General features: G+C 41.1%; 7 protein-coding genes across 8 annotated transcripts; 1 reads left to right on the forward strand and 6 right to left on the reverse strand.

Moving 5' to 3' along the window:
* The first annotated feature begins 11355 nt into the window (after positions 1-11355).
* On the forward strand, positions 11356-12166 carry LOC128745456 (probable maleylacetoacetate isomerase 2). The gene is made up of 3 exons (XM_053842531.1): positions 11356-11557; positions 11620-11738; positions 11795-12166. The coding sequence occupies exons 1-3, from the start codon at positions 11356-11358 to the stop codon at positions 12164-12166; spliced, it is 693 nt and encodes a 230-aa protein (XP_053698506.1).
* A 3422-nt stretch (positions 12167-15588) lies between these two features.
* LOC128733033 (probable maleylacetoacetate isomerase 2) lies at positions 15589-16658 on the reverse strand. The gene is made up of 3 exons (XM_053826581.1): positions 16448-16658; positions 16265-16383; positions 15589-16206 (listed from the first exon to the last, which is right to left on the reverse strand). Exons 1-3 carry the CDS (start codon positions 16647-16649, stop codon positions 15832-15834), a joined length of 696 nt encoding a protein of 231 aa, XP_053682556.1. The 5' UTR covers positions 16650-16658; the 3' UTR covers positions 15589-15831.
* Positions 16659-19459: 2801 nt separating this feature from the next.
* LOC128732766 (probable maleylacetoacetate isomerase 2) lies at positions 19460-68827 on the reverse strand. Of its 2 annotated transcripts, XM_053826132.1 has the most exons (4): positions 68581-68827; positions 67994-68171; positions 21989-22107; positions 19460-21926 (listed from the first exon to the last, which is right to left on the reverse strand). In XM_053826132.1, the coding sequence occupies exons 1-4, from the start codon at positions 68602-68604 to the stop codon at positions 21588-21590; spliced, it is 660 nt and encodes a 219-aa protein (XP_053682107.1). In that variant the 5' UTR covers positions 68605-68827; the 3' UTR covers positions 19460-21587. The 2 variants fall into 2 exon arrangements, with proteins under 2 accessions (XP_053682107.1, XP_053682106.1); XM_053826131.1 differs by lacking the exon at positions 68581-68827 and having other exon boundaries at positions 67994-68207.
* A 3115-nt stretch (positions 68828-71942) lies between these two features.
* LOC128745457 (uncharacterized protein K02A2.6-like) lies at positions 71943-73793 on the reverse strand. Its single transcript, XM_053842532.1, has one exon. The coding sequence runs from the start codon at positions 73791-73793 to the stop codon at positions 71943-71945; it is 1851 nt and encodes a 616-aa protein (XP_053698507.1).
* A 10953-nt stretch (positions 73794-84746) lies between these two features.
* On the reverse strand, positions 84747-86958 carry LOC128745847 (uncharacterized). Its single transcript, XM_053842919.1, has 5 exons — positions 86932-86958; positions 86346-86867; positions 86274-86298; positions 85166-85245; positions 84747-84950 (listed from the first exon to the last, which is right to left on the reverse strand). Exons 2-5 carry the CDS (start codon positions 86790-86792, stop codon positions 84891-84893), a joined length of 612 nt encoding a protein of 203 aa, XP_053698894.1. The 5' UTR covers positions 86793-86867; positions 86932-86958; the 3' UTR covers positions 84747-84890.
* Positions 86959-113623: 26665 nt separating this feature from the next.
* On the reverse strand, positions 113624-113920 carry LOC128745458 (60S ribosomal protein L6-like). Its single transcript, XM_053842533.1, has one exon. It carries the CDS (start codon positions 113918-113920, stop codon positions 113624-113626), a length of 297 nt encoding a protein of 98 aa, XP_053698508.1.
* An 11213-nt stretch (positions 113921-125133) lies between these two features.
* LOC128745459 (uncharacterized protein K02A2.6-like) lies at positions 125134-129310 on the reverse strand. Its single transcript, XM_053842534.1, has 3 exons — positions 129023-129310; positions 126672-127008; positions 125134-126593 (listed from the first exon to the last, which is right to left on the reverse strand). The coding sequence occupies exons 1-3, from the start codon at positions 129308-129310 to the stop codon at positions 125134-125136; spliced, it is 2085 nt and encodes a 694-aa protein (XP_053698509.1).
* Positions 129311-144179: the final 14869 nt, after the last annotated feature.

The following is a 144179-nucleotide window of genomic DNA, read 5'->3' on the forward strand; positions in this document are numbered from 1 at the left end:
ATTTATTAAATAATTCATTACGGATGTGATTATTCGTGACTTTTTTCCATCCATTTGAGAAGCGTTGATGTCAGACTAATTAGTCTGAAAGCTTTTGGCATGGTTTTATTTTTTACCTGTCTTAGGTATGAACAACACCCTGACTTTACACCAGTTTGTCGGGATACATCCTAACGTAAAGCTGACATAAAAGAGGTTGAGCTCGGACATTATAACCCCGTCCGGCTTTTGTAAGAAGTTTAATAGTATTTTGGCCGGACCTGGAGACTTCAGCCCTTGACTTGACAAGTCTTGCGGGTGCGTCCTTGGAAGATTTCGTAACGGGCATCGAACAAACTTATGCTACACTGTTTCGATTCGAATTCACACGATTCGGGAAATTCACACTTCTTCATAGGGTGACCACACAACTGGCGTGAATTCGAGAATAGATCTTACCAATGAGTAGTACAATGCGCGAAGACACAGTGGATCGGCGAAGTCAGCAGCAACTTTCGATATACGAAACCTAGTTGGCGGATGGCCTTCGCTACAATAGATTAGTAGTGCATTTTAAAAGTCAGTTGGTAATTTAACAGAATGCCTAGAATCAATAGATCATTCAATAGCAGAATCAATCAATAGCATTCTATATATATATATATATATATATATATATATATATATATATATATATATATATATATATATATATATATATATATATATATATATATATATATATATATATATATATATATATATATATATATATATATATATATATAAGATAAATCTTCAAATCATCCGCGTAGCACAGCACACTTCCGTTTGGTAGGATCAGGGAGACATCCATTGAAGTAGAGAGCGAAAAGAAGGGATCCTAAATTAGTTCCTGGAGAAACGCTGCACTGCAGAGTGAATAGGCCGTATGAACAAAACAGTAGACTGTGTCGAAAGCAGCTTTGAAGTCTGTATATACCGCATCGATTTGCATACCACTGTCCATGTTGCTTATAAATATAGAAGGAAGTAAACTCACAGAGGTTCGACTCTACGGAACGCTTGTGGAAGAACCCATGTAGTAACAGTGAGACTACCATCCTCTTTTTTCAATTGCCCTAGGTCAGCGGTTCCCAACCTTTTTTCGGTTCGCGTACCCCCTGACGGATTTCCCTATACTATTCTGGAGCGAACTAAAGTTTTGGCGTACCCCTGGGGGTTCGCGAACCCCCATTTGGGAACCGCTGCCCTAGGTCATTAATAAGGTCCTAAGCTAACGTTTTTTAGAGTCGCGCCGGCGCCGCAGCCAGACTTTGGATGCTCTTTTGCAAAACTTGACTCTAGTCTTCCTTTTGGCCTTGCGAAGCTCTGCGTTGTACTTGGTGAGAGATGCCCTGTAGGGTCCCAAGTAACAATGTAAGTTTTATTGTACTCTTATGGCGGTCTTCATGACTAATATTGGTTTCAAATGCCATCATAAGAGTGTAATAAAACCCAAAATGTTACTTGGGGTGTGCGTATATTGATGACAGAAGTTCCGAGAATATTGTTCTCTCCTGAGAGAGTTTACAGTACAGTAGATTAACTTACCGTAATTGCCAAGGACGTGAATTTTTGTGCCACGAACCCACGGTCCTTGAATGAAGGCAACTGCTGCTGGTTTACGACCCTCCAATCAAAAGACACTGGAAGCGCCCTTAGTATGATGGCGGTCCGCTTGCACGCTGCGAAGACTACGAGTCGTTAGACTCGGAGACTGACGGACGGCGGCCAGTGCAGTGGCGTGAACGCCTTATTGATTAGCCTGCTTGCCCACATCAGCGGATTTTGTGTGGCTGGAGTCGACTGGAGGCCGAATCACGACGCAGATCCTCCTTGCAGGAAACCGTGCGAACCTTCGCAACCGTCGCCAACGTGCTAGGTTGCCCCACACTTACCTTTGCTGCTTGAAGAATTAATTGGTAGTTGGCTGCTCCTTGGCCAACCTGTCGCAAGCGAGCCTTGCCGAACGTATAGTTCAGCATGAGGCCCTGCATGACAGTTAGTTTAACAGACAAAGGGTCTTCCACCAACGCCAGCATGGACGGTGTTCCCTGTTACGCTGCAACGAAGTATTCGCCACACTTGTATAAATAACCCGTCGTTCTGATTTTGGAGCAGACAGGGGATCCGCTCTTCCGAAATATCCACAGTACTCGGAAAATTTATTTATTTATTATTTTTTCCAATAGGACTTTCAACCAGTGGTTTATTTTTTCGACCTTTTGCTCGCTTGGTGGTTGGACCTTTTGCGCTAGTGTTCGGCACCACAATTTCCTTCGGCCGTTACCGCTTGCTCTGTAAGAGAGGTTGCGGTTGATAGTTGACAGAACGAAGGGCCATATCCTGGCCTCTTCCTGTGTGTATCTGTCACTGAGATAGATCCCAAGCAACAATGTGAGTTTTATTGCACTCTTATGGTGGTCTTCAAGACCAATTTTGGTCTTAAATACCATCATAAGAGTAGAATAAAACCCAAATTGTTACTTGGGATCTTGAGCTGACTCGTGAGAGTAACACGAGACGACGTTAGTACCCTTTGGTCCTCTGGTCGCGTCACCGGATCCGGTAGATTGTCCGTACGACTCTTAACTTTTCCGTTTGGCAAATTTAGGATCCGTAGAATCGTGCGCAATGGAGTTCACAGACTCCTTGGGATCCGGCATTGTGGAGCGGACGGTACCTGAAGATTAATTAGTATTGAAATCCATAATAAGTCCCACGAGTTGAGGAGAAAGAAAAATCGACTGCAGCAGAGCCCTTCATGATGCGGTAAGGGTAGACTATTGTGGAGGGCACCCTGGTACTCCACAGGCTCCGTTTGCAAAGGTGGATTTATAGAACCTCCTTCCCTGTCATTCATCCCTCTGTACGGGTCGCATGACACCTTGGATTAGAGGTTTAGTCATTTCGGTCTTTACATAATAGCTATAAAAACCATCCTCCTTTCAGGGGTTTTGGACCCACTGCTCTAGTTCTCTGTTCATTCGAACATGTCTCTACAGAGATCCGTCAGTCGCAAGCGGAGAGTTTACACTCAGTTTTCCCCATTGTGACTTCTTCGTTGTCTGGCCTGGATTGTACCACGAGAAGGTAGCGATAGGAGTTGCTGGATAAGAGGCTAAGGACCTCCGTGGGATCTTTTTCATAGCTGTACATATAAAGTAGACTGCAAGGTTCTTCGAGGTTTGAAGCCCCTAACTTCCCGGAACAAGACAGTACCTCATGTAGTGTTCCCACGTAGTTCTAGTATTCGCGTTATAATTAAAGAAAAAAGAGAGAAATCCGAATTAATTACAAACTCTGATTGAAGAAATTGGAAGAAGATTCGAACTGATGTGCCTGATTCGAACTGATAGGTATTTTTAAATATTAAGAATTGAGGCATTGAAGCTATTTATCACCTATCAAAACCTTCAACTAGGCATCCGTAAATGAATAATTTTGCTAGTTTTACACGAATTTTTAAAAGAACTGAATAGCAATTACGTTTTCAGCCTTCGGAAAGCATGGAACACAAAAACAAGTTGTCACTTTGCGGCAAAAGCCTCCTAAATAAATCAGTTCGACCTTCGCCTAATTAGAACGATTGTTCGGTTCCATCAGCTGCGTCCCCTTATGCCATGACAAGTGGCATAATTCGTACCGAACCACTCACCGGTAATTGCAATCGATTCGATTTGCTTGTGCGCCCCTCCCAACCCAACATTGTTGTTGGGTTAGTGGTCCAATAATAAACCACCGAAATCCATCACACAAGAGCAGAAATAGTCTGAAACAGGAAGAAAGCAACATAGGTAAGGTAGCAGATAGGGTATCCTCTACGGGGGGGCCAGGTCGTCCGCTCTTGTTGAGCACGCGATTTCGGGAAGGAAAATACCCATACGGGATCGGCCTAGAAAATATTAATAAAAACGTGGCAGCTTTCCAAAAATGAAACCAAAAAAGAAGCCCATATTTCCGGTCCGGAGCGGGAACGCACGCGGGCACGGCGGGGATATTTGGCAAACCTGAAACGAGCCCAAATAGATAGGTCTATCAACGAATCGGAGTTTCCCGAACCTGCACGCTTCCTCTTTCCATCAGCGATTTTGTTGTACGTCACGGAATCGGAAGCCGTGCAGGCTCGATGATTATTGCACACGGTGGAAAATGTTTTTGTGTTTGTTTTCTCACCTAACCAGGTGGCTTAAACTAAGGTTTTATTTTAGTGCAAAATATCACAGTCGAAATAAAACGGGTATAAGTTATTCATATGGGGGCGAGTTGACCTTCAGCGAAGTGAGCTTTTTTTTCACCACCTGACCGTCAGCAGCAGTCGTTGTTTATCGCGTTGCTATGCTGGAGGTCGGACGCGATGTTTTCGAACTGAATGCTTGATCTGATGTCATCCATGTGAAAGCATGTCAAAATTTTCGTTCCGGATTTCAGCTTGTGTGAAAAGCAAAGCATAGCTTGCTACATGATTCGCGTGACCGTCGGCGATAAACTGATTTCGGGTCGGTTGACACCTGTATTTGCCCGGGTAGGTACAAGCGGAGGGGTGCGCCCAGCGAATTGAAATAGGTAGAATAGCTACGAACGCTGGTACGGTTTGCCGGTGGGACGCAGTCCCACGCACGGAAATTCGACTGCGGGTTGAGCCTGTTGGGAATCAGGTGTTGGGTAAACTCAATGGGAACACAAGGCATATCGATTTGAATTGTTGTTGCCAATTAACAAAATACATTCTGTAATAGACAATGGTTATTACGTGCTTCATTGATTAGAAGACAGTTCCTTGATGTACTTAGAAACTATGCGAAAATAAGCTCGAAAATATGATTTAATTTCAAATAATCACTACTGCATTCATTGATGAACGCCAAGCCAAGGTATACAGCTAAAACAGCTGCTCTACCGGTTACAAAAAACTTTCATGTATTTAATCGTTCAGCAAATACCCGGTTCTAGTCTTTTGCACGCAACAACCTTGACATTGGATCATCGTCAGCAGTGGCAGCGGCAGCGGTAGTTAAATTGCTACATGTTGGAAAGAGAGGGCTGCGCACCCTCAGCGCATGAGGCCAATACGAGAGCCATACCGCTAGTATGAAGTTCGTTTTGTCGTGCTGCTGATAGAAGCAAAAGCAAGGCTTCCATCCAACGACTATCAGATAGATTGCCGGCCCGGGTTCCAGCTTTGTCGGAATCGATCGAAAAACTTTATATTGTTATGTTAATCGGCTAGTGCGACCTTGCCGGCGGCGGCGGCTAGCCACCGTCATTCTGTTCGATTAATAGAATGTAAATATTCCGTCCGAGCACTTGGAACGAAAACGAACACAATTGTTGCCTATGTACTACTGCCTCAAACGATCATTTGCATTTCAGTTTGCATGTGAAGAAAACACTGCCCAGTTCATGAGGCTTGGCACGACATTCGTTGCCGGCACGTGCTTGAACTGCTGTTTGTTGATGGAGAGTATGCAACGTAATGCTGTAGAGCAGTTATAAAACTAGCCACTGGGAGACATCTGGTGGCAGGGAGAGCCATCCAGTGTTGTATACAAGCTTGTACGGAACAAGCGATTTGCACGCTAACCTCCTAAATAGAAGAGTAGAAAAAAACCTTTACCTCAATACTTTAGAACGCCGCTGGGTCAGATTCGACATTTTGATGTTAAAAGAAATATTTTTTTATAATGAATCTGATGGTGTGGTACATGTCTATGGCAAGCGTTTGAAAACGTGTTTTTTGCCAGTCCTAATGTAATCCCGTAAATGGTACTTCAAAAATCTACTGGAGCTTTACGTAAACCGTTGCAAAAGATTTCTAAAAAAAGTTTTGGAGGGTGGTTTAAACGTGTCATAACCTGGCTTCATTTTCGGTTTTTTGCTCAGTAGATGCTCATTTGACTACGGCGCCGCAGCGAAACAGAGTTTGGAAAAGTACTGTAAAGGGCAATTGTAGAGTTGATCATTACCTACAATATTGAAGTAGAAAATACCGTTTTATCGTTTGTATTTACGGCGCAACGGGGCTGCTACCCCGTTGGTAGCCAAATAAGCGCTCTTTTTGCTACAAACGGTGTAGCACCCTTATAGCGCCTTAAATACAAAAGATAAAACTACTTTCTACTTCAATATTGTAGGTAATAAATAAAATAAACTCTACAATTGCCCTTCACACTACTTTTTCAAATTCTGTTTCTTTGAGGCGCTGTTGTCAACTTACTTACTTACTTAATCAGCTCCAGGCCGTGGTTTCCTCTGCTGTACGAAGAAATCGTCTCCGTTCCACTCGGTCCGTGGCCGCAATTCGCTAGCCACGTAGTCTGCGTACGGTCCGCAAGTGGCCTTCCACTTGTTCGATCCATCTTGCTCGCTGCGTGCCCCGCCGTCTCGTTCCAGTTGGATCATTATTGAGAACTTTTTTAACCGGGCTGTCGTCCGACATCCTCACGACGTGCCCAGCCCATCGCAGGCGACTGATTTTCGCGGTGTGAGCGATGGATGGTTCCCTAAACAGCTGATGCAATTCAATCAATTCGTGGTTCGTTCGCCTCCTCCACGTTCCGTCTTCCAAGTGCACTCCGCCGTAGATGGTGCGCAACACCTTCCGTTCGAAAACACTAAGGGCGCGCTGGCCCTCCACGAGCATTTTTTTTCAGCCTAATCAGCGTCTTGTAGATTGTTAACTTCGTGCGGTGGCGAATTTTGTTCGATCGCAGCGTCCTACGGAGTCCAAAGTAGGCACAATTTCCTGCCATAATGCGTCATTGTATCGTGCGTCATGCGTCCACTCCTCTGGTAGTAGCTCTTCCTCCCAAATTTTGACACTGACCCAGTGCAGCACTCTAGCCAGTCGTAACCACCGTATTTCAGTAGCTCGCCAGGTAGCTGATCAGCCCCAGCCGCTTTATTTATCTTCAGCCGACCCATCTCTTCTGCTACCTCCTGGAAGTCGGGGGCTGGTATTCTGTCGTCTTCTGCACGTGCTCCAATATCTATTGCCATATCGTCACCTTCATGTTCAGCTAGATCGCTGTTAAGGTGCTCGTCATAATACTGCTTCCACCTCTCGATCACCTCAAGTTCGTTCGTGAGAAGATTACCGTCTGAGTCCCGACACATATCGGCCTGCGGCACATAGCCTTTGCGCGAACGGTTTAACTTCTCGTAGAACCTCCGTTTATCGTTAGCACGGTACAGTTCTTCCATCGCCTCGCGATCTCGTTCTTCCTGTTGGCGCTTTTTCCTCCGGAAGACCGAGTTTTGCCTGTTCCGTGCTTGTTTATATCGCTCCACATTCGCCCTCGTACGGTGTTGCAGCATTCTCGCACGTGCTGCATTCTTCTCCTGCACTAATTGCTCGCATTTGCCATCGAACAAATCGTTTTTTCGGTTCGGATTCATTGTACCTAGTACCACTAGAGCAGTACTACCGATGGCGGTCTTAATGCCTTTCCAACCATCTTTAAGAGTTGCTGCGCCAAGTTCCGTTGGTAGCGCTGCTTCCAGCTGCCGCGTGTATTCCTGGGCAACTCCGGTGTCACGTACACCAGACTAAAGCGCGAAGCAGAAAAGATTTGGATAAAGGTAAATACGTCTAAAACAAAGTACATGCTGGCCAGCGGAACCGAGGCCGAACGACACCGCTTGGGCAGTAGTATATTGATCGACGGCGATGAGTTTGAGGTAGTCGATGAATTTGTCTACCTTGGCTCACTGGTAACGGCGGACAATGATACCAGCCGTGAGATTCGGAGGCGTATTATCAGCGGAAGTCGTGCTTACTATGGGCTCCACAAGCAATTGTGGTCGAGCAGACTAAGTCCCCGTACAAAGTGCACCCTGTACAAGACGCTTATTAGACCGGTTGTTCTCTACGGGCATGAAACATGGACAATGCTCGAGGAGGACCTGTGAGTGCTCGGAGTCTTCGAACGACGAGTGCCAAGAACGATCTTCGGTGGCGTGCAGGAGAACGAAGTATGGAGGCGGAGGATGAACCATAAACTCGCACAGCTCTATGGCGAACCCAGTATCCAGAAGGTAGCTAAAGCTGGACGGATGCGATGGGCAGGGCATGTTGCAAGAATGCCGGACAACTACCCTGCAAAGATGGTGTTCGCCTCAAATCCGGTAGGAAGAAGACGACCAGGAGCGCAGCGAGCAAGATGGTTAGACCAGGTGGAGCGAGATCTGGCGGAGAGTACTCGGTGTCCGAGGAATTGGAGAGCGGTAGCCCTCAACCGAGTTACATGGAGAAATTTTGTCCAACAGGCTTTGTCTTAGGCCGGCAAGTAGTACTGATTTGGTACAGCTGACTTAACTTTGAACATAGGTGGTAGACGCTGCATAAATTGAAGTAAAGGCCTCTGTATTCTATAAGTGATTAAGCAGCCTACGAATGCGCTGTAAATCAGCTGCTTCACATAATAGTGCCACAAGCATATTAGGCGCATCTTCAACCTCTCCACAACCCGTCAATATTCTCAATAATTGTGCTATACTAGCTGAATAAATGATTGGTAATCTTAATAAAAAGCCCTTTAACGCCTACTGCATATCAACCTTATCCCAAGTAACAACGTTAGTTGAATTGCAAGAGCAATTGCTGTGTACGAGTTGGTTTAAGGCGATCAAAGCTGCATAAAGTAAGCACTTAAATAGTGTTTGAACAATCGATGTTTAAGCTACTTTAAGTTTTTCCACTTCTAAACAGCCATAAACATCAAACCGTTTTTCGGCTGCTTAAAGGTGTTAACCCTTTATAAGGCAGTGGCAACTATATTACCACCAACAAACAATATTAGTTTTGCTATGCGTGAAGTATGGGCCCTATTCTGTAAGTCACGTCGAGTGTCACTTTGCTCGACTAGTCGATTTTTGGTATTATGTAAGTCACAGGCGACCCGATTTTGTCGAGTAACTCGACTGAGTCCACCGCCAAAAAGCTAGTAAGTGACTAAACGGTTAGCAAGTGACGCCTGAGCTAGCTTTGTTTTGGTCGTGCATTGAGCCGCTATGCTGCCCGTTCTTCTTGCACTCGACACTCGACAGTGACTGAGTCGAGCCGAGTTGCTCGACGTGACTTACAGAATAGAGCCCTATGAATTCTTGCAGTCTTTAGATTAGGGCCCGACAACGTCAACTTCAATTGCATACCGTCACTCAACAATGAAGCAGTGAAGGTTCGGTTTCAACAGAAGCAGCACCGCTTCAGCTTCAAACTGGCTTCAGTCAGCGTCAGCGAAACGGGTTTCACTTCATCATGACTATCGGTTTCAACTTTTCATTTGTACTTTTATATCAAACATTTAGAAGAAGGCCAGCAACTTTGAATGCAAATAAATTGAATTTAAATAACATTAAGTACAATGCAACGCAAATTAAAGATAACCTAGCCAATGTCGACAAATCGTGCCTGACTTTCTGCCGTCGTCAATTAAAACAGCCACCAACTTCAACTGAAGCTTACTTGAAACGTTCTGTTCAACAAATGAAGCATGTCACTTCTTGTATGAAGTGAAGGTAAGAGAAAGTCAGTTTCATTTATTTGTTTCGACGATGCCGGGCCCTGCTTCAGATACTACACCACGCACGCAACACCATACGTTTAAAATGAAATTGCATAGAAATTAAAAGAGATAGACGTTTTACGTCAAAGAACGAATTGTAGAACGGTACTAGAGCTTTAAATTGGTGAATAACAGCAATCAGTTTTATCACACGTTTTTAGGAGAAATTCGATAAAAATGCCTTGAGATACACTTATTTCAAAGCGTTTTGCTTCTAAAAAGTTGCTAACTCTAATGAAGTAGGAGGTTTAAGAGCAATTTTCAAAACAAAATTTTCTCAGCTTTCGAATGAAAGTAACAGAATTGATCGAGCTAGCTAGCATACCAGAGTTTAGTACCAGAGCTAATTTAAGGTAGACAGAACCGAAAACTGAAAATGTTGGATAACTCTGTAACGATCGAGATTTGGCCATGCGCGTAGAAGGAGTTTTTTGTTTCTTGGGAGGACTTTTTCATTAAGAGGACCAATCGTTTATTCAGCTGTTATAGCATAATTATTCCGAATATTGACGGGCGGGTTGTGGAGAGGTTGAAGATGCGCCCAATCTGCTTGTGACACTATTATATGAATTCGTTGGCTGCTTAAACACTTATAGAATACAGAGGCATTTGCTCAAATTTATTCAACGTTTGCCACATGTATTCAGTGTTAAATCAGCTGTAACCAAATCAGTAGCATTTTAATTCAGCTTCGATGCTTCGGACATGAACCAAACTAAGCAGAGCAAAACAGTTTCTTATGCAAATGTTAGTAAATTTTCTTAGCATATTCACAGATGGATTACCGATGGATCTGGAGGTAGTTCGTCTCCTGCTGCGGCAATCCGTGACAAAAAAAAAGACAAAAAGGCGACCGGAAAAAAACTGACCTGGAAAACTGGTAAGAAATTTGAAAAGACTCAGGAAATGGGCGAAAAACGGGACAGAAGAAAGACTTTATTCATTATTCGTCACAAAAGCTCCACAGAAAGGTTCAGTGAATACGTTCCCGACCAACATTTTTGTTGTATAACAGTTTAGTAAGCGCCAGTTACCCGGTAATTTGTAATACAAGGGTTGAATAATGCTACTAATCAACAAAAATGTTCTGTTATTATTTAAATATCAAGGGTTTAAAAGCATTACCAATACATCAACCAAAGCATCATTACCAGTAACAGCAATAAACTTATCAAGAAGAGGAATTATGTTTCCAGATTACAGGTGATTTATTCCAAATAATTTCAATCATGTGTACCGCCTTATAATTTACAGTCATTAGTTTTATATAAGGAAATGCACGACTGTAAAAACCATTCATGTTTCATTTCACTTTGGTATACTCAAATTATTACATAATGCGAAGTAACGTTACCGTGTGAACAAGTAAATTTGAACTTTCTATTACTATATGAGGTTATCTGGGATTTAAACAGACAGATGAAAATGTCTTCCATGAAAAGATCTTTAAGTCTGGAAATTAGCGATTGGTTCTCAATAGGCAACCCGAAACATAAACGGCCACCCCTTGGTCCTAGCTCTTCCACTGCAGCACTAGCAAGTGTTAGTGATAATATAAATGGCAGGTTCTCGGTGGAATCAGTGCTCACGTTAACGAAATACAAGGAGTTCCCCGTATGCGAGTACTAACACCTGAGCGACGTAAGTACCGACTTATTTCGGTACACAAAAACGACGCAGTTATCACTTCTTCAAACAACAATCTGCTTTTTAGTCGACCGGCGCAATTTTTAAAAATCAGTTTGAAGCGGCTCTTTGCTACGCTAGGATGTCCAACGGTACCGAACTGCCAATATTGTACTCATTCTGGCGTAGTTCCTGCACCTGGCGTGTGCGGAACGCGCTGAACCTAAAAGGAATTTCCTACGATCTCAAGACGGTAGATTTATACAAATCCGGTGGCGGTGAACAGCACAACGATGAGTATCGCCAGCTAAACCCCATGCAGCAGGTTCCGGCCCTGCAAATCGGTACGCATTTTGTTAGTTTTTCCAATTCTGTTTCTAATTAATTTTACATGTATTTTTTACAGACGGTAACATACTAATCGAATCAATGGCGATTCTCCACTATCTGGAGGAAACACGTCCTGAGAACCCACTGCTACCGCAAGATAAGCTGCAGCGAGCGAAGGTTCGGGAAATTTGCGAGGTACACTATTCATTTGCTGTTATATATTCATTCTATTTACAGTTATCTCATTTTAGGTTATCACATCCGGTATTCAACCATTCCAGAACTCAAGCACCTTTGACTACATCGGCAGAGAAAAGGCACTAGAATGGGCCCAGTACTGGATTGCGCGAGGCTTTCGTGCCGTCGAAAAACTACTCGCAGCCTCTGCCGGCAAATACTGTGTCGGAGATCAAATCACGCTGGCCGACTGCTGCCTAGTGCCACAGGTGTTCAATGCTCGTCTCTACAAGGTGGACCTTACCCCGTACGTTACAATTACTCGCATCGGCCGGGAACTGGCAGAGCATCCTGCTTTCAAGGCCGCACATCCTTACAATCAGGTTGACTGTCCGCCGGATGTTGCTAATGAAAAGGAAGTTGTTTTTTCATTGGAACACGCCTGAAACCGCACCGCGCCTGTTGGTGACAAATATGGTTGGTTACTGCAATTTATTTTCAACAAAATTGTTAATTTAACTCTGGACCAAATTACCAGCATTAAAAACCAATAAAATGCATTTGCATGCATACTAGTTTACGAATCCTTTGAATCCATTGTGGAAAGAAGGCATTTCACACAGTAACTGAATACAGCAATGATTCACTAATTGAGGGTTCGATAATCGGGCGATTCGTTAGTTGGGTGTTCACATGTTGGGCCATGCCCCAACCGAAAAACACTAGAATGTTAAAATTTTATCGTATTTGCAAGTTTCGAAACTTCTATTAACTGCCTCGGTCCAACTAGTGAATCGCGATGCGATAGTTGGATTGTAGTCGTGACTCAATCAGTAAAGTAAATGGTCACTAAAATAAGACGCTTGCATTAGTTTAAGTCAATCCTTTGGTGTTCCCTAGTTTGCCTAGCATGTAATCCCATGCATAGAAGTCGAGAAGATTGCGTAGAAACAGGACACCCTTTCGAAGAAATAAAATCCGGAAAGGTTTAATGAACAGCATGAAACCTTCAAATTTTTGGAAAAACATCGCCATACCATGACACAGGAAACATTCTGGAACCTTTGCACAGACCTTTTGTCCCGAGGAATATCAGAAAGATGTGCTGCATATATTCGGGCATTTTGTTGATTGTGGTGACTCTGTAGCAGGAACATATTTTGACAACAGAATTTCACATCATCGGTGCCGCTTGAGCAGCTGCCGATATCTTTCGACTCTTGCAACCTAAAAATGCATAGAAATCGACTACACTTATACACTTTTAAGAATAACTTTGACTGGTAATTGCACAATGAACTAAATGATAAATCTTTTCTTGGCAGGATTTTGATGAAAAATAACTAACAAATAAGTTAAAAGAAAAAACAAAACATTACATTACCACATGGTAACCACGGCAACCGGGTTAAGAAAAGAGCAGTTTTCGTGACACTTTTACAATAAATTTATATTTCTAACTTGTTTCAATAACAATTTATTGACGATTCGCTATGTGCGCGAAGCGGTGCTGCCACCTTCCCAAGTTTGTTCTATTTGTGAAGTCTGTGCACAGGTTTGTTAAAGAGTGAAGAGGATAAACAGAACTTTGCACCAGATCTTCACAAACTTTCCATATGGCAGTTCCACGAGAGTACAAGAGATCGATTTGTGCTTACATAGCGAATACCTTTATTTTGTGTTGTACAACGTATTGCAATCTAAACTGGTAGCACTGTTGTACCCTTTTCCATTCCTTTTATTATACCTTTGCGAATACATGTTGTCACAAATAAATCTTAAAGTTCGTGTATCTTTCGTCGGTTTTATTTAGTTCCTGCGGCAAATCACACTGTTATTCCGCCTATACAATTATCATACAACGATCACTGTTTTTTGGATCGTCAACTATCGGCGGGGTATGAGTTTAACGGTCATTAATATAATTTTGATGTATGAAAAATATATTTGCTTACAACGCAAAAATAAAAGAAATGATGAAAGAAACTCGAAGAACTCGAACAGCTGTACCGCTTTCACGACACACGGAAGTTCTATCAGAAACTCAACGGATCTCGCAAAGGCTTCGTGCCGCGGGCCGAAATGTGCAGAGATAAAGATGGAGGTATCTTGACTGATGACCGTGCGGTGATCGAAAGGTGGAAGCAGCACTACGATGAACACCTGAATGGCGTGCAGGCGGAAGACCATGATAGCGGAGGAAGTGACCACATTGGTGCAGCAAGCGACGAAGATGTGCCACCCCCATCGATAAGGGAAGTTAAAGAAGCCATCCAGCGGCTGAAGAACAACAAAGCAGCGGGAAAGGATGGCATTGGAGCGGAACTTATTAAAATGGGCCCGGACAAGTTGGCCGGCTGTCTGCATCAAATGATTGTCAAGATTTGGGATACGGAACGACTACCGGAGGAGTGGAAAGACGGGGTTATCTGCCCTATCTACAAGAAAGGTGATAAGCTGGATTGTGAGAACTACCGAGCCATCACTATCCTGAATGCCGCCTACAAAGTGCTGTCCCAAGTCCTCTTTCATCGACTATCGCCAATAGCCAATAGATTTGTGGGAAGTTACCAGGCCGGCTTCATGGAGGGTCGGTCTAGAACAGACCAAATCTTCACCCTGCGGCAGATCCTCCAGAAGTGCCGCGAATTCCGAGCCCCCACGCACCACCTGTTCATCGATTTCAAAGCCGCATATGACAGCGTAAACCGACAAGAGCTATGGAAAATTTTGGACGAAAACGGCTTTCCGGGTAAGCTTACTAGACTTATCATGGCTACGATGGATGGGATCCAGTGCTGTGTGAGAATCTCGGGTGGATTGTCGGACCCATTCGAATCTCGCAGGGGACTTCGACAAGGAGATGGTCTTTCCTGCCTGCTATTCAACATTGCGCTTGAAGGTGTTATAAGGCGAGCGGCGATTGAAATGCGGGGCACGATTTTCAATAAATCCAGTCAATTTATCTGCTTTGCTGACGACGTGGATGCTGTCGGCAGAACATTTGAGGCGGTGGAAGATCAGTACACCAGACTGAAACGCGAAGCAGAGAAGATTGGATTGCAGATAAATACGTCTAAAACGAAGTATATGCTGGCGGGCGGGACCGAGCGCGACAGGGCTCGCTTGGGCAGCACCGTGGTAATCGACGGGGATGAGTTCGAGGTAGTCGACGAGTTCGTATACCTTGGCTCGCTGGCAACAGAGGACAACAATACCAGCCGTGAGATTAAAAGACGTATTATCAGCGGAAGTCGGGCCTACTACGGACTCCACAAATACTTGCGGTCGAACAATCTGAGCCCCCGTACAAAGTGCACATTGTACAAAACGCTAATTAGACCGGTTGTCCTCTACGGGCACGAAACGTGGACATTGCTAGAAGAGGACCTACGAGCACTCGGAGTTTTCGAACGGCGGGTGCTAAGAACCATCTTTGGCGGAGTGCAAGAGAACGGTGTATGGAGGCGAAGAATGAACCACGAGCTCGCGCGTCTCTACGGCGAACCAAGTATTCAGAAAGTGGTTAAAGCTGGACGGATACGTTGGGCAGGACATGTTGCTAGAATGCCGGACAACTATCCTGCAAAAATGGTTTTCGCATCAAATCCGGTAGGAACAAGACGAAGAGGGGCACAGCGAGCGAGGTGGCAAGACCAGGTGGAGCGAGATCTGGCGAGCACTGGGTGCCCGCGGAACTGGAGATCAGTTGCCATGGACCGAAACAGATGGAGAAATTATACTGCGCAGGCCTTGTCATAAGACGTTAGGCCAATTAAGTAAGTAAGTAAGATGAAAGAAACCTTTAGCTGATTATTCTACATAATAAACAATACAAGTTTTAAATTTTATTTCATAAAACCGCCAAAATATGAAGTTTGTTTGAGTTGAACGTTTGATCAATTTCACCCTGGTTGTGATCAATTTGCCCCCGGACTACGGTACAATGCATTTTCAAAGGTGTTGATGGTATCGTGGCTAGCGACGATGGGTCATCCTATTTGTTTAATTATTTAGTTTTGTATAATACGACTGTCAAGTAAATAAAACTGCTTTGCAGCATATTCGCCGATATTTGTCAACAACGGTTTATTTTCACGACGCGGCAGTTTCAGGCTTCTGTAAATGAAGAAACACATTCCCTTCTAGCGGCAATATCCGGCGGACAATCAACCTGATTGAAAGGATGTGCAGCCTTGAAGGCAGGATGCTCTGCCAGTGCCCGGTCGATGCGGGTAAGCGTGACGTATGGAGTAAGGTCTACCTTGTAGAGCCGAGCATTGAATACCTGTGGCACTAGACAGCAATCGGCCAGCGTGATTTGATCTCCAACACAGTATTTGCCGGCCGAAGCTGCGAGTAGTTTTTCGACGGCGCAAAAGCCTCGCGCAATCCAGTACTGGGCCCATTCTAGTGCTTTATTTTTTTTGCCGATATAGTCTAAGGTGCCGACATTCTGGAATGGTTGAATACCCGATGTGATTACCTAAAATGGAAGACCAAGTTGAGATAACTTTAAACATAACTGCAGATCAACTGTGTACCTCGCAAATTTCCCGAACCTTCGCTCGCTGCAGATTATCTTGCGGTAGCAGTGGATTCTCTACGCGTGTTTCCTCCAGATAGTGGAGAATCGCCATCGATTCGATTAATATATTACCGTCTGTTAAAGTATACATGTGATATTAATTAGAAACAGGAACTTAGAAAACTAACAAAGTGCATACCGATTTGCAGGGCCGGAACCTGCTGCCTGGGGTTTAGCTGGCGATACTCATCGTTGAGCTGTTCTCCGCCATCGGATTTGAACAAATCTACCGTCTTGAGATCGTAGGAAATTCCTTTTAGGTTCAGCGCGTTCCGCACACGCCAGGAGCAGGAACTACGCCAGAACGAGTACAATAATGGTTTTGCCGGGCCGGTGGACATCTTAGCGTAGCAAAGAGCCGCTTGAAACTGATTTGAAAATATCATCCCGGTCGTTTAGAAAGCGACCGGTTAGTAGATTGTTGTTTGAACAGTGATAACTGCGTCGTTATTTTTATTTTTTATTTATTGCAGCGTCTTGGCATGTCGAAATAAGTAGGTACTTGCGACGCACAGGTGTTAGTATTCGCATACGGGGAGCTCATTGTATTTTGTTTACGTGAGCACTAATTTAACGGAAAACGTGCGATTCACATTATCACCAACACTTACTAGTACTGCAGTGGGAGAGCTAGGACCAAGGGGTGACCGTTTATATATTGATCTAACAATTGATTTAAATTGTCTTAAAGCTCTATTCTTGGAAGTTAAAGTCATTTTCATCTGTCTGCATAAATCCCAGATAATCCCATATAGTAATAGAAAGTTCAGAATAAGTTGTTCACACATTAATGGTAATTCGAATTATGTAATAACTAGAGTATGAAAAAGCGAAATCTTTACCTATAAAAATGAATTTCTGTCTGTCTATCTGTCGGTATGTTCCTTATAGAGTCGAAAACTTAAACCGATCAGCGTGAAAAATTGCATGTAGGGGTTTTTGGGGCCGAGGAAGGTTCTTATGATGGTTAGAGACCCCTCCCCCCTGTGGTAGGGGAATAGGGACTCTCATACAAACGAAACAGAAATTTTTGCGTAACTCAAAAACTAATCGAACTCGAGAAATTTTAGACTCTTCCATAAAACATAACAGGCAATAACAAAACCACCAAAAATTATCCGCAGTCCCCCGCAGAAATCACCTCTGTCTAGGTTTATTCCTAGGTCTACTTTCCTACTTTCTTCAGTTGGATCCGAACGAGCGACAACGAGTAAGGAGAGGATAACCTCGAGGATCGAAATACTTTCCACGAAAAGGTTTTCCGTGAAATGGTACATTCCGCGTAAGGTTTTTCGCGAAATGGTATTTGGCGAAATGTTATACAATCACGGCTAAATATTCGCCGCTATCCGCTTTATTTTATCTGGCTAAGTAACTGGGGGGTTGTTTTCTACTTTACTGTGAGGAAAAATTGAAAATCTGTACATTAAACTACCCATGGTTTCATAGTGACGTAACTGCCAAAATGAATTATCTAAGATTGAGCTCATCAGAAACTTGCTAAACTCGAGATTGTGACAGATTCACGATTTATGTACAACACATTTTAATTTGTGGCAATACGAAGTTTGTCGGGTCAGCTAGTAACCTATAAAAGTTAACTACGGCGACACTAACCAGAATAATGGTGCGGAATTACATAAGAAGATCCAATCGAAAACAGTGGCCACAGGGCAGTTTGAGTGCGGCCATCGAAGCTGTGCGGGGTGGCGTTTCGAAACGGCGTGTGACTTCAATCTATGGTTTTCTTAGAGAAACGTTGAATCGTTATTTACATTGTACGCATCCCGCAGAAGAAGCGCAGTTCGGGTCGTTTTCCAACGTGTTTTCGGAGACGCAGGAGAAAGAGTTGGTGAGTTACATCCTATCTATGGAAGAAAGGTTCTATGGTATAACTACCAGGGAAATCCGGAAGCTAGCGTTCGACCTAGTGGAAAGTAATGGTATCGCTCACCCGATAGATCTAAGCAACTTGCCGCCATAGATTGGTTGGCTGGGTTCCGCAAGCGTCACCCACAACTTTCTTTTCGGGCACCCGAAGCAACCTCAGCTGCAAGAGCACAAGGTTTCATCGCGTTGCTATTGACAAATTTTATGATGACCTCCTCGAAGGAATGTTATAAAAACCAACATTCCGTCAGACATATTATATAACGTTCATGAGACATCGGTCATCCCGGTAACTATATTCTCTAGCTACGTTTAGGAAGGTGAACAATATGTCTGCTACAGGACATTTCATCCCACCTTTGATCATTTTTCCAAAGGTCAGACTGCCTGAAAAATTAAAAGTTGACGCTTCTTCAGCTTCTCCTAGCGGCTGGATGACAACCAAGGAGTTTGGCAGATAGTTTGAGCATTTCATTGAACACGTGAAACCAGCAGCAAATAATCCGGTTTACACCCAATATTTCATACATTATAAATTTTCAAAAACATGTTATGCTAACAGTCTATGGCAGTTATTTTTTTTATTAACCCTCCACTGACCCCACACCAAAGAGCTCAGAAAGAGCCCCCTGGTAGTGGACACTTACAAAACAAAATATTAAAAGAAAAAACGCGGAGATTTAATTAACAACAATTAACAACGAAGTGAGAACCCAGTGGAACTTAATTCCTTTGAAGGGTTTCACGTACAAAACGGAAAAATAATTTACAAAACATGAAATTAATTTAAACATTGATAACGTGAATTACAATTAAGAATGCAGGAAAAAACCAGCAGGAGCCAGAAAAACCTACATTTGCAAAATGGTCAGCAGATCTATATAATACAATATAGTTATTGCAATTTAGATACGTTGTGCATGTTTTATAACGAATTTTGTAGAACCACCACAGGCCTTACCGCAGGTTACAGACAATTGATTTTAGTTCAAAAGTAGTTTTACTCGTGTCCAACCTTCAACCAAAGTAAGTAACAAAACTTTTGAAATAATTCGCAATGGCCTTGTTTAATAATGTTAATTTTTACTATTTCGCTATAAAGTTTAATAAGGTTGGTGATGAGGTGTAATTTAGTTCATTTAATATTACAAACTGGTTTACTAGTGAGTTTGAATGGCATTTCGAAGCAATAAGTGGTGAGAATACGTTTCATAATTGCGCAGTATAAGTCATTCCAGTTTCTTGTTTTAAATCAGTACACCGAGTTAGAAGCAACACTAAAATAGAAAATGCAATCCAAAACTTTAATCGATAGAATGCGAACACGAAGTTTGATTTTAAGAAATTATTCTGAGACAAACATACGCTAGATCCAGGGTTGCAAGCACTGTGATAGTGGGGATTTTATTTATTTTTATTTTGCAAAAAGTGGCTTATTCCAATGCCTTCAAATGCCGCCATCAATGGTGTCAAAAATAAAGATTTTTTCATTATGATTTTGAAAATATGGTGTAAGAGTCAATAGGAGGGTAGTATTAAATAGTACCCCGCATTGCTCTGTACTCTGATGATAACTGGCTGCCAAGTTTGTGCGAAGGAATGCAGCATCTAGTAGGTTTTGCTTTGGTATTTGTTTATGGCACACATCTGCTTCTAGCGGTTGGTGTTAAACAAAGTCCTATTTATCTTACTTTTCTCGGTGAATAAAATAATTATTCCGAATTCTCGAAGTGCATTAATAACGTATGATTTTCTGCTCTCTACGGTAGATTCTCGCAAATTAGGCGCCAACATACAGAGGCGCAGTAGAGCAAATGAAAGAAATTAGAATCCCGGAATTCATCAGCAACTTTAAGGTGAAGGTCGTCAGTGTCCAGTTGCATTTTTTAGTGATTTCAGTACTTTCACGACGAGAACAAAGTTGCTAGTAGTAGGAAATAATCTGTTATGTACAATTATGAAACGTAGAATCGCGTATCTATTTTTGCTGTTGAACGAGATCCGACAGTAATTCTATCACATCAAATACTGTTTACGATGAATTTTATTATCAGTGAATATTGAATCAGTAAATATTATATTTTCGACACTCTACGACCGTTAATTTAATAGCGAAAATTATTGGTCTTTTTCATGCTCAACGTAAATATGGCATCACTCCACATATACACCCGTTTCCTTGGTAACGTAAAACAACGACGGTCGCGGATTCGGAATTGCAATCGAAACGAAGTTAAGTTTTTCATACCAATTCAAGTGAACAGATTGGACAAAATCATTATTATACTCTGCTAAATAACTGTTCGGGTGGTAAATTAAAGTTTTCTGTGTCTCAAGTCAAGTTTCGCGATTGACGTGACGACTGGAACGGCCGATAAAAATTAATGAAAAATCGACGGCGAAAAAGTGAAAATATAGTGATGAATATTAATTGAGCACTAATCTCAGTATTTAGTGTCATTAATAACCGAAAAAGTAATAGAGCTTATAGAATGCAATATCTAGTGCTTCGAGTTGCAAGATCTTATTACGGCTAGCAGCTTAGTTGAACTAATTTTATATTTTTGTAATGGTTTCCCGAGTCTATGGGAGCATGTTAGGTTGGTACACTGAAGAAGGGAAGGGTGATATTTGGTGCCATACTGACTGCCATGAATGGACTGTGACGACCTTGTCGTTAAAGTAACTATAAATTTTAGTAGTCTATTGGCCCTCGAAAAAGTCTCGTTAAGGTGTAACCGAAAGTTGAGTGTACGGTCAAGATTCATTCCACGAACGTTATCAATGCGTTGTTTTGTACGACCTAAAATAAAGTATTTGAAGGTTCTATTTGCGGTGTGGACCAGCTGTAGCTTAGATGCACAAGTATTAGTTTTAGCTTTGTGAAGGCATTTAGGAAGTGTAAGGGGCCTGGCTTTGGTTACAGATGAAATAAGGCGCCTATAATATTAGATTTTTTAACCGAATCAAACGTTAACCCAGATTTCACAGTTATTTTTTTGCAATATCTCCAAATCTAGCTGATGTTTGTCTTCTTTTCAAACGAATATTTTAAGCATATCGCATAGTTAGACATAGAATGTTCCGTTTCAACGGTATTGTAATAGAATATAATAAATGGAATAAAATCGTACTTTTTTTATAGATGATTCACACGATTAGTCATCTGTGATGGTCAATTCAATGTAGGACGCATTACTTTTCACAAAAGTCCTGCAACTGTTTTTTTCTCTGTTAAAATTTGTAGCCTATTTCGGAGGAATTGAGTAATCACCACAAGCAAGCCGGTGGTTATCTGTGTCCTTAGTTTGTGCCTTGTAAATATCCACTGTAATCTGAGTCGTTTGAATGTTTTGAACTTTGTGAACGTGAAAAAAAAAACGCTTCGTTTACTTGGCCGCCTCCGGCGGACAGTCCGGCTGGTTCGAGGGATGCGCAGCCCGGAAGGCCGGATGCCCTTCCAGCTCGCGGTCGATGCGCAGAATGATCGGATAGGGGCGCAGGTCGACGTGAAAGCGCCGTGCATTGAACACCTGCGGTACCAGGCAGCAGTCGGCCAGCGTGATTTCGTCGCCGACGCAGAACTTACCGGCCGACGTGGACAGCAGCTTCTCGATGGCTCGGAACCCACGGGTGATCCAGTGCTGGGCCCATTCTTTCTTCTTCTCTTCACCGACGTGAATTAGAACGATTAGGTTCTGCAGCGGTTGGACGCCTGATGCAATTACCTAAAAAGGTAAAGATTGAAACAGTTATAGAGTGAGATTTTGTGGGCTGTGGGATGTGATACCTCGCAAATTTCGCGAACCTTTGCACGCTTCAGGACGTCTTGTGGCAGTAGAGGTCGTTGTGGACGCGTCTCTTCCAGATAGTGTAGAATTGCTATCGATTCCACTAGTGTGTGACCGTCTGTTGATAAAAAGAAACATGACAAAATAAGATTATGGCTTGGCGCCGATAAGTGGATTACGTGCTATAAGTTGCCTATCAGGTAATTCGGAAGATTGGGTTTATCGCGAGCTGTGATCAATAATAATCGTAAAGGTATGGAATTAGAATGCTGAAACGTAGCGGAAATTCGATTGTTTTATAACGATAATAGTGATGGTTCGGCGGTTAAGTTCAATTAGTCAGTTCGGATGTAAATAGCTGTCATGCGTGCGGGAAGTTAACTTAGGTAAAAACAACCATCCGCAGTGGACATTAGTAGTCCGGAACTAGAAACGAGAAGACACGGTTGAGCGTTAGAGAAATATGAATCAATTGGTCGTTCTTTTGTTGCTGGCCTGCTGGCAGGTGTGTACGACGTCGAGTTCCTTTTTGTTAGTTAACGACATACGCGTTGAGTTCGTTACAGATTGCCGCAGCCACGGAGGAGGATTCTAAATTAAACGTCGAAGACGACGTAGCCGTCGTTACGGAGTTCGATCGGCTGTTCAACCAGTTGCACTACGACATCGACTACAAACTGCGAGTCTATCGGATGCAGCACTCGCTACGGTTGAAGAATTTGAACGCACAGTTCATTTCGCGGTACGCATTCACCGTAACCGATATCCAGCACATGAAGCAGCACGCCAAGGACGAGATCCTGGATCACGCGCTGGATATCGGAGATACGCAAAATCCGTGTATTGTAGCGGCGAACGACGAAGCGATCCGGCGGGCTACCCAAGCCGCCAGGGATCTGAGTATTGCTGCGGAGAAAGCCTATGGCGAGCTGGCGACATTGTCGCGAACTCTGTTCTACCCGGTCGTTTACAACTTTCAGGTTACTTCCAGTGCGTTCCAGTGGACGGTTCTGGATCATCTGACGCGTGGTAACCCGGTGCTACATTTGCAAGAAACGTTGAACGATTTGGCGTACTTTTACATGCAGAACTCCGATTTCGTCCAGAAGGTAACCGATATCCTGGATCACGAGATCGAGACTTTCCAGGGGCTGATGAACGTGCTTCGTCAAAATATTTGGCAAGAAATCGATGAAATTGGCCGCAGCTATCTGTTCAACATGGAACAACTGATCGAAGAGGCCCTACAATGTGCGTAGAAACTTTATCAGTTGTAATCTTGTAAGCAATTAATCAATAAACAAGCGCTTTTGTTTGGCCCCGAACTTGGAACGAACTTTGACTACTTTTATAAACTTAATCTAATCACCTGTCGTTGAGTAATTCAACAAAATAGGTTTTCCAGAGAGGTACTGTTTATAAACATGGTTTGCATATTTAAAGTAAACTGAACGCACCGGAAAGATTCAGTTGGCGAACTTTGTGCGAACGGGAACAAACATGAAGTGGTTTATTTTGGTCGTCCTCTGTGGGTTAGCTGCGGTAAGTACTACACTGGTGACTTCAATTGGTGCAAAAAGGTCCTGAGTTCACGGTGTTGTTGGGTTTTCCGGCAGGCTAATCCGACACCGCGCATGTCCATGACGGAGTTGAGCGAACGCAGTGAAGAGTTCCGGGTGCTGTTTGATGAACTTCACCTGGAGAAAGATGATTTCGTTAATGTAACGCGAATTTTGACCCGCTACGAACTTCGACTGCTGAACAGTGCTTCCCAGAGGTTCATTGCCGGCTCGTGGAGTACAATTGTGCACCATTTCGACGATACACGGGCAGCTATTGAGGAGATGCTACAGGCAGGAACCGGTAATGCGAACTGTTTGGAAGGATTGCTGGAGGAAATCCTTGCCGAGCAGGTACGTGCGGCCGATGAGATGCGAGCTTGCGCTGCCTTCAAGATCGACATCAAGGAAGGGTTGGCCGACGAACTCCGCAATCTGGGTAATACGCTGCAGCGGATTTCGACGGCAGCTGCCGAGTACACGCTGTTCACATATGCGGGCCACAATTCGTTCATCAACCCTGCCGCACACATCACGTGGCTGGAGGAGAATTACGAACGACAACGCGTGTTCTGGGACACTACGGCCCTGGTAGAAGCGCAAGCCGATCTGGACGAAATCGAACGAAACCGTCCGGCGCTGATGGAGGAATTTGAACTTTGTTTGAGTCACATCCCGGAGGAATTGGATGACGCAGATCAGGATATTAATCAGCGGTTATCTAGCTGTTAGAGTTCAGTTTATCTGAATAAACTTTGTATTACGCCAAAAGTGCGGGTAGTGAATTTATTTCTAATCACAATTGCAAACACAAGTTTGAAAGCTGATCGAAACGATTCGCTGCAGTTGTATTGCATGTTATCGGAGAGAAATTCTCTCATCTAATCTAATCCCCATATCAGGTGGTAAATTTCCCCCCAGTCGGGAGACGGGTCCTAATTATTTAAGAGTGTGTTTATCGAAAAGAGAACTTCAGTCGAGGCCAATCTACCCGAGTTTGGAATCATGAATACGTTGCTACTGGTGGCTTTCTGTGCGATTTCGTTGGTAAGTGACGTTCCCAACTTTTGAGACAAGATTTTTCCACTAACTGTTTCACCGTTATTCCGCAGGTCGGCGCCGTTCCGATGACGGAACTGGCCCAGAGAAGCGAAGAGTTTCGCATCCTGTTCGACGATTTGCACATAGAAAAGGATGAGTTCGTTGATTTGACGCGAATTCTAGCGCAATACGAACTGCGGCTGCTCAATCAAGCTTCCCAACAGTTGATTGCCGAATCGTGGAGCCTCATCGAGCATAGATTCGATGACACTCGGACGGCCATTGCTAATGCGACCACGGAACCGGGTGCCAACGAAAATTGTCTGCTGGGTCTGGTGGAGGAAATCGTTGCCGAGCGGATACGCGCTGCCAACGAGATGAGCATTTGCGCGGCCTTCAAGATCAACATCAAGGAAGGATTGGCTGACGATTTCCGCAATCTAGGAAACACCCTGCAACGGATTTCGACGGCCGCTGCCGAATATACGCTGTTCACTTTTGCTGGCCACAATTCGTTCATCAACTCGGCCGGACATCTGCAGTGGTTGGAGGAGAATTACGAGCGGCAACGTGTGTACTGGGACACTACGGCCCTGGTGAATGCTCAGGAAGAATTGGACACGATTGAGATCAATCGCCCCGCTCTGATTGCCGAGTTTCGCGAATGTTTGAGTCACATCCCGGAGGAGTTGGATGAGTTCGATCAGGATATTCTAAGCCGTATGCCAGCATGTATGAACTAAATGAATAAAACTTTTAAAAATGTAATTGAATCCGACAATATATTTGATTTGGTAAACTGTACGTCTAAGCTTGATTACGCCATACCGGCTACTAATTCGGGACAATCTGATCTGAGCCACAGAGTGTGAGATTGGTGCAAGATTACAGGTTAAGCAGTGCTAAATTCAGCTAATCTAAACGTTAGGTTATTACGTGGGTCTCGAGACAGGCGCCATACTGTTTGCCTAATCTAATCTTCCCAATCGTGGTTCCGCCGAGTACGGGTTTCGATTGTGTAACATCTCGACAGCGGGGGTCCTTTGCTTTTGGAGGGTGAGATTATTTAAAAGTCAGTACGTAAACTTTGCAGCTTCATTTGAACAGTAAATTCGGACGAGATTGGGTTTCGACCATGAAATTAGCACTTTTTGTCATCCTGTGTGGATTCGGTGCGGTGAGTAAACGTAATCTCTTAGATAACTCTGTCAAGTTTGGGATTGACCTTTGTGCACTCTCATAGGTACTTGCCGTTCCGATGACCGAGCTAGCGGAGAGAACCGAAGAGTTTCGCATCCTTTTCGATGACCTCCACGAGGAAAAGGATGAGTTTGTGCAGTTGGTTCGTGTGCTCACGAGGGCGGAGCTGAAGCTGCTGAACGAAGCTTCCCAAAGCTTAATTGCAGAATCGTGGAGCACCATTGAACACTTCTTCGATGATACGCGAGCTTTGATTGCGGAGTTTATTTTGTACCCGAATGCTAACGAAGAATGCCTGCTGGGTCTGACGGCAGAAATCGTAGCGGAACGTATTCGGGCCGCCGGCGAGCTGAGCACTTGCGCGGCCTTCAAGATCAACATCAAGGAGGGATTGGCCGATGATTTCCGCAATCTGGGCAACACTTTGCAGCGCATTTCGACCGCAGCTGCCGAATATACGCTATTCACGTATGCAAGCCACAATTCGTTCATCAATTCGGCCGGACATCTGACGTGGCTGGAGGAAAATTACGAGAGACAACGCGTTTTCTGGGACACTACGGCGAGGACGGAGGCCCAGGACGACCTGGACGAACTCGAGGTTAACCGACCGGCGCTGATTGCTGAATTCGCAGAATGCCTTACTGGCATCCCGGTGCAGATGGCCGAGGTGGATCGTAACATTAATGCTCGTATGTTCCAGTGTTTGGGTGATTAAAAAATGAGAAATAAAATTGATGATTTTTCGGTACAATTGACCACTGAATCATTGAGAGAGATGATTTTCAATTTATTCCACACGTGACGTCAATGTATTATAGACTTATCGATGGATTCGGTTCACAATTGCCTGGCTGTAAAGTTATCTCTTATCGCGGTTGATGTTTTGCTCTAATGAAACCATTTATTTTGGTAGATTGTAGATTTCATGAGGTAATCAAACGTTTAATAAGGACACTCGATTGTTCGCGAGCTTGAAGCAGCTGAGCTAATCGGAAGGTCGAACGTATTTGGCTTTGTTGCGTAACTTGCGGATAAGGGAATATCGTTTCAGATGCTCGTTAGCGGCGTGGTAAAAATAGTAGCTTCACACGGTGCTTAAGGGTTCGCCTGAATAATTGAACGTATAAAAATATACTTTGAACAGTAGTAAAATAATGCGTTGTGCCGCTATTGTATGATTTCGTTGTTGCCAAGCACAAGTAATACTCTCTGGTAGCATAAAGGTTCTTACTTTAGCTTTCATTCAATCTTAGTATGTAAAAACTTTGTACTTTCAATTTAATTCTTATCGTAAGCAATTGAACTATACTCAGCAGGTGAAATTATTATGCAACATGCTTATGAAAGGCTATTATTTATGAAGCTGTAGAAAAGCTTCAACGAATTTTTAAAAGCGAAATAGACTGCCTCCTTTTGGAAATGAGATTACCATCCGTTTCATGCTTATTGTACTTTCTAACCCTCACATCTAGAAGGTAAAATTGCTTTTGAAACAGCACTACAATCTTGAAAATTTGAATCATTTTAACAACAAATGCTGTAATGTTATAGGTTTTCAACATACTTTCTAAACAAAGGAACCTATGCCCAAAATTAGAAAAAAACAAAAAATCGTGGAAACCTGTTGTACAAAACAAATCATGAAACCCATAACGAATAGTTCCAATTTAAACTTAAGGAGAAATTAGTCGTCATCGAATCTGAAAATTTCAAAAGTTTTTTTGTTTGAAACAAAAATTTTCTTCATGAAAATATATTCGCTATGTTCAGATTGGCAAGAACAATGCAGTGAATAGATTTCTATAGACAGAAGCCCGCCTTTGGGCCCAAGAGCTGCTTCCGAAATTGGGCTCTCCGACAAAAAGGGAGCAGAAGTTGGCGTCAATCGTACACCTAACCTAAAATATTTCATTCATTCATTCGTTTTCGGTTTTCGCACGACAGACAAAACGAACATTTTGTTTTTGTATTTTGTATTTTTGGTTGATTCATCCAACAACTTTGACATTATCGACATGAATTTGAAACTTAAATCTAGGATAAAATCTAGAAATCCTAGACCTTGTTAGGCTTCTACTAAAGACGCGTGAAGAAACGTGTCCAAAGTCAAATAATTCTTGGACTAGCGTGAAAGCGCGGATGTATGACGTCAGTGGTTCATAAAAACCGCACATAATCCGATGGAAGCTAGTTGTCAGTCTGTAATGTCTCCAAATCCAAAAGCTGGGGTATCGGTCTACGTAGCGGGGAAGATTGTTAGGTAGACGTGGAACACGTACTATTCTGGCTTTCCAACACAGAATATGAGGATTCCAGATGATACAGGAATTTTCAAGTATTGGGCGTACCAGTGAGCAATACAATGCCTTCAAACAATGGGGATGTGTGAAGTCTCGGGAAGTAATTGCGAAGCTCTAGAGATGACAGCGTTAGATTGTTGGTTGAACGTTGAACGTGAGCTTGTTATCCAACAGAACTCCAAGATCGCTGATCTGATCGACACATTACATCGTGAAATTATTATTATAGAGTTTTGGCACTTGTCAGCAAAAATGCTGGAAACTTTCACCTACCCTCGGGCTTCTTTATGCCAAGAGGGGTTAGGTTCTGTGGTTCTCATTCACTTTTTTTCGTCTGCTCTAGTTGTGTTTGATTGTGGTGATTCAGGAACCTCCTCGTTATGTTACAGGTTCCAAGAACCGCCGCTTTTTGGATTTTGTCCAAATTTCTTTGCAGCTCCAGCTCTTCCAGGGGACGTTGTAGACTACAGGGCTCTACTCCGGTGGTTGAGATAACCACCGGAACGATACGTACGCCCTCAAGGTGCCACATCTGCTTTAGCTCCTCGGCTAAGTCGTGGTATTTCGTTATTTTGGCCGAGAATGTTGACTGGACATTGCGATCCAGTGGTACAGCGATGTCTATGAGGGTAATGTGCTTCCTCCTTTTGTCGTAGATCACAACGTCAGGACGATTGGCACGTATAAGGACGTCCGTAATAATCTCACGATCCCAGTACAACTTTATGCAGCTCTTTTCCAGAATCGGGGTAGGCAGGTACTTATATTAGGGTACGTAACAGTTTACCAAATTGTGCTTCAAGGCGAGTTGCTGGTGCACAATCTTGGCAACTGTATTGTGGCGTCCTAGGTAAGACAGCCTAGGTAAGGACAGCCTGCAATCACATGCTCGATCGTTTCCCCTACTGAATTGCACTTTCGACAACGGTCTTCTATATCTTCGTGCAATATGTACCTGCGGTAGTTCTTCGTCATAATAACCCGATCCTGAATGGCTACCATGAAGCCTTCCGTCTCCGAAAAGAGATCACCTCGCATCAACCACGCATTCGATGCCACTTTGTCTATATGCGCTTGCTCTAATTGATGAGGGTGCATCCCATGTAGTTCCTTTGCTTTCCACGTTTCGACCTTTTCTGGTACGGTTTTTAGGTCGCAGTTCAGCTGGTAATGCTCCTGCGTCAGATGCAGGGCGCTGAACCCGTGGTCTGCTTCACAGACAGTGCGGTAGACAACATCTGACTATCTATGAAATATCTCCGCTAGCGCTTGGATGTCAGTGACACCTCTTCCTCCTTCCATGCGTGGTAAGGTGATTCTTTCGACTGCCGATCTTGGGTGGTGCGAACGGTGCTTGGTTAGCGATACTCGCAAGGTACTTTCACTCGCTTCCAAATCCGTTTTGGTCCATTTAACCACCCCGAAGCTGTATGTCAACAAAGGCACGGCAAACGTGTTTATCGCCTTTACTTTGTTGCCGGCAGAGAGGAGTGATTTCGGTTACACGAGTGAATACGGTTGACACGACACAGGAACCGTTCCTGCAGTTCTTTCCTGATAGTCGTGTGGTGAATACCTTTCAGATGCAGGAATCCCAGGTATTTGTACGACTCACCTTCAATCATACTTCGAATTTCCTACCTTTCGTTGATGCGGAAACTTTCAGCGTCCATTACTTTACCCCGATGGATATTTACGAGACGACATTTGTCGACGCCAAGCTCCATCCGAATATCGTTGCTGAACGTTGTCACCAGCTGCAACAAATGACGCAGCTTCTCCGCAGTTTCCGCAACCAGCTTCAAATCGTCCATATAGAAGGTGTGGGTAATTTTTGTACTCGTTGTCCCACTTTTCAATTGGCAGCCATAGCTGCTTCGGTTGAGTGCTTTGCTGAGGGGGTTCATCGCAAGGCAAAACCATAGCGAACTGAATGTATTGCCTTGGAAAATCTCCCTTTTTATGCTGAGAGTTCTGGATCGTAACACCTCTATCCCGTCGGCAGTGTGGAGTGAAGTGTTCCACATTCTCATTGCGTGCTTCATTAGCCTGATGATGCCATCGTCTATTTTATACAATTCTAGTATCTTAATTAGGTACGAGTGGGGTACTGAATCGTATGCCTTCTTGTAGTCGATGTACGCAATACTGAGGTTTCGCCTATTTCGGCTTGGCTGTCCCACAATGACTGCATCGATGATGACTTGGTCTTTACAGCCTTGTTTGTTTTTACGGCATCCTTTTTGTTCTTCAGTCATCACTCCATTTGCATCGCAATGGTACTGCACCTTTTCGGTGATTACCGTCGAGAGCACCTTGTACAAGCTTGAAAGACATGTTATTGGCCTGTATTTGGCGGGATTAGTCGTGTTCCGATCTTTGGGTAGAAGATAGGTTACCCCTTTAGTGATGAATTCTGGCAGCTCCTGGGGGTTTCTTAGTACCATGTTGAAGCATTCCGCCATCCGCCAATGGATTGCAGAGAACTTTTTATACCATAAATTGTGCACGAAATCCGGTCCTGGTGCGGCCCAATTCCTGGTGTACCGTGTAGCCTCATGGATATCCTCGGCGGTCACTGCTACAGAGGCCATGCGTTCAATTTCACCACTGCCTTCTTCCTCTTCTACCAACCACATCGCATTATTGTTGTGTTGAGTGGGATTCTCCTATATATTGGCCCAAAACTGTGTAATTTCGCCAAGCTCTGGGAGTCCCTCGCTGTAATCGGTTTTGTGATTGCTGATGTGGTCATAGAACTCCTTTTCGTTAGTGTTAAACATCCGGTTTTGTTGTTTCCGCTTTGAACATTCAACATAACGTCGCATCCGTTTAGCAAGAGCACTTAACCTTTGTACATGGGTGTCGAGGATCTCAGTGATGTTGAGTTCACTGAGATCTAGGAGCTCTGCGGGCTTGACGATTTCTTTCACCTGACGAACCAGCTTTCCTGATCGGTTTCCCCTCTTGTATTGTGTTAACCGACCTATCTTTACCCTGAACGATGCTATCCTAGATTCTAGTTGTAGCATCCATGCGGGTTTTCGTGTTTGGGGGCGTACATGGACCTCACCATTACCTGGGGGGAAGGTCCGTAATCCCATAGTTCTCACAACGGCTACAGCTGCGGAATACACTATACACTGCAGTTCCGCAAGGTTCTCGGCGGTTTCAGTATACAGTGGCAAAATATCCTCGTTAAGGATTCTTACTGCATTAGCCGGAAGGCATTTTGCAGCTTTGGTATCCGGTGTCGGGATAAGGGGTCTGTTCCCCGAAATTGTGTAACCGCTGCGTAACCGCTTATTATTATTATGATTGTTTATTGATCCATCGGACAGTTTTTGTCTACATGAATAAAAATTAAAACTAGACCTATTACTATTTACATCACACGGTCAATTTTAAATTCTTGAAGGTTTTTTAAAACTTAATGCACATTGTGAAAAATCAAACAAGTGGTACACATTAACAAATTCACAAAAATAGCATAAACAAAATCATTTCTACCGTAGTCCACCCGTCTGAAATTCAGTACTGCTACACTATTGCACGTAAATATTGAATGATAATGTTGTACTTATCGCAGGTGATTATCGGAAACATGGATATTTGGGATTTCTCAAACAAACGGATATTTGCAACCCCAATTAAAATGGGTTCGTGGAACTAACTTTGTCTGAAATTTTGAGGGAAGGTGTAGATATCCTCAAAAATTCGAAAACTGTTAAAAAGTCAATGTTCGTAAAAATGGCGTTTGTGGGGTTTCTCAAACAAACGATGCATGTAGTTTTTGGTGCTGTTCAGATTTATACCGATGATTCTAAAGAGCTTTGATCCAGCAGAAAGACTGGTAATAATGCCTCTGTAGCGAGATGTAAGTCTCGCTTTTCTTCTCTTTTAAATTACAGGAAACATCTACACTCTTAAATGATTCTACCTGTAAATAGGTCTGATTTGGTTAAAGCTAGGTTGAAACTACTCAAAATGCCCTTAAAGTGTACAAACTCAAAGTTTGGGTAAAAATTTCAACCAATTTTGGCTACTTGCTACCGATAATTGAATTATTCTCTATGCCAAATAACGCACTTTTGAGTTCCTACTACCAATTTTTTGGTTGAAAAATTACTCAAAATCTGAGGTTGTACACTTTAAGGGCATTTTGAGTAGTTTCAACCTAGCTTTAACTAAATCTAACTTATTTACAGGTAGAATCATTTAAGAGTGTAGGATTGTTTCCACAGCGTTAGAAACTTCCGTAGCTCAAACGATTTGGTAAAAATCCAATTGAGAAGCACGGCAAGAGCCTTAGCCGCAGCGTAACGGGGTTAATTTTTAATTTGAAAACTAGCAACCCTGAATATGCTGAAACTTGTATGTATGTACTTGTATGTACACCCTGCTCTTTGTTATTGGTTTGGTGGTTTGATTCAGTTGGTAGTAGCAAGCAGCAAATATTTCATTTTCCGATCGCATTTCTATCAAACAAAAACGGAAAACGGAATTAGAAACAGATTAAACACGCTAGATCAGTACAAACGAGTCTTGTTTATGTGCATTCCCAAGTAACAATTTGGGTTTTATTACACTCTTATGATTGCATTTAAGACCAAAATAGGTCATGAAGACCGCCATAAGAGTACAATAAAACTCCCGTCATGTTGAGAATGCCATTTGCCATTCCATTTTTTAATAGGCACGTCATGCAAACCAGCGTGGTTCAAATTGAAAAGAAAATGATCCCAAATGAAACAGAATTGCTCTAAACCCCTTAGAAAGGTCGGAAAAGGCCAAAGAAGAAAATGATTCCAAATCAACCTCAGAATCGCTCAAAGCCTCCTAGAAAGGCCGAAAAGGCCAAAAAAGAAAATAATCCCAAATTAAGCTCAGAATCGATAAAAAATGATCTCAAATTAAGCACAGAATCGCTCTAAATTCCTTAGAAAGGCTGGAAAATGCCAAAAAAATATCCCAAATTACGCTCAGAATGGCTCGAAACCCCAGAACCTTATGGCATTATTCCGCGGTGATGTTTCGACTGATTGCCAAGCAGTATAGTCAATTTTAAGCTTTGGTTTCTTGAGACATTTTAGGAACAGCGGGCATTTTGTACTCCAGAATGCATGATTTATATCTATCGGCTCAGCTAGACTAAGATGCCACTAAAGAACAGAGCTGGTCAGACTTTACTGACCGACCGTACAGAACACCTTTAGCGATGGACTTAGTATTTTGAACAACTTTTTCGAGTTTCAAATGCAAAAGTATCAACACAAACACCGTTGGTAAACTATATAGACCAAATCAATGTGACGTCACGAATCCGATTTGACAGATACTGGCACCCTTGATTACATAACAGACCTATTTTTTGCGAGAGGTTAGATTTGTTTCCTACACAGGTTCAATTGTTAATACGATACGATACGTTAATACGTTCAATTCAGGTCAATACGACCTAATTCTAAGAGCCATAGATCATTTTGTGATGACGTCATTATACCGTCAAATGACACAACTGGGTGGTTTGTTTACATGTCCACCGATTTCGATTTAAAATTTCGTGAAGGATTACTGATCAATCAAGGCAGTTTCTCTTAAATAAAAACTAAACCTTTTTGTTATTATCTGCCGGGCCAAGATAGAAAACTCAATTAATACTTTAACACCATGTAACAAACCACCAGGTGCTGTCAAAAAAGTGTGGTTAGCAGCTCCCGTGTAATGATCTATTATGCATGTAAAGTTATGAACGCACACACACTTACTACGACGTCAGAATCTGTCATTTGACGGTGTAATAAATTGGTCTATTGACTGTGTTCAGAGCAATTCACTATGTGCACAAAAAACGATCTCATCTATAGACCAAATCATCATACCGTCAATTGACAGATACTGGCGTCCTTTTGTACATTTTGGACTATTTTCTTTTTCGTTTATATCGAATGTAGCGTGTGTGTTCGTTTTACAGGCATATTGGCTTTCGTAATTTAGTCATATTGCTGTTTAAACAACAAATTTGCCGTTTCAACAACTGATTTTTTGTTGGATTCTGTCGTCTGTTATGTAAACAAGGGCGCCACTATTTGCCAAATCGGGTTCGTGACGTTACCTTGATTTGGTCTATACTTGTACACTTATATAACTACCTACACGAAGAGTTTGTGAAAGGCAAAGTATAGATTATTTCATGATGATGTGACGTCGTTGCCGGCAAATGACACCACCGGGTGGTTTGTTTACATAAATTTTGTCAATTCCAGCAGTTTCGATTTGAGTTTTCATGAAAGATGACAGTATCGAATCTTTTATAATGAATGTAAAGCACCTTCAATAAAAAGTAAATAATTTGATCATTATTTTCCGGGCGAAAATAGAAATTTCAATTCAAACTGTAACACCATATAAACAATACGCCAGATGTTGTCAAAAGAGTGAGGTTAGGAACTCCCGTGCAATGGTCTATTTCTTGACTCTTGTATTCTGACAAATTCCGGTTCTGCTTCACAGATGGAATAATCTTTTGAAGCTTTCAGCACCGTTTCATGCACATAACCGATCGGCTAGAAGCACGGTATTTCAGAATGAGATAGCATGATGTCGCCCCTCTGAATTGCACGTGGGTGAGATGTTAACCTTCTAACGGATAAGGCCGTCTGCAGACGGCCTTTATTTTTGGGTCTTTAGAGCTACATACGATTTTTTTTGTTTGATTATAGTCAATTTGACAGCTTAGGTCATTCGTGACTTCTGCGGGGTTGGGATTTGAATCTGGGTCCACGGCGTGAGAGGCGTGAATGCTAACCTCTACGCTGGGATTGACCCCACATACGAAATTTGTTTTGAATTGACAATATGAAGAATGTGGACCTAAATAAAAATAGAGTTAGAGGGTTGAACTTGGCTGTAAGTGTGCGGCAGTTTCTGCCGGCGAATAACCGATTACGACCTTGTCGTCCGCAATTTATCGCTGTTAAAATCGCAACGTTGGAATCGCTGACGTGTACAACCGTGTCATACGGCATAGAGCATGCTTTAAAAATCCAAAAACACTTTAATAGTAGCAGCAAAGAGATTCTCTTGTGCACAACATTTTTTCTTACTTTTAACTTTATTAAATTTTATTTGCATCTGTACTTTACCTTGCCTACATCACAACAATTGACCTGAGTAGGCCCATGAAGAAACACATATAAGTTTGAAGGTTGTTTAATGCGCAATTAAAATATGAAAAAAAATGTAATGTAATAAAAAAATGTGGCCTCAAACTACTAATACTTCAGCTTTCACTGCTATATGTATACGTATAGGTATAGGCAAAAAAAGTGCATTAAAATGGCAACACTTCAGGTACCATAACCTTCAAATTTATATGAAAAAGGTCAGAAATGCATGTCTAACGGATTTGTACTTCACAATATGTCATCCGAACAATTAAAACACACTCTTCAGTCAATCTCTCCTTCCACAACTCAGGAAAATCAAATTAGATTCAACATTCAAACTAAGAACTAATGCTTAAGCGGAGCAGCGCACGTGCTGATACGACTGCGAATGTCCTGGTCGAACGTCTGTAGTCGTTCCACCAGCTGGTTTAAGCATTCCAGATTTTCCGCCACCAGAATCGGACGGTTATATTCCATGGCATCGATCTCGAACTGTATCACCGCTTGCACTTGAGTGTCCCACAATTCTACCGATTCAATGAAACTACGCTGAATGAAGTCGGCATGCTCGGCCGGAGACACGAACGAGTTGTAATTGCCGAAGGTCCACAGAATGTGCTCCGTAAGTGAGGTAGACATGCGCTGCAGTAGCTCGAGCACTTCGTAGAACGAGTACGCTAGATCGTCCTTATCTTGGTTACTGGTGTTGGCGCACTGACCGATGGCGGCGCCCAGCTCTCGTTGTTCATCCACAATCAGAGATACCAGGTTCAGCAGACAGTCCTCATCTCCGCCCAACAGCATCTTTTCAGCAATTTCCGTTCGTGTCTCGTCGAATCCGAACTCGATCGCGTTCCGTGTGTTGCCCAAATTGACCAGCATGTCCTCGTTCATGTGACGGAAGGTTGCGAAAAGAGCAGTTCGTGCAAAAGCCAGAAGCTGATCTTTTTCTTTGCTGAGTTCTTCGAATTGAGGTAGGTATTCGTCGATAACAGCAATCAGATCAGTGACCGACCTGGCGCTGCTGGACACCGGAGATTTCTCGGCCGGGGCTGCATGGGTAACCTAAGACGTTAGAAAGAATATGAGATCAACAATCAACACAACCATCTACCGGATGCGTATCCTACCGCAAGAACGGCTGCGACGAGTAGAACCAATCGGGTAGCAACTGCCATCTTGCACTTTAACTAGTCCGGTAGTAAATAGCGAAGCGTTAAGTACATCGCGCCGTACTTATATACATTTATCGGCAATTAATGGCGCCACACACGATTAGATTATAGTCACCATCTGGTTTTTTGTGAGTAACGCTGATAGGTACAGGCGGTAGAGAAACTTTTTGCTCGGCCAGGTGTTCAATCCGGGCAGCGGAACTTGATAACCGAAACGCGGATTGCATTTTTATCACGAGGCGTTGGTGTAGATGATAGACTGATTGGAATGCTATTTCGGAGAGATGTGGCAAAAGCTTTTCGAGCTGCTAGTTACCAACAGGTGGCTGTACTCGATTGCAGAACTTCCGTTGTATAATACGGTATCTAATCTCTGTCGTGCTTATGAAAAAGCTCAGATAAGTGGACCTTTAATTTGTCCAAAATGGCAGATAAGAGTGCAATGCAGACGGTTTACAGATTACAGTAGTTAGAGGAGTTCCACCAATAACGGTAGCTTGAAGAAAATGAACCTGGCCGTTGGCATTGTTACTTTTGTGGTATTAGTGGCTGTCGATGCAGTTCCGGAATTCGTTCAGTATCAGCAGCGGTTCGGAAACTACAGTGCAATTGGTGAACGTGAAATGCAGAGAAAACGGGAGTTCAACTCGGACCAAACAAAGAACTTCAACAAACTGCTATTGCCGATCCTGTCTAATGGTACTCTCGAGTTGCGTCGTGTAAATGCCGCCGCTTGGCAGGAGATCGAAAATGCCGATACTGAGGACGAAGCCTGCCTGGAGCTGGTGCACGATCTTTTCCACGTCTACACGCTGTTTGCCGTGTACGACATGCAGGATTGTGCTCGTCAAGCTACGGTACAGTTGGAACCATTAACGCAGGATGATTTCTTTCGCTACGCGAACTTCGTCAGCCGGGAATTGGATCGCATCACGCATCACGTAATGGATGCTCTGGCGACGTACAACAAGATCCTCGAAATGGACAATGTGAATAATCTACTTGAGAAATATTATAGCGATTTCAACTGGATGGTCGATACGTACCAGCGCGTGCTCGATGAAGAGTTGGCTAGATTCGTGGAGGATCATCCGATTGTTCAGAAGCTGGAGGAGTGCGCACACGAAACTGTCTACTGGCACGAGAGCGATATGTTCTACGTTGTAAGCTATTTGGAGTGGTACTGTGATTCAAAGAAGGTTCATACCAAATAAGAACACGAGCGAGTAGAAATTATGATAATAAAAAGCAAAACTTTGACGATGAATCAGTTTTGGAAGGTTTTCTGTCCTATCAATTTGCATAGCTATTAATTAAGGCAGAAGGATTTCTATTCCAAGAATTACCTCGGTAGGGGCTAAGTTTTAAACAAATTTAACAATTCGAGTTAGATTTTAAGTCTAGTTTAAAGTTCAATTCCAAATACAATTTCAACTGGAATTTGAATTCAATTTATGTCCGATTTCAATTCCGGCTTTAGGTTCAATTTCAAGTCTAATTTTATATCCATTGCCAACTGTAATTTCAACTTGAATTTAAGTTCATACTAATTTATGAGCATTTTAAATTTCCACGTTTAATTAAAGTAGGTTTCTAAGTTTTAAGTTTAACAAACCAATCGTCGTATGTTCAAATCTCGGCTAGGCGGTGTTGCTAGATAGAGTCAGTATAATTGTCACGCTAGCCCCGTAACTGTCCTGTACTCTAACAACCGGCTGCGATGTCTGTCGATAAAGAAGGGTTAAATCTTAGAAAGGTGTTTAAGCCCAAAGCTTTGCTTTTAGGTTTATAAGTTAAGTAGAGGTCGCAGGGGAGAATGTACCGTGAATTATGATTTTCTCGCTATTCTAGACTTGTATTAACAACGTTGATAGCAGCAACATATAGTTCTGCGATCTATAATAGCTGGTAAAAAATATGGACATTAAGAGTCGTCCAACAATTGAGAATATTTTTCGTTTTGTAAACTTATCCACGGTGCCTAATTCTACGCACTTTCTTGGCCATGTTCCTAATTCTGCGCAAGTTTGTTCATAATTCTGCGCACCTAAAAAGTGACAATAATTGTTTATGCCATATTTATGCCTTTAAACGCTGAAAGCACACAAAAAATCCGGCATTAGCCATTACCACAATCAAATCCATGATCCGATTAACTCATTTTAAATATTTTCTTCTCGATAACGTTAAAGGCGAATTGATTCGGGGTTTCTGCAGATCAGCATGCATATTAGTCACACTTCAGGCTAGCATTAAAAATTGAGGCTTCATTTAGAATCTATTTCCCCACTCCCTGAAAGTTCCATGAAGTTTGTCATTCAAAAAAAAATCAGAAGACAAGGTTTCATGAATTGGCGCTTGTAGGTTTCGACTCCGAGATGCTTCATAGGATTCCAATCAATGCAAGTTAAAGGTTCTACTTGAATTCCCATGCCTATATGTCTCAGCCATTTGGGTGAGGCCGCGTATTCTTTCGCGTTTTCTCCCCAGGACATTACAGCGCATAATTCGAAATATGGATAAGAAATCAGTGCCCAAATCTGCGCAATACTGCATTGCATTTTTCTAAAGAAAGCAATGCATGCAATCATTCTTTTTTTTTGTAAAACATGACTAAAACTAGATATTCTTTTTAATTGTACTGGGTAACTAATCTCATGTTTTTAGTCTTGACCTTGAGATGCGGTCATACGTATAAATTAATATTTTTTTGAAACGATGGGCATGGTGTTCGCTGGTACTTGTACCTTGTACTTGAACCATAGAGGCGCTGGACAAAAGGAGACTGCAAAACCCACTTATCAAGGTAGCGACGTGTCTGGTTGGGTTATAGACACACATTGTGCCTCTTCCTACATCTATTGTAGATTACCACCGAGCGAGAAGTTTAAATCTAACTGGTTTTTACTGGCAGGACGACGACACTCTTCCCCCTCCTTCACCAAAAAATTTTCAATTCTTTCCCCTGCTGTCCCTGGGGTACCCTGTAGAACCATCGTTTCAAAAAAATATCAATTTATACTGGGTAATTTAATCATTGCAGTCAGTGAATTTCAATCATAAATTTGTGAAGTTTCTAGAAGAACAGTGCAATCGACGATATTTTCTGGCTGTAGAATATCGACAATGTCTTGCTTGAGTTATTTTCATTTATGAATGACGGAAATTAAAACGATTAGTCGACATTTTCTTCTTCGTCGCACGAAAAAACGTTAGAAATTTGGTTGGTAGGACTTCTTTAATGATAAAAAGCATTTAAATAGATCTCAGCTCACTTTGATTGATCGCGTGTGATAGACAACAAACTAAAATATTAGGGAATAACTAGTTTTGCATTGGGTGTCATTAAAATGCCGATATTTTTAATAATTTGTGTTGGGTAGGACGGGAATAGGCAATTACGACGAAGCAGCAACATACCCTATAACGAAAAACGCACAGAATTAGAACTGGTCACGGCACAAGGAAAAAAATAAGCAGAGGTAGTCTGTCGACAAAAAACCGGAAGCACGAACGATCACGGGGAAAAAAGTGATAAAAATTGGAAATCCGGGCTGGAAAAAGACAAAAAAAGTCGGAGAAAAATAAGAAAAACTGTTATGAAAAAAAGAAAAATCGTGATACAATGGGAGGAAAATCGGGACATAAAAAAATAAATAAGTAGAAAAGGAAAAAGTTATAGACAAAGGGAAAACGACGCAAAACAGGGGGAGATTGGACAGAAAAAGAGGGAGAATGGAAGCAAAAAGAAGAAAAATGAGAGAAGGAAAAACGAGAAAGAAAATGTGAACAATCTGAATACAGAAGGATAAAAACGAGACGAGGAAAGGTAGAAAAGAAAAGGAAAAAATGGGAACATGAAAATTGAAAGAAAACAATGAAAACAGAAAACAAGTGGGATAAAACGAGAAACAAAACGTGTATAAAAAACAGGACATAATAAGACGAAAGACAGAACAGCAAAGCAAAGCCACATGTTCTTTTTTTGACTTTCTAAAGTGCACCCCAATATAGAAATCAAAAGCGTAGTCCTACGTCAAAAACCGGAGAAAAACAAGAAAACTGGTATGAAAACGTAAAAAGATAAATAAGTAGAAAAGGACAAAATGAGAGATAAAGGAAAAACGAGGCAAAACTAGGGAAGATTGGACACAAAAAGGAGGAGAATGGAAGCGAAAAGAAGGAAAATGGGAGAAAAGACAGAAAAACGACAAAGAAAATGAGAACAATCTGGATATAAAAGGATAAAAACGAGATAGAAAAGGTGGAAAAGAGGGGGCATGAAAATTGAGAGATAACAAACTGGATAAAATGAGAAACAGAACGTGAATGAAAATAATAATAATGACATAATAAGAGGTAAGATAACCGTCTTTAAAGACATTACCCTTCTTTATCGATAGACTTTGCAGCGTGTTTTTACACTGAAGGACTAAATAATTTGCACGCTGACAACAGCTTGCCTCTAGCGCTGGTATATATGGACCAGTACTCACAACTTGACAGGGCGCATGCATTGAGTTTGCACAATAAAATTAAATGCGCATATGCTACACAACCATGGACACAGCTGAAAATGTATTATATATTCATTCGGATTTTTTATTATGATCGCTGTAAATCGAATCGATCTGGAACATCTGACAGTAAAACTTTATCTTTTCTGCTCACTGCTAAAGGCTATAGTTTCAAATTATTCAAGCTGTCTGGGTAATTCAGATTTTTACGTAGCGAGCTTTTTGCCTTATAGCTATGTCGAAAGAAGCGAAAAGCTTTACTAGATTATGGCGGATACCGCCAAGCAGCAAAAAGCAAAATCGGTTTTATTGCTGCTTTCAGTAGAGCGTAATGAACCTACTTGAGCTTATGGCATGACTTTTCAAAGGTTATAAAAACCAAATGAAGTGTTAAATACAGTCAGTACACAATCACGGGTCACACACAATACAACGAGCCATCTAGCAAGTTGGGCCCCTCTATTTCTGGTGCTGGTGGGGTTCTTGAAGAGAACGGGGTGCACAGTCATACGGCATCCTTGCGACGTAGACGGCCATCAACCGTAGTCTCCCAGCTCTCGCCAGGTGTACGATGGGAATCTCTCCAAGCAGTGCATGTAGATCGTGATTCATACGCCTCCGTCACTCTCCGCTTTCCGCTTGTACTCCGCCAAAAATAGTCGTTCAAATACGGCTAGTGCACGTATCCCTTCCGTAAGCAAAGTTACTGTCTCAAGTCCGTAGAGGGCTACCGATCTGATTAGCGTTTTGTACATCGTCAGCTTTGTACGGCGGCGTATGCTCCTAGACCGAAGCGTCTTGCGGAGAGAAATGTAGGTTCGATTTCCAGCTTGAATGCGTCGTTGGATCACCTTACACGTATTATTGTCGGCGGTTATCAGATATACGAACTCATCAACCACTTCCAGTTCATTGCCGTCAATAGTCACTGTCCGTAGGAGGCAAACGCTGTCCCTACACATGTCAGATTTAGGTGTGTAGCCCTTACTCATAAGTAGCACTAATAATTTGATCAAATATTAGGTGATATTTAAACGGAAATTAGCAGCTAATTCTAAAATGACCCACAATTGTGTGTGCCCCATGATTGTGTACTGACTGTACGTAGGGTCGTGCTTATAGATAGCTTTTGGTAGTTATTGGTAATTATTGGTAATCGATTAGATTACGGTTATTCGTGACTTAGCCGGGACTTGATAACAAGAATTACCCTATTTCAGCGATACGAATGGTTTCAATTGTATAGATTGATTGAATTTTCGAATTTGGAAAAAGCTTTCCGTGGCTGGGCATGAGAAGTACCTACCAGGCAACAGATGGCTTCAATTAATTCGAAAACTTTCGTCGAACCGCTGATATAAACAGTTCGGTAATCTTTTTCTGAGCTTTAGATAAGACTATAATGCTAAATTGCGCAACTTCATGCTGGATCGTCCGATTTTTCAGAAGCTGAAAATAATAATAAACAACACTCCAACTGGCATGCAGGGGATCTGTTTTATGTTTTCAGTTATCTGAAATAAAACTATTAATTTCCGTTGTAATTGAGATGTACTTTATTACGAGTTTTTTAAGGAATCATATCTGCAAACTGCAGCTATTTAATTTTTTGGCACTACAAGAATTTTACACTTTCTGCCGGTACATGTACCTACACCCATCTTGGCAGATGAAATAATTCAGAACTTACAAACATAAATGTAAATTTTCTTAGTGAAACGATGTTGGGAGTTCATCATACGAAAATTTCACTTATGCAAGTCATATGCAAGATTTTTTCATCTATCATAGATAGACTTTTATTTTCAGTGTATAATATTAACGCGAAATCAAAGGTTTGTTGTTGCGAAGTAATTATTTTGCTTAATATATCAAATTTCATAACACTTAAGGCTTAATTTATGTAATTTATGTTTGTTTTATTATTCAGACATCTCAGTCAGACGAACAGAAAACGACAGACGTTCAGTGTATTAGTTCAATGATTTATACTATTTTAAATGGTTATTCCAGTGCTACTGCTCTTAAAAATCAATTTTCATATCGACATTAGCTCATCATGATAACGACTCTAACTGGCCTCGTAAACCTCGTAAACGTAGCTGTTTGTGAAAACCCACTCACGAATTGTTGTTAATCATAATCAGACATCTACCCAGATTGTCGGCAAGAGATTTACCGATTGTACAGCTGGACCAAAATTTACGTAAAATATTTCCACCATGATAACAACCATGCAGCGACTTCTTCAGGGTTTAGCAAATTTTCAGTTGTTAGTTCGCGTTCGTGAAAGCACTACGAAGCACCTCACGGTCCCAAAGATGTTGCGCTACTTGTTACCGCTGGCACTGGTACTCGGCAGCACGCTAGCCGTGCCCCCACCATTTATGGATTTTCAGGAGCGCTTTGCCGAGCACAGCCAAGCCGTGGAACCGCAACTACAGGAACTACGAGCGGAAAATACACAACTTCGTGGTGACGTGCTGCAGGTCATTCTGGAGGAAATCGGCAACCTCACCGTGGAGATGCGACGAATTACCAATGAGACTTGGGACATCATTGAAAACCATGAGATTACGGATGACGTATGTTTGGTAGTAATGAGAGAATTGTTCGATTATTACGTTCTCATCGGTGAGTGGGATATTATGTACTGCGCGGAGGATATGATCTACTTTATGGACAGGGATTGGAATCAGCGATTCAATCCTCGAATGAAATTCATGCAGAGTGAGAACACCAGGGCCACCTTCCAGACGATCCAAACGCTGGGACGAAATCGGTTTTTGGCCGAAGTCGAAGACACACTTTTCGAGCTGCAAGATGAGCTGGATTACTACCACAATCTTTGGGAAGGCTATCAGGTGGTGCTGCGCGAAGAGCTGGAGGCGATTGAACCGTTCGAGGAGATGATACGCTTGGAAATGCAGGCCTGGCAGACGTATGCCATCAACTGGCACAAACTTTTTATGGAGTGGGCCATCGAGGATATGTATTACTATTGTGGGGATGAATTAGAGGGGAAAAGCGCTGGAGAAAAAATAGTACAATAAAAGTTTGAATATTTGGAAGTGTGTTTCTTGTTAGTGTTTGAACTCGATCTATTAGAGACACGGTCCATCTGGACTAATCGTCTTGCACACGCTGTGATCCTGGTCTGCTTGTATCTACCGGATTTGGAACAAACACCAGCTTTACAGGTTGCAACGTGCCCTGTGTGTCCAACGTGTCCAGCTTTAGCCAGCTTTTGAATGCTGAATTCACTGGAGTTCATGTTCCATCCTCCGCCTACATATTCCGCTCTCTTGAACGTCATCAAAGATCGTTCTTAGCATTCGGTTCTCGAAAACTCCAAGCATTCGCAAGGTCTCCTCGAACAATATCCACATGTCGTGCCCGTAGCAAAAAACTGGTCAAACGAGCGTCTTGTACAGAGTACAATTTTTTGCAAGTCGATAATTTTTTTACATGGTTTTATTCATTTTCATGATTGTAAGTTAAAGTTGTTTGCAAAATGTTTTGTACCTGACTGCCTTATACTGAGTTGACGGTCAAATAAACATTTACATCACTACGGATCCCTCCTGCCATGTCTTGTCCATCATTTTCGAAAGAAATTAATCTAAATGTAATGCTTGACTATTAAAACTATGTCATGAATTTTAAGCAAATAACTCATTAACTGACGCAAAGCAGCAAATGAAACGTGCGAAACTATTCTCGGATGAAAGAGTCGCTGATTTTTCTCGCTTTGAGAATTGCTGCGTTACGTCACATGCACAAATATTCCTTCAGCCCAGTTTCCGTGTAACACAACAGTTCCGAACAGATTCTTGCAGTGCCTATATGGATACAACCTGGCAAAAGGAACAGATTACCGCTCAGTTTTCCATGTCGTTTCACTTTTAGGACATCAATTTGGACTAGATTCAATGTTTGAAGATAAGCTCGGTTGGAAGATAGGGGTGGTTTTATACTTTAACAAAATTGTTTTCTTTCAGGGCATCAAAAATAGACTAGGTTCAATGTTCAAACGATAACATTGGTTGAAGAAGAGGTGTGGTTTTGCACTCTGGCGTACCTCCCAAGCACAGATATCAAATTGGACTAGGTTTAATCGCGTTCGTAAGGAATTTTGTTGCTACGAGGAGACTGTCACTCTTTCTGGCGTACTTGGTACTTCCCAAGCACAGATATCAAATTGATCTGATCGTCGCAGAGAAACTTTGACATGTTGGACGGGGAGATTTTGTCACTTTTTTTTCTAAAAATGCGTTAAAACTATGATGGCGTCTTTTGCAATCAATCACGAAACGAGGATTTCCAGTTGGACAATACATCATTATTTCCAATTTTCCAGTAGTGCGTACTTTGAAAACAATAGGTTTTTTATTGGGGTTGATGCGTAGAAGATTTTCCGACAATTAACACAAACATATTTAAAATCGATCTAGAAACCGCTAATCTATAAGCGTTCAAAATCTTTCATTTTTCGTGACTCTCATTTTTTGCTTTTTTTGGAATGACCCCTTATACCCGCTACTTCCTGAAAGACGTAGTCCTACGTCAAAAAATGAAGAACGAAATAGAAAAAAAAGAAAAATGAGAGAAAAGAAGAGAAAAAACAAAAAAGGCGAAAACAAGAAAGCAAATTAGGATAAAATGAACAGAAAAGAAAAAAAAACGGGACATAAAAGGGAAAAAATGAATAGAAAAGAAGAAAGAAAAAAGGAAAGAAAATACAATAAATGGAGACAAAAATGAAAACAGAAGACAAAAGGGGTAAAACGGAAAAGAAAACAGAACCTGTCACATTCTGAAAGGTGTAAAAGCAGGACGTGATAAAAGAAAGAGCAAGGGTATGACGGGAGATAAATGAAAAACGAGAAAGAAAAGAACTTAATAAGCTATAAAAGACGAAACCCGGGACCGACACAGTCGAAAAAGCCTTAAAACGAGGAACTGTAAAAAGACGAAAAACAGAACAAAGGAACAGAGGGTAGAAGGGTAGAGGGAAAACGAATAGATAGCGGGGATGCGGAACAGACAACAAGAGAAACGAAGACTAACAAGAAAGAAAAAAAGACAACCGATACAGGAAACGAGGAAAATGAGAAAAACAGGTTAAATGGGAAATAAAAGAAGAAAGATGGGATAAAAAACGGGAAAATGAGACAGAAAAAAAAAGAAAAGAAAAAGAGGAATAACGAAAGAGAAAAACGTAAAACGAAAAACAAAAGTCGAAAACGGGTGATAAAAAAAGAAAACAGGACAGAAAAAGGAAAGAAGAAGCCAAAAACAGAATAAACATGACAGAAAAGACGTGAGAAAATAAAACCCCTGCCATAGCGTTGCCAGGTTTTGCTGAGGAAAAATCCGTTGTTTCATTGGTGAAAGGGTTACACCTTCGTATCAAAATCAATAAAGAAGCAACATTTAATCAAATTTAGAAACAAATTTTAGTTTAAATTAAAATTGAATCGTCATTTGTGCTTCATTTGCAGGTTTGCCAGTATTGTTTGTTTGTCTATCTGAAAAGTGCAAACTAATTTGTAGTTTGTTTTGGCATTTCTTGTCGCGGTTTTGCTGATGTTCAATCGTTTCGTCATTTTATTATCTTTCTTGACATATTTTTTGCCTCTTAAGCGTTTATACCGTGTCTTTTCATCGAATTTTTATCGTCTTTCATCTCTTATTTTCATCTGCTTTGTCCATACTTGTCATCACCTTTTCAACATTTTTTCACCGCGTTTTCGTCGTCTATTTGCTGTCGTTTCATCGTTCTTAAGTCGATGAAAAGACACGTTTTCGCCGTCATTTTGTCATCTCTCAGTCGTATTTTTGTTTTTTTTTCATTTTCAACGTATTTTTATCGTCTGTCGTCTCTTATTTCCATCAGCTTGTCATCATTTTTTCGTCATCTTTTTGATGTCTTTTCGTCGTTCTTACATCGTTTTATTTTGTTTTTTTTTCGACCCGCTTTCGCAGTCTTATTGTCATCTCTCTGTAGCATTTTGTCATCTTTTCATGGCCTTTTTGCCATCTTTAAATAACATTTTTGTCGTCTGTTCGTCATTTTTTCACCTCCGTTTTTTTGTGTGCCAGAGGGGCCTTGGGGTAAAAGGCCACTGCGACAGTCTTAGTCGTCGTCTGTACCTCCGTTTCCGCATTTTTGACGTTTTTTACCGTTTTTGTCGTCTTTTTACCTTTGTTATACTATAACAAAGGTTTAAAAATTGGTCGAAAAACACGAAATTGATCCGAGGCCCGGAGGGCCAAGTCACATATACCAATCGATAGGGTTCGACGATTTGAGCAATGTCTGTGTGTGTGTGTGTGTATGTATGTAATGATTTTTTCTATCGCCTGTTTCTCAGAGATGGCTGAACCGAATCGTTTGCTATTACTTTTGTTTGAAAGGTATTATTGTCTAGTAGATCACTATTGAGTTGCTTCGTGACACGACGTTTCGTTTAAAAGTTATAAACAAAAATGTGAAAAATACGTGACACGGGTTTCTCTAGAACTACATGACCGATTTCAACGATCTTAGTATCAAATGAAAGCCCTTATTAAAGCTAAATTATTCAGAAATTTTTAATTGAAAACAAACAAGTAGTTTAAAAGTTATGCTTAAAAAACCTGTTTTGACAAGGTAATAATTATCGCCTGTTTCTTAGAGATGGCCAAACCGATTTATGCGCTATTAGTCTCATTTGAAAGATAATATATGCTAATAGATCACTATTGAATGGTTTTTTGATTGGACGTTTAATTTGAAAGTTATGAACAACCGTATACACCACACCAAAATTAACAATAATTTATAATGATTTTAACCAAGATAATTTACCTAATTTCAATTATTTTAATATCAAACGAGAGGTTTTGACACTACGAATATATATGCAAAATTTCATAAGAATTGGTTGTACCGGTCAAAAGATATTAACCCTCGAACACTCGCGCCAACTTTTGCAACACAGTTACTCGCGCGCACTATAACCCCAAACCAAAGAAAACGTGCGCACTAGAGGTTTGACTGGGAAAACTTGGTTTTAGGTTTATCGAACCTTTAGAATAGTTTCTTGAAATTAAAAGCTCTATCGTCTGGTGGAATCTAAATTTTGACTAATCCCCCTAAAAGTGAAATAAAAAAAAAATATTTTTCTTCAGTGTCAATATAACACATTGATGTGCTCTGCAAAGTTATAGAGCATATTATTACAAGAAATTTTGCTAGAGACAGTAACCTTCCATCTCTACAGCTATGATAGAAAAATCTTATTTATTGTATATGAATTTGTAAACTCAGTTTTTATATTTTTACTCTTTTTGTAATTGTTGTATGACTTTTTCATCTATTACAAAATTGTACAAATGATAAAAATACACAACTTTGCTGAATATAGTATACCTCTATGTTTGCTTGTTTAGGAACTGTAGAACTTTGATTATAAAAAAATACCTTAATTTTGACTACGAATTACTCGACTACCAGCAGACGGATTCATTTTAAACATTTTACATTGGCTAGTTTTGCTGCATACAGACACCATTTTTCCATATGAAGAAACGAGAGAAAATTCCAGTTGGGGTCAATTGCGGTACACCTCGCATGCTGATTGTTTCGTTTCTGTGATGGCGATTTTCTGTGATTTATGCTGATCTATTTTTCAAACAATTTAAATTATTAATGCATTGAATAATTATGACATTTTGCTCAGAATAAGTTTATTGAAGAATATTCGTTAGTTAAACAACGATTTGTAACTTTATAACAATATGGCGTTGAAAAACCTACACATGTTGTACAAAATACAACAGCGTGAGTAACCGAAGGTTAATAAAAATTGATTAAAATTATTCAAGAAAACTCTATTGATGTGAATCAAATAGAATGGCATTACTGGAAATTATGCATAGTTCAAAAACCTATAAACTAGACCTTTACTAGGCACTGTATATGTTACAGAATAAGATTTCCTCTTACAACTTACTTTTATTTGCACTTACTCAAATTAATAACAACTTACTTATCCTTACTCAGCAATTACATGAAAAAAGGATCTATCAAAATTTAAAAGTGTTCCTATTTTGTTCAAAATTTGTAAACTTATTCAATTTTCAAAAATTTTATGTAAACCAACGCATTACGCAACGTTAACCAATAGATGAATTATGTTCCGAAAACGTGTCGATTTCTATCTCAAATACCAAGTAAGACCGTATAACAAAGGTTCCTTTCACCACTAGGTGGATTAAATCGGGTTTTTTATTATTGTTTTGCCCCTTTCATTTTGACTTCGCCGTTTTGTAATTTTTTTTTGCTTTTTTTATCATCTTAATCATCGTTTTTTGTTTTTTTATCATCTTAATCATCGTTTTTTGTTGTCGCTTTCCCATTTTTGTTTTCTTTTAATCGCCAGATTCCAAAATTTTTCCCTTCGTCCTGTTTGTTGTCATGTCAACTAGAGATGGTCGGGTATGAAAATTTGAATACCCGAACCCGACCCGTACCCGATCAAGAAAAAAATTAAAAACCCGTACCCGACCCGAACCCGCAAGTTTATTATTGTTGATACCCGAACCCGACCGCAACCCGACGGGTACGGGACGGGCCCGGGTACCCGACCATCTTTAGTGTTAAAAAGGTCAATAGAGATACCCGACCCGACCCGTACCCGGTTTCAAAAACAAAAATTAAGAACCCGTACCCGACCCGAACCCGCAAATTATTTTTTTTCAATACCCGAACCCGACCCGAACCCGGCGGGTACGGGTACGGGTGCGGGTTTCGGGCAAATTTTCCGCTACCCGACCATCTCTAATGTCAACCTAAACTGCTGCAAAAAACGATCATTATGACCGTCGCAGTCTGGCCTTTCAATCCAATACCCTTCTGGCAGTTAAAAGACAACCAAAATGTCGTTCGTTCGTCGCCCTTGTGTCCTATATTCATTGCCTTTTTTGCATATTATGTTGCTTGGTTGCTTTATTGGTTTTTTGACGGGTTTTTACCACTTGTATCAAATTTTTCGACGGTTTTTGGACGTTTTGTCGTTATTTTTGTTGTTGTTTTGGCATCTTTCCATCGTTTCTTAATGTCATGTTTTCGTCGTCTTTTGTTTCGCCATTTTTGTTGTCTTTTCGTCTGATTTTGCAATTTTCTTGACGTCCTTTTTTTTGTCAGTCTAGACATGTTTATAGTCTTTTTGTCGTTTTGTATTGTCTTTGTAAGCATTTTTTGCTGCCCTGGCGTTTTTTCGGTACTTTTTCATCGTATTTTGCCGTTTTGTTTTTTTTCATCGTCTTTTCGCCCACTCTTCGTCATTGTTGTCTTTCCAATAGCTTTTCGACGTCTTTGTCTTTTTTAATCTTTAATTTCGGGTTTCGTATTCTTTTAAAAAGCCATGGGTATAAACGTCCTTAGAACTTGACCCTTCTTTATCGACAGACTTCACAGCCGTCGTATTCTACTAAGACGCTCAAAACTTCAGTTGGTTTTATCATTGTCTTTGTATTATAATTTCAACGTACTTCCGTTGTCTGTTTGTCGTTGTTGGATGCTGCTTTTAGTTTTTTTGTCGCTTTTTTCGTCGGATTTTGCCGTTTTTATCATTTTTTTTTGGTTTGATGCCTTTTAACACGTTTTGAATCTCTTTTGTTTTCTTCGTCGTTTTAGGCATGTTTTTTGTCGCTGCTTTGGCTTCTTCTCGTTATCTTATCGTTGTCTTTTTGCCGTCCTTTCGTTGGCTGTTCTACGTATTCGTCATTTTGTCATCCGTCTGTCGTATTTTCGTTCTTGCTTTTTTGTTGTTGTTGTTTTGACGTCTTTTCGTCGTCTTTTCTTCTATTTTTTGTAATATTTTAATCATTTTTTCGTCGTTTCGCCACTTTTTGTTGTCTCTTTTTAACTTTTTTTTTTTGTCAATTTTTCGTCCTTCCGTTTTTTGTCAAGACAATGTTGTCATTTTTAGCCTGGTTCGTTGCTTTTTGACACTCTCAGGACGCTTTTAACCACCCTTTTTGTTTTTTGTCACTTTTTTGGTATTTTCCAGAGTCTTTTGTCAATTTTTTACCGCAGATAACTTTCATAAACATAGCCAAATATTAGTGGAAACATAGTGAATCATTTGTAGATCGATTTCACCTGAGTTCACGGCAAAAAAACGGTATAATCCAAACAGTGAAACGCTTAAATGATCTGGGAGGGCGCCAGACTAGATTAGATTAGATTAAATAACAATAAACCACTTGAAACCCCACGCTAATCTACCTAAAAGAGGGATATACCTATTTTAATATCATTTATTGTGGTAGAAAAAACCATAGGAAGCACATATCGATAATCAGCTGCATTAAGATTACATTTCAGCCTGTTCCATCAGCACTCTGCAGACACGTGTCGTGAGCGAAGGCCAACAGATTGTACATCGTAGTGTCGAAGTAGAACTCCAGCTCCTCGACGCATGGATGCATGGTACCATGCACTAGCGTCCTGAGAACCGAATGATTGTCCAACTCTTCCGCCAGCTGCTGGAAGCCATGATAGACAACTTCGTTGTAATGATCGAGTTCGGCGTCCAAGCGGGACTCGATCTGTTCGCCCTGGAGAACCGGATTTACTTCGGCCACTGCATCCAAGGTGGTCGACACCATTGTTACTGACTGCCGATGGAGATTTCGCGCCAACGGGTGAAATCTGGTCGCCGTATCGAGCACGAAGTGAAGGTTTACACTGTTAGCACAAATCTGCAGCCATATTTCACCACCCGCGATTATCTCGTAAATCGAGTTGTCGACCGTGTCCAGGCAGCTGTGACTGGCATCACTATGATTGCGCAAATCAGCCATTCCTTGCTGTACTTCTTTGTGGATCGTTTGCATTTTGAAAGTAGCCGATCCTAGATAGGGCAGGATATCCGTTTCGATAAATTCACCTTGTAGTTCACTGTTAGACCGATGGGTTCTGCTCAATTCGGAAACCAATTGACGATTTAGATCCTCGAACTGGCGTTGGTAATTTTGCAAATAATCATCACCGGAAGCCAACCCGAAAGCAAGCACCAAAATTGGTGCTACAATTTCAAAATTCAACATTATGCTCATCCAATTTCGACAATACTAACCGAAAAACCACTTCGTGGCAGTGGACCCCTTTGCCAACGATAGTAAATGCAAATGATAAGATTAATTACGCATAATCTAAGTAATAATTTTATTCGATAACATGCAGTACTCCTCTGCGAAGGTCATAATACTATCAATATTTGCAGGTAAAATGGCAATCAGCGCGTCGGTACATTCGTTCGCAGTTTCTACTATCCTCTCCGTCAATTCCGAATGCAAATCCAATTGATCCTGCACAAGAAACTGTCCAGCGTACCACTCCTCATTGAAATGGTCCAATTCTGCATCCAGGCGGCCTTCGATGCTTTCCTTGGAAAGCACAGGATTAACCTCGGCTAGTGCGTCCAAGGCAGTGCGAAGAATGACCGTTGAATCTCGGTGAAGTTGCCTAACCACCGGATGGAACCTTTCGGCGTAATCTCGCTGCATTGCGGTCAGCACCTCATTGGAGCATAGCTGCATCATATTTTCGGCGGAGCTGAAAGTTGTGCTGATAGCAGTTGCGACGGATTCCAAACAGTCTTGATCGGCTTCCGGCTGTGATCGAAGATGGTTCAACTGCAAGTTCGTTTCATAGTGCATCTTCCGTAGATCGACGGTGGAATTAGCCAGTTCCACTAAAATATACGCACGCAGTTGCTGGTGAAGTATCCGGTCCTCTTCCTGTGCCACTGTCAGATCCCATGTCATACGATTGCTGAGCTGGGCAAACTGGGTCTGATATATCTGCAGGAAACTTTCAGCGGAAACCAGAACCACTCCGCAGAGCAGCAATACAGTGTTCAACAACATCCCTACGATTAAAGTGGAAGACTGGCTTTGGTTTAGACAGAATCAAAGGATTTATTAGTCACTGATTAGATTACCCCGAGTCGTGGAAAAAAAACTACGTCAGAGCTAATCTAATCACTTTCCGCTGCCGTACGCTTAAAAATGTGAAAAACCGAGCAACGTAGATCGCGTATGAGTTTAGTTGCAGTTTATCCGTCCGTTCAACGTGCAGCATAAACATGTTCTCGAGGTGGATTCTGTTGATCGTTGCCTGTTTCGGTGCGGTCCACGCTAATGAAGACTACAGTTTTCTGCTTCGCGCCCATTCGAACTTTTCCTCGCTGTCTAGCGAAGTGGAGCTTGAGTTGCAAGAAAAACGGGCCTTCAACGGTTTGCTGGTTCGTGAGTTTAACCGGGAAATCTTGCTGGAGTTCGCCTCGATGGTGCCACATATGCGACAGTCTCATAAGGAGTTTCTGGAATACCTCGAAACTCGCCGAGACAATGTAAGCTCAGAATGTTTCGAGTATGTGGAAGCACTGGCGGGGCAGTTTCTGAGACTACAGGAGTCCGATATCAACACCTGTGCATATTTGACGTACGTGGATTTACAGTCGGATTCGTTGTATCGCTTCCTTCCGTACGAGCATGTGATCTCTAGAGAAAATACTCAATTGACCGGACAAGTGTTGCTAACTTTGAGCCGAAATCCAATTCTTGATAGTGATTACCTAGAGACCGACTTGGAAGCAGAGCTGGACGCGCAAGAGAAATTGTGGATAGAAAATCGGGAATTGTTAAATCAGGAACTGCTGAAGCACGGAGACGATGCTTACATCACCATTAACAATCTAGAGGCATGTCGGGATTATGCGTTCTTCTGGCAGGCTGACGACCAACGTCAAATGCAGGAATATTTGGATATAGACTGTCAGTTCGTTAGAAAAAATGTGAAGTAATTGGTTATATGGACGGTTTATTTCAGCGCAAAAACATTCCGAAAATGTCCTTTCAAGATTCGCAGCCTTGAACAACTAGTGTTGACGTAGATGGATTTAACATTGCCATCTACTGACGTAATCTAGTCCGCTAGTAGCATAAACTAAGTAGGCGCCTGTGACGATTGCCGTAATCTACCGTTTGGGAAAAAACGTTCGGGTTCGGTTATTTTGAGAGTCATTGCCATCTTTTCAGCGTGTCATTTATACGCAAGCGAACTTTTTTCAAGGCCCAAATCCATACAATATAAGATTATCTTTCAAATTTCCGAATTGCAAACACAAACGTTTTTGATATCGAAAGCATTTGGATTACATTGAAACCCATTAAAAATGTGGTTTCGAATTTTGACGTTTTTGTTTCGAATAAATCCTCGAAATACGTCACTTGAAAATGTTATCTTTCTTTAATAGTCTAGTTTCTGAATTATGCAGTTCAATTGCTTACCCTCTGCGCACAGTCGAATAATTCATGGCGAATAATATGACTTTTTTCCGGTCCCACCCAGTTAGCTTCGGGATACGGTACTGGTCTAACAAGCCAGTCGTCGTATGTTCGAGTCTCGGCTGGGAGGGGCTGCTATAGAGTCAGTAGGATCATTGCACTAGCCCCGTAATTGTCCTTTACTCTAATAACCGGCTGCGAAGTCTGCCGATAAAGAAGGGTCAAGTTCTCAATAGGACGTTTATATCCATTGCTTTGCTTTTTTAATGACTTTTTTTTTTGTTAAATAGTCCTGCAGTTTCCAAATAAGCAGATTCAAAAGTTCGTTCAACGAAGTTGTGTATTTTCAGTTTTTGTACTACTTTTTGAAACATGAAAAAGTTGTATAATAATCAAGAAAAGTTCAATATACCACAAAGCTGTCATTGCTCAAAAGATAAAATGATTCCAAAAATTATTGGAAAGTTTCCTATAGAGTTCCTCTGAGAGAAAGAAACGAACAGAATAGTAAAGAGGATTAATTAGGAAGATTACTGTTAATGCTACGATGCTCTCAACATGAACTTGCATTTTTCACTTAGACGGCAATTATAATTCTTCACCATTTTATGCGTTGATAGCATGATATTCCTCACTTTCAGGTTTTTGCTTTCAGACTGTAATATATTTACCTCAATATAATTTCTGTAGTGCGACCGAACTCGTAAAAAGAAATATTTTTATTGTCTGGACAACACAACAGAATGACGAAAAATGACAAAAAGGTGATAAAGAGATAACAAAAAACGGGGTTATGACAACAAAAAACGATGAAAAGATGATAAAACACGAAGAAAAAACGACTAAATGACAAAGAAAACGACGCTAATACAGTAACAAAAGAGTCGACAAATAAGCAAGAACAAAACTATGACAAAAAGATCACAAAAAACGACAAAGAAAACAAAAAAAAACGCACAGTAAGTGGTTTAAAAGTGTCAAAAAGACGTCATTGTTGTACTTTTAAGTAGGAGTTGTTTGGTCTGCCACCATTTGCCACCTTGGGAAATATTGAGGCTCAAATTAGTACTATTTTTCATCAAAAATGCTCAAAATCTCCGAAATTGCAGAAAATCGCGTATAATAATGTTCTACAAAAACGTTGATTTTAGCAAGATAAACAACTTTCTAGAACACTATGAACACATAAAAGTGGACCAGAATAAGCCAGGGTTTAAAAACTGTTTTGTCCACGAATAACGCTTCATAGATAATTTCCATGAAAAGATACAAATATGGTGTCTTTGACAAAGTTATTTGTATTGATATTTACTATAACTTTGCCGAAAGTACCAAACCTGTATCTTGAGTGTAGGAGAAAATAAATTTCGTATCTCACTTTTAAGGGAATTAATCACCCAAAGATTTCTCTCACAAGAAGGGGCTTATTATACCAAGAAATGTTCCTAAAGACACTATATGCGAAAAACTTCACGTTTCGGTGCTATATCAAACGATCACGTATTGTAAGTGCGATGCGGGTAAAAGTGCGATTCAATGATTTATCGGTGCAGATTCCGAGTAAATTTTCTACATTGGCATGCATGGGTGACTACTTTGACAGCTTGAATCTAACGTAAACTTTGGTTGCTTACGAAGCATAGTTGCTGAGCTATGTGCAAATGTTATTTTAGGGCGGTATTGATGTAATTTTTCGTTACACGGCAAATACGATATCAACGGGAGGATATTACTTGTTGAAAATTTGTAGCAGCGTTTTACATTACTCACATATCTGTTTTGAAAATACGGCGAAAATAAATTACAAAATATATTTCGCTTTTCCGTAATTTAATCTAACCCCGTCTAGCACCTATCGGGGTAAAAGTTCGATTCACGGACGGGGCAAAAGTGCGATTCATGGACGAGACAAAAATGTATAGCTAATTATATACAGCTTTAGGCACTATATTACAGGTACTAGAACTGAAAGATCTGCTGAAAACTGTGTGTTCTACAGATGTTGGCCGAAGAAAATCAATATGTTTCCGCTGATGAAACAAAAAAACAAACGTTTGGAAAAGTTTCGATCTAACGGATGCTGCAATACACCAGCGTAAAATAGAAAAGGTGCAAATTGAGAATATTCCTTACCGAAACATAACGCAGATTGAAGATAATATGGTTTTGTTAGCTAGCTACTGCTGTGATAATTTCATGGATTCTAGCTGAAATTTTGCCCCGCGGCATTCGCACTTTTGCCCCGCTAATGGCGTACTTGAGCCAATTATCGCTCTGTCACAATACAATAAAGGCAAGGCCACCCATTTCACATAAATTCGTTTGGCATAATGCTGTTTGACATAACGTCGTTCACCATAAAACATTATCGTAAACATAAAGGATCATTTGGCAGAAAAACGTTTGACATAACGCCCTTTTGGCATAATTCCGTGAAAAATATCTTGACTTTCCATAAATGTACGGCGGCAACTCAATTTGTGATTTCAAATTCCTGACCGTTTCTAGAAATGGTCGGGCTCCGCGGCTTCAGATCAGAAACCCGAAAAAACCCGAACCCGTCGGGTTCGGGCTTAAAAGTTTTAACAAGTGTCGAGTTCGGGTTTGGCCGGGAAAAAATATTCGGGTTTGGGTTTAGCGGAAAAATAAACCCGGGTTTGGGAATGAGTAATGAGAAACCGGATTATCTCCATCTTTTTAAACATAAAAACAAGTAACAATTTAATGACTTTTAGTATGAGTTTAGTATCAGCTACACTGGGTTGATCGCTTTTTAGACGGTTAGGAGTTTTTGGATTTAGACCACAAGTTATAAACACCCAGAATTCGTTAGTTGGATCATGTCATAACTGTGCCCCAACAAGCAATTGATCCGAAGTTTCGTGCTTCGGAATAGTTGCAAGTTTAAGTGTCTTTAAGAGCAAACTCTTTTGTGTCTGCTATCTTTAAGCTAGTTTGGAGAATTTTTAAATCTTTTGGCGATTTTAGATACCGTTATAACATACAGAAACAAGATCCAAGCATTTCAAAATAATTTTTAGTTTTGTTATTTACATGGTTACATAGAAAACTTGAAACAAATTCCCACGAAAATTCGGGTTCGGGTTGGGTCCGGGTTTGACAGAAAAAAATTTCGGGATCGGGTCGGGTATAAGTTTGACGAAAAAAAACGTTTCGGGCCCGGGTCGGGTTCGACTTTGGAAAATATGAAACCCGACCATCTCTACTCGGTTTCCTGATAAGAAAAAATCCTGGCTTTCCCGGTTGAGTTGCCACCATGATAGATGACTCAGAGCGAGACGAGCTTACATCTTCGTAGTCTCTGTGCCAACAACCGCGGAGGCTTACCAAAGTCAAACAATTCCTCCACCTTTGGAAAAATTCATACACATTTAGTAATTGGATTGTTATTTCCAAACGCAGTCCGGTGAAACTGGGCTAGCATGAATCCCGTCGAGCGCAGCGGTCGTTGCGATGCGCGAAAATTGATTATGGATAGCAGCATTGGGGCGTCAATTTCGTCATTGATAACTTTAGTCCCAAATAACGCGTTGCGTCTGTGTTCCAATGTGTCTAGATCGAGTAAACGGCAGCGATCTACGTAAAGGGTCAAACAGAATCGTGCGTCAACGCATCCATCAGCGTCAATTTGCCAGTTAACGAACGGACGCATTAAAGCAGCATTCTGTTTCGCCCATAAAGAGGCATCCCAAGTCGCCAATTCCAAGTCACAATTCGCTAATAGTGGACGAACTACGGTGCAATACAACGATTTAAGACAGTGGGCATCCTTAAAATTGCGACCAATCTTAAAGATGAATCTGATCTGCCTTGGAAAGAATTGATTCACAATGTAGGTTGAACGTATATTTTTGTGTCCAGCCTCCAAAGACTTCAAGGTCATTAACTCGGTCCACTCAGCGTAACTCAATACCATCGACAATGTAACCAAAGAGATTCGGTGAAAACTTATAACTTCACATTTGGCAACGCTTACAATGAGCCAGTTCCGTTTGCACTAGTAACTGACATCTAGCATCCGACAGTAGCGCAATATCGTTAAAGTACAGCAATAAAAGCCATGGTCCCAAATTGCTGCCTTGAGGAACTCCAAACTTATTAATAAACACCGATGAAATAATGGATCCAAGTTTTATACCAAGCACTCTACCACTGATAGATGAGCTCTACCATTCAACCATTTGTTGAGAAGCACTGAGTTGAGACAGTTTCTGCAAGAATTGTATGGTTAACTCGATCGGAAGCAGCTTTAAGGTCTGTATATATCACATAAATTTGTTCCTTGTCTTCTATTTCCGAAATAAACATCGATGTAAACTTCAGCAGATGACTGCAGACAGACTTACCGGGCAAGAAACCGTAAGCAAAGCCTTGGGTATGTACATATTTAAGGCTTGACCCTTCTTAATCGATACACTTCGCAGTCGGTTATTAGTATACAGGCGCAAGGTTATAAACCACAAACTGCAGGTATTTCTTGAAGAAATGCCGATCGTACACCTAGCGAAAGGAGGTGGGCCGACTAAATACGTCGCAAAGTGCTGGAAAACAGCGTGGCGAAATACGTTCTTTTCAAGAACCTCCGTCGACACCACAAATAGATGGTCAGTGATTATCAACAGATGGATCGATGAGGAGATTGTAACAACTGGAAAGAATGACTAGGGGAAACAAATCCACGACACAATGAATACCACAGCACGAGAAATATTGGGTCCTTCTGTCGCGGCCATATCCAGAGAGTGGTTTGATTGAGAGTGCCAACGAGTGACCGATGAGAAAAATCGAGTTTGAACCCCAGAGTTGGGTAATATCGAGAATTTAACTTGCTGACCCACTTTTTGTTCATCAACTTCAACGCTGCGTGCGATTCAGTAAAGCGATTCGATTTAAGGCAGACAGCAATATAATATGAAAATTGAATCTTACATTTTACAAAATGGTTTATCAACATAATTACCTCAACACAAGGGTTAAATTTAAAGTCGAAATTATTACACTTAAAGTATCTTTTTCAGAGGCAATAACAACAATTGTATAATTATGCACATAATACTTATAAACGAAAGGAGAATAATACTGTTGAACTTTGCTATTTTTTTATATTTCCTTAAAACATATACAGAAGCATTAATCCGAATCATCACCATCGTCAAAACACTGTTCTAATTCATTTTTAACGTACTCAATTGTATAGTCAAAGAAAAACAATGCCTGCTCCAAGCAGTTTTCCACCATCTCCAGCTCAACCTGATAGGTTTCCCACTGTTCGGCCAGCTTGTCTTGTAACGCCTTACCATATTGTAGCCACACTTCATGGAAAAACTCCAAACCCTCCCGAAGGTACTGTTCTCTGGCCGCTTCCGTGGATTCCAGCTCGAATGCAACCATGGCCTGATTCAGGGCCAGAAACGTAGCCAACTGTACCGAACCAAGCGTGTCCTGCAGTTGTTTTAACGCATTCGGCGAAATTTGATTGTGCACTAATTCATTGCAGTTGGACAAATCATCGCCCAACACTAGGGCATATTTCTGCTGCGCTTCGAGAGCGTCAGCCAGGCAAGCTTTCTGCACCTCGGTTAGCTCACCATTGAATGACTCGATGTAGTCCAAGGCTTGCGCGGTTCGATTTCTCCCACGAACCGTGTAGTAGCCGATCTTCTCCAGCGATTGTTGGGTGAAGTTTCGTACCTGGAACCACTTCTGTTCGCGGATTTCCTGCAACTGCGCACTTACGTCGCGACTGAGGTCTTCAATCTGTTGCTGATAATCACCGAGGGAAGCTTCACCATCAACGGCGGCAATCGCTAGCAGTGCGATCACGATTAAAAATTTCGAAATCATGTTCGGTGCGTTTCAATTCTGGATGTTGAATGTGGCATGTTCAAAATCTGCATCGTTCGGTAAAAAACTTCCTATCTAATCGGCTGTCGGTCGGTAGCGGGATTAGATAAACCGGTTGGATCGCTAGCTAGCAGAACGATTTATTCGGCATTTCACTAGGAACAGTGAAGGTTTTCATTGTCATTGCCATTGGCTAGTCGGTAAGATTCTGCAGGCTAATCAGAGCTGGGATAAGATATAGTTTACTGCCGTCTACCATACTTTCGTCTAGACCATTGATTACTTGAATTCCACCGCAAACTAGAATGAAATGTCTAGTAGTTTTGCTGGTATTAACTGGAATTTCGGCGCACGAGGAATATCAAAATTTCTTCAACGCGTTGGCGATAGAAATCGACAATGAGGTGACCAGTTTTCGAGCAGCATACAGCAATGCTCACTCGACTGTAATTCAACCGATGGTCCGGACATTGGACACATATTCCGTGCTCGCTCGGCAAACATTCCTTGAAAAGGAGACAGCTATTCGGCTGGAAGAGGAAGCCAATGATAATCCTTGGGCGGAGTCCTGCTTCTCCTGGGCTTACGGATCGCTGCGTTCATTTGCGATGTTTGTCAACTGGAGCGTTCAGGATTGTGCAGAAAAAGCATACGCAAAAGTTTCGGCAGAAATCCAGTACCGATTTTACTCCCACGCTCACGACGCTATGCGTGCAGGAACCGACGGTAAATCGATTGTAATGGATGCTTTTGCTACGTTCACCAACGAAACCTTACAGCTGCAGTTTTTGAAGGAAAACTATGAATCGTTAGAATTATTATGGAACAATCATCGACGGGTGATGAAGGAAGAAATACAACAAAATGAAGACACGGCAGAAGAGATTACGGGCGAGATAAACGATTGTATGTTGAGCACGATGGAAGTAGTTGACTCTTCTATGCAGTTCGTAGAAAATGATCTTCGCTTTTGTTTGGATAATATGCCAACTAGTTAAACGGATTATTTTACCGCAATAAAATCCAGACGAGTCACTATTCCCTGCAGTTTTTGTTTTTATTCAAATAATATTGCAGAAATCCCATGTGAAAGTTGTACTCTTCGATAGCTTTTTCTGTACATTCTTTGGTCTTTCCTGAGATGGTCGTTCCAAAAGTTCCGAACTTAGTTAATTTTTCCTTCATTGCTGCTATTTTCCATGGATGCTGAGCTTTAGCTAGCTCAAGTTTTTCTCCCAGGACCTTCTCCACTGTCTGAACCACAAGTTTTTCTGACAACTCTTGGATCACAACACTGGTCATTTCGATAGCTCTCTGTCTAGTCTGCTTTAGTAAAACAAGCCAATCCTTATGCTGAAAACTAGTGAGCGACTCCGTAGCTTCCAGTGCACACAGCTGGACGGCTTCTACGGCTTGCTGTGCGTGACCTCGGTACAAATTCGCGACCACTTCGATGCAGTACTTATCGGTTATGTTAAAGTCTTCGATAAAATCCCCAATCGTTAGGTGAATCTGCTGAATTTCGACGTTTGCCTCGGCCAGTAGGTGAATTAATTCTACGTTTAATTCCGTTACCAATTCTTCACAGAGATACTGCATTTCTCGAGACGTCTTGAGCAGCGATGTGGCTAATCCGTTAAACTGGTTCTGCAATAATTGTAGTTCGGATTTTCCTAGAGCTGTGTCGAAGTTGCAACCAAATAATATGATTATTATTAGAACCACTTTTGACATGATGTTCTGGGCAAGTATAAAGCTCCAACTGCAACGGTGAACTACGGTAGACTGGTAAATCTCTTCCAACCGGAGCAACCTATTAAGTGTTCGATTATTGATAAGAAGGCTCGTATAGGGAACAAAGTACACCCAATATACTGGCGTTGTTTTCTCGTGCGCCCAATTGCACGTGAGGCTTGCCTTCTTTAAGCCCTGGATTAGCGAATGACTGTTGTGCAAGTCTCTTTGGAAACCTTGATTGATGGGGGTCATATTTGTGATATCGGCTGATGGGCTCGCGCTGCTCGACAGTACCAAATCGATGTCGTCATTGGAAGATTAGTCACCAGATTTTAGGATTCGTAAATTATGTTTTTATCGTAAACAGCGCTGGCAATCGGACGATCTATATCAGCGAACAACGGTCAACCGGCGGAATTGAAAATGTAGTCTAAGGCGCAGTTCCACATTGCTTTTCGGTCATTTCTGTATGCGTTGAGGCGTTTTCTGGCCGCAGGCAAGACAGGCTACGAACGATTCGATACTTTAGAAATATTTGAACCTAGTTGAAAAGTTTCTTGGGATTTGAGGTCCCTTTTGTCTAGTCCGCAGTGGTTCAAAGGATCATCACTACCGGCGAGCCACAGGACCTGGGGAGGAGTAGTGGGTTCGAATCCAGTTGTAATGCTCCGATTACAGCTTGGTTCGAACCATGGATCCCCCAGATTGGACAAAAAGGAGCGATACACAACTTCTTTAGCGTTGCTTCTATGGCCCTTCCTTAACTAATTTCTCCGTTCTTTCCCCTTCACGCGTTATTCACGTTTTGTTTGGAACTCCATCAATATCTTTGTTTCATTACTTTCTTCTACCATCCCCTACGTTAAATGTAAAAAATAATCATTATAAAAATTTAATCATATGCCTGATCTCATTGAAGATCAAGCGGTGGGTTGGCGCTTCCGACGGCGGGTCGCCAACAAATACTCGCGGCCTATGACCGTCCCATCCGGATGCTACAAATGAACAATTTCTACTATGGTACGAGTAAATCTCAAGATTTTTCCAAGAACCTGAAGTTGTAAGTCTGGTGGGAAAAGTTGCGAAAATTAGTAGTATGGCATTTATCTCCTTCAAAGTCGGTCTGGATCCCGTTCTAAAGTGGAATGCACTTGATCCATCGACTTGGTCGGAAGGTATTGTATTCTGCGAAAAGAAAAATCGGTGATCTTGAGCTGTGAATCCCCCACCAACGTCCGATACCCCACGCGTGTTAATTTAGACGATAAGAACTTACCCTTACCGCCACCGATGATGACCTCTAGTTTTATTATCAGAATGTAAGAGGATTGAGGGCAAAACTTGACGATATCTTTCTGGCATCTTTCGATTGTAGTTACGACGTAATTATGATCATAACGGAGACTGGGTTAAAACACCGCATCCATTCGCTGCAGATTTTAGGTACCTCACTCAAGTTTCAATTTTCCGTTGCGACCGATCCACTGTTAACAGCGACAAGTATAGTTTTAGCGGTGTGTTGATTGCCGTTGTCGAGCGGCATGGTTGTTCCCGCATTGACACATGTAACGGCATTAGACTGGAGCAAGTGTGTGTCTCTGTTACGATACGGGGTGATCGTTTCCCGATCAATATTTACATTCCTCCCGACAAAAGCCGGTCAGTTGATCTAATTGAAGAACACATTAGCACCGATTTCGGAAAAAATGGTGTTATGTCTTCTCTGAAAGAAGTGATCAGCTTTATAGCTAGGGATCTGAAGATCAAGGATTCGGACGTACATTCGGTTTATCGGGATTCTGCAGAAAACACGTTTTTCGTCAAATTCATCGATGAGACAGTGATGAAAGAAACCACTCAACAGCTACGAACAACCTTTACCTTTACATATGGCGATGGCAAAAAATTTCAAGTGCACGTGGCAGCAGCAGACGGATTCTTTCGGTACGTTAGAATGTTTAACCTCCCACCTGAAGCTACTGATGCGGACATTGCGAAGGTGATGTCCAAATTCGGAACAGTGCGTCAATTAGTCAGAGAACAGCTTCCTTCGGACCTAGGCTTCGTTGCATACAATGGTACACGCGGTGTCCACATGGAGGTTAAGTTGGAAATACCTCCGGCACTGTATGTCGGGCATTTTAAATGCCGAATCTTCTATGAAGGTCTTCGAAATCGATGCTTCATATGTAAGGAGGAGGGCCATGTGAAGGCACAGTGTCCATCGCGCTCTTCAGTGCAACCGAGAATTGTTAATTCAGCCACAATCAGCGATGGAGATCGTCAAGCAGCGTCATTTGCAGCTGTCACAAAAGGCTTGAATCATGTTACTACGAGTACGAGTGAACCTTTGGAGCAACAAGAGGAAGTGCCTGAGCTACAACGTCTGATTCCTCCGCTAGCGTGACGGTGAGCGGAGAGCTGATGGAAATATCCCCCCTTCAAGGACATTTCAACAACAAGGTGAAGAGTGGAGAACTATTTCACCGAGGAACAGTCGGTCAATGGAAAAACGAAGGAGCAAGAGATTAAACACGCAAAATAATGAAAACTTCGATAACGATGTGTTAAAAGGGATCGAAGGTATAGCAAACAAAAGGAGCAAGTCGTCAGCCGCAAAAAGGGTTAGTAAGTCTCAATCTTAAAAATGACCTTTAGCCGAGTTATTGTTAGCATTAATCTAAATGCTATACAAACATGTTTAAAGCATTCCCTCCTAAACGATTTCATACAGAACACTGCTACAGACACAGTTTTATGCCAAGAAGTAGCTTTTCAAAATTTCTCGCTTGTAAGTACGCATTCAGCGATAGTAAACACAAAAAATTGATACGAAGAGGGCTTAGTTATGGCGATATAATTTGTGATCCCAGTGGGAGAATTATTTCTGTTAGAGTAAGTAATACAAATTATATTAACGTATATGGTCAAGCAGGCTTTCAGTACAAAAAAGAACGAGACATGTTGTACACTAGCGATATTGCAATTCACTTAAACAAGACAGGCGTTCAACATCATGTGATCGGCGGTGACTTTTACTGCATTTTAGATGCAAAAGATTCCAGAGGTTCAGCCAAAAATTACTGTAGCGGACTAAAAACACTCGTTACAGGTTTAGGTTTGAAAGATGTGGAAAGAGACTTTCAGTTACCATCGCAGTGGTCGTTTGTGTGGGGACCTTCTGCTTCTCGCATTGACAGATTCTATGCACCGCCCGAATCTATAAGAAGTATTTTGTCCTTTGAAACAATTTGTGTTGCTTTCTCAGACCATAGAGCAATTTTGATGAAGATCAATGTCAACAGAACAGCTCTAGGGCTGCATTTCGGTAAAGGATACTAAAAGGAAGATTAATACTTCTTTCGTTAACAACGATGTATATGAAAATGAATTTTGTTTTCAGTATGAAGCTTTGCAACTAAGATCCACTTATCGTAGAGATCATTTCAATTGGTGGACGAACCATTTTATACCAAAAGGTAAGCAGTTCAACAGGAGTAAAAGTATTCAATTTAATCGCGATGTAACAGACCGGAAATCTGAACTGTATAGAACATTATTTGAGCTTTCCAGTAGGCAAGACGAAAATATTGATGTTACTATGGAAGCTGTAAAATATTTTTGTTAATATTATATTAATATAATATAATATAATATAAATTATAATATAATATAAATTATAATATAATATAATTAACATATAATATGTATATTAAAAAAAGCCGGCTTCGTCGAGGGTCGGTCTACAACGGATCAAATATTTACACTGTGGCAGATCTTCCAAAAGGGCCGTGAATACAGAGTTCCCACGCACTATTTATTAGTTGACTTCAAAGCCGCATATGATATCATCGACCGAAAAGAACCATGGTAAATTATGAACGAGAACGGCTTCCCCAGAAAGCTTATCAAACAGATTCACTCTTCGATGGATGGTACACAGTGCTGTGTTCGGGTTTCGGATGGATTGTCAAGTTCATTCGAATCACAATGAGGGCTTCGTCAAAGTGACGGTCTCTTATGACTGTTGTTTAACTTAGTGCTACAAGGTGTTATGAACCGAGTGGATATCAACACGCGGAGTACGACCTTCAACAAATCCAGCCAATTCTTCTGCTTTGCCGATGACACGGATATTATCGGCAAAACTTCTGTGGATGTGGCAGAACGTCTAATGCAAAGTAGGAGGAAGTCGCCTGTGGCCGGACAGCGACAGAATACTCAGAGTTTTCGAAAGACAAGTGCTAATCTTCGATGTGGCAGTGTACAGGAGAACGGAGCATGGAAGTGAAGGATGGACCATGAACTCGCTCTATGGTGAACCAAGTATTCAAACAGTCGCTAACGTGGGATGGATACTATGGGCAAGGTATGTTGCAAGAATACCGGACAACTAGCTTGCAAAGATGGTGTTTGCTTCCAATCCGGTAGGAACCAGGTGACCAGGAGCGCAGTGAGCAAGATGGTTAGGCCAGTTGGAGCGAAATCTGATGGAGAGTACAGGGTGTCCAAGGAATTGGATAGCCCACAATCGAGTAAAATGGAAACTTTATTGATTAGTTTATGTCTTAGGACGGCAAGCCAACTAAGGATAGACTTTATTGAAAACTTCGAATCGAGAGAGTGCAGAGGAAAATTTTCCCCAGTATCCCGAACTTGGTCTAGATACATAAGAACGTCCTAGCAAAATTTAAAGGGCTTTGCTTGTGTCAAAACTGTAACACGGCAACGTTGATTAACCGCAATTCCTTTCGTTAGTAAATTTCCGCGCAGTACAAAGGACTTTGCGACTTATATGGACCTATAAGAGGACTATAAGCTGTCCTTGCACACTGCTGCTCGTTTGGACTCAACTAAAGGATAACCTCTACTAGTTAGTAAGCCTAGGAAAATGCATGCACCTTTATAGAGGTGGCTTCTGCGGGGGGCCGATGCTTCCGACTTCATTTCGTCGTTCAATAACCCTAACGTTTGATAAAGATGAGGCGCTCTGTCAGAAACCTGTTTACAGACAAGGCTCTTATACCTAATAGTGGATTATTACCCATCTTCGAACTTTTTTGATTGTCCAAAATGCTCCTGATTCCAGTTCTTCTACATGAAAATTTCAATTTATGAAACGCACAAGTACTTTCTGCTCCGGTGAAGCATATTCAGAAGATCGAAGTAGACTGCGACCGTGAACGGGTGTAGACAATTGTTCTTGTCCAATTTTTTCTATCGCTAAAATTTAATCTTTGAAGTTAGTTTAAAACGTAAATTGTGTAATTAACAGGCATTCTAACTGGTTGGAATGTGAACAGTGCTTTAACGAGAGTTGACGGCTGCTGTTACATTCGGAATTATTTCAAAGATTCCGAACGACATGCAGTTTTCTGAAACTATATTAATTGGCCATCAAGAAACTTTCTGGTGGGCGATCTTCATTATCTTATAAGCACGAAAAGCAAGTGTGAATTCAAGCATATATTTTCTCAGCGAACATTATGGAAGGCCATTCTTCATTTCGTTTACCATCCTTGGTACGTATTGGGGCTCCGCTAAAATTTAATTCGGTTTGATAGTGATAGAAATACCAGAACAAGAAATTTTATACTTCTCCAATTCAACACATCGAATTACCGTAATGCCTTCATTGTACAGGCAACGGTTTTGTGGAACCAATTTCAGTTGTTATAAAATAAATTTAATTTCGAAAAAGGTTCCATCATGAGTGTCTTGGTTGGCTGATTGGAAGGAATTTGATCTAAATGATTTAAAAATTAGCATTGCGCCGTTGTTCTGAAATGAACTTAGTAGTTTAAGTAAAGTTAATTACTATACTTTTTATTCTAAGCACTGATTTTTCTGTCAACAAGAATATTTACACAAGCGAGAAGTTATTTTCGATAAACAATAATTAGAAGAGGCCATCATTGACATCATTATTTATTTTTCTGCTATAAACAGACACTTCTAAGTTGTGCCCAAAATCAACACTGAACTCAAACAAGGCAGTAAACAAGTACAGACCAACAACCAAATATTGCAAACGCAATTGAACATCATTTTCTAGATAGGATAAAATGAATAATTCCATTTACAAACTTACCGATTTGCAGCGCCGGTACCTGTTCCATCGGGTTGACCTCGCGGTACTCGTTGCAGTGCTGCTCGCCTCCGGATTTGATCAAACTGATCGGTTTGATGTCGTACGGAATTTCCTTCAGGTTCAGTGCTATCCGCACCCGCCAGGAGCAGGAACTGCGCCAATACGAGTACAGTATCGGCTGCGAAATAGAAACATTGTTCACGTCAGTCGACATGTTAGCAGACGTTCCGGACGGGACTGTGGTTAGGCCAAAACTGTTGGGTGCTTTAAAGAATTCCGATAGGCGACCCGTTGTCAAGCATGCTTCGGGAAGCAGAACTGGTTTCATTTGTGTAATATTTAAATATAACCTGTTTCACTTATTAGCCAACGGATAGCTTATCCAACTTATCGCTTAGAAACAGAATACAGTGTTTGCCTACCCGTCCGGGGTATTCTGTTTGCTTAATCAAACATTCCAATTGGAAATTCTCAGCTGAGTGGAAGCAACCAACCGGCTTAATTTGCCGGTCAAGGTCAGCATTGTTTACAAACTAGTAAGCTAAAGAGTAAATTAAATCCCCAAGCCAATGATAAGTAAAATTTACCTTTGACATCGCTGAAAGCGACATCGCATTGTGGAACTTTGAGTAATTAATTTTGCTGCCGTATCGTTCCAACTTGAATGAAATTTTTCACTGTTTTCAACTGAACGAACACACGAACGATCACTATAACTCCGTGCTCTCAGCAAGTGTGAAGAAAATATGTGGTTCTCTGGTAAAAATATCGTTAACGTAATAGTTTGCGTAAAATGGCAGAAGACCGGCTTTTGTTAATCACTGATCCGCTGCAAGCAGTTTCCAACTTGCCTTTTGTTTGATATTTTTACGCTTTCAGTTGTTTTGTTTTGTCTGTATATGCCGTGCTGTGTTTCCAATCGGCAACACTGCAATGTTAGCACATGCGCGCTGTGGCGCGCAGTGAACTGACAGCATACAGAACATCTACATACAACGTAACACAAACTTTAACCGATTTTGTTTTTAGTCAAGTTGATTCACTATATTTTACCTATATTGTACCTGGATTAATCCAGATTGTTTTCTCTAATGCCAATGTATATGACAAAAGAAAACAGCAACATTGCAGTTGTCACTCTTTCTCTTTCTCACTCACAGCATTCGCATTGTCGCACTTTTTGTGCCAATCGCACTTTTAGACTGCGGTGTCCAGTAAGGTGCAAAATGCGGGATACTTTCGCTCACAAACGGTCGAATGAAAAAAATCTTTCATTGTTATTGTGCCATGCAGCAATTATACGAGTCCAACGCAAATTTATATTTGAGTAATAATAATCGCGTACCTACTAATAAACTGAAAATATGAATATTCTGTCAACCCCTATTTCATATAAGATATCAGTTTTGAATAAACTCTTGCAATATGAGGATAAAATCGGGCAAAAGATAGGGTTGTTCGCTCACTTATAAAATAACGGTTCACTTTCAGGACATCAAATTGAACTAGTAGATTTATCGCTGTTCTGACTTTCGAGACACTTGTTCCGAGGCGAATGACCACACCGGTTTGTAAAAGTCCGTCGCGTTGCTTTTGTTACGAGAGTTCGTGCGCACCGTCCGATTGTCTACTCTAGAATAACCTATTTCTATCAAGCCTCATACCGACCGCTTCGTGTCGCGTGCAAGTAGTAGTTCTCGCTTTTACCTAGATGAGTGCAGGGTGGCCAGTTCAACTCGTAGAGATTACTCAGTATGAATAACACATCGTTACATCCCTCCCTTTTTATGACTTGAGTCAAAAGTTTATAAACGCTTTTACTTTATTCAAATAAACCACTAATTTACATATGGCATCTTAAATATCTACTATGTAATCATTATATTTATTTGGCATTTTACATGCCCTGCGATTCGATGGTTGGTTACCTGTTGAGACATTTATCTTTTGATCAGATATATTTACCTGTGGTTCAACCGTGGTCCCTGTTTCTTCCGACTCGTTCATTGGTGTCGCTTCGTTGCCTCGAGTATCTTCAACTGCGTCTTTATCTAGCCTTTTTAGGTGTGTGCTATTCCGCAGATATACTTTCCCTGTGTCCATCGATTTTACCTTAATTTCACTGCGGTTTACATCAACTACTTCAAATTCTTCGCCTCTAAAAGTTGGTCCCAATGCACCTGGATTTAGATTACGCATAAGAACCGTATCTCCCCTCCTCAAAGTGTGATCTTTCACGTGACGTTGGTCGTCGGCTCTTTGTTTATGGTACTCTTTCTTGGCCATATCTCTATCTCTAGCCTCCTCCCATTGCAAGTTGTATGGTGTGCGTATCGATGGAATGCGTGTCCTAATCTCGCGTCCTAGCATCATCTGTCCTGGTGAAACTCCAGTTGCCTCCTGAGGCGTCGCATGGTACATTGTTAGGTACTCGTAAAGATCTACCTGCCAGTCTGTTTCTTGAATCTCACTTATTTTCAGTCTCTTACCAATGTTGCGCATTTGCCGTTCAACAGCGCCATTCTGTTCCGGCCAGTACGGCGTGGATAAGTTTAAGTGTATACCATAACAAACACAAAAACGAGAGAATTCATCTGCCCTAAATTGAGGTCCGTTGTCTGCTGTTATCGATCGCGGGATACCAAGGGTGCTAAACATCCGAAGCAATGCTGTAATAACGCGTTGAGCTGTTGCTGGCTTCATAGGTTCCACTTGGATAAAACGTGTCGTGTAGCATACAACTACTAGTAAGGATAGCCCGCCATTTAGTCCTTCCTTGAAGTCGATCGCAACGTCTTGCCATGGCCCTGTTGGTAACCGTCGTAGCATGGGGTTCGGACTATCTGGGATTGCGGTCATTTTACAGGGTTTACAGTTTCGCACTGTGGCCTCTACAAGTTTATCCATCAATGGGAACCATACTTTGGCTCTCAACTGAGATTTCATGGCTGTGCATCCTTGATGTGCCGAATGAGCGAGTCGAACGACTTTCTCTCGCAATTGCCTCGGAATCACGATTCGATCTCCGCGTAAGATGAGATCGCCGTATACCGTCAAGTCATCTTTGATTGTAGCTGTTTTATATTCAGTGGGTACTGCGTCCCAGTTTCCGGAATATATTGCGTCTTTTACAGCTTGGAGATCGTCATCTCCTGCTGTTGCCTTTTCTAGCTCCTCGATTGTGAATGCTGCTGGCTTTATTTCTTCCGCAAGCCAGGCAACACAGTCGGTTTCACTGTAGATTTCTGGAGTCTGAGACATTCTTGATAGAGAATCAGCAACGTTACTCGCTCCAGGTTCGTACCGGACTATGAAATCAAAACTCTGTAGTCTTAGTATCCATCGTTCTATGCGGGCTGACGGTTTAGATTGAACTCTATTGAATAGGTATTCGAGAGGCTTACAATCCGTTATAAGTGTAAAGTGAATACCGTATAGGTACACGAACAATTTCTCCATTGCCCAAATAATTGCCAAACATTCTTTTTCAGTTTGACAATATTTTTTTTCGTGTACTGCCAAACTTTTGGAAATACAGGATACTGGTCTGGGTACGCCATCTTTTATTTGGACTAAAACCGCCCCCAACCCAAATGGGCTTGCATCTGTTATGAGCTGCGTTTCGTCTGATGGGTCGAAATATGCTAATGTTTCAACTTTCCCTAGAATTGACTTTACAGTTTTTAGTTCTGTTTCGTGAACGCTTGTCCACTTGAAACAACTCTCCTTGTGGAGCAATTCTCTCATGTGGAACGTCAGTGAGGAAAGATGCCGCACAAATCTTCCAACAAAATTAATCAGTCCCAGAAGTGACCTCAACTCAGTTACTGATGAAGGAGCTTGCAACTCTAGTATAGCTTTTACCCTTTCGTCTGTAGGACGGATTCCCTTGTTACTCACGCAGTGTCCTAAAAATACAACTTCTGAGACAGAATAAACCGATTTTTGTTCATTCACCCGCATATTCATATCCTTTAATATTTTTAACACGCGTTCCAGTGTGAAGTCGTTCCTCTTCCGTAGCACCATAGATAAGTAAATCGTCCATATATACGATCACACCACGTATTCCCCTGAACAAGTTTTCCATTTCCCGTTGAAACAGCTCAGGTGCTGACTTTATTCCAAACATCAACCTCCGGAAACGATAAACTCCACTGCGGGCCACAAAGGTTGTTATATTACGGCTACTTTCGTCGAGTTCAAAATGGTAGTATGCAGCCTCTAAGTCGATTTTTGATAGCTTCTCCACCTTTCTGATTGAAGTCATTGCTGCGTCGATATTTGGCATCGGGTAATTTTCTCTATTTACAGCTCGGTTTGCCGCTCGCATGTCGACACACAAACGTATTTTTCCATCAGATTTTCGAATAGGTACCAAAGGTGAAACCCAGCTCAACGGTCCTTCTGCACGTTCTACAATATTCTTTGCTAGTAAGTCTTGAATTGCTTCCTCGACGTCTGCTTCCATGGATACAGGTAGCCGCCGGGCCACTTGAACAACAGGAGAAACCTTCTGGTCGATTTGGATCTTTAACATCACGTTTGGAACCTTAGGGAATACCTCTGGATATTTTCTTGCATCAGGTTTGGATCCTATATGGTGAATATTGTATCCTATTTTCAGGATGCCCAGTGCAAACGCCGTACTTTTACTTAGTATATTGGTCTGACCGTCGGGAGCAACCAACACATGTGCCCATATGCCTGTTTCTTCCCCGGGTATTTTGATTTCTGTTTCAAAAACGTCACTAAAGAATATTTTCTTGTTTGAAGCGAAGGGTGTCAGGTTCGTTTCATTTGGTGGGCATCGCGCATTCGTAATTTGTGCTCCTTGACATTTTAACCATTTATAACTCTCGCTATTCATAATGTTAGCCGGGGAACCGGAGTCCACCAACATTTTCATGTTTACTCCGCCTATCTCCAGCATCAATACTTCGTTTAGTTGTTTATCATCGTTAATTGTGAATATCCCTTTTGATGTCACAGTTCCGTCGTCAACAACAGCCCGTACCGTTGGGCGTTTAGATGGTGGTCCTGTCCACTGTTGGGAATCTCGTTTTCTCCTTCGACAACACGCTTTGAAATGCCCTTTGCCCTGACAACTATGGCAGGTTGCGTTCTTTGCTGCACACTTGTCTAAATCCTTCGCTAGATGGCCTGGACGGTTGCAATTGTAACATCGTCTGCTGTCAGTATTTTGACTTTTTACCGGACGTTTTACTAGTACGCGTTGTACCACTGCTCCTTCAAACGAAGTTGTCTTTTCATATTGCTTAGACTGCCGCTGCACTTCTTCTAACGTTTTTCCTAGTGTCATAACATCATTCAGCTTCATATCCTCGGTTAACAATTTCTTGCGCAGCTCCGTAGATTTGCACCCTTCAATGACTTGATCAATCACCATGTCGTCCAAATCAACAAAATTACTCCGTTTCGCCTGGTTTTGTAATTTGAACACGAATTCATGGAAAGCCTCGCTGTCTTCTTGTTTCATTGCACGGAATAAATGACGCTCGAACCTTTTATTAAGCTGTGGTGCAAAGTATCTCTCTAACGACGTTATAGCTGAATCATATTTCAGAACACCTACTTCCCCAGATTCTGAAACTTGTTGAACTTCATATTTATTAATTTTATCATAGTACTCTTGAAGCTCTATGCTTCCGAGAACTAGTAACAGATCAAATTTTTCCTCATCATCGTCGATTTTATTCGCCTGTAGAAAACGATCGAAGGCTCTTTGCCACCTCATCCAATCGTTCCGTGGGTCTACTCCCACCTTGAACGGAGGCATTACTGATGAGTCTAAAACAAATAAACAAAGCGACTTGTTGGCTACTTCATGAGATTTTTTTCATTTATTACTTTATAATATACCATCCAGTTACACCTTATAGCTTTGACACACTCAATAAAGATAAAAAAACTCAGAAATCATTCATTTTTTTTCCATCAACCATAGCATTTGTATATACAGTCCCAAAACAACAATATCATAGTGCTCGTTTTCATTTACGTTTGCACGAATCCATGCAATACCATGAAACTTTCACGCAACAGAACCAGATTACAACAAAGCTAAGCAACAACACGCAGCTGCTCATCTTCTAGCATACGATCAATTCACGATTTTACATAACCAACTTACAATTTGCAACCAGGTAAACCCCAACAAGCAAAACAGCTCGACATCTCATAGCACGAAGCTAAACAATCTACAGCACGTAGCTTACCTTCTCCTAGCACATAATCCATTCACAACCTGCCCGTAGCCGATGCCCCTCTTCAATGAGCATGTCTTAATCTCAAGTAGCCCATAGCTACTAGCTAAATCTCACGCAAAGCGTAGCTCGATCACACTCAGCACGTAGTTAGACATCACAGCACAAAGCCAAGCATCGTACAGCACGTAGCAAATCTTATTTGAGCACAGCCTCAAACTTAACATTATCTAGCACACAAACTATATACACCTCTCTTGTACTCATCAGCAGACGCAGCACTCCGAACAATTACTCGCATATACGATATACCCATCACTATCGCATACAGTCCATCACAGTGGTATATTAATACCCGCATACACAAAAAAAACGCCTTCCACATTCTTCGCCGACCGCGACACTCTTCAGCTTTTCAATTGACGCTCATTAATTCCCCCCATTTTGTTTTACAGCCACACAAAAAAAATCACATCTATTGTTCATTTTCACATAAACCGGCCTTACGTAATTGATTCACTCTTTATTAAATCACAAGGAATAATAATTTCACGGTATTCTTCGCACTTTGCTCACAGAACACTTTATTTAGTATAAATTCCTTACCGATTCTTCTACTCGTCGCCATTGTAAAAGTCCGTCGCGTTGCTTTTGTTACGAGAGTTCGTGCGCACCGTCCGATTGTCTACTCTAGAATAACCTATTTCTATCAAGCCTCATACCGACCGCTTCGTGTCGCGTGCAAGTAGTAGTTCTCGCTTTTACCTAGATGAGTGCAGGGTGGCCAGTTCAACTCGTAGAGATTACTCAGTATGAATAACACATCGTTACACGGTTAAAGCCTCGTTAATACAAAAAAGAAAAAGAAGAAATCTTGTTGGATGAGGAGACATCGCTTTTTCTTACGTACTTCCTACCACAGACTTCAAATTGGTCTAGGTTTAACCTAAAATTAAATAAAAAGAAGAAAACTTATCCAATTTAATTCTATTCTTCTCTTTCTAGTACGAAGTACGCATCTGTCTCTGAATAAAATATACTGTAACTGAGGGGGTCGTAACTACCCAGCATCTACGAGACCCCCCTAAATCAAGCCTCAGGGACGGCAAACGTTCGCGACTTACTGTCAAGAAAACACTTGAAAACCTTCTGCTCAACTATTCCCGTTTATTCACGACTTCTCCCTTCGATAACTCCTACCTTTTGGCTTCGGAGTTTCACTTCCGGTTTCGAGGCTGACCGGGATCCACTTGCGGTCAGGTCTGCGATGTTGGAACGGGGTTCGACGGCTAACCTCCGGCGTTCCGACTGCGGGCTCACTCAGGGCTTCTGTCAAGCGCGATGGCGACGACGCGACGTTACTGCGATGGCGTCGATGGCGGGGACGCTCTCTCAGCTTCGGGGTTGACGATCGTGGTGGCAGCGGCGGACGTGAGGACCAAATTCGGTACAACCCAGGTCTCGTTCCGAGTCACGTTGGTAACGTCAGTTAATCGGGGTAAATACAGGGTAAGCACAGGGTAAGTACAGGGGTCCTAAGTGCGAGAGGGGTTTTTAGCATCCGGTTCAAGGCGGTCAAGGTCGGGACTATGGTCGAATATTTCTGAATAGCCATACCTGTTGTTTGCTTTGTTATACACGTCTTTCCTTTCTTCCTTCAAACTTGCGGTAATTTCTGTCTTTCACTTCTATCGTGTATTTTAACAAACTGAACTTCTGGTCTAATTTCGTCTGTCTGTTTGAATTTGTGCACGTTGACGGTTTGGCTTCAGACAAGGTAATGGCTTCGATTAGCTTTTGTCCAACGACCTGTGACCTTTCTTCGCGCCAAGAACCCTACTCTCTCTCTCTCTCCCTCTCTCTCTCTCTCTGGCTGATCGTTTTCCTGACATACTCGATCCACGCTAGCTCGACTCCATTTTCCGCCCCCTGGTGGTGGGTGGGTGGAAACCGTTGACGCGTGGCTGCGTACGTCGCCGGGGAAAGCTGTTCGCAATAGAGTATTTCAAATATTTTCTTGACGTGACATTCATTAAATATTATACCCGCGCGACAGCCTCTCAAATCTTGGGCAGAGACTAGGCCGACGGTTACAATACTTACATAGTAGAATTAAATTGGATAGGTTTTCTTCTTTTTATTTAGTTTTAGGTTTCGTATTCTACTAAGACGCTCCAAAAACTTCAGTGGTCTAGGTTTGTTTACCCGGTCCGCTAGAATTTGTAGAAGGTAGTTTGGATTTCAACTTCCACTTCTGTTCTGTGCTTGGGTATAAACGTCTTTAATAGCGAATGCATAAATGAACTTGGGTTCGTGCTAACTCGAACCTGAAATTTATGAACGGTACGCGCAGTTTGACAGATCGATCCGAAAACCGTAAATGCTAGACCTGTGCCTCCAGGCCTATGGCAGGAAGCCATGTTTTAGTGACTAGAATAACAGCTTGCTCCCCACACGCTTTACACGCAGCTGAAACTAATCTATATACACTTAACCTAAGCTGGTGCCTGGTGCGTACGCTTCACGAACACTCCCTTATCCAAGGCAAGGTTTGTTGTGGGCTCAAAAATTGTGTCACAAACAAACCCTGCGCATTCATATAGGGATGTCACCGGCCTGTGTGCTTCAAACTGAATGCTGTCAGTTTAACCGAAATGCAATCTCGGTTAATTGAAGATAGAATTAACAAAAGGGCGAATGTCGCAAGCGTAAACAAACCGAGTGAGGGTTGATTTCCCTATGCTGGTCCAGCAAAAAGTAACTCTCACCCGGTTTGTTTACATTTGCGACATTCGCCCTTTTGTTAATTCTATCTAGAATTATAAACGCTTTGTCAGCACTTCGATTAAAACCACCCCAGAGGCGCAACCATGTTTTCGCTGCCAACATCTCGTGTGTGCGAAAATGAGATAGCATGTCAGCACAGCGTTTCACTCAACTGCCAGCAGTCTGATTTGGGCCCGCTGTCAAATTTTGAGCCCAGGACATGTTGTCGCTGACGTTCACTGCAGCTCGTTATAGAGATGTCAATGGGGTGATTAAAACTGAGTGGTGAGTGCTAATCAATCAACCTGAGTCAGGTTAAGTTATGAATTCGTTATAAGATTTGACCCTTTTTTATAGACAGACACTTCGCAGTCGGTTATTAAAGTACAGGACAATTACGATGTTAACTCGGATGCCCACCACCCAACCGAGATACGAACATACGACGACTGGTTTCAGGGTGTCGACTCAAATCCAAAAATAAAAATCCCTGACTTTCCCTGATTTTCCCTGATGCTTCAAATATTTTTCCCTGACCCTCAAAACTCGAATATCAAGCTTATTTGGGCGATTTCCGGCTTAAGTTTTTAGCCCTTTAGCATGGCTTATGCGAGCTACTGAAAACTAAAGCTAGATTTCTTCATGTTTTTAGAGCATATATCAAAGATTCTTAACCTATTTCTTACCAGCGTTTCGAAAACGCCCTCTTCTATCGAGTCTAGGGACAGTTATGTTTGAGGTATCAACATGAATCCAAAGAAACAAAGATTGAGAAATAATCTAATATTCTAATCCACCTGTTTTTGCACAAAGCTTAGATGTTACATACAAAAAAATTACAGCCGTGTAAACATAACAAATCATAACAGTCAGCTCAAACTAGTAACTTTGCCGCTGGAAGGTGGACACATGTCTGCGAGTTTTCAGTTAAACTAAAACAAAACTTTCCTGGAAGTTCCAGCTTGTTATCTTTGCTGCAAAAAGCATGGGGTTAAGGAAATGATTCCCCAAAGTACGAGCTTCGAGGTACGGCAAAACATTAGCTAGATATATTATTAGAAAATGTCCAAATGGCAAATATTTTAACCCTCAATGGTGGACAGTTAAGACTAAAGCTGTGTGTCATGATTTCGGATTGCAACTATCGAGGTTTGAAAGCAACATTGACTCGAAGGCAGTTCGGTGGCCGGCCGTTCGGTCCGATGACCGTATATGGGTGTTGAGAATTAAGGCAAATTCTTCAACTACAGCTTAATCAACGTATAGTCACCAACAAATCATAAATTCGATGGTACTAGGGACGAATTGAACCGCCCAGTTAGCTTCGACGTACGATGCTGATCTAACCAGCCAGTTGTGTTCGAATCTCGGCTAGCCGGTTTTTGTTAGACAGAATCAGTAGGATCGTTGCACTGACCCCGTAATTTTCCTGTACTCTAACAGCCGGCTGCGAAGTCTGTCGATAAAGAAGGATAATGTCTAGTGACGGTTAAGACTTTGCTTTGCTAGGGACGAATTCTATGACAGGTTCGAAAGGATTTATGTGGGGTGTGCACGACTTGAAAATTCAAGACTCTAGCTCCCAGATCGATCGTGTTTAACGGTCAAAACTTTTTGGAAGTCACAATATACATCTTTTCTTAGCGATTTTGACCACTATCTCGTCGTAAAATCCACGCAAGGTTATCGAAATCGGCGAAGGCTCGCACTGAGAGGATGTTGCATTTCAACATCTAGCGGTTTACGGCATATGACGTTGCAGTGGAGTACACAAGAAAGCTTGATCAACGAATTGCAGAACAGCAGGACGAAAGGGAATAAGACGTAAGTAGGCTGTGGAGGATCCGCCATGGCGCCAACAACTACGAGGGAAGTGATAGGCACGTCGCGACGTGGGGAAGACAATCATCCTTATTCTGCGAGTCACGTGACTCAATACGACAATTGTCACTCGCCGTGACTCGCCATGGCGAGTCGAATTGAGTGCTGTCACCTAGGTGACCCCGTGTCACCTAAGTGACAAACCGTGTCACCTAGGCGACAATTGTCGCCTCATTCGCGATGACTCCAAATTAGTTACGTCACTCGCCTCGCAGAATAAGGGTAAGTGTAACAGCTTGTTTGATGTCGAATGTCAGAAAATGACAGATGAGAAGAACCAGGCCAAGAGCCGCATGCCCACTGCGGATCACGTCAGAACAGAGAAACATGTAAGCTTTCTGCGTATTACGTAACCAGCTGAACCAGTCCCGAAGGTTGCAAACTCTCATAAGCGTAAATTCTACAGAACGTTAATGCTCCCGGTAACCCTTAACGGACATGATTCATGGACACTGAAGGAAGATGATCAATGCTTGGGGCTTCTAAGTGTAAAATTCTGCAATTGGTGAAAACGCTGTAGATCGCGTGTAAATAACAGTATGTATCCTGCTTTGTGCTCTCGATGTCTGCAGCGTGAAGTGCGTGAGGCCTGCCATTACCGATTACGAGCGAGTGAAGTCTGACAATTGTACGGCGCAAAACAAATAAAAAATTCACGGCAAACTGAAAGATAATCGAATCGCCACTAGACATGTAACAAGTTTTAATTCAACCAATCTGCGTATATTTTACACGAAAATTGATTTGGTTCCAAAGTTGATCAACAATATTGCCGGGTAAACAAAATTTCCCTGATTGAATTTCGAAATTCCCTGATATTCCCTGATTTCCCTGATCCAAAAATGAATTCCCTGATATTCCCTGATTTTCCAGGTTTTTCCAGGAAATCGACACCCTGGGTTTGTTAGACCAGCATTTTAACCTGGAAGCTAACTGGGCGATCACCTGTTCGGATATCTTTTGCCAGATTGGGACATTTGAGACCGGCTCATAAATCGAATTAACTAATATCGGACTCCTACCGAACAAGCTTTGCTAAAAGTTTAAAATCACTATTAATTGGCTCAAGTTATAACATTTTACTTTACACATGTTTCGAAATATCAATAACTGGGCCAAATGTATGTCAACGTAGCACTGGGAAATGCAATTTTAATCCATTTGACTGGAAATGCAGCCATTAAAACTGGTGTTCTTCTTATGAAACATAATCCGATTAAAGCCTAAAGTAGTATGCAATTGCTTCGTTGCGTTGCGTTGGTATCAAGCTAGTCATTATAAATAGCTAAATAGAAGCGGAAACACTGAAGGCGCCTAATCGTCTAAATGTGGAATCCGGCCTGCAAGCAAGAAGCAGGCTGATGATTATTATTGATTTGCATAAACTATCTCTAATGTGAGGGTAGGCTGCCAGAGTTCAGTTGTAAGTAATTAGCTTGATTGGAAGTAGAAAACCAGCAGCATTTAGAATTCTCTTTTTGGGGCTAGGAAATAAGATATTTTTAAATTAGATGGAAAAGGATAATTGAGAGCAAGCTCAAACTAATTGGTCATTTCTGACGCCAATGCATCATTTGAATCCTTTTCTATAAATAAATAAGGATGAAAATAAAACATTATCGGGTATAGTTTCGTGGAGGCCAGAGCTATGTTACTCCTTGCTCACTTGCTTTCCCCATTTCATACCCATTTAGTGTCCAGTTAATTTACTACAAAATTGGCACGTGTTTGTGATGACATTCTTCGAAATCGGGAATGCTTCCCACAAAACCACTAATCAATTGAATCGATAAATGCTCGAGCTTGGCCAAGCACTCGCCGATTCAAAAATATAATTCAAACCAATAGAATTTAATTTTAGTTACCTAACATTTTAGTAAACCACAAAGAGTGTAGCAGTTTCGGTTTGGTTTCTCCGTCTATAGATTTAAAATTGCGATTAAATTACAACAACTAATCTTGCCGTATCCCAGCACATCAATACAAATGATAACATTCTGTAACAGTTTGGAAAAAAGCCTATTGGAGGTGAATCCAAATTGGGTCCCTGTGGGAAGAGTAAAGTTTTCCAGCAAACGCGATTATTACCTGGCAATTTCAGGAACATAAATCATTCACTGCTTGCGCTTCACCCGATTCCTACCCTTCCACTGCACATTGTTGGTGGATGTCAAAATTTTTTATCGATGTTACCTGGCCTCCTGGTCTTCGAAGTAACCGCATGCCATTTAATGAGTATTTATGGTTATTTACTCATTAACCGCGTCTGTTTTGCTCACTTACTTTCGTGAGTGTAAGTTCTTCTAATAGATGCAGTGCAGTGATGCGATTAAATAATGTGGAGTGTTGAGAAGGATTGCTGACCTACAAAAGCCGGTCACATTACACCTCCAATTGATTGGCATGTCGGAAGCCACTTCAGACTATATACAATGCACAATTGTAGGATACATTAACGGATGATCACAACTATCGATATGTTACATGCGTAATCTATATGTTTGTTTTGCATGCATGTTTGCTTGTTTGAACATCACGTGACACCGTGTGCATTCCCACACTTTACATTGTTTACCATAACCTGCAACCAATCTGAATGTAAAAGCAGAAACTCGCAGCAAACTCCCAACTGGGTAAGTGAAGCATTATTAAATCAATAGATGAAAAACTCGACAATGAAAAACAAATTGCGGTCAACCAGTCAATACCATCCGGTTCAGCTTTCTTTAATATGGAAAATGAAAGAAGCCGCGGAGCGAACTGTGATAATATTTATTTTTTATGCACATCGCTGTTGAACGTTAAAGGCAAACAACGAATTTTCCGAACCGCGTCTCATAGTGAAAACAAAAAAAAACTTATGAAAGATTGAAATGAAAATCCAATCTGGGCGCCAGGGAGAATTGTACCCCGATTTGATTTGATTTTATACCTACATGTTTTTTTTTCAACCGGAACTTTTTTTCAACTTTTTTTTTGTGTTCCACAGTGTTATCAAAAAATCATTTTTGAACAAATTGATCATTTAGCCCACTCTGGTGTCAAAGCAACACAAGCTGAAATTTTACAAAATTATGTCTGGCCAGGCGTTAAAAAGGATGTATCAACCTGGATACGCGCTTGCACCGAGTGCCAGAAAAACAAAATCACGAAATAAACCAGGTCAGAGCCAGACAAAATCGAAATGCCCGACGAACGGTTCGAACATATTCATATCGACATTGTCGGTCCCTTGCCGATTTCTAATGGAATGCGATACATCTTAACAATAATTGACCGCTTTAGTCGGTGGCCAGAAGCAGTTGCTATCCCAGATATGACCGCAGAAACCGCTGCAAAAGTTTTCGTCGAAGTGTGGGTATCAAGATTCGGCGCTCCAACCAAGCTCACTTCGGATCAAGGTCGACAGTTCGAGTCACAACTAATAAAAGAGCTGTGCGAATTATTGGGATTAGAACGACTGCACACCACTCCGTATCACCCGCAAGCCAACAGAATGATCGAAAGCTGGCATAGACCTCTCAAAACTGCACTAGAATCTCATAAAAAAGTTGGACCGAAGCCCTTCCATTGGTTTTACTCGGACTACGGACCGCAGTGCGAGATGGAGCATCGGCTGCCGAGATGCTCTATGGAACAACCATCCGTATACCCGGCGCGATGATAGAAAGACGACCCCTCCGGGGCACTTCCGAAACGTTTGTTGCTAACCTGCGAGAAAAATTAGATTCGTTTATGCCACGACCAGCTTCCAACAACGACACAAAGCGACACGTGGTCATCCCACGGGGCCTGACTAAGTGCACCTACGTATTTCTCAGAATGGATAGAGTGAGAGACGCATTGGAACCTCCGTTCACGGGGCCATACGAAGTCATCTCAAGGACCAGCAAGACATTCAACATCAAAATCAAAAACAAATCCGTGACGGTATCGATCGATAGAGTTAAGCCAGCCTACACCGTTACGGATCTTGAACCTGCCCCATCGTCTGATCGGATCACCAAGAGTGAACATCACGTGCGTTTTCGGATTCAGTAGGAATCTTTCTAGCAACGGGGAGTGATGCGGTGCGCTTTACTTTCCTCAGCCAGTCTGGCATCACTGTGCTCCGTGTTGCTTTGCACAGAAAGAGAGCAGAGAGATTCGACGACAAAACTTGTTCAAACATGTTCAGTTTTTCATCATTACTTTTCTTCCTGCCGACGCGATCAGAAGGTTTCAATAAACTACCAAAATTGTTCAGTAATTGATCTGCGGTGTTTTATTTCGCGCACCTTAAGTTCATAAAATGATCAGTTCATGAAATAACCTCCTAGGTTAACCGATTCTACATTCCGATCCCGTTCCGATCAGAAACATAATGATCGACGCGTGCTATAGCATACGTCGTATTGTGATCGAAACGAAATTTCTGATCAGATCCGAGTCCGATCGGATAGAATAGAGGCGAATAATGCGCAGTCTGGCGATAACTTCTCATACATACCTTGTGGATTTACATCTTCAGGTTCTTACCATGATGGACGGTTGTAGGCGATGGCACCAGCTTGTTTGCAACATCTCGGACGAATAAGCCGACGTTTCGCTTGAAAACACTGTCCACTCTTTGTTGTCCGTGCAGTGTGTGACCCTCGATTTTTCCCCACCTCTCCCTGATCTAGGTTTGTTGGCTGTCGACGAGTGTTCCCCGAACCCTTTTACTACATGTGTGACAACTGTATTTCGCTAAGTCGATGTATGGAGTAAGTTATCGGTTTCTGTCTGTGATTCAGAATATATCGAGACTCTCCAACTTTATGCAAGTCGTCACCAGTCGTCATCAGTAAGTCGTAATCCAGTGGATCAAAAGTTGTCTTGATGTCACTGTAGACTGGACCAACTAATCCACCAACGTTATGCGAACGCAGGATGATACAAACTTGGTCAATTTTTAAGTACTGAACGCTTTGGGTGGAATCTATGCTGATCGGTTGATATGATAGGGTATGTTGCTACATCGTCGTAATTGCCTATTCCCGTCCTATCCAACACAAATTATTAAAAATATCAGCATTTTTATGACACACAATGCAAAACTAGTTATTCCCTAATATTTTAGTTTGTTGTCTATCATACGCGATCAATCAAAGTGAGCTGAGATCTATTTAAATGCTTTTTATCATTAAAAAAGTCCTACCAGCCAAATTTCCAACGTTTTTTCGTGCGACGAAGAAGACAATGTCGACTAATCGTTTTAATTTCCGTCATTCATAAAAGAAAATTACTTACGCAAGGCATTGTCGTTATTCTACTGCCAGGAAAACTTGCCTGACCTGCAGAAATTTTGCAGAATAACATTTGTCATGTCGTCCTACACAAATACATGCGCGTTAGCTTCGTAAACATTGTTGTGATTTTTAATTCGGACGATTAAAAATTTTGATGGACGGGTTTTAAAACGGTACGGCGAATTTTAGAAATAAAGTCAGTTGCGTAATTTCAATAATATGCTTTAAAAGTCGCTTTTCAGTGATTTCGAAGTTCACGGATCGGAAGGTAAGTGTGTTTTAGTCAAATCAGCACAAGAACTTTTGGAGTATTCATTAAATCCATCCAAAAAATGATGAAAATTAGAATGGTGTTACTTATTACGACGGGAATACGGGAAAAACCCTATGTAATTTTTACATGTAGACGCTATTCTCGGGAATTCTTATTAAAAACGTTTATTCCTGCGCTTCTCGAGAACTAATGAATGATTTTTACATAAATGTCAGTCTTATATAAACTCTATTCTACGTTATGCCGCTGAAAATTTCGTTATTTAATAAGTTTCCAAATTTTTCAACATTATTAAATGATGACCTCAAAAACTTTGGGTCAGTTGATGTGGTTGATATAGTTTTCGAGTAACAAAAAAACAAATCGCATTAAAAGCATTTTTATTGTACATACATGCCTGCGTGAAATGAATAATAATCATGTCGCTCACTAAATAGCGATATGATATGGAGCGTAAAAATAGCTAAAAGACTCCAATTTTACGTCAGTACGTGTATAAAAATATAGATGTAGATGACTGTTGCGGAAATCTTTTCTATCTGAAATATAAACAATTCATTCAACAAAGTCTTCAAAAACAGCATAGTATAACATGAGTGACTGTACAAATCGTACTGTCATTATCCTTCTACCATCGCATGAAAAAGGACAAGAAAGTTAGTCCAACAGCAACAAATACATAGTGAAGTAAAATGCACAGAAAATTTTGTGTTGTCGCATAAAAGATTGAAAAAGTAATTATTGCTAGGCTTACCACGAGAGTGTGATTTCCGAGTAGTATGCCATATAGCATCCATGAAAGCGTCGCTGCAAATCCGAGCATAAACGATAGTCCCCAAAGCCCAAAGTAAATTGATATATACCAGGTATATGACAATGCGAGCTGTCATATGCACTTTGCACTAACACATCTACACTAGTTCTGAGATTTCGAGCATTTTGTATGGAAAATTAGTTAATTTTTTTAAAAAATCGTTGGATACGCAAGATTTGTCTTTTTTTTCTTACAGCTTTTATGTTTATGCTTAGAACATTATTTCTAGTATGTATTTTCATGAATACAATGAAGTGCAACATTCCAAATTGCAAGCGGAAATTTTTTCGTCAAAGCGGTATCAAGATGTCTCAAAGAAATGTCGTTATATCGCTTTCCTACAAGTAGTAAAACAAAAAAGATTTTTTTTAAAATGCTCGGACATGATTGTTCAATAAGCAGCATGAGCAACATTGTTATCCGCCCGCGATATTTTTCGTCTGATTTCTGGTAAGCTTTTAAAGTGTTAATTATCTTCTAAGACCGTTTTGTAGCAATCTAAGATTACTTTTTATGGTTTTCTACGTAGTGTTGAGACGGGTAAATTTATGATAAAAAGGTATCATCTTGGAACAGTGACTTCAACTTAAGGATTTTCAAGCAGTAGCACAAGCATCTATTCGAATAAAACTATTTTTTAAAAGAAGACATTAAAGGCAGATATTCAAGAGCATCATGCAAGCAAAATGTTGGATGGAACGTGTTTTAATTCAAGCAACCGTATACCGCATTGATCGTGAAGTATTACATTAACATTAATTCATTTTTCAATTGCACATCGAAATAGTTAGTCACCCATGTTCTCAAATTTTTTACGCATAATAAAGAAGGCTACAAGTGCAAATGACTTTAAAATATATTCCTTACATTTCATTGTAAATGTTCAAATATTTCTCTGGAATAATATAACTGCATTCATTAATTACAATTAATTTAGTTTTAATTTTCATGCAAGTTCCACCATATTTCAGAACTATTTCTTCTTCTTTCTACACACACTAATGCAACCCTCGATGGTCACATACCTGGTATATATCAATTTACTTTGCCCAAAGCCATACCCCTATGAAACCCTGAAAAGTTAGACACTTCAAAGCAAGCTAGGGTACATTGCTTGTACAAAGCATATCAACGGCGGCGCAATTATCAGTAATTGCACAACCGTTCGTATAATTCCGAATCGGAACTCGAGCTCCTTTGGATCCTCGTATCGCACATAGCAAAGTATCACGCAGGTTAACGCCACTGCGGCTCCGTATCCTATCATATACTTAGCTTTACTAAAATTTGACAGGATACGATAATAGATAGCACACATTAGGGCTATACTGACCAGCAAACCCACAGTGTAGACTCGTATCATGGTACCATCCTGTAGCATGTTACCGTACTGGATATGCAGAACAGAAGCAACTGCAATACCCAAAAATTGAATGGTAGGACAAGTTTTGCAATAGTCATTTAACCAGAATTCTTTGAATTCATTCAATAAAACAAATTCCGTGACGAATTGCAGCATAGTCACGACGCAGGCTATCGCATGCACCACATTCACCAAATCAATCATTTTCAGCTGTTCCTGTGCCACGAATGACGGCAGAGCCCCATAGAAGGAAGCAAAGTTAACAACGAGCTTCGGTCACTATGAAATTTATAGAATTATTATTTATTAAATTTATGAGAATTATTATTAAGTTAAATTTTACCTTTGCCGCTCTCAGCGAAAACTAGCGTTGGCCTTGCCAGCGTTGCTGATATTGTTCAGGGTTTTGCGTGAGAACAAAAGAAAAAGAAGTATTTTTGCTTTTGTCAACACCTGGACAGGACGTGCCAAGTGTCAACCGGGACATTGACCCAAAATTGACTCAATTTATGATTGGCTGGAAGCGACGAGCAACCGTTGATTCGAAAATGTAACGCGGTATCGCTTTCAGTGTTGCTGAAACTCATTAGTGGGAATACGACAATAAGTTATTATTTCCAAATTTTGATTCCTTTTGTATTCTATAGTTCTATGCTTGGTTCACCATTAGTTTTGTTTGTATACGAATTTTAATTTTCAAAATGAAATGCAAAACATGATTTTGGTCGCATAAACTGTGGCGTATTCGGGAGCTGTTGTTCGGCAAACGAAGTTATTCTTAAAATAATATGTGCAAGCAACAGTGGTGCAGAGTGTAACAAAGAATATTCAATCGGGATGGCGGTAATAATAAAATAAGAAGAAGAATAAGAAGCCAGTTGGCACTACAGACGGTAGATAATCTACAGACGCGCAAAGAGCGTGGCATAAAACACCAATCGAACCGTCAAATCGAGACACCAAATGAGCAAAGTAAACAAACTTGTGTTTTGTATAGGCAGGGAAGACTAAGTTTTGTAATCTACCTGAAATATTAAAACTTTAACTATTGATTTACTAACAACATATGGATTAGTTACACTCGATATATCATATAATGCTTTGAAAAATTCAATTGGCTTGTTCAATTTGCAAAATATGCGTCGTAATTCGCGAAGTTCCATGGAACATACCTCGCGATTCACGCAACTTACTGCTGATTATAGGGAGATTGATCCAATTCTGACTGGTTGCCAAAACTGTTTAAATAAAATAAACAAAAAAAAGTGTTGCCGAATTGGTAATTTTTCTCTTTGCGCGTCTGTAGATTATCTACCGTCTGTAGTTGGCACGTCCTGTCCTAGGCAGGGATGCCAGGTAATTTTTTGAAAAGTCTTCACGAATCAAGGAAAAATGTCTTCATTTGTCTTTCGGCTTTCCGCTCATTTAAATTGCACGGTAAAGATATGTCTTCACATGTCTTCAAGCGAAGACATTTCACTTTTTTGTAAACAAAATGTCTTCAAAATGAAGACATGTCTTCACTTCTGGCATCTCTGGTCCTAGGTCAACACTCACGCGCTGACAGTTCGGCACGAGATTTCCTGTAACCCAGAGATGCCATATTTTCTAAAAAAAAATGTCTGGAACTGCTCGAAAACCGAAAAAATCAAGCAGTTTTCCAGCTACTCGAATTTTCTGGTTTGAAAATAATCTGCGAAAATCTGCACACTTTTTTAGGAAGTCTGTGAAAGTTTAAAGAGCTTCGAACAAAAATCTGCACCGAAACAATAAAAGTCAGAAAAACTGCAAATATCTGCAAATTTATAATGATCTGCAAGACCGTTCCAAAAATATGGAATTTGCAGACAAATCTGCAAGTCTGGTATCCCTGCTGTAACCTGTAAGTGCGAGCAGCCTACACTGAAAAATAAAACAAACCAAATTTGAGTTCGTTTTACTCAATTCGGACTAACACTGAAACATGTCGAAATTAGGTAAAGTGCATCGTACCCAAAAATTGGTAATCGAACCTGAACAATAAATTGCGTAAAAAGCAACCAAAAGTAAGTTATCGAACCTGAACCATAAATTGCATAAAAGGCACCCAAAAGTAAGTAATCGAACCTGAACCATAAATTGCGTAAAAAGGACCCAAAAGTAAGTAATCGTACCCGAACAATAAATTGCGTAAAAAGGACCCAAAAATAAGTAATAGCACCTGAACAATAAACTGCGCCAAAAGTACCCAAAACTAGATAATCGTGCGTCAGCAATAAAATGCATCAAAAGTACCCAAAGGTAAGTTGTCGGTTTGTAGTAAAATATACCCAAAAACTCAATTCAGAATACCCAAAATAAAGTTCAACTTACCCAAACCAAATTTTGATTATTTTTACAAAAAGAAGGCAAAAATACGGGATTTATCTAAAAACGTTGTTTATTTAAATTGGGATTTATTAGGGACAGACTGTCCGGTGGATAATACACGGTCTATGTGGCATTTCCCGTAACTTCCTCCTGATTCGTACGGGCTAAGTAACTATACACACTCGTCTACAATTCGTTTGCCAATCCATTCCAGCTGTGTCTTGAGAGATGCCAAACACGCGACACTTTGGTGACCTTATACTGACCGGTGCTAAATTCCTTTTAAAGTGTCTCAGTAATTTAGAACCCAAGTTCAGATGAAATTCTTGTAAACGCAGTCCAGCGAGTTGGTAGTGTTCTTGCAGAGTAAAATGTCGCAACATAGTCAGGATATGGATGGGATGGGACTTCATGGGTATCCTCATCTGTATCGTTCTAACACTTGGACGTGTCATATAACGAGGCTTCTCCACAATGCGATTACAACTGTAAAAGAAACTGCTAGTGTAAAACTGAATTTAATAATAAAACAATTTAACCTACCTGCAAACTCCATTTCTCCATTGAACCCATCACTTGTCATGTTTCGAGAGTCAGTATTTCCACCGCAACCATATGTCTGAACGATATATTTTGATCGTCTAAATTTTGTTTAAATTATTTTTCGAGTAAACTTTGCCAAACAATCCTCGGCAATGAAATCCAGTCGAACGATAATAGGGACTTTATATAATAGCTGCGCATCATCTCAAACTCTCCAATAGAGTATGTTTTGTTGATTAAATTAATATCATGCAATCATCAGATTTTCGAAAAATCGTCTGACTGATTACACAGCTATTGCACCAAATCTTCCACCAAGGAGCGAAATCGGTGTGGATGTCTTCCCTGTTATGAACTTTATTTTGCCGTCCACTTTTAACAAACTGGATTTGTTTTGTAATCTAACTGAAACAAACCAAATTATTTAGAACGTACCAAAATTTGCCAGATATTGTTTCGAATACTTACCTTCATCGAGCTTTGTTATAGTTTCCAGATTATCCCAATTCTCGTCACTTCTGTTGCGATTCAGATTTGCGTCCTAGTAGTCGTAAACATAGCTTTCCGGTTGGACTAAATGCATGACGCTGGTCCAACAAATCAGTCGTCGCATATTCGAATCTCGACTGGAAGAATTTAGGACTAGCTCTGCAATTTTCCTGTGTTTTGACGATTGGTTGCGAAGTCCGTTGGGCGTTTTAACGCAGCTTTAGCTAGGTATTGAATTCTCTCCAGAGAAATTAGTGCTGGCCGTTTTTAGGAAGCATGTTCTAAAACAATCACAGCAAGTATTAACGGGTAAAATGATCACTCAAATATTATCTTGAATATATCTGAAACAAAAATGTCAACAAAAAGTAAACTTTATAGAACTTAATGTGGCGCTGTTCCAAACAGCCTTAGTCACTATTCAAAAATTTCATAACGCAAATGTAAGTCGCCGGTTTTTAACATACCGATGCATACCCTCCCTCTCTTCCACCAAAGTTCCTTACGTAATTTGTAAATGGTCCGTCATAGTGCTATACCAAACCAGTGAGTATGTTTATAGAGTAGCCGATTTTATGTGCTGAATGATACTGATAGAGTAAAAATGAATATCGAATGTCATTTAGAAACTCAAAATGACAAACCGAATTGCCCTATAATATGAAGTATGACAATGAGGCATGGGTGTAGCGACGGAGAGGGGCGGGGGTTGGGGATTAAACCAATTCCCAGAAGAAAATTTGTTCTACACTTTCATGCTTAAAATTTCAAAGCCAGCTGTTTAGAGTGCAGGAAAATGTACGGGTCTAGTTGCACGATCCTCTCGGCGTCGTCAGCAGTTTAGAGTCGGGGTGGCTCGTGCTGTTCTAAGCTCCATTCAACTCGCTCTTCGGTTACTCGTCGCCCATTTCCCAAGTCGCAGTTTTTTACTAAAGAAATAAAAAATGTTGCATTGAACATGGACGAGTCATCTCGCACGTTGAGGCCATCTGTGCCAATGCCGGTGGGGTTGTACAGAACCGTTTTCCTTACAACGTGTCCGGTTCAATGATCAAGTCTTCCACATGATTGTGAGGAACTTGCAGCTCGAGCCAAAGATACTGATACCGGTTCACTGATAGTTTACCGACTTTCGCCAAATGTACGTTGGTAATCTCCCCCTTTGTTGGTTGAACTTGATTCATCCACCCTCGCCACTATTCGCTTTCATCTTTTACTTTGCCAAATGCCGTCAGCAAAGGCGCGTAAGTCCTCCGTGAGCATGGTTTAATAGGGATCTAATAGGGGGTTTGTACATTGTCAGGTTCGTACGGTGGTCTATGCCTCTTAATCGCAGCGTTTTGCAAAGGGCCAAGTAGGCTCGATGTCTTGCTTAAATATCTGTAATTAAATAAAAAGAAAACTTATCCAATTTAATTCTACTGTGTATATTTATTCTGGACAGATACGTATTTCGCCTACGACTTGCAGGCTTCCTCAGTGTTTGTTTTCGGAATTTTTTTTTCTGAGAAAGCCTGCAAGTCGTAGCTGAAATACGTATCTGTCAAGAATAAATATACATAGTAGAATTAAATAGGATAAGTTATCTTTTTATTTAATTCCAGGCTTCGTATTCTACCAAAACGGTCCAAAAATTTCACTGCTTGAATATGCCACTGGATCTACTTATTTGTGTCGTTGTCCGCGGCTACCAGCGATCCCACATAAACGAACTCATCTACCACTTCTGGTTGTGGTCCCGATCTTCGCCAAGGCTCGACGGTTTTTTACACAGATGGTTCAAAAATGGACAACCAAGTGGGAGCAGGAGTAACTGGCCCAGGAATAGACATGTCAATTTCTATTGGTAGATGGCCAACTGTGTCCCAAGCTGAAATTCAAGCAATTCTAGAATGTTCTACTGTGTGCTTGCGCAGAAACTATAGACATTCAAATATATGCTTCATGTCCGACAGTCAAGCAGCTCTAAATGCTTTAAAGTCGGCGACATGCACATCAAAACACGTCTGGGAATGTATTCAATCACTCCAAAAATTATCTTGCCGTAACCAAGTCAACTTATATTGGGTCCCAGGTCACTGTGGAATTGATGGAAATCAAAGGGCTGATGCGCTTGCAAGACTCGGATCTTCTCATCAATTTATAGGACCTGAGCCCTTTTGCGGCCTATCTGCTTTTGCCTTAAAAATGGAGCTGAAAGCATGGGAATGTAGGAAAGTGGAATCAAATTGGAATAACACTTTCAATGCTAGGCAGTCGAAACGGTTTATCTCTCCAAACATTTCAATGACTCGTAAAATACTGGAGCTTTCAAAGAAAGATCTAAGCATCTATACTGGTCTAATAACAGGACATTGTCCGAGCAGCTATCATCTGAAGCTTATGGGAAAACTTCAAGATGATATATGTCGCTTATGTGGCATAGAAAAAGAAGACTCCGAACACCTGTTATGCCGATGTCCGGCAATTTTTAATAAAAGATTAAGGTTCTTCGACAGAGGGCTGTTAGAACCCTTCCCAAGTAACCAGTGAGCACTTAAAGAAGCAGAAATCTAGCTTTTTATTAGCCTATGGTGCACACCATATCGTGCAGCATAGTTCAATATGCCTATAAAAAGCTGCTAGAAAGTCGGTTTTGGCGAAATATCCGGCTACATTAGTGCTTGGAGATTTACAAATGTCATAAAACGTAACGCCTGTTGCGTAACGGTAAAACGTCAAACATAAAAAAATGCGAAAAATATATTGTACATCCTTTTTTTATCTTCCCTCTCTGTTATGCTTATATGGCGTACTTTGTTGATGTTTCAAGATTGCTTTTGACGTAGGACTACGTCTTACGGCAAGTTTTGAGATAGGGTGTCATTCCAAAAAATCGAAAAATGCGAGCGTCACGAAAAATGAAAGGTTTTGAGCGCTAATAGCTCAGCGGTTTTCCAATCGATTTTCAATATTCTTACACCAATTGATTGGAAAATCTTCTAAGAATTGACCCAAATAAAGAAAAGTGTGGATTCTTGATGTTGAACTATTGAAAAATTGAAAATAATGAACCTATGTTTCACCAGAATTCTCGCTTCGTGATTGGTTGTTGGAAATGACGTCATCAAAGTACAAACGCGTTTTCACGCTTCGGCTTATAACTCAGTCAATTTTCAATAGATTTCCAAGATATTTACACCAATTGATCGGGAAATCGATTGAAAATATAGAAAACTATTGATTTTGTTTTTGAAAATGAATTTGAAAAATTTTTGTTTTTGAATTGATTTTGAAAATTTGAATTATTTTCATATTTTTGCCTTCCCTCGTCAGTGCTTCCCTAGCACGGATGACAGAAATATATATGATATAAGCTATGGGTTAAGCTTCCTTATGATTGTATTTAATTTACGCCCTATAGAATCCGATCGAAAATTGTTGAGCTTCAGCTGTTGCTGCTTTCCACGGATAAGGCAACCAAGGCATGCAAATTCACCAAGCGAGGTGTTGGAGCTGGAGCACTCAATGATCGCTGCCGTGATGGAATATCTGGCAACAGGAGTTCTGGAATTGGGAGGACAAATGCTGCTCGCGACAACAAAACGATCAGAATTATCGTCACTTGCAGCTGGCCATCCGCAACAACGAAGAGTTGAACAAATTGCTGTCCCGTGTCACCGCTGCTATGAGAAGTGTCTTTTCAAACATTCAAACTGTTTTGTTGCTGCCCAAGAAGACGGGAAAAGAAGGCTTAAATTTCCGGCATATCACGTTGAAAAACCGTTCTTTTAAGAACGAAATATTTGTTCATGAAGATTTGAGGAATTTTCTCTCACAGATTTAAATTCTATTTAACTTAGATTGATCTGATTATTCGCTTCTTTGCAATAATTTTAACCGATCACCTTCGCCCTTCAGACTGAAATTGAAATGCTCGATTTTTTATTACACGTAGATGATAGAATAAAGAACCAAGAAAAACGGGCGTTGCTTGTCGCTTGCTCCTGGTACATAATACGTGGTAAGCCGGCGAACAGCATTATTCAAACGCTAGCTAAGCTAGAGCTAACATCGTTTGCCAGGCAAACGGAAGTCACGTACGACTCGTGCACGTATTCATTGGCGGCTGACCGTGTGTTGGAGCTGAAGCACTCATTTCGCTGCTGTGATGGACTATCTGGCAACAGGAGTTCTGGAATTGGAAGGACATATGCTGTTCGCGACAACGAAACGATCAGAATTATCGTCACTTGCAGCTGGCCATCCGCAACAACGAAGAGTTGAACAAATTGCTGTCCCGTGTCACCGCTGCTATGAGAAGTGTCTTTTCAAACATTCAAACTGTTTTGTTGCTGCCCAAGAAGACGGGAAAAGAAGGCTTAAATTTCCGGCATATCACGTTGAAAAACCGTTCTTTTAAGAACGAAATATTTGTTCATGAAGATTTGAGGAATTTTCTCTCACAGATTTAAATTCTATTTAACTTAGATTGATCTGATTATTCGCTTCTTTGCAATAATTTTAACCGATCGCCTTGCGCTGCTGTTCGCTTGTTGCTGGTGGTTCATTTCGTTGCCGTGATGGCATAGTTGGCTGCTGAAGTCCTGGAATTGGCAGGAAATATGCTGCTCGCGACAACAAAACGATCAGAATTATCGTCACTTGCAGCTGGCCATCCGCAACAACGAAGAGTTGAACAAATTGCTGTCCCGTGTCACCGCTGCTATGAGAAGTGTCTTTTCAAACATTCAAACTGTTTTGTTGCTGCCCAAGAAGACGGGAAAAGAAGGCTTAAATTTCCGGCATATCACGTTGAAAAACCGTTCTTTTAAGAACGAAATATTTGTTCATGAAGATTTGAGGAATTTTCTCTCACAGATTTAAATTCTATTTAACTTAGATTGATCTGATTATTCGCTTCTTTGCAATAATTTTAACCGATCACCTTCGCCCTTCAGACTGAAATTGAAATGCTCGATTTTTTATTACACGTAGATGATAGAATAAAGAACCAAGAAAAACGGGCGTTGCTTGTCGCTTGCTCCTGGTACATAATACGTGGTAAGCCGGCGAACAGCATTATTCAAACGCTAGCTAAGCTAGAGCTAACATCGTTTGCCAGGCAAACGGAAGTCACGTACGACTCGTGCACGTATTCATTGGCGGCTGACCGTGTGTTGGAGCTGAAGCACTCATTTCGCTGCTGTGATGGACTATCTGGCAACAGGAGTTCTGGAATTGGAAGGACATATGCTGTTCGCGACAACGAAACGATCAGAATTATCGTCACTTGCAGCTGGCCATCCGCAACAACGAAGAGTTGAACAAATTGCTGTCCCGTGTCACCGCTGCTATGAGAAGTGTCTTTTCAAACATTCAAACTGTTTTGTTGCTGCCCAAGAAGACGGGAAAAGAAGGCTTAAATTTCCGGCATATCACGTTGAAAAACCGTTCTTTTAAGAACGAAATATTTGTTCATGAAGATTTGAGGAATTTTCTCTCACAGATTTAAATTCTATTTAACTTAGATTGATCTGATTATTCGCTTCTTTGCAATAATTTTAACCGATCACCTTCGCCCTTCAGACTGAAATTGAAATGCTCGATTTTTTATTACACGTAGATGATAGAATAAAGAACCAAGAAAAACGGGCGTTGCTTGTCGCTTGCTCCTGGTACATAATACGTGGTAAGCCGGCGAACAGCATTATTCAAACGCTAGCTAAGCTAGAGCTAACATCGTTTGCCAGGCAAACGGAAGTCACGTACGACTCGTGCACGTATTCATTGGCGGCTGACCGTGTGTTGGAGCTGAAGCACTCATTTCGCTACTGTGATGGACTATCTGGCAACAGGAGTTCTGGAATTGGGAGGACAAATGCTGCTCGCGACAACAAAACGATCAGAATTATCGTCACTTGCAGCTGGCCATCCGCAACAACGAAGAGTTGAACAAATTGCTGTCCCGTGTCACCGCTGCTATGAGAAGTGTCTTTTCAAACATTCAAACTGTTTTGTTGCTGCCCAAGAAGACGGGAAAAGAAGGCTTAAATTTCCGGCATATCACGTTGAAAAACCGTTCTTTTAAGAACGAAATATTTGTTCATGAAGATTTGAGGAATTTTCTCTCACAGATTTAAATTCTATTTAACTTAGATTGATCTGATTATTCGCTTCTTTGCAATAATTTTAACCGATCACCTTCGCCCTTCAGACTGAAATTGAAATGCTCGATTTTTTATTACACGTAGATGATAGAATAAAGAACCAAGAAAAACGGGCGTTGCTTGTCGCTTGCTCCTGGTACATAATACGTGGTAAGCCGGCGAACAGCATTATTCAAACGCTAGCTAAGCTAGAGCTAACATCGTTTGCCAGGCAAACGGAAGTCACGTACGACTCGTGCACGTATTCATTGGCGGCTGACCGTGTGTTGGAGCTGAAGCACTCATTTCGCTGCTGTGATGGACTATCTGGCAACAGGAGTTCTGGAATTGGAAGGACATATGCTGTTCGCGACAACGAAACGATCAGAATTATCGTCACTTGCAGCTGGCCATCCGCAACAACGAAGAGTTGAACAAATTGCTGTCCCGTGTCACCGCTGCTATGAGAAGTGTCTTTTCAAACATTCAAACTGTTTTGTTGCTGCCCAAGAAGACGGGAAAAGAAGGCTTAAATTTCCGGCATATCACGTTGAAAAACCGTTCTTTTAAGAACGAAATATTTGTTCATGAAGATTTGAGGAATTTTCTTTCACAGATTTAAATTCTCTTTAACTTAGATTGATCTGATTATTCGCTTCTTTGCAATAATTTTAACCGATCGCCTTGCGCTGCTGTTCGCTTGTTGCTGGTGGTTCATTTCGTTGCCGTGATGGCATAGTTGGCTGCTGAAGTCCTGGAATTGGCAGGAAATATGCTGCTCGCGACAACAAAACGATCAGAATTATCGTCACTTGCAGCTGGCCATCCGCAACAACGAAGAGTTGAACAAATTGCTGTCCCGTGTCACCGCTGCTATGAGAAGTGTCTTTTCAAACATTCAAACTGTTTTGTTGCTGCCCAAGAAGACGGGAAAAGAAGGCTTAAATTTCCGGCATATCACGTTGAAAAACCGTTCTTTTAAGAACGAAATATTTGTTCATGAAGATTTGAGGAATTTTCTCTCACAGATTTAAATTCTATTTAACTTAGATTGATTTGATTATTCGCTTCTTTGCAATAATTTTAACCGATCACCTTCGCCCTTCAGACTGAAATTGAAATGCTCGATTTTTTATTACACGTAGATGATAGAATAAAGAACCAAGAAAAATGGGCGTTGCTTGTCGCTTGCTCCTGGTACATAATACGTGGTAAGCCGGCGAACAGCATTATTCAAACGCTAGCTAAGCTAGAGCTAACATCGTTTGCCAGGCAAACGGAAGTCACGTACGACTCGTGCACGTATTCATTGGCGGCTGACCGTGTGTTGGAGCTGAAGCACTCATTTCGCTGCTGTGATGGACTATCTGGCAACAGGAGTTCTGGAATTGGGAGGACATATGCTGTTCGCGACAACGAAACGATCAGAATTATCGTCACTTGCAGCTGGCCATCCGCAACAACGAAGAGTTGAACAAATTGCTGTCCCGTGTCACCGCTGCTATGAGAAGTGTCTTTTCAAACATTCAAACTGTTTTGTTGCTGCCCAAGAAGACGGGAAAAGAAGGCTTAAATTTCCGGCATATCACGTTGAAAAACCGTTCTTTTAAGAACGAAATATTTGTTCATGAAGATTTGAGGAATTTTCTCTCACAGATTTAAATTCTATTTAACTTAGATTGATCTGATTATTCGCTTCTTTGCAATAATTTTAACCGATCACCTTCGCCCTTCAGACTGAAATTGAAATGCTCGATTTTTTATTACACGTAGATGATAGAATAAAGAACCAAGAAAAACGGGCGTTGCTTGTCGCTTGCTCCTGGTACATACCGTTTTGATTCAAACTTCGAACACTTAAGCTATGCTGAAACTTTCTTCAAAGAAAAATGTTCGAAACCATCTTTATTCTACTCCCATAAATGGTTTAATAGCATGACAATTTAATTATTTTTGTGTTAAAGTTTTGAAAATGAGGATAAAATGTTAATTTACATTGAAAAACACTAAAAAACTGCTGTTCGGTTTTGATTCAAACTTCGAACACTTTCATGGTCGACATTCAAAGCTCGAATAGTTCAGTCTCAGACATCAAACACTTGTATTACTTTGAAAAGTATTAATGTTTTTAGTGTCATTTAACTTAAATAAGTGAAATTTCGTCCTTTTTTTAAACACTGTCTTTTTAAATCCACCTATCAGTCTTATTTAAATTTTTCACACAATAATTAGTTTCAATCCGTACTTCTGTAGTCAATTGCTAATATTTTCAAACTCTATGTACCACATCTGAAGCAAGTTAACTTTGTACAGCTTTACAATGCAGATAATTCATTTTCCCGAAGGAAAATCCGGAAAAACCTCATATTATTCGTGTGTGTTCGGAGTTTGAATCACACCTCAAAACGTGATTCAAACTTCGAACACTTTCTATTTATCTAATATCTTTGAAATAATGCATGAAATATTGTATTTTAACTATGCTTTAGTACATATATATCATGCACTTACCTAATAATCGCGAAGTGGGAAGGTAAATGTTCTAAAATTGGTAAAATAATGCAAACGAAAAAACAGCTACTTTTGCACGAAACGCTAAGAGTATGCGAACGAAGTTAAAATCTGAGTTCTCACTTTTTTCCAGCGCCTGCTGATTTCTTACAAGAAGTCCTACAGGTCAATGTCATACCTCACCGGATAGAGGACATTCTGACGAACACGGTGGCGTACAGTGAGCATAATAAATTATCATATTAGCGATACTAACGAGCATTTTATTCTGAAGTGTTCGAAGTTTGAGACTGTTCTAAGTTTGAATCAGAACGGTAATACGTGGTAAGCCGGCGAACAGCATTATTCAAACGCTAGCTAAGCTAGAGCTAACATCGTTTGCCAGGCAAACGGAAGTCACGTACGACTCGTGCACGTATTCATTGGCGGCTGACCGTGTGTTGGAGCTGAAGCACTCATTTCGCTGCTGTGATGGACTATCTGGCAACAGGAGTTCTGGAATTGGAAGGACATATGCTGTTCGCGACAACGAAACGATCAGAATTATCGTCACTTGCAGCTGGCCATCCGCAACAACGAAGAGTTGAACAAATTGCTGTCCCGTGTCACCGCTGCTATGAGAAGTGTCTTTTCAAACATTCAAACTGTTTTGTTGCTGCCCAAGAAGACGGGAAAAGAAGGCTTAAATTTCCGGCATATCACGTTGAAAAACCGTTCTTTTAAGAACGAAATATTTGTTCATGAAGATTTGAGGAATTTTCTCTCACAGATTTAAATTCTATTTAACTTAGATTGATCTGATTATTCGCTTCTTTGCAATAATTTTAACCGATCACCTTCGCCCTTCAGACTGAAATTGAAATGCTCGATTTTTTATTACACGTAGATGATAGAATAAAGAACCAAGAAAAATGGGCGTTGCTTGTCGCTTGCTCCTGGTACATAATACGTGGTAAGCCGGCGAACAGCATTATTCAAACGCTAGCTAAGCTAGAGCTAACATCGTTTGCCAGGCAAACGGAAGTCACGTACGACTCGTGCACGTATTCATTGGCGGCTGACCGTGTGTTGGAGCTGAAGCACTCATTTCGCTGCTGTGATGGACTATCTGGCAACAGGAGTTCTGGAATTGGGAGGACATATGCTGTTCGCGACAACGAAACGATCAGAATTATCGTCACTTGCAGCTGGCCATCCGCAACAACGAAGAGTTGAACAAATTGCTGTCCCGTGTCACCGCTGCTATGAGAAGTGTCTTTTCAAACATTCAAACTGTTTTGTTGCTGCCCAAGAAGACGGGAAAAGAAGGCTTAAATTTCCGGCATATCACGTTGAAAAAACCGTTCTTTTAAGAACGAAATATTTGTTCATGAAGATTTGAGGAATTTTCTCTCACAGATTTATTTATTTTATTTATTTACATTTATGACCCTTTAACTCTAGAGTCATTCGGGTCACAATTTGTGGATACAACATACTATTTACAATTTACATTATATACATTAAATTTTGGAATAAAGATTTGTCATATTTAAAAATTTTAGTGTTTTTCTTGTTCTTTAAGATTATCTCCCAGTGATATGCAAAGAGAAGTTGACATTCCGCTGTCTTGTCGCTCCAGCTCGTATTTAGTGCATTCTGATAAAAGATGTTTCACAGTAACGAATAAACCGCATGATTCACAAAGTTCTGGATCGCTTTGACTCATTAAATAACCGTGCGTTACTTTTGTATGACCTATCCGTAACCTTGTAATCACTCGAGCATCCCGGCGTCCCAATAGTCTAGATGTTTTCCATTCAACGCTGGTTGATTTGATTTCTCTGAGTTTGGTGTCACTTTCAAACCACTTGCTGTTCCACAAGCAGTTTAACTTCTTTCGTAGGACTCGTTTGAAGTCAGGATAAGGTACAGAAACCTCTGTGATACTTTCTGTTGCCATAGAGGCAGCTTTTGCAAGTGCATCGGCTTGTTCATTGCCATCAATCCCGACATGCGCGGGTACCCAGCATAAATCAATTCTCCCACGATATTGCGAAAGTTTACGTCTTATTTTAACTATCCATGGATGGTTCGTATTGTGCCCCTCAACAGCTAAAATAACGCTCTGCGAATCACTAAATACAACAGTAGGTCCCGTTAAAGTTTCTAACATGTTAATAGCTTGCAATATTGCGTAAGCTTCGGCAGAGAAAATAGAAAGAGTTGATGGTAAGGGGATACTTCGGCTTGTTGTTTGGTTGTATATTCCGCAGCCAACACCGGATTCACTCACTGATCCATCTGTAAAGATTTGACAGTGTCGTGGATAGCCTTCAGAGACTATTTGCACAAACGTAGATCGAATAATTCGCGGAGGACCAGGAATAAATCGATCAATTCGACAAGATCCTTTTTCAAGAGCCCAGTCATCGACTATAGGTAGGCTTGATGTTTCTACATTCGAAATAGTTATATTGAATTTTGTAGCAGCCTCTAGTGCTCTACAGTAAACAGAATCGCTTTCCTGAATTCTTTTTCTTTCTGCTTGACGGGTAGCATATAGAATCAGTTGTTCATTCACGAGGTACGTAAAAGGGAGCAGACCAGTGTCCGAAAGAATACTTTCTATCGGGCTTGATCGGAAAGCCCCAGAAGCTAAACGTATTGCTTCGTGGTAAATTGGTGCTAAGCGCATGTATTCTTTTTCTCCTGCGGCGCATATAATAGGAATAGCATACATGAGTTTTGGTAGCACTATAGCTTGAACAATGCGTATCATTGTTACTCGATCTGCACCAAAATTAGATTTACTTAGACACCTCAGCAGATTCAACGCATTGCGTCCTTCAGTTCTAGTTAAAGCTATGTGTTTTTTGAATGTTAGATGACTATCGATCCATACTCCTAGCACTTTTTGTATCCCAACGAATTCAATTTCTTGTTCACCTATTTTCAGTGGAGGCATAGCGGCGGTCTTGGCAATCGATATGGAGAAGCCCGTTGCTTTGCACCAACTATCGATCTGAGAAAGCACTTTTTGTAGTTTTTGCCGGGTTCTCAAAACATTAGAGTCGGACACAGCCAGTGTTATGTCATCTGCGAACAGTTCCAAAAAAGTTTCATTAGAAGTGTATTGTTGAATACTATTGATTGCTAGCAGGAAGAACGTCACAGCCAGCACTGATCCTTGAGGAACGCCATTTTGGAAACGTTTCAACGTAGAAAAATGCCCGCTTAAACATACTCGAAAGTACCTGTCCTTGAGGAATGCAACACAAAATCTTGCCATTTGTCCACCTATTCTTGCTTTAGCCAACTCCTGCAATACTAATCGGCGCCAGGTTCGATCGTATGCTTTTTCGATGTCGAGAAACAAAATTTCTGCATGTCGTTTTTCTGCTACTGCTTTCCTGCTATAACTCTCGATGCTTGCCAGCGCGTCCAGCGTCTGTCTTCCCTTCCTGAAGGCAGCCTGGTGCTGACCAAAAATATTCCGCTCTTCTAGTACGCTCATTAGTCTCCGATTGACCATGCGCTCGAAGAGTTTCAGAACGCAGCTAGAGAGATGTATTGGTCTCAGATTTTCTGGTATGTTTGGATTTTTGCCAGGTTTCGGTATTGGTATTAGGATGGTTTCCTTCCATACATTCGGAAAAGTTCCATTTTCCCAGATTAAATTGTAACAATCTAGCAATTTTTTCTTGGCGCAGAATGGAAGATGTTTCAACATGATGTTGTGCACGCTGTCTGGGCCTGGTGATGTACCGGTTAGATTGTCTATTTGAACAAGAAGTTCATCAAACGTGTATTCTTTGTTGTATTTCGCCTGCCGGTCACTTGGAAAAACAATAGGTGTCCGCTCGACTGTCCTCTTTTTTTCGCGGAATTCTGCTGTGAACGATTCATCCGATGAAGAGAGTTCAAAGTGTTTAGCCAGATGCTCTGCCATCTCTGACGTGTCCGAAATGAATCTGCCATCGATTTCCATAGACCATGTGCGGGTCGACGTCTTTTTTCCAGCGATAGCACGGATCCTCCGCCAAATTTCAGATGTGGGAGTATTTTCATTAATTTCCGACACATATTCTTGCCACGATCGCGATTTTTCCTGTTCTATAATTTTTCTAGCTGCATTCCTAGTTACACGGAAGTCTTCTTGAGCGTTTTCCAATAGACTGTTATTCTCGCTTTTTTTATTTTTAATGTTTTTCAATTTGCGTAACGCACGTCGTCTAAGTTTAACTGCTCGTGCCACACGCTCATTCCACCACGGAACTGTTCTTGTATGTACCGTTTCTCTGGTTTTGGGTATCGCAAATTCTGCTGCTTCTATGATTATGTCTGTTAACTCTTTTATTGTATACTGTCGCTCTATTAAGACTCTATTTGTAATTTTCTTCTCGAATTTTTCCCAATCTGCAGCGCCAAGAATCCAATTTGGCCTTCGTCTGATCAAAGTTTTTACTGTAGTGAATCCTATGAAAATTGGGGAGTGATCGCTGCCGTACAGGTCGTTGAATATTTGCCAATTTAGCCGATTTGCAAGTTCAGCACTGCATGCTGTGACGTCGATACATGATGAACACTGATTTGCTTGATGCGGGTAATAGGTATGCTCTCCATTGTTTAATACTACGAAATGGTGTTCTTCGAGAATTCCAGCAATGAAGCGGCCCCGAGGATCGTCTGATTCACTCCACAACTGGTGTTTGGCATTCATGTCACCTGCAAGGATAACAGGTCCTTCTAACTGCTCTAGAAGATCTTCGATGTCCCATTTGCTGACGTCAGAATTCGGTGCAATGTATATTGAACATATTGTTACTTTAAATGGTGTATTTATTTTAACAGCTATCGCTTCGAGTGGTGTACGTAAATATATTTCTTCCATTTCTATGCCAGTGCGAATTGCTAACATGACTCCTCCTCCGTGCGCCGTTCGCGGTTTGGAAAGGATGTTGAACCCTTTTATGGTAAACGTTTTTTGATACGATTTGGTTTCTTGAAGTGCAATGACAGATGGGTTGTGTTCATTTATCAGGAGCTGGATTTCAGCATATTTAGAATGCACTCCATTGCAGTTCCATTGGATTAAGAATTTGCTGGCGTGGAGAAAAGATCAAAAACCAGTGATGGCGATTTTTCCAGCTCCATAGCCTGCGATGAAGGGTCGTGTAGAATACGGTAGTCTTCGATAGCTAGTGTTTTAGATACTGGTGATCGAGAAGGAGAATTGGACGATTTCGAATCTGCAGAGGTAGATTTACCTCTGTTTTTCCCGATTTGTTTACGAGTTCTCTTCAAAATATCTGAGTTAGCCTTCTTGGTAGAGGTTTTTGGCTTGGAGTTTTCCGTTGTCCGTTCCAGGTGGAATATCAACCCTTCTTTTGCCTCCAGATCTTTAGTAAGCTCTGTAACTCGTTCAGCACTTTTTTTCATACATACTTCTAATCTTCGGTATTTTTCCTCCATTTCACTAAGTTTTTTATTAAATTCTGCTTTCATTTTATTCATTTCTTCTTCCTTTTTCTTTATTTCACTGATCCACTTATTTCGGTCTACACTGTCTATTCCACTTGCTGCTGCGTTAGCATAGTTCTGTGATCCTGTTCTGTCTTCCACAAGCTTCCTGGCCGCCGGGTAGCTGATATTGTTGTCTACTTTGGTTCGCACTACTAGGTTTTCTTTTGTCCACATTGGACATGTTCGGTTATTGCTAGGATGATCTCCTCCGCAATTCTTACAATTTGCTGTATTTGGGCAGGGTGTGTTTTCTCCGTGAAACAATTGTGAACAATTTACGCAAATCTTGGGTCCATTACATTGCTTGCTTATGTGACCGTACGAGAAACATTCATAGCACAGAGCGGGTGGTGGGTAGTAGGGGCGAGTTGTTACAGATTCATAGCAGGCGACCTTGATCTTTTCGGGTGCATTGACCCGATTGAATGTTAGTAACAATGAACCAGTCTCTTCTTTGTTTGCTCCGCGTCGAAAATGGCGTACTGCCACAACACCTTGGTCAGCCAACTCGGCGACTATCTGGTCCTCTGATATTCCGATTAAGTCCCGACATGTTATCACAGCTCGTGAGTAGTTCCTGCGTACATCGTCAACTACTTGTACTGGTACGATATTGCCACCATCAACAAAATTGATTAGTTTTTCCTTCAACTGGTTGGCTTGGGATTCAGATGGTACTCTCACAGTATACGTTCCTGCCCGAAAATTTTTCCGAATGTCTTCGACATTTGCACAAGCTTTAATGGATTTGGTGACCAAGAAAATATTCACTTTTGCCAGAGATCCGTTCGGACTTTGCACGGTAACGTAACGCGCAAACTTATTCACTGTGCTTCTATTATCGAGTAACGGTGGAAAGGAGTACATTCCTGCACTACTCGAGGCCATTCTCTTGATTCCGCTCCCCTAAGGGGCGGTATGAACACTAAAGGAAACAGAGACGTCGATTATCAGTCTTCGATAGTAGAAAGTTGCTCCTTTTCTTTTATGCACTACACTTTCTAGGTTATGTGAGTCCAATCCACGTTATTTAGCTAAAATTAGCGTAATTTAGCTAAAACTTGTCTGGACTACGCGGACACTGATACGCCAGGTTGAATATAATTTTACGGTCTCGAAAGACGGGAATAGCACTCAATAGGCCAATCGCGCTTGAAAAAAACTGTTTTGGAAAGAAAAACTTGCGTTGAGACAACAACTCGTGTAACCACTTCGGCTGTCACAAAGCTACTGTCTCTCACAGATTTAAATTCTATTTAACTTAGATTGATCTGATTATTCGCTTCTTTGCAATAATTTTAACCGATCGCCTTGCGCTGCTGTTCGCTTGTTGCTGGTGGTTCATTTCGTTGCCGTGATGGCATAGTTGGCTGCTGAAGTCCTGGAATTGGCAGGAAATATGCTGCTCGCGACAACAAAACGATCAGAATTATCGTCACTTGCAGCTGGCCATCCGCAACAACGAAGAGTTGAACAAATTGCTGTCCCGTGTCACCGCTGCTATGAGAAGTGTCTTTTCAAACATTCAAACTGTTTTGTTGCTGCCCAAGAAGACGGGAAAAGAAGGCTTAAATTTCCGGCATATCACGTTGAAAACCCGTTCTTTTAAGAACGAAATATTTGTTCATGAAGATTTGAGGAATTTTCTCTCACAGATTTAAATTCTATTTAACTTAGATTGATCTGATTATTCGCTTCTTTGCAATAATTTTAACCGATCACCTTCGCCCTTCAGACTGAAATTGAAATGCTCGATTTTTTATTACACGTAGATGATAGAATAAAGAACCAAGAAAAACGGGCGTTGCTTGTCGCTTGCTCCTGGTACATAATACGTGGTAAGCCGGCGAACAGCATTATTCAAACGCTAGCTAAGCTAGAGCTAACATCGTTTGCCAGGCAAACGGAAGTCACGTACGACTCGTGCACGTATTCATTGGCGGCTGACCGTGTGTTGGAGCTGAAGCACTCATTTCGCTGCTGTGATGGACTATCTGGCAACAGGAGTTCTGGAATTGGGAGGACAAATGCTGCTCGCGACAACGAAACGATCAGAATTATCGTCACTTGCAGCTGGCCATCCGCAACAACGAAGAGTTGAACAAATTGCTGTCCCGTGTCACCGCTGCTATGAGAAGTGTCTTTTCAAACATTCAAACTGTTTTGTTGCTGCCCAAGAAGACGGGAAAAGAAGGCTTAAATTTCCGGCATATCACGTTGAAAAACCGTTCTTTTAAGAACGAAATATTTGTTCATGAAGATTTGAGGAATTTTCTCTCACAGATTTAAATTCTATTTAACTTAGATTGATCTGATTATTCGCTTCTTTGCAATAATTTTAACCGATCACCTTCGCCCTTCAGACTGAAATTGAAATGCTCGATTTTTTATTACACGTAGATGATAGAATAAAGAACCAAGAAAAACGGGCGTTGCTTGTCGCTTGCTCCTGGTACATAATACGTGGTAAGCCGGCGAACAGCATTATTCAAACGCTAGCTAAGCTAGAGCTAACATCGTTTGCCAGGCAAACGGAAGTCACGTACGACTCGTGCACGTATTCATTGGCGGCTGACCGTGTGTTGGAGCTGAAGCACTCATTTCGCTACTGTGATGGACTATCTGGCAACAGGAGTTCTGGAATTGGGAGGACAAATGCTGCTCGCGACAACGAAACGATCAGAATTATCGTCACTTGCAGCTGGCCATCCGCAACAACGAAGAGTTGAACAAATTGCTGTCCCGTGTCACCGCTGCTATGAGAAGTGTCTTTTCAAACATTCAAACTGTTTTGTTGCTGCCCAAGAAGACGGGAAAAGAAGGCTTAAATTTCCGGCATATCACGTTGAAAAACCGTTCTTTTAAGAACGAAATATTTGTTCATGAAGATTTGAGGAATTTTCTCTCACAGATTTAAATTCTATTTAACTTAGATTGATCTGATTATTCGCTTCTTTGCAATAATTTTAACCGATCACCTTCGCCCTTCAGACTGAAATTGAAATGCTCGATTTTTTATTACACGTAGATGATAGAATAAAGAACCAAGAAAAACGGGCGTTGCTTGTCGCTTGCTCCTGGTACATAATACGTGGTAAGCCGGCGAACAGCATTATTCAAACGCTAGCTAAGCTAGAGCTAACATCGTTTGCCAGGCAAACGGAAGTCACGTACGACTCGTGCACGTATTCATTGGCGGCTGACCGTGTGTTGGAGCTGAAGCACTCATTTCGCTGCTGTGATGGACTATCTGGCAACAGGAGTTCTGGAATTGGGAGGACATATGCTGTTCGCGACAACGAAACGATCAGAATTATCGTCACTTGCAGCTGGCCATCCGCAACAACGAAGAGTTGAACAAATTGCTGTCCCGTGTCACCGCTGCTATGAGAAGTGTCTTTTCAAACATTCAAACTGTTTTGTTGCTGCCCAAGAAGACGGGAAAAGAAGGCTTAAATTTCCGGCATATCACGTTGAAAAACCGTTCTTTTAAGAACGAAATATTTGTTCATGAAGATTTGAGGAATTTTCTCTCACAGATTTAAATTCTATTTAACTTAGATTGATCTGATTATTCGCTTCTTTGCAATAATTTTAACCGATCACCTTCGCCCTTCAGACTGAAATTGAAATGCTCGATTTTTTATTACACGTAGATGATAGAATAAAGAACCAAGAAAAATGGGCGTTGCTTGTCGCTTGCTCCTGGTACATAATACGTGGTAAGCCGGCGAACAGCATTATTCAAACGCTAGCTAAGCTAGAGCTAACATCGTTTGCCAGGCAAACGGAAGTCACGTACGACTCGTGCACGTATTCATTGGCGGCTGACCGTGTGTTGGAGCTGAAGCACTCATTTCGCTGCTGTGATGGACTATCTGGCAACAGGAGTTCTGGAATTGGGAGGACATATGCTGTTCGCGACAACGAAACGATCAGAATTATCGTCACTTGCAGCTGGCCATCCGCAACAACGAAGAGTTGAACAAATTGCTGTCCCGTGTCACCGCTGCTATGAGAAGTGTCTTTTCAAACATTCAAACTGTTTTGTTGCTGCCCAAGAAGACGGGAAAAGAAGGCTTAAATTTCCGGCATATCACGTTGAAAAACCGTTCTTTTAAGAACGAAATATTTGTTCATGAAGATTTGAGGAATTTTCTCTCACAGATTTAAATTCTATTTAACTTAGATTGATCTGATTATTCGCTTCTTTGCAATAATTTTAACCGATCACCTTCGCCCTTCAGACTGAAATTGAAATGCTCGATTTTTTATTACACGTAGATGATAGAATAAAGAACCAAGAAAAATCAGAGGGGTTGTGTACAAGACACGACCGCATATACAGGTGACGCAGGACTACGTAAGTCTCTTTGTAGTGATAGTAGCATGTATTCATGCTTGTAATCATTCGATTCTTCATGTATACATGCTATATGCAACATATATACATGCTACATGCGTTGTATGTAACATTTATCAAAGTAGTAACATTGCATACGTTCAATTCTCAAAAGATTGTGCATTTGAAAACAATTTAACAAAATCAAGAACACAAACTATTGCTTTCCTGCTACCTTACTGAAAATAAAGATTGTTTTTATTACCCATGGTTCCCCACGTTGAAGGGATTTTACCAATTCAATCCTATTTTATCAACAGCACATCTTTTCAATACACTTCTAATGAAACGGTAAGCATGCGTATTCACGGGGAACTAGCAGTCATTGACTTTTCGTCGGAAAGCCCAATTTCGGAAGCAGCTTTTCGGCCCAAAAGCGGGATTGTGTTTATAAAAATGTATATACTGCATTCTTTTTGCCAATCTGAACACAGCGAATATATTTTCATACACCGAATTTTTGTTTCAAACAAAAAAACTGCTTTTGAAATTGGCAGAATCGATGATGACTAATTTCACCTTCATACAGAGTCGTATTATAACCGAACGCTACAGCTGTAGCACATTTTTCCAACACAGATATCAAATTCGCCGAGGTTTAATCGTCTCGCAGTAAAGAATTTGCGATCTGTTGGCGCAACGAACTTGTGTCATTTTTTCTGGCACACTTCCCTAACACAGACATCAAATTGGACTAGGTTTAATCGCGTTCGTAGGAAATCTGTTGGCACGAGGGGGCTCTGTCACTCTTTCTGGCGTACTTCCCAAGCAAGGACATCAAAATGGTCTAGGTTTAACCGCGGTGTTAAGAAATCTTGTTGAAATGAGGAAACTTGGTCACTTGTTTTGGCTTACTTCCCAAGCACAGATATCAAATTGGTATAGGTTTAGATCATCGCAAAGAATCTTCCAACCAATCACGAAGCGATAATTCTGGTAAAACATAGGTTCATTGTTTTCAATTTTCCAATAGTTCAACATCAAGAATCCATACTCTTCTTCATTAGGGTCAATTCTTAGAAGATTTTCCGATCGATTGGTGTAAGAATATTGAAAATCGATAGGAAAACCGCTGAGCTATTAGCACACAAAACCTTTCATTTTTCGTGACGCTCGCATTTTTCGATTTTTTGGAATGACACCCTATCTCAAAACTTGCCGTAAGACGTAGTCCTACGTCAAAATGGGCGTTGCTTGTCGCTTGCTCCTGGTACATAATACGTGGTAAGCCGGCGAACAGCATTATTTTGTTATTGTTTTTTTCGGTTAGAATTGAACCGCCAGCCAGCCAAATCTGTCGATTACGTGGCTTGGAGTGGAGGAGTAGGGCAACCCGCATAGTCAAATACCATACGCCAACGATTTTCCCTATAATTTTCTAACCATTTGCTGTATAATCAGATAACCATATGCGGATTATACCCAGCAATGGTTTGGACTATGTGGTAAATGGTAAACTGAGAAATAACCATTGTATTAACTAGTCGTTAGGTTTGGTTACCATACAAAAATGCTGATTTTCGCGAACAATTTTTTTGCCATACCATACTTGGACAATAGGACATATAGTTAATGAAATTGTACTAAAACTGTTACATATATGGTATTGATATGTTATTTCGAAAACAAACGATTTACATTGAATGATAGAGACAATGATACACATATTGTCGTCAATGGTGCAAGTAACATTAGTGTAATGGTTTTGATATGGTTAAGCGATTATACAGTGAATCGTTTGCTTACACTATCTTATGTTAAAAATAATGTTTTAATAGTAAGAAATATAGTAAGAAATTAGTAAGCATCACATAAATACTATTTATTTTCTTTTATAACAGCCTATTTTATAATGAACGTTTCACGGCCAATATCATATCTGAAAAATCTTGTGCGTCGGAGTGGCGACTGCCTGGTCGTGTTTCGATGAAGTTTAAAACGTTTAACCATTTTCGCACTAGCCTAGATTTGACATCTGTTGGTTAGAATACTAATGTGAATTATTAATAAAAACAATTCATAATGCTTTACCTGCAATATTAATAGTGTTTTCGCCATCTTCAATTAAAAGTTATGGATGCACAACTTCCCACACCAAGAGTGTATAACAAAATGGCTGTTACTTGCGTTGCTGCCAAATAGCATACCACGAATAGCAACCGTTGAAAGTATGGTCAGAATTTCGTTCTTACTATTTGTTTAGTACTAACTGTATACAATATCGTACCCCAATGGTTAAACCTATATGAACTTCAATGGTAGCAAATAATATGCAACTTTATCATGAACAGTAACTATTGCTCATACAATACATTTATAATACCCAACGTTTCATCAATAGTTTTCGATTATGCGGGTATGCAGACGGATTTTACAAGAAATATTTCTATACATGTATGCCATCACATAAAAAGAAAATAAAAGGTAGGTAATATTCATGCCCTAGAAAACTTTCACATGCCAAATTTGGTTCCATTTGCTTCATTAACTCTCGAGTTATGAGGAAATTTGCATTTCATTTGTATAGGAGCCCCCCTTCCTAAAGTGGGGAGGGGTCCCAATTCATCATAGAAAAAATTTTTGTCTCCAAAAACACCCACGTGCCAAATTTTGTTCCATTTGCTTGATTAGTTCTCGAGTTATGAGGAAATTTGTATTTAGTTTGTATAGTAGCCCCCCCTCTTAAAGTGGGGAGGGGTCCTTATTCACCATAGAAAATATTCTTGCCCTCGAAAACTTTCACATGCCAAATTTTTTTCCATTTGCTTGATTAGTTCTTCAGTTATGAGGAAATTTGCATTTTATGTGTATAGGATCCCCCCCTCCTAAAACGGGGAGGGGTCCCAATTCATCATAGAAAAAAATTTTGTCTCCAAAAACACCCACATGCCTAATTTGGTTCCATTTGCTTAATTACTTTTAGAGTTATGAGGAAAATTGTGTTTCCTTGGTACAGGAGCCCCCCCTCTTAAAGTGGGGAGGGGTCCTAATTTACTATAGAAAATATTCTTGCCCTCGAAAACTTTCATATGCCAAATTTGGTTCCATTTGCTTGATTAGTTCTCGAGTTATGAGGAAATTTATATGGAAGCCCCCCCTTTTAAAGAGCAGAGGAGTTATAATTCCCCTTATAAAGAGGGGAGGGGTCTCAATTTACCATAGAATAAATTCTTGTCACCGAAGACACCCACATGTCAAATTTTGTTCTATTTGCTTGATTAGTTGTCGAGTTATGCAAAAATTTGTGTTTCATTTGTATGAGAGCCCCCCCTCTTAGTGGAGGGAGGGGTTTCTAACCATCACTAAAACCTTTCCTGGCACCAAAAAACCTCTACATGCATATTTTCATGCCGATTGGTTCAGTAGTTTTCGATTCTATAAGGAACATACGGACAGACAGACAGACAGACAGACAGAAATCCTTCTTTATAGGTATAGATTTGCAACTGTTCCGAATTAGGCACTGTTTTGAATATGGTGCTTGCACGGTACTCTGGTTAGTTAGAAAAAATGCTTCGCGATCAAGGTTCATTTTTGACTTGAAACTATGACGCTGCTCCCGGTGGAAATACACGTTTTTGCCGTGTTCGAGTGGAAGGGGCTACGGACGATATTTGGTGGTATGCCAACTGAAAGCGAAGAATAACGGAGGCGTATGAATCATGAACTACAGGCATTGCTTAGAGAGATTTCTGTCGTACATCCAGCGAAAGTCGATAGGCTATGGCAGGTAGAACGAAACAAGCCCATTGATGTGCCACGGCACCAGGAACAGAGGGACCCAACATACAAGATGGCTCGACCATGTCGAAAGCGACTTGCGACTTCTAGGACGCCGGAGAAAGCGGCGACGAGTGACCCAAAATCGAGTTGAATGGAAACGACTATTTGATTAGCTACCCTGGCTCTCTGATGCTGATGACGACGACAGCAGGATATATTGAATGGATTGTTTGCTAAATCGGATCAGTATTTATTTAGAGGCAGTTTAATACAAAATTACATAAATTTTTCAGTTAAATCAACTTACTTCAACTATAATTCGTATACCTATAGAGAATATTTTAAAGAGTTCCAATAACTCACAGTAGCGTTTCAATATTCTACTGACACGATAAAGAAATTAATCAATGCGGGACAATTTCCGGGACACATGGTAATCCGGAACAAACCTTCCAAATCCGGTACAGTCCCGCAAAATCCAACACGTCTGGTCAGTATAATTTCAAGTCCAATTTAATGTCTAAATTCAAGTCCCAGCTGGCCAGGTTAAAACGAGCCCGATCGGAATGCAAAATCGAGGCGACAGATGGAAATGTGGCACATGTGCACTGCTGTACTAGCACTAGCCTTTGAACACAGGCTGTCCGTCCGGAAAGGGAAATAAGAAGGGCATCCCTTTTGTTCCACGGACCATCAGTGAGCGACCGTAGATTTTATTGCATAAGTTCACATGAGTAGGCAAATGAAACAATCCGACGCTATTCCGTTATGCAACTCACTTCACGAATGAAATTTTTTTCACTTCACTCTACGTGGAATCGGGAATAGTTAAAAAAAAGTGACGGAGGGTGGAAGTGAAATTTATTTCACCGTGAAGTGAGGTTGGTAATAAGCACCCCCGTGTACATGACCCTGATATATATATTTGTGAAAAATATCGAAGCAAATATTTAAAACGATCCGCTCTAATTCTCAGACTGCCCGCCCCACATAATGATGCAGTCATGTACTGGAGATATGATCCGAAAACACGGAGTACAACAATGACTACATACGAAACCGTTGCAACAGGATCATCGAAAAGAGAAATAAATGAATAAATTAAAAACCCTAAACCTATTACTCTTTGTCCATCCAATGTTGAGCTTGTGAACCCTGCTAACACCAGTAAATCGGGCGTAACGATCACACCTGCTAACAAAATATCTTAAATAGTGCCGAGTATGTTAATACTGTAAAAAATGAAACACGGTTCCTTTAAGTTTCCGCATACGAGCCTAATCAAATAAACGAACTGAAAAAAATAAATGAAATAACTTATACCTATTCAACTTACCAGTGGCTAAGCCGTCATCCAAACCCGCAGTTTTTTTAGATGTCTCATTTCAGGTGTTCTTTTTCTTGACCACCCGACGGAAGTAGCTATTGATGATGTGGTTCGGCAGCTTGATGTTCTTTACATTCGATCGGGTTTTGGTGGCAATTAGTTCTGCGGAATAAACCTTCAGCAGGACAATACGCTTGCCCTTATGACGACCAGCCAATAGGATCAAAACCATACCCCTGTTCAACGTCTTCCGGATGTTACGCTTATAATTGCTGAAGCACAACTTGCGTTCGCTACCGACAACTTTTTTTAACTTCTTATCACGCACTATCCTTAGGCCCTTCAGAGCGAACATTTTCTTACTTCGCACCTTTTTTCCGTTAGTAAAACGATTAACAACATTGACCAGCAAGGCGTTGTTAAATTTCCGAATTTTTTCACTTTTTTAACCACTTATGGTGATGCCACAGCGACCTTTTCCTTAATAGTGGCTAGTGGCCATCCCGAAAAAGGAGAAAATTAGTGAAACGCACTCAAAGAACACAAAAAACTAACTTTTTTCACATCAAAACAAATCGCGTGCGCGTCTTGAACTTGACCGGCCTAGAGTGACTATATACAGAGTGGCGACAAGTCATCCCAAATGTATGCAATGCGGTTTTTCCAAGGTTTTTCTTTCTCTTTCCTGCATACGCGTTGGATAGGTCGTCTGCTCGATTGGAATGACACTGACAGATAATTATCATTCCAATTTTGACATTGTCGCCACTCTGTATATAGTCACTCTAGACCGGCCGACTGACAAGCACCGAGAAGAAACAACAAAGTAAATTTCATAAGGTAATATTACAAATTCATCGAATTTGCTGAAGTGGTGCCAGTATGTTTTTTATATTGATATGAGTAATAGTTACCTTAATGTGTACGTACAAAAAGTAACAGTACATGATTCAATAATCTTATTCTCGCGTCACTTTTGATTTCGTCCAATGTAACAATTCCACCATATTGAGAAAAACGAGATCGAAGTTCTACGAATTGAACTTTAAATTGTTTCAAAATGAAATAATTTTCAGTCATTCACTCAACGTGGTTGATGAATAATAACATTCAATATTTAACGGAGATTTTAAAAATCTAATTAAAACTAAGCAGTTTTGGTTTATTAAGGAAAAAGTTACATTGGACTGTTTACCATTTCATGCTGTACTTTGGACGGTTTTATTTTTCCAGGCTCTTGCACATAAATTAAGCGAGATCACCGTAAAATACGTGCGTTGCCGTGCTACGCTATTTTCGAGGTTATTTTTCAATATTAGACCGCTTGTTTCACTTAAAATGCATAAATAATGCGAAAAAAAACTTTCACTTGCTAAACGTCCAATGTACAGATTGGGTTTGTTTTGATTTTTTTTGCACTTTGGACATCAGATGAGAACGACCGAAGTAACAGTCAGTCATTCGTAATTCGAATGTGCACATTGGACATTTTGATAATGCTAATTTTTTCACCTCAAAATAATACTATTTGGGCAGGTGTTTTTGTATAACATAGAGTTTAAAAAGAGCAATAATTTGTTGTGATAAACCGGATTTGTTTACAATTGTTACATTGGACGAAATGAAAAGTGACGCGAGTATTGTTCTGTTAAGAATTCCATACGTACCTTATGAAATTGAAAATTATTGATTTTTCAAACGTTCATAAGGCAAATCTTATGAATTTTGTCAGGTTATTTTTCTGAGTGTAGTAGAATTAAATTGGATAAGTTTTCTTATTTTTCATTTTTACGATACTTTTAGGCCGATACTTCGATATTTTGGATCGATACTCAGCGTTCCGATACCGGCCAGTATTTTGATACTAATAGCGAATTCATAAATTAACCTGGGTTCGTGCTAACTCGAACGCGAAATTTATGAACGATACGGACTCTTAAACGATTCTACCTGCAAATAGGTCGGATTTAGTTAAAGCTAGGTTGAAACTACTCAAAATGCCCTTAAAGTGTACAAACTCAAACTTTGGGTAAAGATTTCAACCAATTTTGGCGACTTGCTATCGATAATTGAATTGTTCTCTATGACAAATAACGCAATTTTAAGTTCCTACTATAAATTTTTTGGTTGAAAAACTACTCAAAATCTGAGTTTGTACACTTTAAGGGCATTTTGAGTAGTTTCCACCTAACTTTAACTAAATCCGACCAATTTACAGGTAGAATCATTTAAGAGAGCGGGCAGTTTGACAGATCGACCTGTAAACCGTAATGCTAGACAGTTTTAACCTGCGCTTCAAACTGAATGCTGTCAGTTTAACCGAGATGCAATCTCGGTTAATTTATGAACGCTTTGACAGCACTTCGATTAAAACTGAGTGCTAATCGACCTGTGCCAGGTTAATTTATGAATTCGCTATTAAACGCCAATATTTGTCGACCAACATTTGAAAGGGTCGGATAGGCCAACTGCCAAACAGAACGAATGAGAGTTTCATTTTCCTATGCTGCTCCAGCAAAAGATAACTCTCACTCATTCTGTTTGACAGTTGGCTACATTTTGATTTAGAATACATTTTCCATTATGAAAATTTAGTCGTTCTAGTTATCTCCAGCGGCGCATGTTTGTGCTGACGGTTATATGTTTTTGGAAAACTCGGCGAATTTTCTTACCTGCTCGGAGCAAAGCACAACCTTGGATCACAGGACAGAAGTGGGAGTCCGAATCCGATCTATTCGCTCTTTTGCTTTTATTTTTCTTTAGGAAGGTTTTCGCATAGAAAAAAAGCATGAAACGAAAGTATGTGAACAATTGCATGCAACTAATTGTAAAGCAAAACATCAAATGCCCAAAACCTTTTTTTGGTTGCATGAATATTCCGTCAACCCATTTTTCATATAAGATATCTTACTTACTTACTTATGTGTCCATGTCCGCCGGTCCGGCAGAACAAAGGGATGAAATCAGAGATCTCCACTGCTGACGGTTACCCGCCATGGCTTTTACTTGTCGCCAGGACAGGTTCTCGTCTACAGCCCGGATGTCGTTGGCTAAGCTCCGTCTCCATGAGCCTCTGGGTCTGCCTCTTCTACGCTGTCCTTGTGGATTCCAGTCGAGTGCTGTTCTGCAAACCTCGTTCGCTCCTTTCCTCAAGGTGTGTCCGATCCACTTCCACCTACGCTCACGAATTTCTGTGGCTATCGGCCGTTGATGACACCGACGATGGAGTTCCTCATTGGATATCCAATTATCAGGCCACCAGGCACGAATAATATATCGCAGGCACCGGTTAATGAATACCTGCAGTTTTTGCGTTGTCTCCGCTGAGACGCACCACGTTTCGCAGGCATACAGCAGTACGGATTTAACGTTTGAATTAAAGATTCGGGTTTTCGTACGTAGAGTGATCTGGTTTGAGCGCCAAATGTTTCGCAGACCTGCAAAGGCACCCCTGGCCTTCCTGATCCGTGTGGCTATATCAGTCTTGGTACCACCATCGGGCGTTGTTTGGCTACCAAGATATTGAAAGACGGCTACCTGCTCAACTTGTTGTCCCGCTACTGTAAAGTTGGTGGAATTGTCAGTGTTCACTACCATAGACTTAGTTTTCGCTACATTGGCTGTGAGACCTGCTGCCTGGGAGTTCTCGGAGAGGTCGTCTAACTTGCTCTGCATATCGTTTCGGCGTTGTGCGAGCAAGACAATGTCGTCGGCTAGGTCGAGGTCATTTAGCTGCTCCATCGTTAGAGGATTCCAAGGCAATCCTCGATTTTGTCTACTGTCAATTGCTCCAACTAATATCTCATCCATAACGATGAGAAACAGAAGCGGTGATAAAATGCAGCCCTGTCTCACGCCAGCAGTAACCCTTATGGGGTCGGACAAGACGCCGTCGTGCAAAACCTTGCACGAGAACGCCTCGTACTGAGCCTCGATGAGATGGACTAGCTTATCTGGAACTCCTCTACGCCTAAGTGCGCCCCAGATGTTTTCGTGATTTAGTCGGTCGAACGCCTTTTCAAAGTCAACGAACACCAGCAGAAGAGAGTCCTGGAATTCGTTAATCTGCTCCAATATAATGCGGAGCGTTGTGATATGGTCTACACATGATCGGCCAGCACGGAATCCAGCTTGCTGCCGCCGGAGAGTAGCGTCGATCTTCTACTGGATCCGGTTGAGGATTACCTTACAGAGTACTTTGAGAGTAATACAGAGCAACGTGATGCCACGCCAGTTACCGCATTCCGTTAGGTCTCCTTTCTTAGGGACTTTGACCAATATGCCCTACATCCAGTCCACCGGAAAAGTTGCGGTTTCCCAAATATTGCTGAAAAGCTGATGCATCATCTGGGCTGACAAAGATGGGTCAGCTTTGAGCATTTCGGCTGAAATACGATCTATCCCTGGCGCTCTATTGGATTTCATACTCTTGATGGCTGCTACAATTTCATCCAGCGATGGCGCCTCCGAGTTCACGTGATTTATTCGACGAACTGTAGGCGTCGTACGCTGCTGGTTTTGTTGGTCTCTGACATTTGAAACTCGGAAGAGTTGTTCAAAATGTTCAGTCCATCGCTTAAGCTGTTCTGTACGGTCAGTCAATAGCTGACCAGCTCTGTCCTTTAGCGGCATCTTTGTATTCATCCTCGCACCACTAAGGCGGCGAGAAATATCGTACAACAAACGGATATCACCATTGGCGGCGGCGGTTTCTCCTTGTTCGGCTAGGGAGTTAGTCCAGGCTCTCTTGTCCCGCCTACAAGCACGTTTAACAGCCCTCTCCAGTTCGGCATATCGTTGACGGGCAGCTGTCTTAGCCGATCTGGTCCGCGCTCGCTCAATGCCGGCTTTCGCCTCTCTCCGCTCGTCGATCTTCCTCCAAGTTTCATCCGAAATCCACTCCCTCCGCCCACTGCGCGCTTTGCCGAGGTTTTCATCACTGGTCGTGATGAAGGCGTTCTTGATGCCGGTCCATTGCTCTTCGACGGTTCCACCAGATGGCAACTCCGAGGCTCGAGATTCAAGTTGTTCAACAAAGGCCCTTTTCACCTCAGGATTCTCCAATCGGCGGACGTCGTAGCGGCACCCAACTTTCTCCTCCCGTCGTTGGACACGTGCGACGCGCAGACGTATCTCAGCGATAACAAGATGATGGTCGGATGCAATGTCAGCGCTGCGTTTGTTGCGTACATCAAGAAGGCTCCTTCTCCATTTCCGGCTGATGCAGATGTGGTCGATTTGGTTTTCTGTTCGGCCGTCGCGGGAAACCCACGTGACTTTATGTACTGGTCTATGGGGGAAGAGCGATCCACCAATGACCATGTCGTTATTACCACAGAATTCTGTAAACAGCTCCCCGTTTTCGCTCATCTCTCCTAGGCCATGGCGTCCCATGACGCGTTCAAGGTCCGCGTTGTTTGAGCCAATCTTCGCGTTGAAGTCGCCCATGTGAATTTGGATGTCCCCCTTCGGGATTTTCTCAACCACGCTGTTCAGCTGGCTGTAAAAGCTCTCTTTCTCCTGCAGGTCGGCAGCATCTGTTGGCGCATAGCACTGGATTGCCGTAAGGTTCTTAACCCGTGTTCTAAATCTGGCAACGATTATTCGCTCATTTATTGGTTCCCACTTCATCAGGGCCGCACGTGCCCCTGGGCTCAGTATGAATCCAACTCCTCTTTCTCGAGTAGCATTTTCACCTCGTATGCCAGAGTAGAGCAAGACTTACCCGGATGATGCCCTGTGTTCGCCAGTACCCGGCCAGCGGACCTCGCTCAGCCCCAGGATTTCAAGCTTCAGGCGGCTAGCTTCCCTTGCAAGTTGAGCCAGGTTGCCCTGATGGGCAAGGGTCAGTATATTCCATGTTCCGATTCGTGTCCGTGTTTTCATGCTAAAGGTCGTTGCCAATAATCCGGAGAGATTTCTTCTTTCATTTTCATTAACTTTTTGTGTGTTCTGGTACAGTAGGCTGTTAACCTAAAGTCCTTATCCCGTTGATGGGGCTGCCATCTTAATGTGGGCGGGAGCCACTGTGCCCCCTTTCCTGTTAGCATACAACCGAAGTTGCGTACCCCAGCCGGCACCTTGTAGAGGTAGGAATAGGAGTTAATGAACAGAGGTTATGGAATGCACATGTTCACCCTTTGCCAGCCATCATATAAGCCATATAAGATATCAGTCTTGAATAAACTATTGCAATATGAGGATAAAATCGGGCAAAAGATAGGGTTGTTCGCTCACTTATAAAATAACGGTAAGTAACTTTCAGGACATCAAATTGAACTAGTAGATTTATCGCTGTTCTGACTTTTGACTTTTGAGACACTTGTTCTGAGGCGAATGACCACTCCGGGTAAAGCCTCGTTAATACAAAAAAGAAAAAGAAGAAATCTTGTTAGGATGAAGAGACATCGTTTTTCTTACGTACTTCCTACCACAGACTTCAAATTGGTCTAGGTTTAACCTAAAATTAAATAAAAAGAAGAAAACTTATCTAATTTAATTCTACTCTTCTATTTCTAGTTCGGAAACAGACACTGAGAAAGCCTGCAAGTCGTAGGCGAAGTACGTATCTGTCGTGAATAAAATATACCTACATAGTAGAATTAAATTGGATAGGTTTTCTTCTTTTTATTTAGTTTTAGGTTTCGTATTCTACTAAGACGCTCCAAAAACTTCAGTGGTCTAGGTTTGTTTACCCGGTCCGCTAGAATTTGTAGAAGGTAGTTTGGATTTCAACTTCCACTTCTGTTCTGTGCTTGGGTATAAACGTCTTTAATAGCGAATGCATAAATGAACTTGGGTTCGTGCTAACTCGAACCTGAAATTTATGAACGGTACGCGCAGTTTGACAGATCGATCCGAAAACCGTAAATGCTAGACCTGTGCTTCCAGGCCTATGGCAGGAAGCCATGTTTTAGTGACTAGAATCACAGCTTGCTCCCCACACGCTTTACACGCAGCTAAAACTAATCCATATTCACTTAACCTAAGCTGGTGCGCACGCTTCACGAACACTCCCTTATCCGAGGCAAGGTTTGTTGTGGGCTCAAAATTTGTGTCACAAACAAACACTGCGCATTCATATAGGGATGTCACCAGCCTGTGTGCTTCAAACTGAATGCTGTCAGTTTAACCGAAATGCAATCTCGGTTAATTATTATGAACGCTTTGTCAGCACTTCGATTAAAACTGAGTGGTGAGTGCTAATCAATCAACCTGAGTCAGGTTAATTTATGAATTCGTTATAAGATTTGACCCTTTTTTATAGATAGACAATTCGCAGTCGGTTATTAAAGTACAGGACAATTACGATGCTAGCTCGGATGCTATAGTGATCCTGCGGACTCTAGCACCACCACCCAACCGAGATACGAACATACGACGACTGGGTTGTTAGACCAGCATTTTAACCTGGAAGCTAACTGGGCGATCACCTGTTCGAATATCTTTTGCCAGATTGGGACATTTGAGACCGGCTCATAAATCGAATCAACTAATATCGGACTCCTACCGAACAAACTTTGCTAAAAGTTTAAAACCACTATTAATTGGCTCAAGTTATAACATTTTACTTTACACATGTTTCGAAATATCAATAACTGGGCCAAATGTATATCAACGTAGCACTGGGAAATGCAATTTTAATCCATTTGACTGGAAATGCAGCCATTAAAACTGGTGTTCTCTTTATGAAACATAATCCGATTAAAGCCTAAAGTAGTATGCAATTGCTCCGTTGCGTTGCGTTGGTATCAAGCTAGTCATTATAAATAGCTAAATAGAAGCGGAAACACTGAAAGGCGCCTAATCGTCTAAATGTGGAATCCGGCCTGCAAGCAAGAAGCAGGCTGATGATTATTATTAGAAGTAGAAAACCAGCAGCACTTAGAATTCTTTTTTTGGGGTTAGGAAATAAGATATTTTTAAATTTTGCAGTAACTCAACGCATGGGATTAGATGGAAAAGGATAATTGAGAGCAAGCTCAAATTAATTGGTCATTTTTGACGCCAATGTATAATTTGAAACCTTTTCTATAAATAAATAAGGATAAAAATAAAACATTATCGGGTATAGTTTCGTGGAGGCCAGAGCTATGTTTCTCCTTGCTCACTTGCTTTCCCTATTTCATACCCATTTAGTGTCCAGTTAATTTACTACAAAATTGGCTCGTGTTTGTGATGACATTCTTTGAAAACGGGAATGCTTCCCACAAAACCACTAATCAATTGAATCGATAAATGCTCGAGCTTGGCCAATTCAAAAATATAATTCAGACCAATAGAATTTAATTTTAGCTACCCAACATTTTAGTAAACCACAAAGAGGATAGCAGTTTCGGTTTGGTTTCTCCGTCTATAGATGTAAAAGTGCAATTAAATTACAACAGCTATTCTTGCCGTATCCCAGCACATCAATACAAATGATAACATTCTGTAACAGTTTGAAAAAAGCCTATTGGAGGTGAATCCAAATTGGGTCCCTGTGGGAAGAGTAAAGTTTTCCAGCAAATACGATGGACAATTTCAGGAACATAAATCATTCACTGCTTGCGCTTCACCCCATTCCTACCCTTCCACTGCACATTGTTGGTGGATGGCAAATTTTTTATCGATGTTACCTGGCTTCCTAGCCTTCGAAGTAACCGCAAGCCATTTAATGAGTATTTATGGTTATTTACTCATTAACCGCGTCTGTTTTGCTCACTTACTTTCGTGAGTGTAAGTTCTTCTAATAGATGCAGTGCAGTGATGCGATTTAATAGTGTGGAATGTTGAGAAGGATTGCTGATCTACAAAAGCCGGTCACACCTCCAATTGATTGGCATGTCGGAAGCCACTTCAGAAGACAATACTTGTAGGAGACAATATAACGGGTGCTTAAAACTTTCGATATGTTACATGCATAAATCTATGTTTGTTTTGCATGCATGTTGGTTTTTTTTAACATCACGTGGCACCGTGTGCATTTCCATACATTGTTTACCATAAACTGCAACCAATCTGAATGTGAAAACAGAAACTCGCAGCAAACTCCTAACTGGGTAAGTGAAGCATTATTAAATCAATAGATGAAAAACTCGACAATGAAAAATAAATTGCGGTCAACCAGTCAATACCATCCGGTTCAGCTTCCTTTAATATGGAAAATGAAAGAAACTGTGGAGCGAACTGTGAAAATATTTGTCTTTTATTCACATCGCTGTTGAACGTTAAAGGCAAACAACGAATTTTCCGAACCGCGTTCCATAGTGAAAAAAAAACTTCTGAAAGATTGAAATGAAAATGTAATCCGGGCCCGAGGGAGAATTGTACCCCGATTTGATTTGATTTTACCTACGTGTTTTTTTCAGCTGGAATCACTAGCTTGTGTGGGCAACCAAATAGTCGTATTTCATTGTACGCTGCAATCTATAATAAAATAACGAATTTTCCAAGTTCAGTTTTGTTTATGTTTTATATTTGCTTTAAAAAATTGATTTGTTTTTGCCGCTGCTATAATTTGATTACGATATTGACATTGCGAACAATTCTGGCTTTAGTTTTCAAAAGGTCACATAATCAATCCTTTTGCATGCATTATGCGACCTTCTGAAAACTAAAGCCAGAATTGTGTTAATAACGGATGCGAACGGATGCGTTGACGCGCAATTCTGTTTAGCCCTAGAGCCTGGGTTGGGTGCCCGTGTCTGTGTCCTGTGGCTGAAGCAAACGCCACATTTAAGTGCTGGAGCAAAATGCTTGTTTCTGTTTGTTGTGTTACAAACCCTGTAATAGCACAAATCAATTCGACTGTAATCGGATCAACAGTGTAGTCTTTTGTTTAGTTTGCCATTAGGCAGATTAAATTGTTTTTTCTGCTTTACTTAAAAAACAAACATATTCCATTGACTCAACAACAGAAGTGTGTTTTCCGAACCAGTCAATTTGTTTAACTATTTCTTGCCGTTGCATTCAAAGTAATCTGAATTCGTAGAATCCTCATTACACTGCGGTAAACTGAAGCTCTTCCATACAAACGCATGCGATTTCAACGATGAAACGGAATGCTACTCGCACATCCCTGCATATAGGGTTTAGTGCTGATTTTCGTCGTAGTAAGGAAAGCCACTTCAATTTTCATTATTTATTGGATGAATTTTAGCGAGTAATCCAAAAGTTTTTGTGCTAATTTGACTTAAATACACTTACCTACCGACCGATGCACTTTAATCTTACTAAAAGCAATTATTATAACCATTTTATTAAAATTACCCAAATGTATTTCCGCCAACAAACTCGGTCCATGGTTGTCCGTCTCCATTTTCTCAAATTTCCGAAACTTATCAGGTCTTGCACCACTTGGTCGAACCATCGAGCACGCTGCGCACCTCTGCGTCTGGTACCAACCGGAATCGAGGCAAACACCAGTTTTACGAGGTCGTCGTCCGGCATTCTCACAACATATCCTGCCCATAGTACCCATGGTACCCTTTCAGTTTTAGCACCTTTCCAGATACGCTGCTAAGAGCTGCGACAGCTCGTGGATCATCCTTCTCCTCCATCACCGTTCTCTCATATCCCGTCCAAGATGGTCCTTTGATCATCTCCGTCGAACAAGGACCACTTTTCGTGTCCGTAGAGGACTGCCGGTCTTATTAACGTATTGTACATGGTATATTTGGTACGGATGTAAAGCTTATCAGACCTTAGGGTCTTGTGAAACCCGTAGTGAGCGACTTTCGGCAAGAATATGTCTGCGTATTTCTCGGCTGCAATTGTTAACCGACGTCATCAACGACCCGAGGTATACAAATTCACCAGCACCTCGAACTCCCCGTCCCCGTCCCCGTCGACTACCGCACTATTGCCTATGCGAGCTCGATTGCGCTCGGTTCCTCTTGCTAACAGGTGCTTGGTTTTAAAAGTCTTCACCACTAATCCAACCTGCTTTGCTCCACGTTTCAGTTTTGTATACTGCTCGGCAACCGTCTGGAACATCGTTCCAACAATGTCCACGTCGCCAAGAAAACAGATAAATTTTTTGAAGATCGTGCCCCGCATGGTGATGTACCGTTGACAATGATTTCGCTCTACGACATAACCAACCTACGCAATTTTGCAAAACGACAGGACAAATGTTAAAAATCATTGTTAGAGCAAATACAAACTAACTGTGAATAATTCCTATTGACCCCCACCCCTGGAGAAAACGTCTATCCAGCTTAATCCAGCTTACGAGCCATAATGGCGGAAGGCATAATCCGTGTTCGTAGTTCGAAGTTTTCTTTCCGTGCGTTTTTTTTTAGTTTTGCCGTGTGAACACGGGGAAATGAAATGTGCGATGTTATGTGCAGAAATGTCAAAAATGCTGTTCAAATATTACGAACACGGTTTTACGTATTTATTTTAAGATTATGCATTCTTTTGGGATTAATATAAATCGCGAAGTAATTCGTTTAACCACGTTTTTATTAATGATAATGTAAACATTGAGAATGTCAAAAAACAGGTAGTGTTGCCAGGAATCGGGAAACCAGTGCGCGCAGATATATTAAATTGCGCAGCAAAACATAACAATATTTCTCTCCTTCAGCGACCATCGGGTGAGAAGATGATTCGTGGCCGCCTTGTTCTCGTCGATCTTCGTGGGGCTGCAGGTGTCGCCATCGCACCAGTGTCTTGGCTAACAGGAGGGGTGATGGCCCGTTCGCCACCGTTACTGCCTGAGATCGGAGTTGAAGTTGACTGTTCCTGACTGCTGGATCCAATGGTAACGCCGGTTGGTGTAGACTCCGATGAAAACTGAAAGCGGTAGGGATCAGGCTTGTCACCCATACATGGACTTTTCTCTGACTCGCTGACTGATTCGCTCGCGTTGTTTTGCAGTTGATCAACATGTCGCTTGCATTTCTTACCCTTATAATCAACCTCATAATGTAAGTCTCCTAAGCGAGCCGAGATAATGCCGGGAACCCACTTAGCCATTCTTGGATTATAGGAACGAAAATAAACTGGTTGGGAGACTTTAAACTCACGAAAAGACGAATCCATTTTACTTTTCTGTTGTTGATCGATTTTTGTTGATGGATCCGCTGGTAATACTAAGTCTAAGCATGTTCGAATATTTCGACCCAAAAATAGTTGACACGGTGGTTGACCTGTAGTAGAATGAGGGGCTCTTCTGTATCGACGAAGGAACTCGTTCAGGTTACGCTGTATGTTATTCCTCGTTGAGTTCATCGCTTTTAATGCATTCTTCACTGTCTGTACACTTCGTTCTGCCTGTCCGTTGGTGGATGGATGGTATGGAGCAGTTAACTTATGATATTTAACGCCTGCCATTCGAAGAAATGTTTTGAATTCAGTAGATGTAAAGTTGGTTCCGTTATCAGAGACTACAGTTGTAGGAACTCCGTACGCTGAGAAAAGTTCGTCAAGCAGAGTAATCGTCACACTAGCTGTCATGCTAACTGTAACCTTCACCTCGATCCACTTACTGTATGCATCCGTGATTATTAGCAACATTACTCCCAAAAGTGGCCCGGCAAAATCGATGTGAATGCGCTCCCACGGCGCCTTAGGGTATTCCCAAACGTGATCACGAAACTTTGGGGGATCATTAGCATTTTTTGCACACTCGTAACACATCTTTGCAGTCCTTTCGATATCTGAATCTATTCCGGGCCAATATACAAACGATCGCGCTAACCCTTTCATCTTTACTATTCCCAGATGTCCAACATGTAAATCCTTCAGAATAGTTGCTTGTAAAGAACGAGGTATGATCACTCTATGTTCGTAAACTAGGCATCCAGCGGCAGTTTTGTAGTTGATTTGGGGAGATCTGAAACCTAAACGTTCCAAGGATATGCCATCCTCGAGTGCACGAAGAATTTTTCCTAGTTCTTCATCTTTACGCGTTTCTTGTGCGACTCTTTGAGCATTAATCGGCAGCTGTTCGATTTGACGTAACATGAAGCAATCAAATCCATCTAATTGCTCATCCCAAGCAATCGCATGATTTTCTCGCAATAGATTTACCGGGCACGCTGAAACAACACGGGAACAATAATCTGCATTTGCATTTTCTTTTGTTTTTTTGAACACTACTTCGAAATCAAAATTACCTAGAAAATCAGCGTAGTTGGCCATGCGACTGATACAAAGCGTTGGAAGCGATTTTTCAGGATGTAGTATTTGTGAGAGCGGTTTATGATCGGTTATCAAAGTCCAATGACGAGCATACAGGTACATGAAGAATTTCTGCACAGCCCAGATTATAGCCAAGGCCTCCTTATCGATCTGGGGGTAACGTTGCTCCGTCGCGCTCAACGTTCGGCTCGCGTAGGCAATCGGTCTTTCTGCTCCATCGCTCAGACGATGAGATAAAACCGCACCAAGTCCCGTGCTACTGGCGTCCGTAGCTAACAACAATGGAAGATCTGGATCGTACTGCATCAGTACCTGTGGTGAAATCAACGCATTTTTAATTTCTTCATACGCTGCATCGGCACTTGTTGTCCATTTGAAATTATCCTGGAGCAGCATATCTCGCAGAGGCCTATCTCGTGACGATAGGTTAGGGATAAAAGCACTGTAATAAGTTGCCTTTCCTAGAAATAGCTGGAGCTCTTCTGCATTCGCCGGTTTCTTAGCATCACGTATTGTTTCTACATGCCTGTCGGACTTGTGTACCCCTGCTGCATCAATTTTATGCCCCAGAAATTCCACAGCGGGAGCTCCAAAAACGCACTTTGACCGATTTAAGCAAAGTCCGTTTATTTTCAGCCTATTCAGTGTTTTTTTCTAACACCTTCAACATTTCCTCGAAATTTGCCGCATGAATCAAAATATCATCATAAAAATTCACAACATTCGGAAGCCCTTGTAACACTGTTTCCATGCGACGCTGCCAAATTGCGGGAATGTTAGCTGCACCGTAAACAGCACGAGTGGGTCGAATCAACCCGTGTGTGGGTGTGTTCAATGTAAGAGCATGACTAAAATCGTCGTCAACTGTCAAGTGGGAGTACGCGTCAGTTATATCTAGATGACAGAAGATAGTCGCGCCCTTCATCTTATGAAAGAGATAATCTGCACGAGGAATTGGGTGCTCATCAATTATCATTCTGGCATTTAGGGTCGGCTTATAGTTACCTGTGATTCGTATCTTTCCATTCTTCTTAGCAACAACATGAGTAGTAGATGCCCATTCAGATGACTCCACCCGCTGGTAAAGTCCGGAAAGAATTTTCTTGTCGATTTCCTTGGCATATAAATCTCGAAGTGCGAAAGGAATTTCTCGTGCCTTTGCGAAGACTGGCGTTGCTCCTGGTTTCAGATGTAACGTAGCCGGAGGTCCCGCAAGTTTCCCCGCAGATTCTCCAAATACATCGTCGAAACGTGAAATGAGGTGTGATAGTCGTAGCTGCTGTACCTTTGTGATCTCCGGTTCCGCTATAGTAAGTGTGTTGACTTGCTCATCGCCCTTAAACAATCGTACAAAGTCAATATCGAGTGCAAACTGCGCAATCCATTCTCTGCCGAAAAGTGAATCGAAATCACCATCAACGATATACAAGTTTAGACGCCGAGAAGTCTTGCCTAGTGTAACGTTAACTGGCAAGCGGCCTATGCAGTGGATTCTATGACGAGTGTAACTTGCGAACTGCCTTTCTGACTTTTGCAGGCGAAAACTTTTTTTAATCTGTTGAAGTGTGCGCAGGCTTATGATGGCACACGGTGCTCCTGTGTCGAGCTCCATTTTCACAACTTTGCCGTCGATCAGGACATCCAGCATCTTCCTGTCTAGCGACGCAACTGGCGAAACAATATTCACTTTTTGAAAAGTGTCCGTGGAATCCGAACCTTCATCCGACAAAGGGAGCACTTCTTCTTGGATCTGGGCCGTTTTCGATTTACATACTTTCGACAGATGCCCCTTTCTTTTGCAAGCAAAGCATACTGCATTACGAAACTTACAGTATTTTCGTTCGTGACGGCCTCCGCAGCCGTGGCATGTTGAAGTACGATCGGGTTTATTCGAATTCAAGCGAAAGCTTTCTTTTTTTATGCCTGTTGACACATAACCTAACTTGTTCGATGCTTCTGTTATACCGGCTGGGCTGGCTGTCACCTCCACTGATGTTTTGTGGGTTGCTTCCATCGTGTGTGCAATTTCGTATGCTGCGTCGAATGTTTCCGGCTGTTTCCGAATAATTTCGTCACACATACCGCGCGATTCCAGACCAAAAAGAAACTGCTCGATTAACATACGATCCAAAAATTCACCGTACTCACAATGAACAGCTGCCCGCCGTAACCTTAATGCAAAACTTGCAACATTCTCTTCTGGCTCCTGACGTACTTGCCGAAATTTAATGCTCTCTGCATACTTATTTTTTGCCCGGTCAAAGTGTTTTACCAATATTCTTTTCATTTCGGCGTATGTCAAATCTTCCGGCTGTCTTGGACTCACTAGGAATTTGAGCGCATTATTCAATTCACTGCCGATATGAACGCGAGCATACGCCGCATAATCCACTTCCCGGATTCTACTGAGATTGAGAGCCCAGTCAAATCGTTTAAAATAGTCTTCCACCGATGAACAGTCCGCTGTCCTGTATTCGCCAATTGTGAACGCTGCTGCTTTTGGGGCTCCTTCCGGTGCTGCATTGGCACCACCTTGAACTTCTTGAACTGCTGTTTTTAGCGCATTGGCGAAAACAGCCGTGAGGTTTTGTAAAACATCCTCCGGAATCGACATTTTGACTCACTTCTGACACCACTTTTACGTATTTATTTTAAGATTATGCATTCTTTTGGGATTAATATAAATCGCGAAGTAATTCGTTTAACCACGTTTTTATTAATGATAATGTAAACATTGAGAATGTCAAAAAACAGGTAGTGTTGCCAGGAATCGGGAAACCAGTGCGCGCAGATATATTAAATTGCGCAGCAAAACATAACACACGGATTATGCTGTCCGCCATTATGGCTCGTAAAAAGCTGAAAAGCATCCAGAAAAAGGAAATTCGCCCGAAAATTGACACAGCCCTGTGGTATCCGGGTTTTAACAAAGAAACAAAGAGAAGTTCTGTCTCTATCTCGCGTTTCGAGTAAAAACGAGGAAGGAAAAGAGATTCGAGAACAAAGGGTAGTTGGCTTTGGCTGTAAACGTCCATTTGGGACAGAAGCCACTTTATTGGTCGCACATTTCAGTGTTTCGCGTAATCACGAATAACCGATATTAAAAAGTCGTCAAGTTATCGGAGCCGTTCGCGAACCAGCGAATTTGGAAGTTCCCGGAACGGAATTGAGGGCCCGGCGTTTCGAACGTGACCAAGTATCTACACCACAGGTTACGGCCCGTACTTACTGCAGTTATTCGTACACGTTCACGACGCCTAGCCAATGCGTCCCAAGAAACAGTATTCCGAACCATCCGTAAATTACGATCGAAGTTGCGTACTATCGATAAGGTACGATCGTTGTTGTGGCCGTTGTGACCTGTAGTGGTATCAAGTTTTTATGGTAATCTGTGCCCCTGACATGTGCCGGCAGTAAATACTTTGTTTGACCATAGTTGTGGAGGCGGCGAAGTCACTGAGTTGATGGCCGTTTTCGTTCGTAAGCGGGTGTGCGCTGATCTTTCTAATAACCGGTCTGAATGCCTCCTCCTGGCCAGCCCGAGCGTTGATGTCTCAGATGACGATTTTTACGTCATGCCTTCGGCTGTTGTCGTATTCACGCTCAAATTGCGCGTAAAAGCGTTTTTATCGTTCTCGTTTCTTCCTAGGCGAGGTTTATGAACGTTGATAATGCTAATTTTGAAGAAACGGCCTCTAATCCTCAACTTGCACATACGGCTGTCGATTGACCACCATCCAATCACGCGCTTTTGCATGTCGCTTATCGCGATAAAAGCTGTACTCAGCTCGTGTGTGTTGCCGCAGCTCTGGTAAATGGTGTTTTCATTTCTATGCAGCTTTTTACGAGCCATAATGGCAGACGTGTTTGTAATATTTGAACGGTATTTTTGACATTTCCTAAATACGTCGCACGTTTTCTTTCCGCTCGTTCCTTTAGTTTTACCGTGAACGTGAGGAAAGGAAACATGCGATGTATTTAGGAAATGTCAAAAATGCTATTCAAATGTTACGAACACAATTATGCGGTCCACCATTATGCCTCGAAAAAAGCTGGATAGGAAGCAAATAATGCCGTCCGTCACTATCGCTCGTAAAAAGCTGGATACTGGTATTTTTCACAGATGACTCACACTGACACGAGGACGATAGTTTGCCCTTCTTTTCTGCCAGCATACGACCTTAGTTTCCACCGAGTTTGTCTCTTATGTCTTTCTTAATTAAGTATAATCATAATCTTAATTAAGTAATGATAATTTGAAGTAACGATTGGTAATTATTATTAATGTTTAGTAATCACAAGAGCATGATTATCAAAGATTACTGGTAATTAGAGGTAAGCAAGGTAATTTTTATCGAAGGAGCACTGCTCATAGTTGTTGGAAACCCCTTGGCATGTACGCACACAGAAAGTGGTGCCGAATTGATAACTTCGTGGTTTTCGAGCTTTTTTAATGAAATATTTTTGGTCTAGTTACTGGGTATGAAATGGGGAAGGCAACCAGGAAAAAGTGCCCAACATAGCTCTAGCCATCCCAAGCCCCTACCTAGCGCCTCCACGTGGCCGTATCTGGAAATACTTCAATATGTATAATTGAGTAGCCAAGCTTGGAGGTGCGGGGTCGTGCAGTTTTCAGTTCCTAACCTTTCAAATGTGGTTTTAGGCAACCATTAAACCACACGACTTTATTCTCGAGTATTATATGATGTAAATTAATATTTTTGGTCAACTAACCTATTTTCAGCAAGCGAAATAAGGCGCAATATCCTTGGCAAATTGTAGCCTGGCTTCTGGTCTATATGCCATTAGTTCATCCCAGAGGGTCCGCAGTATCACTTAACCTTTATTACTAAAGATAATCCCAACGATTGTAAATAAATCATTATCTATGTACCGTGAAAGCACCTAATTCCGATCACCTAAGGCATGATTCATCTTTGAGTCCCTTCTGAAAAATATTGCTTTGATATTTATTTACACGGTATGTGTCTTTAGCAAGTATTTCCAATTATGTTTCATGGAAAAATACTAAAATACCTACATTATTTACCGAAAGTTAAAAAAAGTGCATCAAAATATCATGTATCAGTGCACCTAATTCCGATAATCAATTATAAAGGGTGATTCTAATTCCTATCACAGGTGTATCTAATTCCGATCACGTCATGATGAGCTGTTAAAGTATAAAACTATTATCAACTTGTACCAAATGGATCTGAAATGTATTGCATTTATGTAGTTTGACAATAATCCCCCTACCAGTCATCTTCTGCTTGCGTTAATAATCATTATTATCATTAGCTTAATATTCATAAAATTTTTGTACTCAAAAGATCGACAAGCGGATTATGAAACTTTCCTCTTCTTTTATCTTTGTTCAACTGTTACAATTACAATAAAATTGGGCAACATTCGACGTTTTCATAAAGATTTGATCATAAATAATAGTAAAAATCGAATCAGAAAGGTTGTGTTTCAGACATGACCGCGTAGTTGGCGTAGAACTACGTGAGGCTGGTTTTCGTGAAGAAACCTCGAATATTAAAGAAAACTTTTTACACCATATTGGTATATGTGTAGCGTAAAATAGAGTAAAGTGAGAAAAAAACAAACAATATAATAATAATATTATCTTGCTGTACCGTATTTATGGTAGGTTAGCTATTTTGTGATATCAAAAACGAAAATTTGTTCCAGTGCTAAAATCGGAGTATTTCAGTATAGAAATTTGCCTCACGCATTCAGCTATTAACAAAGTTCTAGGAGAAAACTTAAGTCCTCAAAATAATATGTTATTGTTATATTAAAAGAACATGCATTAATAAGATAGTTCATAACTGTGCTGTCGCTGTCGCTTGTTTGCAGCGTTAGAAAAGCAAAACGTCTGAGTAAAGTATTTATAACAAAGTCTCCTTTGCGTTTGGTTATAAACTTGGTCTCGTTAGAAGTTAAAATAACTAAAATTGTAACAAAATTGGCTCAAGGCATATCACAAATATATCAAATTATGATATAATCCATATTTATATCCATATGAGTAATAAAAATCAGTATTCTGTCTTGCTGTATTACCAATTTGTAACAAAGCGATTTATAAGAAACAGAACGAGATACAATCTTGGTAGAAACACTTATAACAAAGTTTAATAGAAATATCAACTTGAGGAACAATTCTGTAAGATTTTTGTTGGAATCATCTGATCGGGATGCTAGACGTCACATGTTCGAATCCCGACTGAAAGAGTCAAAGGATTTGTAGCACTAGTCCTACAATTGTCCCGTACTCTTACAGGCTGCGAAGTCTGTCGTATAAAAACAGAAGGTCAAAATTCCAAATCGGAATGTAGCACCTAGGCTATACTGTGCCCTGTAGCAAGCAAAAAACACGCAAGTTTATTTTGCTTCTTTGTTTTGAATCAGCAGCAGCCACAAGCTTGATGCTTGTGAAGAGGCAGAGGATTCCCTGGTCTTTATTAGCAACAAGTATTGGACTAACATTCCTTCCCATCCCACCAGGAACCGCATTCGGACGTGGCCGGCGTCGGTATTGATCAGCACGCAGGGACCTAATAAGGTTGCACAATAAGGAACAGTGCGCAGTCCTAAGCATGATTTTTCCAGCCATCATTTTGCGATTTTCATCGGTCCTGGTCAATAACGGAGTAGCAGCACACGGACGGAATCCTATGCTTATGCTTGCTTATGCACAGCAGCAGTCACAAGCTTGGTGTGTATTGTCGTCCGTGCCTGGGAAGCACACACTTAACAAAAAGCACCGAATTCGGTAAAATTTTACCGAATTCTAAACAGCTGAACGTTCGGTAAAAATTTCGATGGTGCCCATCGACGTTTACAGATGATTAGTAATGTTTGGTGCAATAAAAAATTTTACCGAACGTTCAGCTGTTTAGATTTCGGTAAATTTTACCGAATCGTTTAAGTGTGCAAGACTATCATACGGAAAATGTATGGAAAATTTTTAGCTTGAAAGCTTCCGTTGATTTTCACTATTTAGCGATTGGCCAACAATCTTTAGACTAATCTCAAGTTTTTAGTCTTGACCTTGAAATGAGGTCATACATATATTAATATTTTTTTTTGAAACGATGGTTCTCCAATTGATGAAGGGACGGTAGGGGAAAGAAATGAAATTTTTTTTTTGGTGAAGGTGGGGAAGAGCGGAAAGGAAGGGGGGGGGGTATTGGTAGCTATGCTTGACAAGTAGTCATTTTGACTCCTACCTTTTGTCCAATGCTGGCAGGTGCATGAGTCGAACCAAGTCCAGCGCCTCTATGGTTCAAAGGTACAAGTACCAACGAACCACATGCCCTGGCGGGTGTTGTGGGTTCGAATCCGGTTATAATCTCAGATTACAGCTTGGTTCGACTCATGCACCTGCCAGCATTGGGCAAAAGGTAGGAGTCAAAATGACTACTTGTCAAGCATAGCTACCAATACCCCCCCCCCCCCCCCCCCTTCCTTTCCGCTCTTCCCCACCTTCGCCAAAAAAAAAAATTTTTTTCATTTCTTTCCCCTACCGTCCCTTCATCAATTGGAGAACCATCGTTTAAAAAAAAACAATCTTTTCAAGAAAGCCATACAATTGCTGCATCGTTTATAATCAAAATCCGTTTTAAATTGGAAGAGCTATTAGCGTTCAAAATTTTTCATTCTTTCGTGACGGTGGCTTGACTCCAAATTTTGGTTGACACCCTGCCGTAAGACGTAGTTCCACGTCAAAAAATTTCGATAATCCTACCATGTTATCATGTTGCAATTAATCCCAAAATCTAAATAGCAACTTCGTTAGCTTGCATTTTGCCAGTTTATAACTTTGATATAGTGATCGGAATTAGAAGCAGAAAAAAAATGATGTTCATAATTCCGATCAATTACTTTAATGGAATAAATTCCGCAAATTCAGCATTTTTTCAGCCAAATTTGATATAGAACGGTTACATATGCTTGTATCTATTTGTTATCATAGAATAACGAAGAAGGTAATATGTTTTCACGCTGCTATGATCTTAGCAAATTTGATCGAGCGCTTAGCACTTCGGCTAAGAAAATACATTTTGATGGCGTTTTTTGCTACTGCCTGTCGAATTTAATTTATTTTGAAGTGCATGGTGCCCCTAAGGCAGTCATTTTTCAACAACTGACACATAAACACATAGCACAATAATTAAGTGTGCTCAGTTACAACAGATTTTGGCTTAATTTTCTAAAATTTGACCACTTAGGTTGAGTGATCGGAATTAGGAGCTGATCGCAATTATGTGCGGTCACGGTATATGGGAAGCGTTTGGTATGGGAGGTCCACGCTTTCTTCCTTCCCCTTGATGGAATTAGGTGTGATTAATGGAATTAAGTATTTTTTCTGATTCCACTTGATTTCTTGGAGTTCTCTCTGCGGTAGACAAGAAAAATGATTGATTCAAGTAATCGTCATTTTCCAGGATGCCTTCTAGAATTGGCTGCGTAAGTGTGAGATTAGATTGGATTAGATTAGATTCGAAATATTTTTGGTCTAGTTACAGTTAAATAATTTCCTTTATTTTTCTGAATAAACATGCGCTGGTGACAAAATCAACTAATTACAGAAGAATAATTCTGTTTTAGACTTTCAAATCGCCAATAACTCTAGTGAGATAAGAAGAATGATTTTAAAACATTTGAAAAAGTAAATTTCATTGGAATTATGGACTCAACAGTGATGTGAGATTGCGGAAAACATGTGTTTTTTTAAGATGTGAAGAATAATTTGATACAGAAGAATTGTGATTTCAAGTGTAATGGTGTTTTGTAGTGTTGTTTAGGTGAAAATTTTGCCTTTCGATAGGAAAGATAGGAAATTTGGCTGCTAAGAATTTTTTAAAGAAAAAAAAACATTTAAATATGTCTTCTTTTTATTGATCGCTCCAACCAACTAACTAAAATGTTAGGGACTAACTAATTTTACATTGTATTGTATTGTCATAAAAACGTGGATATTTGTATAAACTTCTATTGGATAGAAGAACGGGAAAAGGTAATTATGACGAAGCAACATCAAACCCTATCAAGTGTTCCATCTATTCAACCGACCGCTTTGAAGCATTCGACGTTGAAAGTATATTTGAAGATGGACGTATCAAACAGACACTGCTGGTTGCGATGGTAACCTGTTATCAAACTGTCACGTAAGACTCTGCAGGGAATATATGTACGTTCGCTTTCCGTCTGTAAACGACAAGTTGAAGCTCTTCTTCAAAGATATGGACTTTATGTTTACGTGATTGAATTGAAGCTCCAATTATTCTTCTGAGGTGGTTGTTAGAGCAAGACTTTTCCGGAGCTAGCCGTACAATTTAGCGAATTCAATTGAGCTTGGTCGGCGGAAACAGAATGTGGCAGACAGGAGGAAAGGATCTGTCAACGTTTGTCTACATGAGTTACTGACTCACTGATGGCAGAGCTTAGTATATGAGAAATTCATTTGGGGTGTGACTTTTAGTCTCGTCCTAAAAGACCACAGACCGTGCAGAGCAACTATTTCTAGTTCGAATTAACTGTTGATTATAAAAACAACATCACAAATGAAGCACAAGATGGAAATATTTTATTTTAGAATCTTTACATTCCTACATGCAATTGCATCTTTCGCTTGTTTTGTATGTCGTTTTGTAACACGTCCAAGTTACCGGAGACGACATCCGTTCATATAATGTCTCCCATGTCCTATCTCATATATCAACTGATACGCAAGAAAGCACGTCAGTTTGCAATAAATCTTCTGTCTACGCTGCTGTTAGAAAGGAAGCAAATACCTCCGCAAATACTGCGCGTGCAATATTTGAGTAAAACATTCGAACAACTTCCCATATCAAAGGCCACGTGTCTGTTGCTGTATCCGGATGCTGTCATCCGCTTAAGTTGTTGCATTTCATCGAGGAAAGGAAGGATAATTAGAAGATATGGCATTCCCAACAGGTGATGGCAAGCAGACATGGCATAGTTCTGTTCCAGCCATGTTGAATATTAATATGGTAGACTCTTATGAGGGCATCGCAGGGAGTGCGATGATAAATATTAATTGCTTTTGCCTTCGGCAAACCAGTTCCACACCGACGAAATTCGAGCAAAGTTTAACTTTTTTCGGCTAATCCAAACTGCTTTAAATTACATTTTTTTGTTTACGAAATCTGAAGCAGTTTGTTATTGAAGCCCGTGGTAGCTTCGGGCTAGTCGTCTCCCGATTTCGAAGAAGTATCGGGTTAGCCTTTTCCGCTTGAATCACTGTTTCTAATCCTATTTCGAGACATACGAGCATGGAAATCACCAATGCACGGGTGAGGTGGTGATTTGAAGGATTTTCACTTTCCACGAAGGATTTCCCGTTGCGCTGCTGGCGGGATTGCCGAAAATTTGTTTTCTGCTGTTTTCCAGTTGAGCCGATGTGGGGTGTAACGATTGCCAGACAGCAGATTTTCTACAACCACTAGATAAAATCCAATAAATTCTATTTGGGTGTTCCAGTACAGTATGATATGTCAATCGCAGCGGGAGTCAATTTCATGTTTCGTGAAAGTTTCACAGATGAGATTTGTTGTGAACGATTTTGGGCGGAATGGAAAAGTTTTCACTCGCATGGCGATGATGGCTGTATTATGTATCTGAGCAGAGATAATGGATCAGAAACTTTGTTGATTGCCTAAAGTTCTAGGTATCTAAGTTCCCAATAGCCAAAAACGAAACGAATTGCTGGCAACTAGAGCAATGTGAAAGCGCTACGCTCGCAATTATTTCCAGACGAGAAAGCTTGTATCAAATTTTGCATGTGAAATTATACATTTCTGGCCATTATTCCACCGAAACTTCGCAGACTGCTTCTAAATTTCCCACTATAATACACCAACAGCAATCAGATGAGCGCAATTCAGGTATCTGCTCCCTTTAGGACGATAATCGAATCAATTGCTCGAGCTCGCTTGAACTCACGTGCCAATATGCTACATGTATCAGTTTCCGTTCATCCTGTGATTTAAGCTTTCTTCTTCTGTAGAAGACGACAACGGCGACTCGAATGCAACACAACGAGTAGAACGGCTCCCTCTAGAGCCAATGTGATTGATTCCTTCCATCGTTTGTTATTCGGTAACAAGCCACCAAAATTTACATATATCTACCTAGCACACACACACGCACAGATATATCAGAAGCTAACCGGAGCAAAGAAGGCTTCACCTTACTTACAGCTTCAATTCTAATTCAGCTGAAGAAGGCCTCTAACTTGCGCGTTCGAAACAGCATCGAATCAACGAACGTACGAATGACAGGCGCATTGGCCTTGCTGGGGCGTCTCCATTTTGACTGCCAAATTAACTTACTTTCTCCGAATCGACGTCTATGAATAGATGGAATAAAGACCTTCCTTCTACTATTATCGCTAGCTGGCACAAACAAGTCCATGATTGGAGATGGAGAGTTGTTTGGATTCCAGTGAACAAATTACCCCCGAAGGTATTTATATCAGTTGAAGCAGCATTTGCCTGCACTTTTCCCGGGTGGTACTTATCGGACAAGAAAAGGTTGGGCATAATGGATGCGTAAGATAGGCACCGATGACAAATTATTATTAATAGTGCCCGAGGGGGAATGATATTGTAATGTATCGTTGGATGCGTGTAATATTGACTTTACCATACCTCAAATATTACTGCAATTTTAATCTTTAGTATTGACTGTACATAGCCATGCTCCCGCATTAGTTTGTATTAAACGGAGACGCTTTGTACTTAAATAGAAAATTGCACCAAGATTCCAATTTTTAGTTTATGTTGCTTGCCTAATAATGCCTGATAGTTTGTAAGCCTGTTGATTGCGCTACTGTACGAACACGTTCAACCTCACACGCTACCTACTTCGACTTCGAAAGCCAAACCCATCCACGCCCTTTGCCTGTTCGGAGGATCGTCTAGCCTAGGGAGAAGTGTCAATGTCATGATGTAGAAGTTAACCAAACTGTTGTGACCGAATCAATCATTGTTACTTAGAAAAGTAGATAGGATTCTGCTTGAGGCTTAAAAAGTTCGGCTCTTTAAGTGCGATTCATTTATATAAGGAGATTTATTGCTTCATAATTGATATAAACAGTTCGCAAACTGTATAATTTTTCACAGTTAAGGTTCATACTGAAGTTAAATAGTGCAAACTGCAAATAATTCGAAGAGTAAATCCATTGCAGGCGGTATAGAATCACAACAAAAATTTTGTAATTTTCTATTCTCGATCCGTGGAAATAAATTAACAAAATTACGATTCTTTGATACCGTACAACAAAGCCCATTAAAGAAATTTACCGATCGATCAATCACTCAAATTAAAGTTTAGATTCAGGAGATAGTAATTTAATTTTCAATTTCAAAAAACTGTTTCTTCTTGAACACAGTACCGAACCATCTTTGACAAATTGAAATTATTTTTGTTTCCCAGAAGGGCATTGGGTTAATAGGCCACTACGGGAAGTTCATGGGTATTTTAATATACAAATTTTCCTCACAGTAAAGTAGAAAACAACTCCCCACATTGCTCAGCCTGAATATTCGCCATCATTACAAACCATTTCGCCGAATACCATTTTGCGAAACACCAATTCTCGGTTGACCATAACGCGGAATATAGAGTTTCGCAGAATACCATTTCGCGAAAAACCTTACGCGGGATGCACCATTTCACGGAAAATCTTTTCGTTGAAAGTACCATTTCGCAGGGGTGACCCAACTGAAGGAAAGTAATAGAGGTCAAAAGATCTAGGAAAATAAATAAACCTAGATAGAGGTGATCTCTACGGGGGCTGCCCCCCGCAGTGACCGGCGCTTCCGACGACAAGTCGCCGGCAACACTCGCGGCCTGTGGCCGTCTCGTGCAGAATTATCTAATGTTACTATTTGTCGCGACTTCCATTCTCCCACTTCAGGAGCAAGTCACACACGCGACCTATATCGGCTAATATATCCAACAGACTGAATCGCTAATTGAGAATGAGTATTTGTTTCCCTTATAGAATGTCTCTTACTCCCTTACTCAACAATTTTCGATGTCGCGCTATCTCAGTCTGACTCAGCTTAGGTCACTGATACTGCGCGAACGCTCTCAACCTAATCTAAAATTTCGAGTAGTCTAATTGTACACTCTAAATTGTGGTCAATCATATTTTAATTTTATCATACTGACTTTTTACCAGTTCATGCCGTATCTACTACACTATTGATAGTTTTTGGTGGTCTTGTTATTGATTAATGTTTTATAAAAGAGTCTAAAATTTCTCGAGTTCGATTATTTTTTGAGTCCTTATCCCCCTACCACAGGGGTGAGGGGTCTCAAACCATCATTAAAAAATTCCTGCCTCCAAAACCCCCCACATGCCAAATTTGGTTCCATTTGCTTGATTACTTTTCGAGTTATGAGGAAATTTGTATTTCATTTGTATGGAAGCCCCCCCTCCTAAAAAGGGAGAGGGGTCCTAATTCATCATAGAAAAATTTCATACCTCCAAAAACACCCACATGCCAAATATGGTTCCACCCACCATAGAAAAAATTCTAGTCTCCAAAAACACCCACATGTAAAATTTTGTTCCATTTGCTTGATTAATTCTCGAGCTATGCAGAAATTTGTGTTTCATTTGTATGGCAGTCCCCCCTCTTAGAGGAATCAATTTATCAAAGAAAAAAATTCTACCTCTTAAAACATTCACATGCCAAATTTGGTTCCATTTGATGATTAATAGTCGAGTTATGAGGAAATTTGTATATCATTTGTATGGGAGCCCCCCCTTCTAGAGAAAGGAGGGTTCTTAATCTGGAAAAATGGAAAAATGTCTGCCTCCAAAAACCTTCACATGCTAAATTTGGTTGCATTTTCTTGATTAGTTCCCGAGTTATGCAGAAATTTGTGTTTCATTTGTATGGGAGCCCCCCCTTTCTAGGGGAGGGGTCTCAAACCATGCTAATAACATTCCGCACATCATATGCAATATGTATGCCAAGTTTCATCCAAATCCGTCGAGCGGTTTGCGAGTCTACACGGAAACACGAACAGCATTTCTTTTTTATTATGAATAAATTTACATGGTTTAGTTACCGATTTACCGATTCCCTGGTTTCCATGATAATACTGAGCTGTAAACAGCGAGTTGAGAAGACGTAAATACCTTGTGATTGATCTTTTTTCCTTCGCTTGGCATACGAGAAAATGTTTATCTTTCACGTTGTTGAAAGGCAGAAGGAGAAGTTAGTTCAATTATGTGCTCTAAATATTTTCAATTTTTTTCTAGATTCAGTTGAGTGAAAAGTAAAGCCTAGGTGCTACATTCCGTTATCGAAACTTGACCGTTTGTTTTTATACGACAGGCTTCGTCGCCAGCTGCTACAGGACAATTTCAGGGCCAGTTGCTACGATCCTATTGACTCTAACAGCCTCACCCAGCTGAGTCTCAGCCCATACCACGAAGCCAACTGGGAGGCGCGGAGATTCAGTTGGGTACATTAACATATTATTTACAGCAATCCCCCCAATAATGACGCTAATAGGGACCTCGTTAACTTAATGGAAACCGTCTTAATGGAGTCTACGTAGCATATGGGAGTTGACTTAATTGGTTTCAACATGGAATAACTCGTGATCGTGACCGTATAGAACGTTGGTGTCGTTACAAAGTTGTTCAGCAGATCAAGAGCTTTTTGTTGGACTGTAGTATTTCGGAATTGTCTCACTACGTGGCGCTACTGTCTATGTGATATGCTTAGGCAGGCTGTATCTTGCGCTGCAGGCTATCTAGAAAGTAGCGGTCTTCGGGAAGGTTACTCAAATGACTGCCACCTTCAAGATGGTATGGAAAATAGTGCAGATTTGACTTAACGGACGGCGCTAGTGTATTTGTGATTTTTTTGTGTTTGCTATAACTCATGATTTTGGTAATGAATATGAATATGACTATATATGTGGATCCGCCGTCTGCCCAAAACCTCAATTTTGAGATCAGGCAGCCGGGAACCACCCAGCATCGTACCTCCTAGCTTGGCTACTCAAAAGAGCATTACCAGGTATGGCCACGTGGAGGCGCTAGGTAGGGGCTTGGGATGGCTAGAGCTATATTGGACGCTCCTCATTTGCCTTCCCCATTTCATACCTAACTCATGATTTTGGTAATATACAAGAAGTTGCTTTCGTCGGAAAGATTATTTAAGTGACAGTGGTTATTTAACTAATTGGGAAATTAGCTAATATTTTGCTCGTTATTCAACACAATGCTGGACTCTTACAAAAATTCTCTGCAAAATGGAACGTTTGCAGTCGATGAAATTCCTTAGAATTTTTTCACTGCTCGCATTTAACTTACAACGGACACGAAAAATATACTACAATACGAGATAGCTGAAAAACTAAAAGTTACATTACGTATGCCGTTGACTTCACATTATTAATGCTGTATGACATTGATGCCTATTAAGTTGTTGCAAGTTTCCATTTAAAAAAAGTAGTGATAAAAATGCAAATATTTGTATTCATGAATTGTAAAGAATGTTTAGAAAGTAGCTAAAAATGTGTTAACGTGACTGAGACTAATTGGATAAGTGAGCTGGTGGGATTTCTCTAGCCATTTAGGAAGTAGCATGCATTGGGACAAAATAAAAATCCATCTCTGCGGTTTTTCTTAGTTGATCTAAAAAAAGATTTCCTGAAAGTTTTAATTTTTTATCACTGCTGGAAAAAGTGTGGGATTGAATGGGCTAATAGCAAAAGATTTTTACAAGATTTGCTGCGGAAGAGCTCCGGAAGGGTCCATCACAAATTTGCCATGGAGTTATCCGGGGTTACAATCCAAAGCCACGGTAGTTTCGCAAAGCTTTTAGGCATCCCTTTAACAACTTCTTCAGGAAAGGGTAAAAATGTCCATACCTTCTTGAATTCCATTATAGTAAATATTTAAACAGTAACCAACATATTTTTTCATGTAAAATGTTGTTTTGAATGCACCATTTTCTACTGGAAATAAATTGATTTCAGTGTGGAAGCACATCGATCTGGCCGTAGTCATAATCATAAAAAGCCAAATAAATCTATGGACAGTCCAATCAAGGACCGAACGTGACCGAAACCAAAACCGCCTACCTATTTTATGATTTAGGCTTCCGCCAGGCAAATTCGTATAATTTCACAATACGTTCTGCGTGGCTTCCAGCTAGCATTTAGCAGATTGTTCCGCCGGGCTCGGGATTGCCGGAATACTTGCAGCTGACGCTGTATCTCAACTCACCAAAATAAACAATCAATCGCTCAAAATCAAGCAAGCTCTCGACGATGCGACGGTAGCGTCTCACCCGTTATTCGTTATAAGTCGGACAGTAAATGAACCACTTGTTTTCGTAAGCATTAGCAATAATATCGAATTCCTGACCCAAACCGGGACGATAGCTTCTAGGATTACACTGGCCCTCAAAAATACATTGCATTGTAGTACACTGTCCCCTTTTTTCCACGAACAAAACTTGAAAATTTGATACTGAATTTGCACAACCCACCATGCAACCCCATTATTTCCCATTTGGTGGTGCTGTCATTGTCATTGTCACTAATTGGTGGCACACATTTCTGGAGTCAACAGAGGGAAGCTGCTGCTGACCGGTGTTATTTACCTTCGGTTTGAGTGTTTACTTTGCATACCGTGCTCCACGTGCTCGCTTCGGGGATCGGCATCCTAGCGGGCGCATGTCCGCATGTGCCGTGATGGTGAGTGCCTTTCGGGCAGAGCTCACCAGAAGCGGCAAAACACGGCGGTTGGATGTTGTTAAAAGCTTCGATTGCTGCTGTCGGGGACGCCAGTCACCCGGTGGCATTACGCGATTAGGTCGGTGGTTTCCGCGTGATTGTTTGTTACGCATCCGGTTGCGGTTCCGGTAGTTTGGCCGGAAGCTGTGTTAGAACATAGCATGTAAACGCGTTACGAGGAAGTGATTGTTTATTGTATACCCCAAATCACGGAACAAAGTGGAAATTATACCTTCCGGCGGAGGCTGCGGAATGTCGGGCTGGTCCGGCGGAGCCGTTTGATTTTGTTTGGAGCACATTTGATGGATTGATTAACCGAAGAACGAAACGTTGGATTTTTGGAAGCTAAAATTATGACAGTAATTTGGATTAAAAGTTTTAACGATGGAAAAGTAAGGTCTAGGGGTGTGAGAGGTTTTTGCTGAAGTTTCTATCCATCCATAGTTTCAACAATTAACGGACTGCCTCCAGTGGTGTCTCTCATGTGAGGTGTCAGAAGAGGGGGTGTTTAAGTGTTTGTGCTACATCCACCGTTTATAATATCGTTGAGACAGATAAATCCTCCTAGATCAGCTTACAATGCCAGCCGTTCTGTGGACATTTTTGGCGATGCTGACTGCGGCATATTGCGGTAAATTTCTAGTTTGGGTGTGTTTTTATTTGGCCTTATT

This window comes from Sabethes cyaneus, chromosome 1 (assembly GCF_943734655.1).
Source record: "Sabethes cyaneus chromosome 1, idSabCyanKW18_F2, whole genome shotgun sequence".
Lineage (NCBI taxonomy): Eukaryota > Metazoa > Arthropoda > Insecta > Diptera > Culicidae > Sabethes > Sabethes cyaneus.

Coding starts and splice junctions, on each gene's coding strand:
- LOC128745456 (XM_053842531.1), top strand. CDS start 11,356: ATGTCCAACGGTACCGAACTGCCAATATTGTACTCATTCTGGCGTAGT. Junction 11,558..11,619: donor GGTTCCGGCCCTGCAAATCG/GTACGCATTTTG, acceptor TATTTTTTACAG/ACGGTAACATACTAATCGAA. Junction 11,739..11,794: donor AGGTTCGGGAAATTTGCGAG/GTACACTATTCA, acceptor ATCTCATTTTAG/GTTATCACATCCGGTATTCA.
- LOC128733033 (XM_053826581.1), bottom strand. CDS start 16,649: ATGTCCACCGGCCCGGCAAAACCATTATTGTACTCGTTCTGGCGTAGT. Junction 16,384..16,447: donor GGTTCCGGCCCTGCAAATCG/GTATGCACTTTG, acceptor ATACTTTAACAG/ACGGTAATATATTAATCGAA. Junction 16,207..16,264: donor AGGTTCGGGAAATTTGCGAG/GTACACAGTTGA, acceptor CTTCCATTTTAG/GTAATCACATCGGGTATTCA.
- LOC128732766 (XM_053826131.1), bottom strand. CDS start 68,207: ATGTCGACTGACGTGAACAATGTTTCTATTTCGCAGCCGATACTGTAC. Junction 22,108..67,993: donor GGTACCGGCGCTGCAAATCG/GTAAGTTTGTAA, acceptor TTTTATCAACAG/ACGGTCACACACTAGTGGAA. Junction 21,927..21,988: donor AGGTTCGCGAAATTTGCGAG/GTATCACATCCC, acceptor TTACCTTTTTAG/GTAATTGCATCAGGCGTCCA.
- LOC128745457 (XM_053842532.1), bottom strand. CDS start 73,793: ATGCCTCCGTTCAAGGTGGGAGTAGACCCACGGAACGATTGGATGAGG.
- LOC128745847 (XM_053842919.1), bottom strand. CDS start 86,792: ATGATTGATTTGGTGAATGTGGTGCATGCGATAGCCTGCGTCGTGACT. Junction 85,246..86,273: donor CATAGGGGTATGGCTTTGGG/CAAAGTAAATTG, acceptor TTGGGCTTTGGG/GACTATCGTTTATGCTCGGA. Junction 84,951..85,165: donor TCGGAAATCACACTCTCGTG/GTAAGCCTAGCA, acceptor TTTATATTTCAG/ATAGAAAAGATTTCCGCAAC.
- LOC128745458 (XM_053842533.1), bottom strand. CDS start 113,920: ATGTTCGCTCTGAAGGGCCTAAGGATAGTGCGTGATAAGAAGTTAAAA.
- LOC128745459 (XM_053842534.1), bottom strand. CDS start 129,310: ATGTCGATTCCGGAGGATGTTTTACAAAACCTCACGGCTGTTTTCGCC. Junction 127,009..129,022: donor ATAATGCGCTCAAATTCCTA/GTGAGTCCAAGA, acceptor ATTTCACCACAG/GTACTGATGCAGTACGATCC. Junction 126,594..126,671: donor CAACTACGCTGATTTTCTAG/GTAATTTTGATT, acceptor GTGTTGTTTCAG/CGTGCCCGGTAAATCTATTG.